Source organism: Hippocampus guttulatus, chromosome 18 (genome assembly GCF_054856545.1).
Source record: "Hippocampus guttulatus isolate MCC_2025c chromosome 18, RoL_Hgut_1.0, whole genome shotgun sequence".
In the NCBI taxonomy this organism is placed as follows: Eukaryota; Metazoa; Chordata; class Actinopteri; order Syngnathiformes; family Syngnathidae; genus Hippocampus; species Hippocampus guttulatus.
Window position 1 is genome coordinate 7,424,406 of NC_141278.1, and position 123,153 is coordinate 7,547,558.

Here is a 123,153-nt window from a genome sequence, read left to right on the forward strand (position 1 = left end):
ATTACCTTAATGGCTCATAGTAAGGCCCTCTGTTCACAAACAGATTCTGCTAATAAACCCGCAGGAGGAATAATTCAATCATCCTTATACATACCAATGTTTTCCTTCCTATTAGGGAGATTTGACTGTGCTTCACACTGATCTACGGAGAAATTTCAAATAATTTTTTGGGGCATTGACAGCTGCTATATTTCACATCGAGTCAAATGAAAAATCCATAAATACATCACTTGCAATCGTCCGCGCGCTTGTCATCAGCACAATTACATTCTGCTTCGTCAAGAGCGGAAGACAAAGACTCGAATGAAATGCAGCGCACTGCGACTTCATATTCTTCTCATTTCTTGCCTTGTCAGGTTTATAAATTAAGAGTGATGCTTCTATTTATTTGGAAATGTGCCGTTTGAAAAATGGTTCGCTTAGCTCAATACTAAACACGGGCGGTACGGCTCCTCCCAAATCTCCCATGGAACTAAATATTGTATTTTGGGGCCGTTTGGAAATCCATAAATAGGACGCAGGTAGAAAGACATGAAAAGACGCAATACTTCATAAGAAACCTCATTCAGATTTGATTGAAACCCCCCCACGATAGGTTCAAGCAAAGGACAATGCGCATCCAAACAGATGTAAACATCTCATTTACATTTTAAAAGTGCTAGGCTGGGCTTTATCGCGCACATTTTTAAATGTCACCGCCGCAGATGCAACGGAAGTCGATCGACGGTACCTCTGTCATCAACGAGGTGCTCTCGGTGGCAGACAATAGAGGTTATCAGAGGCCAATCCTGGTTTAATGATGCAACAAAGTGTGACAAAGTGGCATCAAAGTGAACTTGTGATTGAATTATCCCACCAAATGATGCAGAGGCAACACAGATCGTGTGAAAATAATATACTTGGATTCTGAAATAGGGGTCGCACATAGCAAAACTGAGTATTTATGGAAATTATCGATGACTGTAATCCCCATTTTCGCATGTGGATTTGTGCAGGTAAAACCAAGATGATCTCGGCAAATAATTCCAATCTACCAGTTTGTGGTATCGATCGTTGTCTGCTTGCTGCGCACATTCGGTGCTAGCATGCTGGTATCGTTTTATCTGTTAAAGACGTTGCAGGCTATGCGGAACTGCTCAGTGCTCTCACATAAATAGAGACAATGGAGAGAAAAAAAATTACGTCTAATGGACACCGAACACGATAACAGGAGTGTGTCTTTTTTTATCCGGCAGTAGAATAAGATCCAGAAGTCGTCAGAGTTCAAAAGGCTCAAGCTCGGCTGCAGTTTCTGGACGTTCTTGATATGACCACTTTGTCATCTGTGACCTTTCTAACAAAGAGGGACTGCGGATTAAGTGGGACTTCCTCACCTGTCTACTTCTATGTTACGCACATCCGTAAGGAATGTGCTGTATTGATTGTTGTTCGCCAGCAAACTGAGTCGCCAACATTCTCTTTCAAGCTGATCGATCATGACAGGAGCTAATTTACAGGGGCCAGCATATCACGAGGGGGGGGGGGGGGGGGGGAAACAAATCCTGCTGATCAATATAAACAGTTTCAGAAAGAACCCTACCAGTTTCTGGATTTACTTTGTTCGCAGGCAAAAGTATGATTTAAAATATCAATGCTATCAGTGGATTCTCAGATAGATTGAACAACACAATCAAATCGAATCAGAAATCGAGTTACAAAGGGCAACCCCTCCCCCCCAAAAAAACACATCACACTAATGTAAAAAAAAAAAAAAATCACAATATATGCATAGATTACATATGAATTGCACTTCTGGAGCCAACTTGCTTTCAGACATTTTAATGTAGCTCAAATATGAGACCCATAGCAGCCATCGGATCTGCACGAAATATCCTCCACAAATGGCTTTGAGTGAGTCACAATAACAGAGGTGAAGCCCATCAAGTGCGTGCCAGACTATTTAACGTAACTATTTGTGAGCTTGATAACGCTGTGTACATTCAGGTCGCGGGTATGGGCTAGCGTACATAAAAGGCTGAATGTCTTCAAGTTTTCGTCGTGCATGAGCTTACCCCATCACAACTTGCTCGTCCGGTGAAGCCATCAGGCCGACACTAATCCTCCTTTGATGAGGCTTGCTTCACAGGAAAAGCACTGACATTTGGCGCTAAGGCCTTCTCCCTTCCCTCCCGATCACGCACACAGGCGCCTCGGCTCCGGTGAGATGCTCTTTCATCCTAGTGTCGGTGAGACGTGGGATTCAGATGACTGGTGGATTAGATGGCAGCTTAAAGGAGACAGAAAGACTGATGTTATCACTCAAGAGACAAGGCCTTCGAAAAACCCAGATCAGATCGCATTTGTTATCGACTCGAAAGGATCGGACATAAAAGACAAAATGGTTTAATTGTTGACACACTTTTATCAGACCGTAATCAACTCCGTCCTCGTTGAATTTCGATGCCGAGAAAATGACGTATTTTTCCCTGCAAATAAATGAAATGATATAAACCAAAAATTGCAAACCAAACTCCTACTAGGCCAAAACAATAATAATAATAAAAAGGAACAAAAAGAGCACACAGCTACCATTGGCTCATAGTCAAGGTTGATACACACAACATGTTGTCCCCCCGGGTAGCAGTCCAGGAGGCCACGTGTATATGTAAAGTCAGCACGCGTGTCTAGAAGTCTCTGTGAAAGAAAGTGGGCAGAGCACACGTTTCGTGCCGTTAGTTCACACAGAGAATATTTGGTGTTCTTCAAAAAAAAAAAACATTAAACTGACTTACATTAAATATTACTGTCGGTGTTCGTGGTTTGTTTTACTGTTCATGTCGTGATTCGGTTTAGGGACCAACAGGTGGCACTGTAGGGCTCCCTTGGCAGCTGCACACCTGTTGGTCATAACTAATTAAGGCTTTAAAAGGACTCCCAGCCCGAACACTCGGTGTCGGGTCATTGTTGCTCTTGCTACTGTCATGTGTGTTGCCGTTTGCTCTTAGTTTCTGTCATGTTTACTTTGTTTTGTTATGTTTTAGCTTTAGCTTTAGCTTTAGTCGTGGTTTTTGTTTGATACTTTGGACTTTGTTTGTTTTGGATGTAGTTTTCTTTGTTTTAAATACAATTTTTCAAATACACCCTGCTCCTCCCTCCTGCCTGCTTTTTGGGGTCCACCACCACCTCGCTACGTGACAGTTCAAACGCATTCCTGTCCAGTAAGACACAATCGCATCCCTTAGTTTAACACATTTCAATGTAGCGAGAACTCAATATTCTTATCTTTGAAACCAATAACCTTTATTATCAAATGAATTGGTTTTAAATTCCTTCTACCTGTACATAAGTCCGAACCTGTTTAAATACTCAACTTTTTAAACAATTAACCATGAATTTGTATTTAAAGCTCCGGTAGTCAATTGTTTTACAAATTTCTTCGGGATAAGTCGTGAAATTGTTCCTGACATTCTGTAGCATTGCTGGGACTCGCTCCGATGAAAACATCACCACCATAGACAAGAACTTGTATTGGTTACCGGTCAACAAGCTAATGGAATTGATCCATTCCCCTCACCTTAAGACCCCTCTCACCCACAACCAAAGGGGTGCCATTTTATCATTCTGGCCTCATCCTCTTGAGAAATTGTTTAAAGGCTGGAAACCGTTTTTCCTCGTTTAATAGTCAATGCACCATATTTAATGACCTTTGCTTTCAGGCCAACATTGATCCACAGCAGTTTTTTTTTTCCCCCCACCGGTGGATCTGGGTCTGTGAGCACAAATTAGCTTCATATCTGATTTTCTTACACTGCTGAAAAAGGCTTGGTTCAGGTCTTAGGATGTGCGATCCAGTGTGTGTGAGAAATCTTTAAAAAAAAAAAGAACACTTTCCTCACGGCGCAAATACTTTTTGGTTTAGCTGAAATATCCACTGAGCATGCCAATAATAAGATAACAATAAAACCAAATGAAACTATTGAACCGAAACCTTGGAAGTGAGAAATAAAATTGAAAATGAAAATTTGCATGACTGGCTTGGGTTCATGAAGCAATTTAACATGTGAATATTCGGATACCGTGACATGCGATTGATTGCATCCGCAGACCTCCCCATCCAACGATACCTGCCACACTGAGGTGTTTCACTGCCTCCCTCTGGCACTGCGGAAGAAACGCACATTCTTGGTTGTGCCTCTCCAAACGTCTTATTTTGTTGATATCATTTGAGGAGTTATGAGAGCAGAATCCATTTTCCAATCAGTCTTTTGCATAAGAAGACAAACACCGCAACTGTGGAATGAAATGGCGTTGTCACAGAAGCGTGTGCATATCGTCTAAGGTCAGCACAAAGCTTGGCGCGCTCATTTACAGTTCTATCCAAAAGTATTGGGACAAACTAAAATGATCCCCACCGCCCTCTTCCCTCATTTACATAACTCTCATTTCCCTTTCCCTCCGCAGATTATATAATGACATTCGACCCACGTGAAGAGTCATTATAGCAATGTTAAGTGTGGGGAGAGAGGTGGTTGTCACGGTTACCTGATCCGCCATGGTGCTGAGCCATCTGCCGTGGAAAAGACAACTCCCTTGCTCACTGCAGTAATTACTGCAAACCCCGAGCAGCCTGCACACATGAGCACAGCAAGGAGGGCGTGAGTGACGGAATACATCAGACAAATAATAGGCTATTAGCTAATACTGCATTCTCTTGAAAGAAATCGTGATCAGTCTTATAACGGGCTGTATTAGTTCACTTTGGGCTAAACGCGATACTTTGAAAAAGGATCCGACTGTTCTAGCTAGATTTCGGAAGGCTTGCTTCATTTCTTTGCTGTGACCCATTATGCTCCAGCTGTCAAACATTCCCTTTTGAGCTCCGAAAAAAAAAAAAAATGAAGCTACTTCCTTGACAGAGATGAAATGATTCAGGAAACAAACAAAGTCTGTAAATAACATACAACAGACAGAAGTTTAAATGAATTTTGTCCAACAGCAGTTAGCAAGCTCTAAAAAATTTTTTAAAAAACGTCCCCACGACGCATTCTTTCTTCAGATGGACTTTGCATCTCATTTACCCGTTTCTGGCACAAGATGATTCTTTGGAAAATGTCATCAGTTGCTTTTACAGCAACAGTTAACTAGCAATATTTAAATGCATCTCGCGCGATCGGAAAATGAATGAATGAATGTTTGTTGATGGCGCATGTTTGTGTGGGGGTGAGACTGTTAGAGTCAACAATTGATGGCAAGAACCTGTTTGGGGAAAAAATAAAAATAAAAAAATAAAAAAACAGGACAGGCTAATTGTTTAAGATCAGCCGAGGAACCCAAACTTTGTCCCGGGACACCTTTGATCAGGCGTAATTTGAAATCCACCTCGCACACTCAAAATTTTGATGCCAGAATGCAAAAATAAAAAATAAATAAATAAAATAAAGCAATTAGGAGCCAAGCGTGGTTTGAATGGCTTGGTGATCCAATTAAAACAAAATCCCCGCAGATAGCAGTCTGTTACTAATGAGGCAAAAATTACCAGCATTAACACGGCCTCGCGCTAACAGAGTATGAAACAAACATTTGCTCCTTTCTGATAGTTCACATTTTTTCCCCTCTCCGGAAAAGTAAACGTGCATTTGGATTTATTATTGCTCGCTAATTTTTCTGTAATGAAAGTGCTAGCCTGCGATGGCGGATAAGCCATTTTAATTCAAGCAGTGAATATAGGCCTGCATATTAATGACCTCATTTGCATAAATTGTGTCACTCAAATCAGGATTCCAATTAAACCCTTGATTAATTGCTCGGCTGACCCGTTAAATAGAATCCTTTAAGTGGTTCAACAGGACACCGGTGCCTGTTGACACACACACACACACACACACACACACACACACACTTAGACTTTACACATCTACTCTGAACTAAATTAATCTTAAGGAATTAGTGAATAAGTGAATATGCCTCCGCAAGTATGACACCCGCAGGATGAAGCCATGCCAGCAGTCGCTATTTGCTTCGAATGTGAAAGACTTCATTGAACAAATAAACACCATCATCCACCGTTCAATAGCCATACTACTTTCACCGCGGTTATTTGCATGTAAAGACAAACATCTATTCGCGCTCACACTTAAAGGACAATTTCGACTTTCAGGGGTGTCAAGGGTGACTTTTTCAGAGGGTGTTTAACTGAAAACAAAGCTCGCGGGAAATCACAACAACTGGTGGATAAACGGGCTAATTGGAGCTTCTGTCATCACAAATAAGAGCATGTCATTGTTCTGCCGGTTGCTGGGCATACAAAGAAAAGCACAGCCTACACAATGTAGGGAAAGCAAGTCACAGAAAGTCACAATTGTGCTTAGGGGCAACAATGAGAGACAAGTTCGAGCAGGATCAGGAGACAGCGAGCGGAGAGAGCGCAAGAGTACCAAAACGCAGTATCTTTGGCAAAAAAATAACTTGGCATGATCCCTGGATCTCACTGTGTTGACGACTGGCAGCAGGTGTGATGCAGGAGACTCCGCCCACTGACGCTCTCCATGACAGAACAAGAAAGGAAAGGAAAAACCCAAACAAAACAAAATCGACAAAAGACGAATAATGTTTTTATGTTTAGCAAATGTCTTGAGTTGCAACATGATTTCTGGAGGATTACAGAATTTAATTACACACACACACACACACACACACACACACTGCTTAAGATTTCCTTTGGACGAAACCTAACACAGATTTGTCCTCAAACTGTTTTTACTGCTAGTGCCCCTTTTTTTCATTCCTAAAATGCAACTCCAAGTACCGTACTTGATATGAATTAAAATCAACCCTGGCCGAGACTTGTGTACAAGGACACGGATACCCCAACGCACACACATAAAGGTTGGAAATAAAACCGTCATGACCTAAGAACCTGAGTTTAATGAGTACTTAGGATACATTTATGCGCTTGCATGTGCAGACTATGAAGGGCAATGCGTGTAAAATTGTGCATTTTTTGCTGTAAAGCTGTTTGTCTTTATTACTATGCATGTTTGTCTTTACCGTTATGCAAGGAGTGTATTTCAGTGGGGCGCCACCATTTGCCCTGCCAATAAACTCGAACAGACAAAGCTGTCGTAAAAAGGAAGTCGTTATCATTCAATCAAATTTTCCAAGTTTACAAGTTTGCATGTGTGGAATGTGAGACACCTTGACCAGTCATATCAAATCAATCACTAAAACAGTCATTTGGAAATGACATACCCAGATTGAATTGATGCCGGAGAAGCTTTTCCATACTTTTATCTCCAGTAGACTTGATTATTTTAATGGTCTTCTGATTGAGCTCTCTCAAAAGAGCATCAAATAGCTGCAGCTCCAGTTCTGCCCAGAACAAAGAGATCAGAAAATATTTTGCTACGCTACGCTAAACAGTCAAGTCAAGTCAAGTCAACAGTATTTATAGAGCACTTTCAAACAGCCATCGCTGCATACAAAGTGCTGTACATGGAGCAATTTAACATGCACAATAAACAGTAAGACAAATCGGTAATAAAGGCGGTAGAAAGCACCAAACAGTAAAACCAAGAACAAATCTAAGTCATGCTGAGTCGAATGCCAAAGAAGATGGGCAGCGAGGAGGCTTGCCGAATGTTCAGTGGGAGGTCATTCCAGAGAGAGGGACCAGCAACAGAAAAGGCTCGATCCCCTCTGAGCCTCAGTTTAGTTCTTGGTACTTCTAATAAGGTCTGGTCCACAGACCTGAGGCGCCGGGCAGGTGTGTAGGGGCGGATGAGCTCAGAGAGGTAAGGTGGCGCGAGATTATTCAGAGATTTGAAAACAAATAAGAGGATCTTGAAAATAACTCTAAAATAAATGGGGAGCCAGTGAAGGGATGCCAGAGTAGGAGTTATGTGCTCCCTCTTACGAGTACCAGTCAAGAGGCGAGCAGCGGCATTCTGGACCAGCTGAAGGCGCTTAATGGAGGACTGGCTGACTCCAAAGTAAAGGGCATTGCAGTAATCGAGCCGGGATGTGACAAAGGCATGAATTACTGTCTCAAAGTGTTCATGTGAGAGGAGAGGTTTTATTTTGGCCAGCTGTCTAAGGTGAAAGAAGCTGGATTTAACAACGGCACCAATTTGCCGATCGAGTTTGAAATCACTGTCCAGTTTAAGGCCCAAGTTTGAGACTGTTGACTTAAGATAAGGAGACAGGGGGCCCAAGTCTACAGGATGGAATGTACAAGGGCCACTGGGACCAAACAGTGTTAATAATGAGCTGCAACCGCATCGACAATCGTTAGGCAAATTGAATCGTAACCCCGGTGAACGGAATCCAATCTTGGGGTGGCAAGAGATTCCCACCCCCGACCCCAAAGGGTGCAACAGCCCTGAAATATTTATTAAATGAACAAAGCAGTGACAGAGTGAAATGTGGAGTCAATCTCATTTAATACCGTTGGCTCAAATAATGAGCAGCCTTGTAATAGGTGAGAAATAACGAAATTACTTGATCTCACTCCGCAGACCTCAGTCCTCTAATTATACCCTTGAGATAAGAGCGGCAGTAATACGCTTCCAATTGTCATCGGGGTTTACATAATTACACTTTACTCACGTTGCACACATACATCCACACGACAACAGTGAGCTAAGTGCCATTTTGTAATTAGTATTGGTGATGAAACCCTCAATTGCAGTTTATTCGCCCGCCATCACAGCGCCACCCGGCTGACCTGTGTGCTTTGCAAGGAGCTGAGATTTAAAACGAGCTTTAAAAAAAAAAAAAAACAGCAATGACTTCACGGGCAATCCATTCGCTGATTTTCCAGTTTATTTCCTTTCACCGTTAAAAGGAAACAATCATTTATTCCACTCATGACTGTTTTCATCGTGAGTGGGTGTGAGTGGGCAGTTGTCGTCAGACAGCAGAAATTAATGGGGCTAGCAAAATATAAACATTAACAATTGAGAGGCGGGGCGGGGGGGTCTTTTGGTTTGGTATTTTTATTTTTTTTTGGACAAGAGAGAGACGATGACAGGACGAGTGAAACCACAAACGTGAAAAATGAAGCTACCGGCAGCCATCTTGTGTTGCCACTTGCTAACCTAACTTGAATACATTCATTTCTCCATGCCGTTGATTCGTTATTTTCTGTCTCGAATGTTTTCAGCGCGGCCATGTGTGGCGCAATGTTGTACCAGCAAGTCTGGGTGAAGCGCTACATACACATTTCCTCTTTGTAAGCTTATGTTATATGATTAATTCTCATTTTATGTTTGAGCATCATATTATTTCATGTTAAGCATCCCTAAATTATATTCTGTTGTTCAATAATTGCTTAGACATGTTTTTATGTTGATAGGTTCTGATTGGCTGTTAAAGTAAGAGAAGGAGGAAGTGATTTTAGTTACGAGAGTTGTGTTCTCGAACGTGCTGCGGTGCAAACGTCTTTTTTTCCCCCGTTTAATAAACTGCATTGAAGGATTCCATCTCTCCTTTTGTCGTTCGTAAAGAAGAGCTATCCACTAGAAACAACGAACCCCTCAATTTACACTCTGTTAGCGTCCAACTTTAAATTGTCTCTCACGAAATAAATCTCTGATCAAAGATTCGTCGGCATCATGTTGTGAGAAACAATGAGCAATGAAATGAATGACTCGAATTAGTGATCTTCAATCAATACGGAAAAGCGTGGGATCTATTTCAAAGTGGCACCAATTAGGGTGGAGGGATCACTCGTTTAATATACTCATCAGTGCTAACATCCTCGACTTCACAGGCTATTTTATTACTGAGTGGTGTTAATGCCACACTGACATTTAGTTTTTAGCACTGTTTTATCTGCAACCAATTTGTGTCTTTGGGAAAGGGGCACTGCTGTTTTCACTGTTGCAGACAAAAAAGTCCAAGCACTTACTAAATGTCCGATATGCTCTTGAGGTTGAGCCAACTGATTGTATTCAACTATTTATGCTCACATTTGTAAGCTTTTGTTAAATTGTTAATTATTGTCATTTTATGTTTGAACATTACAGTATTGTGTTTGGTGTTAAAGTTACCTAAATTATATTCTCTTTATTAATTTCATTAAGATGTTTATGTTGAGAGCTTTCCGATTGGCTGAAGGAAACAGGAAGTGTTTTACTAGCCGGAAGAAGGAGTTGTGTTCTAGAACGTGCTGGGGTGCAGACGTCTTCCCCCCCCCCCACCCCCTTTTCAATAAAACTGCATTCAGAGGATTTTATCTCTCGTTTTGCCGTTCGTAAAGTAGAGCTATCCACTAAAAACAACGAACCCCTCAACTTACACATTTATAAACGAATGAATCAATGCTGCAGCAGTAGCGTTTGTAATATCGTTGTATTTTAGTTTTTAATTCAAACCGGTGTCGTCTTAATGACAGTGCTGGGCTTTTAAAATTCAATCAAAGTAATAATCAATACAAACAAACTTCCCTTCTTCGGCAATCGTGCTATTGGAGTAAATTCTGCCCTACATGTGCTTAGAACTGCAGCCAAATGTGACACATGAGACCCTTCTATTTTCTTCCAAACATTAGCACAGAGTGGTTAACTTTTTTTTTAAACAATGTTTTTACGGCATTGCAGGGTGTCAATCTTACCCGGCAATATAAATTTCACTCGTTATTTCCAACTGAGCAAATTTGTGGTCGCCCATTAAAGTGGTATGCATTTGAATTCACAAAAGACAGCCAACACTCAAAAGATGTTGTTACGATGTGCTTGATTATAATGAATCAAAAACACGGATTGAGCAAATGGAAATATTTGAGGGCCTGTGTCACAATGGAACAGTGGAGCATCTGTCAGAGCAGACCCAGCGGAGCTAAGGTCATCCTCTCATGCGAGCGCTCTGTTCTCAAAGCTGTCGAGAAACATACAGTGTGTCATGGCATTACCTTGGAATGATGACAGCGCTGTGAGAATGAATTTTCCGAGACGAATGGCTTCAGACCGCACTATGCCGCTGTCCGATAAGCATTAATTGATGTTAAATGTTGATTATCCATTGGTTTTTGGAACATGATGACGCTAAAATATTTATGAGAGAACATTTCCAGCGACATCAATTGCTAATTTCACAACACTGAAAAGTCTCAGAGTTGCTCCAACCTATTTATGATGCATGAAAATTTGACATGAGACGCATAAGCACACTGCGTGTGAGGAAAAAAAAGGTTCCTGCCAAGATAAATTGACACCGCAACAAAACCAACTGAAACTCTTTACGTGAAACGCACAGATTGGCAAAATGGAGACTCTGCTCGACGGTTGATCACAGGAGACCGCGATGAGCATTCAATTCAGCACTGCCAGGAGTCAATTCTGTCATCTACATAATGTTTTCATTTTGCTGCGTTTATTCCGCCGCGATCTCATCTGCTGGGTGGCCTGCGGAGTCTCTCGAGATGATTGACAGAAAGAGGTTCCGACTGCTACCCGGCAGGCTTGATTGACATCCTCAAAATGGAGGGGTGCCAACAAGCATTTTACCGACTTTTATTTATTTTTTTCAGATGTGTAGACGGCTCCAAGCTGACAGATTTAATACATTCACAAATCAGCATTTGCTGAAGGGACAAGCCACTGTAGTCTTTGAGCAATTCTCAAAGTGTGTACCATAGCTGCACTTTATATGAATCAGCGATCACATTAGAGTAAAAATAACATTACCCACTGTCAAAGTCACATCCCAAAACAACTACAACTTCCAAATGTACTCATACCGAAACTCACAAGTCTTGATAGTCAAGTTGAACAAAATCTGGATCAGGACACAAAAAGCATATATTTGAATTGAGTTTACGGATTAGCACAGCGATGTCATTAAAATAAAGCGATCTGGAAAATGTATTCTTTCTAAGGACTTTAGCATTGCAACCTTCATTCATAATTTTAGGTCTATATCTCAACTCTATTAGACTCGGTTGATTGTGTTGTAAAAATGGTTTTATCTTGCTTCATGATTGATAGACATACTGTATACACATGTAAATGTATTCCGTAAATTAATAGGGTTTTTTTGAAGCGCTTGTTTGTGCTCTCCCAATGAAACCAAAGGCCTTCTTGAGCAAAACACAATTATGTCAAACTGACAATTTGGCAAATATTTCCAAATGTACCGGCACTTCATACATTCTCATTTTTTAATTGTATCGAGGTTGTCCACAATTTTTTAATTTATTATCATTTTATTTTATTATTATTATTATTATTTATTTATTACATTGTCTAATGTTTACACATTGTCTAAACCAATTCATATAAATGCTAATAATGGAGTCCATAGATTCCTCATGTCTGGTTTTATTTGATTTTCAGGCTTACGGTCCTGAATACTCGAATTAATTTGATGGCGCTTTCTTCTTAATGACCACTAGATGGCAACATACATCCAATAAAAGTCTCAAGTCGACAGCATGGAGCGTCCCAAATGCTGGTTTATGTCTTTTTCTGTGTGTCTCTTTTAAAAGCCATTCTGGTGCACCGTCTTATCCAAACAGAAGGGAGATTACCCAAATGAGTCTGTTCCGTGGCTCTTTCATTGCCAGAGGAGACAGACAAGCAGACAGGTGGATCTGCAAGAAGCGTCTGTGTGGATCAGGGGACGGGTCCACTGGACAGTGCCAGCGCATCATCTCCGTTTTTCCAGACAAGCAATGTGTCCTTTTCGATACATAAGCCAACAGTCAATTATGTCAATCGGAGCAGATGATTTTTTGAATTGTTTGTTTGCGATACCGTCATTGTTTTCCTTTTAGGCCAGTCGGTGGAATGACGTTCCAGGATGTTCAATATAATAAATTCATTCCTTTTTATTTGTTTGTTTGTTTTTTATCGTTGTTACTTTTTATCTCACCTGCACTTTGGTTATAATTTCAGCACAGCCTTTTGACCTAAATTGTCATTTTTGGTGGGTTTGTGTCTTTAATTTTTGTTTTTGGTTGTTGAATCAATGTCGAATAGGCTATTAGCACAAATGCTAATTGCTAAAAGCTCATTCTTGTTGTTCAGTTATGTTACTCAAATGAGGATTTTCGGTACAATAAAACAATTGACAATTTTAAAAAAAACAGTTGCCTGAGATGGGATTTAGAGTTGAAAAAAAAGATGACATAAATGTACATTTATTTTGATAGTTACGTCGACCTTTTTTAACTACTTTTTTCTTTCCTCCTTTTATTAAACTGCATTGAAGGATTCCATCTCTCCATCATTCGCAAAGAAGAGCCATCCACTGAAAAACAACGAAGCCCTCAACTTACTTACATTTGTATTAGTGAGTTAAATTAGTAACATTGATAAATAATCGCTACATGTTTGTGTTTAGGTTTGAGGCTGTATTTAACCACATTCTTGATTCCCCAAAAATTGAACACCATTTGTGCGAGAAACAAAATGTCCTGTTAATCCGTGCCAGAAATGGTTCATGTCTAATTACCTCACTTGAACTCCTGAGCCCTTCTTGGCAGGTCAAATGAAATCCGCATGTTGTGCGCACAGAGGTGCGACCGAGACGATCCACTAGGAGGCACTTTGAGACTTTGCATCAAAAGCACGAGAAACGCGAGTCTAAAGTACATTCCTTTGTTTTTCCATCACAGATATATTTACTGATGACTCAATAATTACCATCATTTCTTAACATGAGCTGCAAGATTGTTTAAACTGTTCCTACTAAAGATAAGAAATGTTCAAACCGTTGCCCGGCACGTTCAATCGTTGACTAAAATCCAGTGTTAAGACGTTCAAGGCTTTTACAAACTGATGCAAGATGTAAGTAGGTCGGTCCTAACGTGTTTCCTTTTTATTTATATATAAATATGTAGGTGTTAAGAGCATGCAGGGAAGGCCACTTGAAAAAGCTCAACATAGAGTCGGCCGTTCTCACAAGAGTCTCTCCTGGCTGCCAGAAGACGAAAGTGAAAATAGAATCTATGTCACATCTGCCTTTTTACATTTTTTTTTTTTTAACACCGTGCAGCACCCATTTGTAGGCATCCCGTAGCATTCATTTGTCAGCCATCTCTGTCAATTCTCCGACCTTTGACCTTTACGTCTTGACTTTCAGGACAAAGCAATTAATCCGAGAATAATTCTTCAGATGATCGGCAATGGTGACAAGAATGACTTTCTTGCTTCTTGAAAGGTGCATGCATTTGTCTCGGCTAAGCAGTGATTCCGACCTGTCGTGTCAATGATGAGTCAAACCCCACGAAGAGTCTGTATCTGGATGATTGACACGTTGCGGAAAGCTCAAAAGACGTGTCAAAAAAAAAAAAAAAAGAAAGAACAAGTGCATTAAAAAAAAAAAGTTTTATCCCCCAAATTACTTATGAATAAAGTAACATAATTCAAATGGTTTTGGATTTTTAATATTGCTCAAAATAGAAAGACAAAAGCATTGCGCTTGCCAGTAGACCACATGTCAAGTGTTTGTCAATTAATGGCGTACAAATGGGTGCATTGGTGTGGGGTGGGGGGACTGAAGCCGCCATATGTGCATGCTGCAAATGGGACAAAGATGGCAATATTTTTAACGTTAGGAGGAAAAAAAAAATCAGCCATGAATTTTAAAATCAGTAAAAATATATATATATTATATATATATATATACATATGACATTCTCGTGAAAGGCTCGCTATTCTTAATTCATTTTAACTGCGAGCGGAAAAACGCTTTCTTGGTGCCGTTCCCTGCGATATCCTCAAGCGCGCAACAACTGCAGCTGAAACCGCCGTGCCCAAATGTTACTTTTTGTGTTGATGTTTCCAAGCTGGGTTGAATAATTAGGAAGTGAGTCTTTCTATCAAGGGCTAAGGAGCTGTCGGGAGACATTCACAGGCAGGTTTCGCCATTGGAGAGTGTGAGGAGTCTCATCGGGGTCTTCCATGTTTTGCTGCGCCTGTTTATAAAGAGAGCGCTTTATTTGGAGTGAATGCATTCTAGCAAGGTCTCCGCTGTTGCGGTACGTTGATTAGAAAGTGTTTTCGCGATGAGCCCAGAGTGACTCCATTCCAGGCCTAACAGGGTTACGAGCAGTCTTAATGAAGCGGAATCGTCACGACATGTGGGGTAGGGGGTTTTGTCAGGGGTCTTAGGGAGTCTTTTGCTGTCTGCTTATTGTGACAAAAGGGAACTCCTCGAGGTTAGCTTTGTTTCCTTTTGTTTACGGATAGCAGGGCTTGAAACAAAGAGGAGATTGTTTTAACGTCGTCAACGATCGCTGTGATGTCAGTAGGGACGAAAATCGAAACAATTCATTTCGCCCCTCTCGGTGTTCCTTCCTCTTCTGCTACAGTTGTCTGCTCACTCGTGTGGTTTTTGTATTCAGCTCGTTTTGGTGTGGGGGGGCGTTTTTTTTTTTTGGCTGTGGTCGGCGTCTGTCTTTGCTGGTGTGAGTGAATTTCTCACAGCTTCTCCTGAACGTGTTTTTCGAAAGTCCTATTCAACATTTGGTGCAACTATAATCGGCGCTAAGCCATCATGCAGACGTGTCTTTGGTTTCACACATTTCTGTCTTCGAGTGTTGTGCCATTTCTTTACACGATTTTTATTTGATTTTTTTTTTTTTTTTTACTGTACTTTTATCTAAGCAGGAATGGAAATCTTCTGGGGGGGGGGGGGGGGGGGTTAAAAAAACGGCACTCCAAATTGCCTCCTTATAGCTCAGCACAAGCCAGTAAGGCTGCCACCCATTTAACTTGAAGTGTCTGAGAGAAATCACATTCTTACAATGAGATGTGTTGTCTAATTCACCCAAAGTGACCAAAAATATTTCTGTGCCTTCTACATTTTTTTTCATTCTCTTGTCATTTAAAAAAAAAAAAAAAGCATTTAAATGTGAGTATATTGAGACACAGAGATCATATTTGCCTATCTGTCCCTGGGCACATTAAATACTTTCCATGATCAAATCAAACATCTCCAATCCTTGTAAGCGGGAAATTACTTTTTGACACAACGGCGCGCTCCTGATTAATATACAGTAGCATTTGACTCCTCGCTCGGTCATTCTCTGATGGGACCAATATCACAAAGAACAACTTGCGAAGCTATAATGAAGCGACCATCCTGTTATTGACAGGGGAGCCGACGTTGCTTTAGTGCAAAAGCTTCCAACGGAGACCCTCCAGTGAACACATTATTACCCTGGCCGCTAAAATGAGCTAATGTTCCGCTGCCAGCGCTTGTCTCGGAAGGGATCGACACTGAATTCCCCTTTCGCAGCTGCAAAAAAAAAAAAAAAAAGGAGGTGCAAATGAAAGCTAAACAAAGTAAAAAAAAAAAAAAAAAAAAGATGCAAGGGCTTGTTACAGTATGATATAATAATGTGGAATTTCCCTTCCTCCCTGGCTGGTTGACAGATTTAGCTTTTGCATAGACTGCTCGTTGTTGTGGGCTTTACGATCAAATCAAATTCAATCATATTTAGTGACGAGGCTTTTGTTTTCTTTTTTAAACATTTAACCTGCGGTTTGCCATCTTAAAAGTAAACTCTTGATCGAAGTAATCAGTTATTTTCAGGATGCGAAGTACAGCCCCACCCCACCCCTACCCCAGGTACTTATTAGCATTGACAGGAGACGTCTAATTTGAAAGGAGCATGGCAAGTGTAAATTTCACACCCAATTCAGCTCAACACATCAATCCAATTAATTTCGAGTATGTTACTTCGCTCGCGCTGCGCCAGCGGAGTAATCAAAAAAAAAAAGTACTTTGATCCCAATACGAATTCTCTTTTCGAGATGAGTACCGTGACCCCTTTTCCAGCTTCCTCCAAAGACCCAAACATGACTACATATGTATTATTGTTCCTGTAGTTTCTCAAACGCTCAATATTCGGGAGACAACGCAAACTACGCTGACATTGAAATGACACCGTAAAACGAGTACGACTCTGAAAATGTCAATCGAAACTGATCATCAGTGTCTTCAAATAGATTTGACGTCGCAATGTGTTGATCTTCAAAAAGTTTTAAAATAATGAAAAAATCTCGGGCAGGCTTGGGATGAGGGGGGAGGTGGGGGGGGGGGGGTGAATAACAGTGGCCAAATATTCCGCTTTAAGAAAGTGCAAGATCTCATGCAGTTACCTCTCTCTCACGCTCCATCCCTCCTCTCTGCTGGCGCTAAATCACACGTTAGTACAGCCAGTGGATGTGTTGACAGTTTTACAAACAGAAATGTAAAACGCCATACTCAAGGGGGTCCGGGAGGGGGGGGGGGGGGGGGGTGCAGGCACGGGGAGCGGGCGGGTGGGGCAGAAAGTAAAGGAAACATGAAATTAAAGACTGGTGATGGACATGGTGGTGAGCACGTGTGTGTGTGTGTGTGTGTGTGTGCGTTATTATATCAAGTGGACCTCCACTTTTGTGCCCAAATGCTTTTCAGATGTACAGCATTTGGCGTGAGGGACAACGATTGGCCCCAACTTGCCGCGACGCTGGCAGCACACCGGGCCTGCGCTTTCCGAAAAGCCATCATTAGAGAGTGACAAAACCGCCAGGGGCTAAACCCCCCCCCAGCACAATGATCAATGCGACAGACAAGATTGCATTTAAAGCAAAGCGGGCTTTGGGGAAGAGAAGGACTGGAATGAGTTGCGAGAGTACAAGGCCCCCTGCTGCTTTAATTACTGATGTGTGCGTCTCCCCATTAACGGCGGTCGGCCGGCCTCTGCAGGCCTACACAAAGCTCCGGAGGAGAAAGAAGCACAGGGGAAAAATGGAGACACACACACACACACACACACACACACACACACATACATCAAAATAAAGTAGGGTGCTCATTAGCGAATGGTAATCGCTGGTCGAGAGGTTGGGCACCCATCTCACACAACGCCACATGTCAATTTGTCCCCTTCCATTCATGAGCCCTCTCCCATTTCCCCCCGCTCTGCATGTTCCCTTGTTGAGGAGAATTGGATGGAGCGGCCATGGGGGGAAACACTCGAAGGGAAATGTAAACAGACTTGCAAGAGGACCACGGGCTTTGACAACAACGGAGGGGAGAGGGAGGCGGGGGGGGTGGGGGGGGACGCTCCTCACTTGCTGGTCTTGTTCTAGTCTGTCCTCCGAAGGCCACTAGATTTCAGATGTGGTCACGTCGACGCGTAAGCACAATCAAGCGAGCTCAAACTAGATGACTTGAGACGCATCGATAATCGGGAATATTTGAATGATGACGGAGATTGTGAGCGACTCCCACCCCCATATCAGGGCGTTTTATTCTAAGCGTGTCCGTCCGTGTATGGTGCACAGACCCCCTCCCTGATCCCATGATGTGACAACACACTGCACAGAACATATAGAGCCAATGCACCCGAGCCAATTCCGTCTCAACTGAAATGGGAGCGGGCTATTGCATGCGCTCCCATTCAAATGTGAAATCATATCCTCCAGTCAAGTGGAATCAGTCGGGCCCCGCCATTTTACTTTGAAATGAGCCCGATTCGTTCTCGTGGATTACGGCAGCGGGCCCCCAATCTTTTTTGCCACAGGGACCGGTTTCATGTCAGACAGTATTTTCGGGCACCGGCCTTTAAGGTGTGACGGATAAATACAACAAAATAATATGATATGACCTGCATGAAAAGTGTGGTATTTGCAAAACGTAATCGTAAAGCCGAAGCATGACACGAGGAACGTCCTATCTGGCCGCAACACTCTCTGGTCGCTACGGTAACGTTTAAACGTCCTTTCAAAATAAGATACGGCGCCAATACAAAGTGCATGAAAAATACGACTCACCATCGCCGAATATTATGCAGAGTGGGCTTGGTGCGTGGGAATCTCCCGTTGAGCTTAATCCATATTTTAAGTAGGACTGCTGATATTGTCGATTAAATGTAGCCATCTTTTTCTTGAATGTCGTAGGCTCCTCTTTTGTCTCCTTGCTGGGCCTTTTTCCCCTTCCCAAAAAGAAACTTTCCAAAGACGTTTGTTTTTTTTGTTTTTTTGTTTTTACTCATTTTGCTAGCTCATTTTAGCGGTAACCTATCACGTGAACGAGAAGTGCGACTTCACCCGTGTCAAGAGTGACATACTGTAGACCAGGGGGTGCCCAAAGTCGTCCTCAAGAGCCGCTGTCCTGCCTGTTTTCTAGCTCTCCCAGGAGCAAAAACACCTGTTTTAAATGATCAAGATCGTTCGCATGCTGCTTCAGAGCTGGCTGATGATCTGATCATCTGAATCAGGTGTGTTGCAGCCCAGAGATCTGGAAAACAGGCAGGACAGTGGCCCTCCAGGGCCGGCGCTGGACATGCCTGCTGTAGACGGATGTAACAGAGGTTCCGGTAATCTTTCAAAATAAAACATCTTTCAGAGTCAAATAAATATAACGGAAGTAATGTAAGTTACTTATTCTTTCTGTGCGGGCCCGGTACCAAATGACCCATGCGCCCGGGAGTGGGGACCACTGGATTACGGTTTAGTCCTTTGATAGGATGACTATGGCGGCAGAAATTCTCCAGAGATCCAAGTCCATTTTTTTTTTCTTAGATCGAGGTTAACTCATTCAGTACCAGCCAATTCTGGACCAAGTCTGAAAAGACGTTTAAAAACGTCTTTGGGAGTGAATGAGTTAAGAAGATACAGACTGCGCCAAGTAATCCAGTTGCATTTTCAGTTGGGAAACAATGATGAAAAAGCCACGTGGGCCCAAGTGTTGCGGGGCTTTGACGTTTGGCCATTTCAAATCTTTTACACCTCCTTTTTTTTTTCGCTCTCTCATGGCAGCATCAACAAGGTTTAATTGGTATGGAAATAGAAGTGGTTGAGTCCTGACAGGATATTCTCAAGCCCCGTTATTCCTGTGTATTACCCCTTCAACCAATTATCGCCAATCTAGAGCTCTGCAACCCCCCACTAACCTCCTCCCCGATCTGACGGTGTTTCACGCAGCGGCAGACAGGAAACTGCGGGTCGATATACAACATGCAATCCAGCGTAGTGCAAATTGAGTTTCTGGCGGGGAATTATTGTTTGAAATGTATATCGTTACAAAATCGAATCATCACACCCTAATAAATGGCTACGAGCAGGGAATGGCATGACGTTGTCTTTGTAAGTCAGTCATAAGCAGCAGTGTTTTGTTTTTCATTTCATAAAAATAATAATTGAAAAAAAAAACTAAGTCAGTCATAAGCAGCAGTGTTTTGTTTTTCATTTCATAAAAATAATAATTGAGAAAAAAAAACTAACCAAAGGGCAAGATCTAAAATCCTCATCTAGCTGCCTTAGCAAAATAAAAATAAATGAATTCATCTCAGCCGTACAATTGAATAGCAAATATGAACCAAAGAAAATCGGCGGTGAGAGACCGCTTCTCAGTTTTGGTGACAGCATTTATCCGTGTGCTTTATTTGCGTAGAGCCAGGAAATATCACCTTGCAAAGAAAATTCACAGCTCCCACTGTGTGCGTTTGCCACATAATGGAACACGACTGGACCTCCAAAGTAGCAGACAACAAGATGACTTACATCTGCACCAACAGATTTTTCATTTAAAAAAAAAAATTATAATGCCAAACATGACAATATGTTGTATTAAACTAGTACACGTATTCGTTTAATATGCAAACATGTTGGTAGACTCGATACCAGACTTAATCCACGGTATCCCCATTTGGCTTGGCCTTCACATGGACCAGCTTGCTGTCTGGGCCATTGTTAACCCAGGAGGCAGGCCCGAGCCCTCCGGGCTTGGTCAGCGTTTAGGCAGGGCGGTATGGAGAAGACTGGGTGAGGCGGGGCGAGGGCTGCAAAGATGGGTGCGGGCCAAGCCTGGGCAAGGCTCAATGCCAGGCTCTCGGTGGGACACCCTTCTTTTTGGGAGCGTGCTCGGGCCCCCACCCAGGGCCCCAGCGGGGTGCTGAGCTACGTGGTCAGTGCAAGACAGGTCCATCTGCCCCGCTACCTCTATGCTGCTCATGCCAGCACCCTCATATCACCTGCTCCATCGGCACCTTATGGAAATGACCGACTGCTGCCTGACCTATCTGACACGCATGGCTCACCTTCAGCAGATGCCAGCTTCTTTTTACAAGCATTGGAACCCGTGATGGCACTGCAGAGAGATACCAGGAGCATATAAGCTTTATTCTTCTTTTTCGGGAAGTCACGTCACATTTTCATTATGTGGACAACTCACGTGTTCATCCTGTGCCAAGTGGCTGGCGACCAAAACAGCAATGGAGGAAGAAGAGAGACTTGCGTCTTTAAGTGGGGTGACTGACGATGACGATAAAATAAAAAGACTGTACGATAATTTTTTAAAAAAAATCATAATCTAGGTGAAAGAATTCTTGTCATTTTAGTGCCACCTGTTTTACGGATGTCACGTTTGTTTTCATGACTCAAGGGAAATGACAATCTGCAGCAAAGTTCGGCCTTCAAAATAAAAGTGTTCCTGTAAAGTAAGAAAGTTTCAGCGAAATATCTTTTAACAAGGGTAATCAAGCACATATTTTGTAGATTTTTATTTATTTTGAGTTTATTGAGGTTGGTCAGGTCACGTTTGATCATACAAAATGTCATTTTTATTCAACAGAACAACAAAAGTACAAATTGAAATAAAATGTCATTTCCAGACCGACAAGTTAGAGGAATTGCACCTTGGCAAGACTTAGACAATAAAGGCTCCCGTTAACACTTGATGGCCATATCTGGCCTTGGCTTGAGTGCAACGAGAAACTGAAATCGGCTGGTCCAGACATTTTACGGTTAACTTTATAAAACAGACTGCCAGACCGAGTGCTCATGTGATCATGAAATGATTGCATGTTAACTAGTTAATGTTGTAACATCAAACCAACACCAACAGCAGCTCGATATTTTCAATGTTATTTACTGTATATCATTAATTGTTCATTTAAAAAAAAATTTTTTTTGAAAAATAATAATAACCCACACATCAACACACAGAGTAGTGGAGAATTTTTTTTTGTCAGCATACACATGTCAGTGAGATTATATATTTGTAATTGGTAATTTACTGTAAATTGGCATCAATGATAACTATAAAAAATAGAAATAAATAAATTAAAATAATATTCTGATGTGCACCACTAATTTTATATCTTATAATGTATAGGTTTCTTTTCCAAATTTAACAAAAAGGTGAATCTTTTTTTTCCCAATGTAATTTTATCTGCAATATAAACTGCGGCTTCTAGCGCGATACGATTCCAAGACTACTGCAAGAACAAAACGAATTTAAAACGCAAACCAAATACTGAGTGCCTCGCGGAGGGGGGGGGAACAAAAATAATAATAAAGCGGAGCATGCGGCACAGCGTTTTGTGACTGCCATCATTCTCAGTGCGGTGAATAGGGAGCAGTCGCGCCCTCTGAGTAGCCACAGCTGTCTCCGGCTGATAGGATGGAGGAGGGGGGGATGAAAAGGTGTAAGAAAGTTCAGGAGGGCGGTAGATTTTCCACAGGATTGAACAGACTGCTGAGCTAGTCATCTCATACTAACCAACGAGCCCGCCAAGCAGTGGGCTGTTGCGTTAACACCCCGCTCCGAGGCTCCTAGCGAGCTAATTAATGCAGCCAAATGAGATCAGCAGCGGAGGCCCAGGCCAGGGCCATATTGCTAAACAGCTTCCTTCAGTGTGGGCCCGTGCGGTGTAATTACCAGCAGGCCGCTCCACAATGCCGCCTTTATTTCCCACTGAAAGTGATTTCATGTCCCTCGTTTCCCCCAACTGGCCGCGGGCTTTTTCAGACGACGTGAGAGAACCCTGTCATGGGTTAGCGTGTGCTCTTGCTTTAAATGTAATAGCTTATCAAGGAGGGGTGAATCCAAAGCGCCAACCCGCCGACAATGAGTACTGGTGATGGATAAAAATGTGGGAAAATAGTCGGGAGGCCTGGCTCAAACCACGTATGGGATCATTCTTCTGGTATGCAAAGCGATTGCTTAATTTGGACTATTAATTTTGGACCCAGCTAAACAATCGATTGAGTTGAATGTAGTCAGCCAGCAGCTTTTGATGTGCAATGTGGCAGAAGCGTCTATCTTTGGCTGTCACTATAGTGGCACCCTGACACTGTCAAAGGTGCCACGTTTAGCCTGAGGCAGTACCACACAATCAGTGCATGGATCACAGAGGCCAGCACACCAGCAGGGTCCACTAATTCTTTACTCACCCTTACCACCTCCATTCTCCGTCTCTAACTTGTCAGAACAGGCAGCGCCAGCATCTCGTTGACCCCATGCTGCCGCCACCACGCCCCCTCTCTTTTCTTTTCAAATCTTCACTGCTTCTGCTCCCTGCTGTTCCTCCTCGGACCACCAGATGCTCCAGAACTCTGGTTCTCTTCCACCTGTCACCTTGTTTGTCCAATGCCCACACAGAACCCCCTCGGTCCCAGTCCCACTTCCAGGTCCACATACCCCACGTCAGGGTTTTTTTTGGGGGGTTTTTTAGGTTGATTTTTATGTTAATTTTGGCTTTGTTGGGAGGTTTATTACCTGGAAGTGTAAAAATTGGAATTGTCTCCAAATATTGTAAATGTATTAAAGGCTCAGAGCATTGATATATTGCAGTATTGTAAGTTGTCGATACACCGTCCTGTACCCTATATACCCCCAAACTGATCCAGCCTGATTATCCTCCCCAACAGTAAAAAAAACTAAACTAAACTAAACAAAAAACATCGCAATGAACAGTGTGGACTGTGTACCTCATTATTAACGTTTGTTTTAAATTGAGGAGGGTGGAAAAAATGACCTTAAATGGCATAAATATGGATTACTTAACCAACTTTCTTTGTCCTCAACTTCCTTTCACAAACTTATTTCAATCTAAAGAATAACTCTGGGAAGAAAAAGGCACAGACTGAGCAGGATAAAGTGGAAAAAAATGCATTATATGATGCCAACAAATAAAGGTGTGATAAATAGAAGAGATGAAAGAAGAATATTGGAAAAACCTATTGAGACATAGATCGACGCCACCGTTCACAGGTCCAGACGGATTGGAGGTGAGAATACAGGGTCAGGCTTCGACACGACTCCCTGACTCCTGATTTGGAGATTCTCATTTTCAGCTCCTGAACCGAGGGCAAGATATTGTACCTGTGAGAAGCCTTCAGCCAGAAGAAGGGGACGCGTGGAAGAATCTGTTTCTGACGAGGACGGAGACTGCGCAGCTTCACTTACCCCAGTTCAAAAAGTTGACTGATCATGCAAGCGTGCACGGTTGAATCTTCTGCATTGCTTTTTTTTTTTTTTTTAAACCCACCCATCCATTTTCCGATCCGCTTTATCCTCAAAAGGGTCACGAGGGGTTTTGGAGCCTAATCCAGCCATCTTCGGTCAGTAGGCGGAGGGACACCCTGAACCGGTTACCAGCCAATCGCAGGGCACACAGAGACAAACAACCATCCGCGCTCACGCTCACACCTAGGGACAATTTAGAGCGTTCAATCAGCCTGCCATGCATGTTTTTGGAATGTGGGAGGAAACCGGAGTACCCGGAGAAAACCCACGCAGGCCCGGGGAGAACATGCAAACACCACATAGGAAGGCCGAAGCCAGGATCGAACCTACGAACTCTGAACTGTGAGCTAACCACTGGCTCACCGGGCCACCAATTAAAAAAATATGTATCTTATATTAATTTTGGACAGCAACTCACATACACACCCACACGCTTTCAAATTAACACTTTCAGGGACAATGGTTACTACAGTGGATAGTTTATTTTTTGGATGGAGGAAAAGTGGTTGAGATGGCACGACTGTCTGTTTTATGTATTGTGTCATATTATTTTGTCATTTTATGTTCAGTGGTCTTTTGATGGTGGTGCGGGCACCCACAGCGGCTCCTCTTGTTGTCTGTTTAAGAGGGAGGAAATTTCATCTGTGCTGTGCACATTTGACAATAAAGTTGTACTTGACTTGACTTATCATGTCATCGGGTTACAGGGTGCGTTTTATTTTTTTTTAATGATGGAAAATGCAACACAGTCATGTTGTCGTCACCACAGAAAATGTTGTTTTCTTCCCAGTCTGACATGACACACATTTGATCCGCCTTTCTTGATGAGTGGGGGTGAGGGTGTCATGTCACACCACACATTTGCTGTCTCTTTGCCCTGTCACATGCACCAGCGCTCAGAGAGTTGAGCCTCTGGTTTAGCCATGCTTGGTGACTTCATTGATGAGGTTAACTTTCAAAATATGGACATATATTACACATCGGTTTACAGAGTTGCCGCTGACCATACGGTAGCGGCAAGCCGAAATGTTGGCTGGAGGAGTGAGTGTCCCATCTATGAAACATTAAACCCCTTTTTAATGGGTTAATGCCTTGGAATTGTTTTCTGTACACATGACTGATACTTTTCAATAATCAGATGCCTCTACTGTGGAAGCTCTCAGTGAATCTTGGATTGTGCCATAAGATGTGATGACAAAAATGTCAGGAAAAGTCCACTACAACATCTGAACTTTATTGAGCGACAGTTTTCTGATGACTCCCATTGAATGTGACCGGTTCACTCTGGGCAGAGCAACATCCCCAGTTAAAAGTAGCCAAATTGTCACCGTTGTTTATTTTTGTTTCCTTTTGTACAGTTTATAGGGCAGATTAATGGTGGGAAAAGTTTTGAAATAATTTTAATGTTCTCAGTTTGTACAGTATATCCCAAACACCTGGCATTTTAACAGGGGTGTGTAGACTTTTATATCCACCGTCGGAGAAAAGATAATGTTTTTCATGTGCTATTTTCCTATTAATGGAATTGAATTTCAATTGAAAGGAGAAATTAACCGCTTTTGTGCATTAATTTTTGGTCTTGCAATTGAATTCTGCTCAGTTGAGTGACTTGTTTTGAACGGTGAACTTCTATTTCAGTATTCGCATTCACTTTGAATTAGTTGCTTATTATATTGAATGTCGATCCTCTGCACGCGTCCCTGTTTGGTTCCTGTCATTAAACATCGAAGGTCTTCTTGTCTGGAAAGCGTCAGGGGATTTGGCTCATCTCCCGCTTCGAGCAGACCTCACTCTCTGCGAGCCATTGCTTTTGCAGAGACGCAAAGGTTCACTGAAGCAAGCAGATGACATCTTCCCACAGAGGGCCTCACATCTTCATATTTCCCCACACTCCCCAGCCTCACACTAGCTGACCTCTCCAGCCCAAGTTCTGCTCCTTGTACACGCCACTCCCTCTACCTTCTCATGTCCTCAGAGGAAAAGAGCTGCACTGAGCAGGAGCCTGAAACCATGCTTGTATTGTCAGAGGACTTTCCAGCACTTACCTCCACTTGAACATTTAGTGCTGTCTTGTCAGCCATGGACAGAGAATAGCACTATAGGGTCACAGATGAATTGCTTTTTAGGGACAAGGTTTAAACTCACTGCTTTGTCAAGATTAGCGGGGCTGAGATTTTTCTGTTTTGACCATGCCCTCACGAAATCTCCCCATCAAGAAAACATTGGAATGACTGTCTAGGAATATGAATGAGCACATTTATTCTATAAATCACACATCCAATATTTGTGTGGAATAATTCTAAATTGAAATAAATGTGTTTTCTGCGCTAGGAACATGTGATAGTTGTGTAGTAATCATTTATCACTTGTGTGTGAGGTAAGCCGGTATTGGGTATAAAAGGTCACCCACAACATGTCATAACGTTGCAACTCTCTTTTGACCAATAATTGGTGTGCCTGGCACACATTGTGAAAAAAACAGACCCATAGTACTTCTGTATTGAGGGTCACAAAACTAGCAAGTATGGAGTACTTATGTATGACTCCTGAGGAACACCGCTGTTTGCCATACAATCGCAGTACTATCGCAGAAACCTCACAAGGGAAAACGCTGGAGCGTCTTCATTCAATCTCCATCGTTATGGCTATTTAACCCTTTCATGCACCCTGCAACCTGATAACATGATAAGCTGTCCACTGTAGTAACCGTTGTCCCCAAAAGGGTTAAATGACAATAGTAACATTTATGATTAAGCCCTGATACGTATGAGAATTTGGATGCTTCGTGAGGAGTCTAAAACAGCTGGTGCATTCCCTGTATGTGTGCACATGTGGGTGCCTGTGATTTTTAATAATAAGGTGTTGACTCCGTCCTCTAAGGCTCACCTTTGGGGATTCCCACTGGTGTGTTTTAGGACGTGTGTGCACTGCATGCACATTTTTCCGTCTGTTTGTGTGTCACTTTGGGAAAGGCAGAGCTGTGCATCGCAGTGCAACACCTGCCAGAGGCTATGGCTGTTTATGACAGAGGCTGTGTGAGCTGGAGAGGACACAGTGGAGAATTGCCAGCAGTACACACACACACACACACACACACACACACACACGATGTGATTCATGCATGTGCACCCAAGCTATATGTATGAAATAAAATAACACCAGCGTCTTTCCCCGCTTCGTCTTGCCGGCTGTATGGGTCCCCAGCAGCTTGTATATTACAGCAGTAGGCAGGGGAGCCTGGCAGAGTCGCTGGCCTACAAAGTTCAATATAAACGAACAGTGGGATCTCTCAGGGACCTGGCACCAAAATGCTTTGTGAAGTTAAAGCCTCACCAACCCTTCCCCGCTGATCATACCAATGAGAACAACACGCTCGTTTGAGTGTGCAAGGCGACACACACTCAGGAGCTATAAAAGTACACCAGCGGAGGTCACACCTTTGTTGTTGTGAGCTACATGGTAATCAACCAATAAGTGAAGAATTATTTATTTTGTATACACTACAGGAGAGACCGATATCATTCACACTGTTTTACAGATTGTCCAGATTTAGTGCAGTGGTGCCTTGAGATACAAATTTAATTTATTCTGTGACCACACTTGTGAGTAGAGCACTCCATATCTCAAATCAGCTCTCCCCGTTGAAATGAATGGAAATGCCATTAATCCAGGCGGGAGATGCAATAATGAACCAACAGATGGGTTGAGGTGAAGGCAGCCGGTGGGTGGTTAGCTCGAGTTGACGTCAGGAATTAAGCACTGGGTGCCTCAGAGTGTGCAAGTAACTGTGTACTCACTGGTCAGGGCTGCTTTGTAGCAGCAAGAGCGTTTTGTGTGTGTGTGTGTGTGTGTGGGTGTGGGTGTGTCACACCCACAGCAACATGCCATTTCGATTCTGTTATGGGTATACGCTTTGCATTTGTACATTTCGGCTTCTCCGGTAGCTTTTCAATGGCTTTTGCCATGCAAATTGATTTGAACTGGCCTTGTTAACTACCTGCCTAATAAGACTTGTTTACATGGTCATCTGTCGCTTGACTGCAGAAGGTGGCGGGCTTTATGTCTTTGCCCCAGGTGTCACAGGGGTCCTTTAAAACCTCGTTAGTGTCTCAGTGTGTGTGTGTGTGTGTGTGTGTGTGAGAGAGAGAGAGAGAGAGAGAGAGATCATGAGACAATATGGGCCACATCACATCATACAAAGGCCTCATTATTCTCCAACACTTGTTAGCCCTCTTTTATGAATAGGACTCAATGGATCTGACCCGTGGAGGTAAAACCAACATTTACTCTGGCATATGGATAGATTCAGTTAATCAATGAAGAGCGAAAGCCCCTCTTATCTTAAATTGTTTGAAAAATAGAAAAACATTCAAATGAAAAAAAAAGATCAATAAAATATCCTTTTGTGTCAAAAAATGAAGGAGATGAATCACTTTAGAAGGACATGACAGTGCCTTGAGAGCACTCATCTGGAGGGTGTAATGCACACGACACCTGGAGGGAGAAATCAAACGCTTGTTAGGGATGGCCCTTCACGGTCTCTCACCTCCGAATCCTCCATAGCGCCGGACTCCCCAACCCCACCCGGATGCTGGCGAATCCCTCACCCTCACCCTGTTCCTCCATCCCCCACCCCCAAAGGTCAGCCAACCCTGGCCTGTCGCCCCACTCCACCCAAAAAAAAAAAAAAAAACGGAGGGAGAAGTGAGGTGTTTTTTTTGGCTTCTTTTCCTCTCCGAGGGGGTATCTGTCTCCTTTGTTGTCTCGCCTGAGCCAAACTGTCACCCTCGAGCTCGCTTTACATATTTTGGTCCAAAGCTGAAGTGAGCTCTGAGTAATTGTGTGAACAAGAGCCAAATATTCCTGTTAGCAAAGCGCTAACCGCGGGGGGTGTATTTTATACAATACATCTGAACAATTTAATGATATCAGATGCACGACCTGTATTTATTGGCTTTTATTTTTTTTTTAATTCCAAAACTTACTTTTGATTGAGACTGTCAGGAAGTCAAGAATAAGTGATACAAAAAAAAAAATCTACAACCACAATACTAAGCATATTGTTGCATGAATGCAGCGGGCATTGCCAATTGATAGAGAGCAGAAATGAATTTGTACAATTGGATTTGAGCTCTTTTAAATGTGTACCTAATAAGATATCCAGTGAGTTGAAAACAACCACGTCTGTGAGCCTTTGTAGCCACGGTAATACCTTGTCACCACAAGTGTTTGGCTTCACCTCTTCTCAACCATGTCGACAGGCCACATCTCATCTTTTGGGAAGCCTGCTGCAGCCCTATGGCCTCCTCCTGCTGAGGTCGCTCCTTCTGGCCTGTCTCAAGCAGCTACCGTCTCAGCCTCATCTTGGCCTGGAGCCGACACGCTAACCCTCCCCGATTCCGGTGGCGTAAAAATGGCATGACACAGAGTCGACGCCGCTTGCTTGTGAGATGTAAACAAAGTTAAGCATGGGAATAACAAAAAAAAAATCCCTTGTGCCCGACCTTCAAGCCTGCAGCATCACTCACAAGCGCTTACAATATCCACCCCTGACAGAACACGATGCCACAATCTTTCACACCTTACATTTACTCGTCTTTTGCCGTTTTCGTATGACGCTTGCGTTTGCACCAAGCGCCAATTATCATGACAGTGTGACCCCCAACCTTTTCCAAAACTATCCCCTGCACTTCCTCCGTTCCTTGTCCCCCCTCCTCCCCACTTTTCTCCCACCCACACCCTTGACGACAATATCCCGGTAATGGTGGCCTCTGTTTTCTTGGCCTGGGCGCCTGGATTTGTCAGGATGCATTTCCTGCCTGCACACTGAAGGGATGCCGCTGCGTGGCAATCTGGGCTCACTTCTCAGGCAGCTAAACCCTTTGACACGATGCTTTTTTTTTTTTAATTAAAATTACATTATGATTAATCAGGCAGAAGCAGATCCCCTTCCCACATATTTCACCCCACCCCGCACCCCTTTTGCCTCCGTTTGCCGGCAGGTTTGATTACAACCTGTGATGGACTTACTGTACCCAGCTGCCAGGCTGCTAAAGACGTGCTGGCAGACGCAGCAACGCGACCGGCTTATCCAGCCCCGGGGTTGAACGCAGTCAAGCGCAGATGACAAAAATTGACCCCCCCCCCCCCCACCAAAAAAAAAAAAAAAAAAAAAAAAACAGAAGGTTCGAAAAATATGACAAGGAGCGAGAGCCCGAAAATTTCAGCAATGCGGTCAAATTGGGAGAAAGTGGAGAAGAAAACAGTCACTTAAATCCATTCAGACACTCCAGGGAGTGCGACACTCAGCAGGCAGCTCCTGGATGGTATTATTGATCTGCAGCACTCCCCCCGCCCCCAACCCCAGCTCCCACAACAGAAGAGTGGAATCGCATCTCCCTACAGCTGTACAAAGTGCCAGCATACAGTACAAGATGTTGACGTCCTGTGTTTCGAATGCTCCTCTGCTTCTTTTCTGCGCCAGGTGAAGTGGTCGAGCATATGCTCGCGTGTTTGCTTACTCAAGCTGAAATACCGATGTCAGAAATATGTTCCGACATCGAAACAAAAGGAAGAGCCAATAAAGAGCATGTCAATAGGAAACCACAGTAGGCGTCGTCATTTGTTGTGACTTTTCATCTTGTACCAACAGGGATGGCCGCGGCGAGTTACTCATGTGATTTATTTGGCTCAGCTTTTTACGCCGGATGCCCTTGCTGATGCAACCCTTCCATTTATTTTTTTTTTTTTTAATCTGGCTTGGGACCAGCAGTGGCTGGGTATCGGGGCGCAGGCCGAGAATTGAAACCGCGCAGTCTGCAGCCACAGCATGAAGGCCAGACAATACTCGACCGGTGCAGTCGCAGTAAGAAAAATCATCGAAGGAGAGGTCAGTCAAACAGATGTGAAGCAGTTCTGCACGAGGCTTAGTCAAAAACAAAAGGTATTTACGTCTCATCAGGCAACAGAACAAGACAAACGACAATGAACCAGATCATGATCGAATGAAACCAGGAAACGAAACGCAAGCCAGACAATCGGAACACCTGGACAAGACACACGTGGCTGAGGGAACTGAGTGGAAGACATGATGGAACGAGTTGACAAGCACAGGTGAAAACTATCAAACAGGACCAGACATGAACCACCCCCCAAAAAAACAAACAAACAAAACCAAATCCAAACTAAAACACGGTCGTGACACTTATTTCGTTTTTATAGTGAACCCTTTGCACCTGAATAACAAGATAGACACCGGCGAAGCAATTAGGAACAAAATGTCATTTCGCCACTACAGTGAAACGAAACCTTCATGGGGGAAAATACCCCCTAGTGTGAAAAAATCTTGATGCATTAACACCATTCCCACTCTCCTACCACCCATACAACGAAAAAAAACCCCTGCTGCGTGATATGAAATCTTGTTCTCTGCTCTTGCCTCGCGATGAGATTCACTACAATGAAGTCTAATACAACAGCAACCGCTACTGCTTTGTTCGGAAACGGCAACAGCAACCACTACATTGATAGTCCAGGAAGTATTTGTTATTGTTAGTTTCAGACGCAGCAAGAACATTGCATTGCTAAAATGACAACAAAACGGACCTTTGGATGTCAAGCAGCTACGACAAGAAGAGCTCTGACGCTGGAAGAGAGGGTAAAAGTGATCAAAATGAAAGACGGAGGAAACTAAATAAAAGACATTATCCAAGAAATTAGTGTAAGTGAAAGTGAATGCTGATCGTAAATTTCACAAATTCTTTCCCTTTTTTTCTTTCTACACTGACTATATAAAGTGTCAAATACGTGTATGTTCATACTTATGCACTATTGGAATAAAAATAAAGAGTACACATACAGTACGTTTGTGTGTGTGTGTGTGTGTGTTTGTTTACATCTGAGATCAAATTTGCTACAGTGAAAACCCCCTGTTGTGAAAAAGTTCTTGCTGCAAACATGATTTCGTTGTAGAGGAGTTTCACTCTACATCATCATGATTGAATTTATGTGACTGTGAGCGTTTATGTGCGTCAGCAAAATTGTTTTCAAATCTATTCTGCAAGCGGCGGAAAGCCAGCATGCTATTCCGTTCATTTTCCTGACCTATAATAACATTGGCAGAGGTCCTAACTGCCCCTTCTGTACACAAAAAGGGCTTTTCCATCCCTGTGCATGTCTCCCTGCATAGCTTTCACCCACTCAGCCCCCCGAGTTGAGACATGCCCGTATTGAGCATCCCGTGGCCGCATTGACGAGCTGTATTAAAAGCCAGTAGGTGGTTTCTCTCTCTCTGTCACTGGGCAGAAGCCTCTCCTCACAGTACATTAATTACAAGCTCAGCGCCGCTCCACACCTTACCTCGTCACGCACCGGGGATACTTAAACCAACACGGATTGCACCGCTGATGTAAAACAAAGAGATGCTGAAGTTGTTTTGTCTGTTCTCAAGCGCACGACGCAGAGACGTCGGCGGACGTGAACTGCGTAATGTTGCCGTGTTTAGTGAAAACAGGTGGGTTGATGCGTACGCGGGCGTGTTTGCGCGGTTCGTCAAAAGAAAGTGGCACACTTTGCCTCCTCTCCCTCTGACCTGACCCCACCGTGAACCCTCTTGCCCTTGCAATCCATACGTATCATTTACTCAAGGCCCTCCCTGCCGTCTCGACTAATTCATGGAGGCGTGAAACACTTCGTAATGCTCAATCACAGTGGGGCACGACGCGTTAGGAGCCATCCGGAGTGACAGCGCAAGGGCCGGCTGAGGGGAGAAATGCCACATCGCCCTTAGGGAGAGGAAGGGGAAGGAGGTGGGGAGAAGGATGCAGTGCTACAGGGGTTTACGGACAAGACAGGAGGGGGAAGGTAGCGCTGTCTTAAAGGTGACTATGTAATGTACTTTTTTTCATCACAGTTTAGGAGCTATTCGCCAGATTATCTATTGAACAATATAGAGCAGCGGTCCCCAAACCCCAGGCAGTGGACCGGCACCCGTCTGTGGGACATTTGGTACCGAGCCGTACAGAAATAATGAATAATTTACATGACTTCCGTTTCATTTATTTTGCAAGCTGAAAGATGTTTTATTTTGAAAAATTACCGGATTCTCTGTGACTTAAGCTTTTGTTAAATTGTATAATTATTATCATTTTATGTTTGAGCATTATATTATTTTATGTGAAGGTTTCTTAAATTACATTCCGTTTAATAATTGCTTAAACATGTTTATGTTGATAGCGTCTGATTGGCTAAAGGAAAGCAGGAAGTGTTTTAGTAGCCGGAACAAGGTGTGTTCTCGTTCGGACTGCGGGCAGACAATGAAAAATAAAGCTGTGTTCAAACGAAGTCCATCTTTCCTTTTGCCCATTCTTAACGTAGAGCCATCCATTCCAAAACTACGAACCCCTCAACTTACACATCCGTCGTCTACAGCGCTTCTCGGTCACGTGATAGGTTACCGCTAAAATGAGCTAGAGAAATTAGTAAAAAAATAACAAACGTCTTTGGAAAGTTTCTTTGTTAAGGGTTGAAAAAGCCCAGCCAGCAGACAGAAGAGGAGATTCGACTTTCAAGAAAAAGAAGGCTACATTTCATAGACTGTATCAGGAGTCCTATTTAAAATACGGATAACATTTTCTCCTCAACCAAGAAGTTGGACAATGAGAGCCAGAAGCTGCAATTAATGCAGTTAGTTACTCTTAATGAGCATTCATTTTATGCCACAAACTGTTTTGGGTGAAATAAAGTAACTTTAAATTACCGACGATCGGGGTAGATGGTGTCTTGCCTGATTTGCAAATAAAAGAGGAAAAATGCTGAAGTAACTCAGGAAGGAGAAGGACAGAATAGGAGGGAAGGGAGGGGAAAGCGATGGTGAGGAAAAGAAGCAACAGACGGAAGTCACACTTGAGAATTTGGAGGTGTGAAGGAAAATTGACTCGATCCGTGTTGAACGGCAGATTTTTGGACTGCTGTTTTAAAACGCGTCAATGTGGTGTTTAGCTCTCTCCTTTCGAACGCAGCAGTTGTTTTTCTTTTACATGTTACTCACAAATTCATGAGCAAAGAGCATGTTAAAAGGGGAATCATGATTGATTTCATGTTTTAACCCTTTGAGGAACAGCGGTTACTACAGTGGACAGCTTCTCATGCATGAAAGGGTTCAATACTACCTTCAAAAAGCAATGTCTTATTCTTCAAGTGGAACATTTTCAAATGACGGCAGAAGCATCTGATGGTTTTTGTCAGCATAATATGGGAGGGGAGATCTGCATCCACACTGACATTGTCTCTCTTGTCCTTGCCCCTGCCCGTGGACCCATGCCCAGGACCAGACATCTCCCAAGCCAAGTTGCCCAATGATCCATTTAATCATATGCAGCGCCATAAGGAAGCTTATGCTGGTCGATGGCGTACGCTGTAAGTCAAGGCCAGCAAATCAGTCGCGAGGGCATGCCTAAAGGGACCAGCATGGCACCAAAGGCCTTGGCATGAATTTGACAACAAGTATACCGCTCAAAAGAAGCACTGGTATCCCCCCGCGCCCACCTCTCACATTTTCCAATGTCCAGGTCCTGCTGTGGGGTGGTTGACCCCACTGAATGTGGACACAGAGTCCCTGCTGACCAATACTAATGCACTCAACCCTATCTCGAAAAAAAAAAAATCAATATGATCGAGAACGAGGAATCTTTTTGACCTTGGGGCTCAACTTTACATTTTCAATGTAAAAAATAAAATAAAATTAAGGGCAATCCCAAAGGCCGCCTGTTGCCCATCCCTGGTCCGATAGTTCAAACGTCCTTTGTGGCTATATAATGAACAAGTAGTCATGTTGGTTTAATAACTTGAATTTAAATAGCACCAATAATAACATGAGAAGCTGTCCACTGTAGTAACCGCTGCCCCTCAAAAGGTTAAAAACACGTGCTTGCAAAACATTTTTCCGACACCAGTTTCTATAGCATCGACAGTCAAACTCCTCTACAACGAAACCTACATGGGCAAAAATATCCCCTCGTGTGAAAAAATTTCATGCATGAAAGCCATTCCCACTTTTCTGCTCCCCCTACGATGAAAAGTCACCCTGTTCTGTTATACAAAATCCTTTTCTCTGCTCTTTCCTCATAACTAGATTCACTACAACGAAAACAAGCCTTCCGCAAAAGTCTCATCCAACCTCAGCATGCCACAGCGACCTCGACTGCTTCATTCGGAAACGGCAACAGCAACCACCACACTGGATTACACATGCGCAGTAGTACAGGAAGTATTTGTTTGTATTTGCTGCAGTGAAAAGTCCCCTGTTGTGAATTTTTTTTTTTGCTGCTAACATGATTTAATTGTAGAGGAGTTTCACTGTAAAACAAAATTGCGGCAATCCGAGAACCCTGACAGCACGTTCTAAGACGAGTGAGGATGATGTACTCATAGGAAGGCATGGGCGATGTGACCAAAGAAATGTGCGTTGCTAATAGGTGGGTGTCAAGCAAAGCGTGAGTGGCTTTAGTTTCATTGAGCGCCGTCCGCAAAAAACAGCAGCGTGGATCGACATCGTGGTGAGGCTGGCCTCTGGCCGCCCGTGACCTTTGATAATTCTCTATGTCTTCACACCTCTCTAAGACAAGCTCTCACACTCTACCCCCCCACCCCCAACCCCACCCTGCCTTTGCATTTTACCGTCTCCTCAATTAAAAGCTAAATGGATATTTTAACACTCTGCCATTCTAATGACAGTGTCCTAATCTGCCACTGTTGGATGTCTGGAAGGATGATGGGGGTTAGGACACAGGATCTCACAGGTTAGGACTGACAATCTCATTTCTTTTTTTTCTTTTTTTTTCACACACAGAAGACCTGAAGGGGTGGTCCTGGTTGGGGCATCTAGCCGGAGAGCCTAATGTCACCTCAGTGACATGGAAGCCACCCCGGCTGTCACTTTGTATCTCTGACACCAAGAGAGGTAGACCATGAGCAGCCTGACTGGAAAGTGACGACTCAAAATGCTTGAAACACATTTGGCTCAAAGACAAATTAGGATCTAGCAAGGCAAATTTGCCCCACTCCACCCCCCGCGCCCTGCCCGACCCCCAGAAACTTTTAGGCTTCAGCAACATGCAAAGAGCTGGTATCAAGGAACCGAACCACCAAATGCTCACTCGAGGTATACCTTTGGCGCAGCCCCCTTTCCTCTGACATTTTCTTTCCTTGCGCATATGTGTGTGGGTTGGATTTGAATTTGTATGCGATGCATGGAACAATCATTGGAGGGAAAAAAAAGTGTCAAAATAAATTTCCACGTCGTGTGAATTAATATATAACCATTTGCATTATTATTATATCACTTCTGAATACAGTCCAGGGATGATTGGAAACTGGAAACTCATTTTGTCCTCCACATTCATCGCATTGATAAAGCCTGAGGATGAGTTATAATATCATTTAACCATGTTGTTTTTGTTTGTTTTTTCTTTACCTTTGAAAAGAGTGTTGCTGTGGCTGGTATGTGAACATGACAACTGTTTTTGAGGAGAAGAAACATTTTGTAATTTTTCAAAAATGTATCAATTCAGAGAGCTGAAAGGACACTACAGGAGAGGACACTACAAATTGCACAGTATGTGCTACAATTAAATCATTCATTGTAACTTACGGTTTGCCACTAACCATCAGGTTCTGGATTGAACCGAATAATATTTTTAGATTCCAGAAATGCCGGCTCAGACAAAATAAGAGAATACAAATATTTATTTACACTAAAGCGCACTGACAAAATATAATCAAAAATCGCTGGTCACAAAAAAAAAAAAACAATGCATAAACAAAAGCGCTTGCAAAAGGCAAGGTACTAGGGAACACCGAGAAGAAAACAAAAGAAAAATGTCAAGAGGCCAATTACGCAAAGCCGAAGATGAAGAGCAATACAAAAAACTAAAAATACTGACAAACTAGAATCTAGGAATAACAAGAGCGACCATGGAAAGTATCAAGAGGTCTTGAAACACTTGAAGCACAACCGTGAGCAAAGTCATTAATCTGACGGAGAGTAGCAGAAGCCAGAGTCCTTAAATACAGGACTAATGTTGACCAAGAACAGGTGGGCCAGTTGGAGGGAAACGCCCTTCACTTTGAGCTGGGGCTGAAAACAAAACAACATAGACAGACGTGACAAAATCTCATCCTTGCGTCCATCCGTCCTTGCGTTGCCACTTTTCAAATCTTGAAATAAGCGACACTCCTCAGGATTTGGCACAGAGCAGAAGAGAACGCAGCAGACGTAAGCTATGCTGGCGGGTCCGCCAAGACCAACATTCAACCAACTATCCTGTCTTTAATATTTCCTGTCTTTTATTTTGTTCATTATTGTTAACTTCTAGTGTTCAAGTTTGTGTGGGACAGACACATTGGACAATTCAGAAAACACAGACCGAACCGCGTCCCGTATTGGTTCAATACGGGAAGCAACATTAAATTCCCAACTAACCCTTTCCTGCACCCTGTAACCTGATAACATGATAAGCTGTCCACTTTAGTAACCGCTGTCCCTCAAAGGGTTAAAAACCGATTCCGTTTTTTACATCCATCTGCAGTTGTTGCAATCATCCATTCATTGCATCGGTCTCTTTCCTTACCCTCCCACCGTAGTAGCCAAGCTGAACTTGTGCCCTGTTGCCTGCTTGCTGACCTCCTTGGTAGAGTGCTGCGATCCCTCCATGATTGCCCGCCCGCCCGCCCGCGCACCCCCCCTCACCTCCTCCTCCTTGTTCTTGCTCTTTCAGCGCAGCCGACCGCCAGTCCCGCCTGGCCGCCCCTTGTCGTCTCGCAGAAGTGCGAAAATAAGATGGCATTGGATCTATTAACACATTGGGCTGAGTGTTAGTGGGGGGGGGTGGGGGGGGGCACTTTCCCAAGGTTCACCAACTATCATTCTGGCCTTATATTCTGGCCGGGGGGCAAGGTGGAAGGCTGTGGAGGATGGGTGATGGTTTTGTCGAATGTGGGTAATTAGAGAGCGCTGATAACGGGGCATGCTTCCACTTGCCCCCCACCCCTCTTTCACTTCAGCAGCGACGATGTCAACCAATGGATTTGATCAAGGCACTGATCAATATCAAACTGACAAGGACAGTTTGATCAATGAGATGCTAATGTTAGCGTGTCGGCGTATCCGCACGCGTGCAAAATCCACTCCATCCCGTGGCATATTTTCTATTCATGAAGGTAAAACATAAACTGCCGCGTAAACTGCCATTTCTCAGACAACCTTGTTCCAATGTTATGATGACTTTACACGAGCTCGCAAATCCGCAGGATTTCATTGCTGAACTTGTTGGCACGCGGCGATGTAATGTGTGTCTATCTCCGAATGTCTCTACCTCGGTGTGATTGCACGCCCACAGATCCACCAGCGCTATCACAACAGCCTCACACACACACAAAAAAAAAAAGAAAAAAATCAACCTCACAACTTTTTGTCACACTTCAATCACATAATATGTTGGGAATTAATAGACTGTGTTTGCTGCTATTTACCGCGCTTTCCCTTCATTTCAGGAGCCCGTTTCAAGAGCGTAATTAAAAGACAATGAATTTGTATCGCGCAAATCAGTCTCTAAAACAAAAACAAAAAATCGGTGTCTGTTCATTTGCTCTACTGGCGAAGGAGCAAATTCCAGCATGTGGCCCTCCCTCACAGGGGGATGGCTACCAAGAAGAATAGACGAGATATTTACAGGTGTGAAAAGATGCATTTTTCTTATACAGTGTGAAATTCTTCTGTTAAGTGTACTCTTTCCAATACGCCTGTTCACAATGGGATGAGAGAGAGAGAGAGAGAGAACGACAAAGAGAGAATCCAAGCAGCGACTTGTGTTTCTTGGCTCCGCATTTTCCGAGGAGCTCAGGCGTAGCTGAGCACAAGTCTTAAGAAAAAAAAAAAGTGATAAAATATACAGTGAGAAAATCTTTCAAGTGTCAAAGAATTAAAGCGGAGCGCAGTCGTTACAGCAGGACGGGGGAATGTCGGTAGGGGGTTGGTCGTTGGGAGGCGGCGGTAGCGCGCCGCTCAAGACGAATACAATCTGTTTGCCTTGACTTTTTCCGAGACAACTGGTCCTCGGAGGCTTGAGAGTTGTCCCGCTTCGGTGACATCATAAATGGCGAAATGTAGTCCAAAGGGATCTTGCGAGTGTTTTTACACATTTTGCAGAATTATTGAAAATGTATTGTTCGAGGGGGAAAATATTCAGCATGGGAAAATAAGGTGACCCATTATGAGTGTGTGTGTGTGTGGTTTTTTTTTGAAAGACAGGAGGACTGCCATTGAGTTGTTGCAATGCACTGATAGACAGAGTGAAGGGTTGTGAATTGGTGACTATGAAGATACAATCAAAATACCGCACTTTGACAGTCTTGAGATTTCATTTTTCCTTGCACAGACTCCAGATGCCTTGCGCCTGATGGAGCAAACCAGCCCCGGAACATAACCGAGGCTCCACCATGTTTAACAGTAGGGACAGTGTTCTTTTTTTTTTTTTTTTGCCACTGTGAATACGGAACAGTTACGACTTACCAAAACCTCCAATTTTGTCGCCCTCGTCCAAAGTGGCTTGTCAATAAGTAACAGAAAATTCCAATCTCTTTACTTTTAGGATTGTCTTTCAACGGTGGTTTTGTCCTCGGTAATCTCCCTTGTAGTCCACATTGGCTCAAACAATGACGCGTGGTGCAATCCGATACGGATGTACGTTGACTTTTGAGATTATTCTGTGCTCCGTTTGCATAACTTCTCTTTTTACATGATAACTGTCTATGACAAAACCTACCTATGAAGTAAAATGTTTTATTACGGCAAAAATAGTCCAGTAGGAAAGTTAATTGCTACTCCACACATATTGTCCAACAATCTCCAATGATCGTTTTCTGGGGGCTTTTAAAAGTGATGGAATTTGTTTGGAGCCAAAGCAAAAAAAAATAAAAATAAAAAATCTCATAAAATATTGGAGATGGGTCGGGGACAATGTGTTGAGTGGTGTCGTGACCACACACCCTCACCCGTCGAGTGTGGCTTGGAGCCCAGACAAATCTACGCTGGGTCTTTCCTACCTTGCCATGGAGAGAGACAGGAGTCAGGAATCGAAATGTGCCGGTGCCAAATTTCCTCACTGTGAAAAACAAACACATTTTACCCACTGGTAAAGTCCTAACACGGTGAACAATGAGTGAAAAGAAACAGACGGGCAAAGTATTCTTAATACCCTTAAATGTACCAGTATTTCTTGACTGTTTTCATTTCCCTTTCTGGTCAGTAACTACACTTAGCCCGAGCACCATTCGGGCCTTACTGAATAAATCTCGGATTCTTTTCTTTATTCGCTGCCTGTTGTAATCGCACTTTACACAGCCAACAGCCTCTTTAGCGACACTCCGGCACTAGTTAAAGCGGTGACACGCCGACTGGCCAGAAGACGCGAGGGGGGCCGAGACGCCCCTTAATTAATGGGAGGCAATCTCACAGTTTACACCGAGCCTTTCATGGCTTTTAGTGAAAGGATTATCGTCGCGCATTAAGATGTATTTAACCTCCAGCACTAGCTCTGTTTCAATAAGTATTAAACAGACCATTAACTGAAGTGAGGAGGTCTCAATTAAAGCGAACAAAGGTCCAACGTTCCGAATGCGGAATGAGATGCAGTGCCGCCTTCGCTTTTAGCATCTGCCCAAACAGCTCGTGGTGAGCTAGGGGAGAACATTTGTTGACTTGACACCATTTACAGTCAGAAGATTCAAATGTTGGTCACATTTTTCAAAGCAGCCATTTTGACGAATTAGTGGGAAAATATAAAAGATAAAATAACACTTATCAGTCTTGCAACGGGGGAAATTTGCCGTAACTGTAAACAGTAAGAACGATAGCGTTAGCACTGTTAGCTTATTTAGCTTTCGACCCAGGCCTTGCTGATGTTGTTTCGCTCTGTTCTGTTCTCTCTAAACAGAGTGGACGGTTAAAGCTTCTTGCTTGCTTGTCTTTAATCGGCATAACTCTGGAAGCACATGTGCTGAACTCAGTCTCGTAACATCGGGCGAACACACGTCACTTCCGGTTCCCCCTAGCAACAACTCTATCTAACAATACTATTGTTACAAATGTTTGCATGATGCGCAAAAAATATATATATATCATTTTTCTTTGAAGTGCCATTGAAGCGTACTAGTAAATATGACAGTACACCAAAATATCTTCCATTACAAAGATAATGATCAATTTTGATTCATTCGTTTGAGAGCTATCGATATATGTTTCTCCTTCCTTTTAACGTATCCATTTTTGGATAATAATTTACAGTACTTCCTGTTTGGAGCGCACGTGTTGAGTTGTTTAGTGAGAAATATCCAAGTAGTCTACCCACATTTCCGACGGGAGCCAAAAATCTCTAGAAAAATCTATTTTCTAAGTTGTTGGGTTTGACAAAAACAACCATGCGCCACAACATAGACGCCTTGCCAGGGCCCCTGCTGAACAATGGCGGTATTGTTCACTCGGAGAAGAAAGCTGGCATGGGCCACCGCATTGATCAATTTTCCCTCTTTCTCCTTCTTTTCGCCCACTGCTTGTTTGTCATGCCATGGCGAAGACCCACGTTTGATCCCAGCAGGTTGTCATGCGCACACGGTATCGACTAAAATTAGTTTGAGTCAAGCGGCGGGCCTTTTTTGCCGCAAAAATGTATTGTGCTTACCAAAAGACAAACATAAATTAGGAAATAGAAGCCGCTGAGTTCAATTATTCAATGAACGGCTGTGACATTTTTGTCAAGCATTTTTATTTCCTTTCCTTTCTTCCTGCCATGAGTTTAACCAGGGAATGTCGCGTCTCACTTGTTAAAAACATTCCCCATCACATGTCAGCCGACGTCCCTCCTCCCCGCTGCAGGATGCGGCAGGACCCATTTTTCTCTCTTGTCTTTCTTCGAGATGATTAGCCTCAAACGACATTTGCAAAAGTAATTGTCATGGCATGTAGGTCGCATGCAGACTGAGAAATGGACGTATGGAGGGATCTCGACGGGGTGCTTTGAAATAGCGCCATGAAAAACGGTGGTCGAAACCTTCAATGCGTATTACTGGACTGTATCTTAACACCCCCTAGCATATATAGGATAGCCTACGGGCGCCTGGGATGGCACTCTCTGCGCTCTCAATATGGAAAATGACAGATAGGAAGGGAGGGTGAATCACAGTGGTTATGGCTACAGTATTTAAAATGTCTAATTAATTATCGTTACGTTGCACGTGAAGCTGCCGAGCAGGATTGAAACTGCCAGCCAGACACATTCTTGCATTTCTCACTGCACTCACCAGTTAGTTTTTAATGGGATTGTTTTTCTGCTTTTATGGCTTTAATTGTCACTGGGGGGGTCGCTTTTTATTTGCTCTGTTTTGATCTAAATGCCGTTAACTGTTCTGTTTGTAAATGCTTTGAGATGTCTGTTTGTGTGAAGCACATTGAGTTGTACCAAATGTGCTAGATAGATTAAGCTGCCTTGCCTTGATCGACAGCAAATTTTAGTTAGCGATAGCGTTATGTGTCCCTCAACATAGTTTTAAAAATGTGATTCATAACTATGACGTTTCTGGGGAAAAAAAAAATTCTACCTGTTGCTGAACCGATCACCTAATTCATAAATATTACAAAATCTATTACATGTTATTTATTGCTCTTATGTTTATGTTTTATTGCTATTATTATGAAAAGTCAATGCGTCAGACCTGTTTTGGATCCCTCTGCTACTCCAACACACCTGATTCAATTGTTCATGATTGTTTCAGGCCTCGACAGTGCTTGCTGATGAGCTGATGATTTGAATCAGATGTGTTGAAGTAGAGAGAGATCTAAAACATGGCTATCGAGGAACCGGAGTTCCCTCCCCTGTGCTCGAGAAAAGAAAATGGAATCAGTGAGGAAAATAAATCATCTGGCAACGTTTATTTGCATCTCTGATTCAAAAATAAAAATTGGGAGCGCTTTGACTAGGAGTCGCTAATATGAGTTAATGGGTGGTGCTAACTATAAAAATATGGAAACATTAACGAACGCCGGAGACATCTTTTGATGAATGTTGATAAAATAGTGGCATAATGTTAATATGTATCAACACGATGTATTTTTTTTTAATATAACTGCTTATGTGAAACTTCATTTGGGGTCAATTGAGCGAGTTTTCAAGTGGGAAGAAATCAAAGTAGCTCTGCGTGGTGACAGAACACGTGTCTGTGAACTTTAACGACGCTCTCCCGAGCTCATGTGTCACTGCGCCAAAGTGTAACAAAGTTGAAGTGGCCCAAGCCAAAGAACGGAGGCCTCAGCTGTGACTGAGCGGAGCCAAGGCCTGGTGAAGGCCTTTGCTGAGGTGACAAGAGCAGGGGAGCACAGAGCCAGTGCATGTTAGTTAGCTCGAGCGTTCCGTAAAAGTGCAGACAGCTTGGGAGGTGCTAATGAATGCCGGGCATTGCTAACCGTACTGTACGCCGGCTCTGGGCGCAGGCTGGCAGCCTCCTGTCCCTCCTGCCCGTGCGAAATGTGAAAGATCAAGCGGTTGGAGAGAGCAGACGCGAGTAAACACACTCGAGTGCACATACCCTTTTTTCGAACGCATGTGCGCTCTTGACTCGCCAGCACATGCGCGTGCGCGCGCCGACGTACACACAAATACAGGCGCGCGCCCGCACACACTGACACGCTCGCACGGAGCCAGCCACACAAGCCCACTCTCAGGCCTGGCTCACTGTGGTATCGCATCATGAGGCCTTCAGCCAGGCCAAGCCATGAGGCCTCAGCTGAGATGATTCAAGGCACCCTGCTGGGTTGTCACTCACCAAGCCAGGTTGAGTTGCACTCAGCCAGGAGGGCAACCGGTACTGCTCCATGCGCGCGCTGAATGTAGAAAGACTTGTTTTGGAGTCCAACTCGGAGTCGTTCAAAGAAAACAACATCACCTTGTAGGGACAATCACGTTCAAATCTTGTTCAACCATTAGCAAATCTCTTTGTGACTAATCAGAAGAATGGGGCTGATAATGATGAAAGGATTGTGAATAGATTATATGATGATTCTTTTTTAATTTAAAAAAAAAAGTTTAAATGTGCTACATGTGGTGTGAATAGCGATAAAACACTCGCCGGCCACAACACTGAGTGCCGGATCAATCAAGTTAAATTTAAAAAAAAAACAAAAAAAACAACCATTTTATTATTAAAAGATGACTGCTAAAATCCATGGTCATTCGATTTGCATAAATATTGGATCCCGTTACATTCAAAAAATCTTTTCAAAATTTCATAAGTGTAGAAAATTTGTATTTGATTCCAGAATAAAATCAAAATAGGAATAAGGCAGAATCCGTAAAAAAAAAAAAAATCCCTGTGACCTCGATCACATGACAACAAATCATCAAACTTATAAATGCCTAAGCTAAAGCCTCTGTGTCTTATTCTACGTAATGGTTTTGTGAATAATAACGAGCCGTATAAGATGAATCACGTCAACTGTTTAAACTCATAAATATTCATGGGTTTTTTTCCTCTCCGCGTTTTGCATATAGCTCGTTTAAAAGAAATGGGTTGGTGTGAATTTCAGGTTCACAGTTATGATCCATATCTGACCATCTGTATGTCCTTTTTTAAAAAAAAAAATATTAACAAATGGAATCTCAACTTGAATTCAGTGCGAAAAGGGAAATAATGCACATAATTAAATTTCAAAATGAAGCGCTGAATATGTATAAATGACTCGAATGCATCCCGTTACCACATGAGGAAGATTTTGGTCCTCGATGCCTTTGACTGGCTGCCTCAACTTTTCTCCTCACAATCGCGGGCAAGTAAAGTTGAGTCTCATTAAAAAGCTCTTTGCGAGTTGTCTGGAGATGTATCTATTCATTAGCTTCAAAAGGGTGTCATGTGTATGAATTATGCTAACAGGATCTCATTAGCAGATGCAAATGAGGTTAGTCAAAAAATTGTAGCGGAAAAAAAAAACCTGAAGAAAAGCTCCATGGGATAGTTGGAGCTCGACAGCTCACCAACCCGCCCCCACGCTGGGCACCAAATGTGATGGTTCGCCCCTGCTGCTGCGCTATACAAGAGGCAGGACCGAACCATAAACACAGGCGCGGGGAGGACAGCTGTTCACAAACGTAGGTAGGATCCTGCTTTTATTTCATTGTTCAAGGGATTGTCCAGCGTGCCACTCAGTATCAACCTGATGGCTTACACGTGCGAGGCCGTAACACACGCACACACTCACACAAGCAGGAAACCGTCCAACTACTCGTGCTTCCTCTCAAGTCGCGCAAACCAGATGATGGAAGTTCACAATGTGGCGTGAAGACGATTCACTAATAGCAGCCGCCTACGAGCTCCTGCCACTGTGACATCAGTGGCCCCGGGACTGGAAGCCAAACTGGCAGGCCAGCGAGGCCGAAACGTGACATGCGTGCTGCAGACACGAGGAAACGTTCAGTCAATCCCGCGGTTCATCATTGGCACAGAAGCAAACAGTGATTTCATCAAGTTTAGGAAAGTTAACCGAAAGTAAGATAAGATAAGATAAGAAAACCTTTATTAGTCTCGCAATGGAGAAATTCCCGATTCACAGCAGCAAAGTTATGAAAGGAAAAAGTAGAACAACAAAATATAGGAACTGCTGGAAAGGCAGCCACTCACGCGGCGCCATTTTGAAGTCACCTGCACCTGTTTTGAAAGCAAAAAAAAAAAGAATAATAACTGGAACGACATTTTACGTTGACAAAACAAACCGAAAGAAACTGTGATTGCAGCTTTCGTTTTAGTCTTTGTTCATAAATGAACTTTCAGGGTTTATTTTAAATGTATTTTATTTTGTAATCACCGTTCGGCGGTAAAGGAGAATTGTATTTTGTTTTGTTACAAAATATTTTTAGTGTCTTTTTAAAAAATCTTGCTCTCAACATCTATACGCCATGTAAATATAAAAAAAACTAAAACTAATACTAAAACAAAATGTCATCTAAACCAGACCATAAAAAAAAAGTCTAGTTAAAACTAACTGAATTTAAAAAACAAAAGACAAAATTTTATCATTACCAATCTCAGAGCTCAGCGGCTGCCACACCTGATCCTCATTTTGTATGTTACTGTGTTTCTTTATCGCATAAAATTTATTTGTGACTTTTACATCAGTGTCGCGCAAAGCTCGTGGGGCCTCACGATGTTGGCCCCTAATATGTTGAGCCGAGACATGCCAGGCAGCACCGAGCTGTACTTGATGTAGATGCAGCATAACTAAGAGCAACAAGGGGCAGAGAAGGTCACCTACTAAACTATAGTAATGCTTGTTCCAATAGAGAGGTGAGAGTAATGTAAGATTTTGCATTGTACATTCATAAAACTGCTAGGTTGAAAGTATTGGCTGGATTATTTTCACCCATCGCAGTATGTTTAGGATTTGGCCAAGCATCCATTTTCCATCAGTAAGCCTTGACCGAAAATATTTTGGGCAATAATAACCCAATTATAATGGAAGTCCTCCAATATTGTCAGAACGTTTTTTGTTCAATTTTATATAAGCAGTGGCTAGCTTATTTTTCCACGTATAAGTACAACCAAATAATGGACTTCACTCTTATGAGACCAAAATTGAAATCATTTTCTTGAAGTAAATGGACTGCAATTCCAGCTCCGGCCTCCCTGTGTGGAGTTTGCATGTTCTCCCCGGGCCTGCGTGGGTTTTCTCCGGGTGCTCCGGTTTCCTCCCACATTCCAAAAACATGCATGGCAGGCTGATTGGACGCTCTAAATTGTCCCTAGTGTGGGCATGGATGGTTGTTCGTCTCTGTGTGCCCTGCGATTGGCTGGCAACTGATTCAGGGTGTCCCCCGCCTACTGCCCGGAGACGGCTGGGATAGGCTCCAGCACCCCCCGCGACCCTAGTGAGGATCAAGCGGTTCGGAAAATGGATGGATGGATGGATAAATGGACTGCACATACAAACCATTACTCTTATTCACACTCGCAGACGGTACAATACCTTGTGGAGAAGTGAAAGAGAAAAATGATGTCGTCGATAGACCTCACCCACTCACATCTTCTATGACTCACGACCAACGGCCAAAAAAACAAAAACTCGTACAAACGAAAGGAAGCTTCATTTTGCCACCCACAACACCATCTACTCACGGTTCAACTCAAAATGTCAAAAGTTCACTCAAGGGCATTTTCTCCAAAGGTATTCTTAATTAAACGACGATATTGACTGACTTTGAAGCCATGTGACACCATTTGCAGTTCGCGCCGTCGTACTTTTTTTTTCGAGTTAATAAAGTGATTCACTCGTTATAATCGCAATTCTACCAAACATGAAAACAAACCTGTTCTCTCTTCCTGTTGACTCCAGCAGATACCCTGTTTTCACACTTCCCACGAGAGTTTAACGTGTTGCATTGTCCCCCGCTCAGCTCTACACACACACGCACACACACACACACACGAGAGAAATAAGAGACCCCATTTCAGACTGACACGCAGGGATATATATATTACACGACATAAGACCATATGGGACCGGGTCGCCCCTTTCGACCCACGTCTGCACCAAAGTTGTGTTTAGTGTCAAAACCGAAATCAGAGAGGGTGGTCACTATTGGGAAACCCCCAGATAAGTTTCTGTTTAAAATTATGGTTTATTCACCCGTCTGGATGTCCAGCGAGTCTCTTGAATTTAACCCGTGTGAGCATTGCGATGAATTATTTGGGCAAACCCTACTGGAGATTTACAGCACAAAACAAATAATGCCAATTTAACTCATTCACTCTCAAAGACGTATTAGATGCCTGAAAGTACAGTCAATATAAAATGAGGAGCTGGGAATAAATGCGTGGCGTCTGAAAAGACATCTAAATGCGTCTTTGGGAGTGAATGAGTTAATGGCCATCACTTATATGCGCATTTTCGCTATTTGTCAATAGCAGGGGTTACTCTGCATGGTTTTAAGTTGTAATATCACTATTCACCACTCATTGTGCCTAGATATTAAACTTGTAAGTGTAGATTTGGATGAAATTAAAATCCACAAAAGTTGCACTTAACGTTGGTTTTCTGTTCAGCAGTTTTGTGCCATCCTTGAATGATAATGAATTTTTATGCATTAAAAAAAATCGCATTGTGTGATATGTTTTATTTTATTAATTAATTCATTCATTCATTCATTCATCCATCCATTTTCCAATCCACTTAATCCTCACAAGGGTCGTGGGCGGTGCTGGAGCCTATCCCAGCTGTCTTCGGGCAGTAGGCGGGGGACACCCTGAACCGGTTGCCAGCCAATCGCAGGGCACACAGAGACGAACAACCATCCGCGCTCACACTCCCACCGAGTGACAATTTAGTATGTTCAATCAGCCTGACATGCATGTTTTTGGAATGTGGGAGGAAACCAGAGTACCCGGAGAAAACCCACGCAGGCCCGGGGAGAATGTGAAAACTCCACACAGGGAGGCCGTAGGGAAAAAAAAGAAAATCGAGCCGCTTTGTGTCCAGATCTTCTGGAGGCCCACTATACGCCATATATTTGTTCAAAGTTGGCTCCAGAGCTTCCTGCGTGGTTCCGGGTGATGCCGTCTCTGCTATTGTATCAAGGTCTTCACCCATCAGATGAACTTCAAAACCAGCGCTCCTCCACCAAACAGAAATTTTCTGCACAAACCTCCGACCCGCCAGTACAGGAGGACACCCAAATGCTCCACAGACGATCAGAAGCCATCAGCACAGGCCGGCTCGATCGACAACTTGGATACGCATGATCGCTGCTGTTCAGAATTACTTCTCCTCAACACCCAGCCCTCCACCTCCACGCATACACTTGTCACATATGACACATCGACCCACAAGAGACGAGACCAGGTTCTCATACCTCTTCTATAAAACCTGCCCATACCACCGCCCCTTCCTTTCCGCGATTCGAACATGAGTGGACCTTCAACGCGACAATGGTAAAATATCCGCTTCGCACTCAGCTCACAGCAAACAGGGGGGCCTTCTGTTCGTTCCTGCACATGAAGAAGACAAGACCGTGGACCATGTCCATACTATGTGGGAGTCCCTGCTGTTTCAGTGGCTGCCAGGCAAGCAGCCTCTCCTCTTCTCAAAAATGCTTGGCTCCGTAACCACGAGAGCCCATCTGATGTGGTTCCTCCCCCCGCCCCCCCATCTGACAAGCGGCTCGCTTCCCCGGGCCCAGACGGCTGGAGGGACAGAGCAGGAGAAAGAGGCCGCAGATTGTTGTAGACCATTTGCATGTAAATACACAAACCGGGCCTGGGTCTCAGTTCAATATTGAAGGCGTCCGTCGCTCTGAGGTCCCTGTGTGTATGCATATACGTGTTTGTGTGTGTGTGTGTGTGTGTGTGTGTTGTCATGTATGTGCATGGCATGATCCAGTACATCTAAATTAAACAGCTGCCAAATTGCGGCAAATGTTTTAATACAAAAGCATTCTGTGCTCTCTAATTATATCTAATGGCTGTTGGATGCATTTCTCCAGAGCAGAAATTGGCTTATCTTCAGTGAATAATTGGCATTTCTTTAAGTCGTTGAGTATCATATTACACCAAAGAACAAAAATAAAGGATAATTGACCAAAACAGGGGAAGTCTGGGTTTTTTTTCAACAAAATTTGTGCTTTAAAAGACACCTAATTTATCCACGCGGTTGAACCTACGACCATTAATTATGTCTCCCTAAACTCCCTCTCAGCATTTGCCTTTGCTTGTTCGGCAGCAAGTCAGTTAGGGCTTTCCTCTTTATCGCCGTAGAAGCTTTCATACTGAGAGCGAGATGTGTTAAAATTCGACATTCTCACTTCTGACTCACTGATTTAACCACATTGAAGGAGGAGCGCCATCAGAATACTCCTGTGGTGTAAATCTGTTTGTGTTGACTGCACCCCCCACACCCCCCCCCCCAAAAAAGAGAAAAAAAAGGCCTTTTGAAATGCAGTTTTTGAGTTTGGGTGAGCAATGTGATAAAAGCCCAGCTTGTTTGGCAATAATTGTGCTGTGGGGGAAAACGCAGGGAACCAGGGGTGCTCCTGCCCTTTCGTCAGTTGCTACATGTGTGGGACCTTCTCCCCCCCCCCCCCACCCCTCCCAACTCCATTTCAGCCCAACTCTGCACCACCGAGCGTTTTCTTCAAGGCTTAACAGTGAGTCGATGCAACTGCGTCACCCCGCCACTCCCTCCCCCCACTTACACCTCACATGCCCCAGAACACATACATCCAGTCTACACTGTCAAACTTTTAGCACCTGCTAGCTTGCTCTGGTCCCTTATGTCAGTTCTGCTGCTTTTTCAAAGAGGCTGGATGAAGAGAAATGGGTCAAGAAAGGTTGACGCCGAAATGGGGGTGAGGGTGAGAGTCGGGCCAATGAGCTAGCGTGTACTCGTGGCTTTGGCAGTTTAAACACACAATGACTTACTGTGCTACTGAAGGTGATGCAGTCGGGTCACAATCAGCTCAGCGGGCAAACTGACGACGGTTCTGTTATGTTCAATTTCATGTCGCCGGAATAATCCGGGTAGGATTGGATCCCACCGAATGCAGACATGGATAAGATTGTGAACAAAAATGTTTATTTACAAAAACGCAGGACCGAGAAAGTACAAAGAAAGACAGACTGGTAACAAATAACCAGGAAAAAGCAAAAATTCTGACAACAGGCAAGGAACAAGAAAAGTGTCAATTGCTCGGCGCTCAAAGCAAATCCAACACAAATAACAAGAACAATTTACAATGAAAAAATACAAGGCGAGAAGCTAAGAGTCAATCACGTGTTGAACAATCAGGCACTCTGGGAGACAAGAGTCATGAGCAGGGTTGAATAATCTGACAGCCGATTGTGGGCATGGCAGTTTTTCAAGGCAGCTGGTAATGACACATGATTCCAGACAGGTGCGTCCGCTCTGGAAAAACAAAGCAAACAGGACGGGATCATGACAGTTAATTTGCTTGGTTAGTCCTCTTTTGCTTGAAATCGAGTCTTCACACATATAACATCCATGAGACTCCGAGACTGAGGCAGAGCGCTACTATCATGTCACACTGTCACATAGCGCCATTCGGTTATGATGAAACGGTGCTACGTTATGACGGGAAGCATCATGTTAGTATGGGAACGGATCGAATACTCCATACGTATTCTCTTCATGCTGCTTCTCCTCATGACACTTTCTAATGCCGTAATCCAAAAATCATGTTAGCATGCCTTGGGGATTCAAATACAGCGAGTGCAGCTTCAATCCAATTTCCACGAATGCCGCCCCCCCCCCTTTTTTTTTTTTTTGGTTTAGTGGATTATCACTGCCCCCTGAAACTTGTGCATGCAGCAACACGCCGACGGAGAAACTTTCGGTATATATCGATGTGACGCGAGTATCCAATCTGCTGGTTTGATGAAACCTGCCGTATTTCAATGTATTTTCCAGGGATTCAAACATGTCACATATGTATAGAAAGAGTATTCCCCGCGGGTCTCACTCACGGACTGGTTGCAGATGGGAAAGATTACTCGGCTCTGTTGGAATGTAATCTGAAATAGCCAACAAAAGACATCAAACGCGAATATATTGTACATAGCTTTATTCTCTTTTGGGGAGAGATTCAATAATATACATTTAGGCCAGTCAAGGGTAAATGTCCCGTGTGGTTTACGTGACAAAGAAAATTGCATATTGCCTCGGAACCTCAGGAACATCGTATTTTGTGCAGTATTGCAATACAATATAATATTATATATATATATATATATATATATATATATATATATACAGTATATATTCCGATGGAGTGGTTCACACTATCCACAGTTCTTTTTATATCTCTGTTTTGTGTCTCGTATTGGTCGGTTCAAAAGTGAACGTTGCTGCTGAAAGTGAAAGTGGAATTTGGAAAAAAAAAAAAGCACATCATACAGCAAGAGAGGTTCAAGTGGTCGTCAGGTTACGCTAAGTACTGCGACATCAACCCAGATTTAGACGTAAAAAAAAAAAGGAAAACGGCACTCCACAATAGTGAAGTCACGATAACGGAAAATATTTGTATTGAATACACTGATAGGCTTTGCGGGTGGCTTTGAGGTTTTCTGAAATGTCATATCGGGCGACTCTTTCGTGAAAATACACCGAGGGGGAACATCTTCGATAAACATGCGAGATGAATTCCTTCCAATAAAAGTGTTCTCGGGGGGGTGATGATTTGCGAAGGGATCAGGCATGGCACACATTGCTCTTGATTTTTTTTTCCCAAGCAAACCCTCCCTCCAGGGGTCTCGGTGGCGCGGATCTCTAATGAGACTTGCGTTATTAATCCTTGCAATGGGGTACATGAATTCTGTCCCGAGCAAAGGCTTCAGCAGCCACCTTGGCTCATAAACCCTGGAATGTATTCCTTTCATGTGCTCTGTTGATGATCTACTCTGACAACAATATGGTAGGACTTCCCTTCCCCTGTCGCGCGGGCCCTGGCCCAGGGCCAGAGAGGGTCATCTCAGATCCACTTGGGCTTTTATAGGTGGTCAAGAAACATGCTGACAGGTCACAAGTGGGTGCTCCTTTATGAGGAGGAACTAAACATCTACCTCATTTGGAATTAGTTTATTTATAGGCGGCCTGTAAATCACGTTTATTTTGTTTTTTTCCCTTTCAAAGCGGTAGCACGGGTCGGTCTTTAAAGGGTCATTTTGGAAAATACTGACAGGATGGTTGTTAAAAAAAACAAAAAACAACAAAAACACAATGTTGTCACTTGGTGAATATCTTTTTAAGCACCGTGATCCGACATTAAGTTGCCCATCGGTACAGTAGCAGACTTTATTGGACACATCGCAAAGGCAGGTCATGAAAGCCAGATGTTAATGTCACATCACTCAACGGCCAGCCATTTTCAGACCCTTCTTTCCCCAACCACATGGGGAAAAAAATTTATTTATAAAAATACACAAATATGTACCTGGGAATGCATACCTGCATTCTTAAAAAAAAAAAAAAAACGTCTTTGAGTGAAGTATGTCGAACATAACAGCGTGTTGACTTTAGCGCGCCCACACAAAGACCCACGCACGCTCACACGAAATCCATTTTTCATTTCAGCATTCACATTGTCAGGTTTGATGATCCACTTGGATCAAATTAAAATTTTGAACACCATTATTTAGTTCCTCTCAAGACGTCATTTCTGATATTCTGTTTTTTTTGGATTTTAGCCGACAACTGAAACAATGGGGCGTGCTCTTTTTTTTTTTTTTTTTTTAATGCGTTTACAGGGGATCAGATCGGGACTTTGTCACGATTCTGTTTGTTTGTGTTTCAGGTCCTGCTGGAGTGGAGGTCACCAATCTCCCTCGTTGACAAGTGGCCTATTTAAACTCTGCCATTTAGACAACTGGCTGTCGGATTATTTAGCGTTGCTCACGCCTCTTCTCTCCAAGTGCCTCAGAGCATCATGCCACGTGTTTGTCTTTTTTTTTTTTCGTGCAAGTCGTGTTTGTTATTCTCAGTTGGTCCTTCTTGTGTATTCGATTTCCTTGTCCTTTGAGCGACAAGCAATTTACATTGATCTTTGCAAGCGCTTTTGTTTTTTCTCATTTTAGCCTGATTCTTTTGTTCCCAGCCTTTTTTTTTTTCATTGTACTTTTGTCGGTCTTGCGTTCTGTTAATAAACATTTGTTATCAGCTATTATCTTTGCCTACGTTTGTGGAATCCAATTCTGTTCCATAGTATTCCGGAAGACATGACGGGATAAGCAAGACACTGTTAAAAGACAGTCAAAACATTTACGTTGGTTCCACGGGTGCTTTTTTTTTGTTTTGTTTTTTTGTTTGGTGTTCGCTTGCAGTTTGGGGAAGGGTTCCTGCTTTTGACTGACAGACGCTATGCGTGCTGTGCAATTAGCTCCAGTTCCCTGATGGCCCACCAGCCAGCTTCACCATCCCATTCATGGCAAGAGCCAATCAGCCTCCAGCCGAGATCCTTCCTGTTTTTCACAGATCCGTATCCCCGTTTCCCTCAGATTCATCTCGTCGTCAGCTACTTCGCTTTCATCCCAACGTTCACGTGAACATTGCCACAAGTTCACGTTGGTTGAGAATGATGCGGTGATGCAAGTGTGAAAGCAGTATGGGGGAAAACGTGCTCCCTTGCTGTCAAGTATGTGAACTGGTAGAGCCGAAATAAGCACTAGAGGTCACTGTCTCCGATCCATACCGATAACAAAGGTATGCAATTATTTGCGATATCCAACAACATCCCTTGTGTGTGTATGTGTGCGCGCTGGTGTGTGTGTGTATGTGTGTGCGCGCGGTGGAGCGAGCCCGCCCGAGAAAAGATTGCTTGTTTCACACAATATTATCATAAATATTAAATTACACAATTACGTCGTCAGTATTCTATTTATGTAACTTTGTGTATGATTTCCCTGTATTTTTCTTTCTTCATTTTATCACCTGTTAGTTCCGGTACATTGGTCACAATATTTTCGATTTATTTGCTTAATTTAAAACGCAATTGAGCTCAAGTTTATAGCATCCTTTGGCAGTCATTGGGGTTATATTATTTGTATGTACATATATTTTTATTTTTTTCATATTTTTTTTTTAACCGGGAGTCTTCACGTTTATTTTACTCGTAACGGAGTAACAGAGAGAGATGATGATCGAGAGAGATAGAGAGAGAGAGGATTCGTTTATGCCAGGCGAAATGCCTTATTTTCAATAGAAATAATGTAAATAAAAATATTAATTCGAGAGTGACAGGCCAGAAAAATCGGTATTATAGCTTACCATAATTACTATGTCGTCTGCTCTGTTTTATTGATGAAGGTCATTCAAAAATACTTCCTAAAATCACAATGCGTGCTTAATATTTTGTTTTGTATTTCCAATACATAATCGGGCCGGATTTTTACACAGATTTATTTTTTTCACCAAATCTGAAGTTCTAATTTCAATTTGAATTTCCGACTCAACGCTGGTGAACCCGGATGGAAAATAAAGGCAAGGAGGCCATTTAGAGGGAACCGGGTGCACGTGTGTTAATTTTTATTTTTTGCACCCCCCTCAACGCATCAAAGTGGTGCGATTGGATTTTTCTTCCGAGTTAAACGTCAACGGCTATTTCGTTGATTTGACGGCCGAAAAGTCGACAAAGCAGTAAATGACATTCCTTGGACGATGTAACATGAAATCAAGTCTTCGAGTCTATTGGCGTTCCATTTCCAAGGTGAGTTCGACATGGGAACACGAAATCTGAACAATGCGGAGTTGTTTATTTAATATATATATATATATATATTTTATTTATTTTTTTGCCAGATATTTTGGGGAAAAAAACCCCACACCGACACTCATGACAAGTGTGCTCAGCTTTAAAAAAAAATGCGAGAGAGAGAGAGAGAGAGAGAGAGCATTTCTAATTAAATTAGAGCACAGGCTCAGCCATTGGCTATGCGAAGAGGCCTCGCACCCCCGCACGCTACCTTAAAAGCTCCTCCCCTCACACTTCCAAACACTTATCTGTGGGGAGGGCTACATCTTATAAGAGCCCCTGAAAGCCACGTCCATGCCATCATCCGATCTGCAAAGCCGGCGGAAAGAAGCAGAGAGTTTCTGATTCCCCAACCCCGCCCCCTTCCATCGATTCTGGAGGGAGGGTGCGAATCTCCAGAACCGAACACGGCGCCTCTTTTTTTTTTTTTTTTTTTTTTTTTTTTAGCTCCGACTGACCCCAGTGGACTCTTAAATCGTCTTCAGAAACATGCAGTTAGAGAACATCCTCCCCAGTGCTCTCCCCAAGACCTTTTACAACCTCTCCTCGACGGATAGTGCAAATAACAGCCCGAGGCCGCCTTCGCAACTAGATTATCAAGAAGTGGACCGGGCGGAACCGGAGTCCAACAGTGCTCCCAAGAAATACCTGGCGAGCGTGCAGGGGAACGGGATGATGGGTGACCCAGAAGGGGACACGTTCTCTAAAACCGGCCCGGATGGGAGGAAAGGCTCCTCCCCGGTGCTCGGTGAGGACGAGCTGACCGGCGGCCGGCGGTACAACTTAGACGAACTTGGTTCTGATCGCTATTTCATCTCGTCTTCTCAGGCGAGTTCCGACATGGCAAGTCCGTGTTCCCTCTTCCCATATGCAGGACAAACAGGGTCCGTGTACACGGGCACCACCGGGTCCAGGTACCCGGCATCGCTCCACTACGGATCAGTTCTCCCGCCCGCCGGCTTTTCCTCCCCGTCCGTATGTACCGGCCGGAGTCAGTTCGGCAGCGGGGGCTATCAATTCAGTCAGGGTCCCGGCTGCTTGTACCCGTCTTACCCCGGTACGGGAATCAGCTCCATGTCTCTGCCCGGCTCCGGCGCAGGCCCGAGGGCGCAGGTGTACCTTTGCAACCGGCCTCTGTGGCTCAAGTTCCATCGGCACCAGACGGAAATGATCATCACCAAGCAGGGCAGGTAAGCACAACGTCAATTGCTTTTTGTAAATAATATACTCCACGAAAACAAATTTACGCACGTTCCGAATTACCCCGGAGCACTTTTATTATTTTTTGTTGTGTGTGTGCTACGTGTATTCGTTCCCGACGCAGTAAATCTATCGCAAACAAATTCTGCATGATTTTAAAAATAACGTAACTTAAAAAAATATATACAACAATAACAAATGTATTGGCCCCCTTTTTCCCCAGACGGATGTTCCCGTTCCTGAGTTTCAACATCACCGGATTGAACCTCACGGCCCACTACAACGTCTTCGTCGAAGTTGTTCTGGCCGACCCGAACCACTGGCGCTTTCAAGGGGGGAAATGGGTCACTTGTGGCAAAGCGGACAATAATATGCAAGGTTTGTTCCGAAATTATAACGTGGACTTTTCCCATTTCGTTCTAATTGTTTGAATGATGAAACGAGGAAAAATAAAGATAAGACCGGAAATGCGGTTTCGATTATGTTAGCATCAAGACGAACACGAACAAAACGCATTTTCTCTAATGTAGCATTTTAAATGATTAGCTTACGAATATGCGAAACAAAACGGTCAAACGGTCATTTTAACGAAACGCTGTTGGTATTTAGAGACTTCATTATTGACGTTTTAATACATTTTATGAGCAAGAATGATTTTTCTAAAAATGCTACTGGTTGTTTTCTTTTTAACTTCAGAAAGACTATTTTCCTGAATCAAAGATTCATAAATCAGAAAAGTTGTTTCAGTGAAAAATTGTTGCTATGATATAAAGTTCAAATGTCACTATACCGTTTTAAATAATTTGGACAGCAGAGGAAGATGTTGCACATCATCAATAGTTTCACCTAAGCATTTAAATTGTGTTTTATTTTTTGTAAGTACTGCACAGGTCATAAATGTTCTCAATTTGACAGGTAACAAAATGTATGTTCATCCTGAATCTCCAAACACTGGCGCTCACTGGATGAGGCAAGAAATCTCCTTTGGCAAGTTGAAGCTGACAAACAACAAAGGGGCCAACAATAATAACACACAGGTAGCTTGTCTCCTTTTTTTTTTTTCGCTTGACATTTTCTGAATTGAGCTGTATAGTTGGCATTCTCTATTTTTCACGATTTGGAAATATAGAGTCGGCTTTAAACAGGCTTGAATTTTCTTGTCTTTGATATTTTTATCAGGCCAAGCACCAATTTTCTATCTAGTTCGGTTAACTTCTTAGTGTTGCATCAAAGCTGTCTTTGCATTTATTTCCTTTTGCAGATGATAGTCTTGCAATCCCTTCACAAATACCAACCTCGGCTGCACATTGTTGAGGTGACAGAAGACGGAGTGGAAGACATGAGCAACGAGGCCCGAACTCAAACCTTCACCTTCCCAGAGAACCAGTTTATAGCCGTCACCGCCTACCAGAACACGGATGTAAGAATTGAAATTATGCTTGCAAAAAGAATAGATACTTTTCATTTTTTTGTGGTTTCATATGCATTTGATTTATTTCATGTTTCACCCCCCCCCCCCCACCCCCTCTAGATCACACAGCTGAAAATTGACCACAATCCATTTGCAAAAGGCTTTCGGGACAATTATGACTCGTAGGTTTTCTTACACGATATCGTGGCAACGTTCCTTTGAATGCAGCCCTCCCAATCTAATTGTCAACCTTTTCTTCATTTGACCAGGATGTACACAGCCCCAGAGAGTGACAGGTTGACTCCATCTCCGACAGACTCCCCCCGATCAACCCAAATCGTGCCGGGGGCTCGCTATGCCATGCAACCTTTCTTTCAGGACCAGTTTGTCAATAACTTGCCTCAGAACCGCTTCTACAGCAGCGAACGGGCCGTGCCCCAAACCAACAGCCTCCTGTCGCCGCAGAGCGAGGACGCCGCGGCCGCCGCCTCCGCCCAACGCTGGTTTGTCCCCCCGGTCCAGCAGCCGGGCTCCAACAAGCTGGACTTGTCCTACGACAATGACTATTCCACCAGTAGTCTGCTGTCCTATGGCATCAAACCTCTTTCCCTACAGACGTCCCACGCCCTTAGCTACTACCCAGATTCAGCCTTTGCCTCCATGGCGGCGGGCTGGGGCACCAGAAGCTCCTACCAACGCAAGATGACCACGGGCCTGCCCTGGTCCCCTCGCCCAAGTCCGCCAGCTTTTGCAGAGGACCAGCTGGGGGCCAATAAAGACAAGCTGCCGGAAGAAACGGCGCCGTCGGCGACCGGCTGGATGGAGACTTCTCACTCGCTGAAATCGGTGGATTCTAGTGACGCCGGCGTGTACTCCATGGTGTGCAAGAGGCGCAGGATGTCCCCCGGGGCCTCCAGCACGGAGAACTCTCCCTCCATCAAGTGCGAAGACTTGACCGCTGAGGATTACAATAAGGACAATCCGAAAGGCACGGGTTATTATACATTCTTCACAAGCCCCTAAGACTGTCTCATGTATTCAAACTAAATATAACCGAGTGCTCTCCATTCCTTGTTAATGTCTTTTTTTTTTCTCTTTTTCTCTAAAGGTGCCAAAGCTTAGCGTTGCTTCCCCCCAAGCAAGCTGCACAAGGTTATTTTTCCCCAGGCCAACCCCTCTCATACCTGAGCAGAAACATGCATAGTGATGATTGGGTTTGAACAAATATATCCCTTTTTGAATCCATTTACACTCCTTTTTTTTGTTTAAAAAAAAAAGGGATTTGTTCCTCCCCCTCCCGTGTGTATTTAAGTCGTTTCCATTGTACAGTATTTGTGCACTTTAGAATGTGTGTGTGTTGTACAAATTGTCTTCATGGAGGTGTTATTAAATGGATAAATAAAGCTGGGGTTTTTTTCCAAAAGCATCATCCAAATGTCTTTCCGTGTGTGATTTTTATTCCTGTCACACGGTGAAACTAACAAGCTTACAAAAAAAAAAGAGCAGTTACAAAAAAAGAATTGAGCTTTACATACGAATTTATGATTGCCCATTTGAAGCTTGCATACAAGAGATAGAGGCTTCATGATAATTCATCTTGCAACATATGAGTCATATCAGTGGAGGGGGGGGGGGGGGCCCTTTCGTGAAATCATTGGTCCTCATTACAGATGATTTGTGAAAAAGTCAAATGGATCCTGTAAATAAGCTGCGAAGGCTTCTTGCTGTCAGTTTTCTGTGTTGTCATGACATTCGGGGATGAAAATCAAGGATAAATAAAAACGAAATGAAATACGAGTCGCAACCAGCTACTGTAGTTATTTTGTGTCACTGTGGAAAAACCGCCGACTCTCTGGCCACACTGTCACAGGAGAAATTGTCCAACTAATTATTCCATATGCAACTGAATACACAAAACACCACGCCATGACTTCTTCGAATCGATCAAAGAGAGCAGAGATATGCATTTAATTGATCGGAGAAGTCACAATATTTGGCCAGCATGTCTTATTTGTCTTACTTTCCAATCACCGCCCCCCCCCCCCCCCCCCGCCAAACGTCACCTAATTTGAATTGATTTGCATGGCGGATTTTTAATTAATTCTGTTGTCAGACTCCTCGACAAAAGGATGAGTCTAACTCCAATTAACACCTCCTAACAAGGTAGATTACCATGGCCTTTCAGGAAAGCTGTTGAAAAAAAAAAGTCTCTTGGCAGATTGCAGCCTGAAAAATAAAAACGTTTGCACTTGTGTCAGCAATTTGTTTGACAGAGCTGCATTTTTTTTTCCGCGCAAATAAATCCATCCATTTTATACACCGTGGACTTGTCACCAGCCAATTACAGGGCACATAGATACCAGAAGATGCTAAATTTGCACTCCGTTTAGTTTCATCAGCTTCTGAATCCTGATGTGTGGGCACTATATGTTGTTTGCGTCCGCCTGTTCATTAAAAAAAAGCACTGAATTGTATGTTCTCTACGATTTCCTATGGCGTCGTTAGGCCTTTCCTAGGGGATGCTTAAGCATGGTCTTGGGTGCAAACTGATACAACGCGGTCTCCCATTGCCCATGCCACATGTCCGTCTGACGACATCATCCGCAAGGGAACATCTTGCAGTTTCCCTGCCAGTGACATGGCACGGCCCTCATTTAGTCAATTTCTGAATCCGCAATGTCAAAAACAGCCTACCGGTACTCGAACTCCCACCAACCTGATTTTAATGCAGATGAGGGATACCGGGAAAGGGTTAATTCCATCCCACAATGGCACACAACGGCACAAACGCCCAGTTATGCCCAATTCTACCTGTGCAAAGTCCAGCATGCTCACAATTGGACTGTTAATTAAGTTTTTTCACAGTATCCATCCATCCATTTTCCGAACCGCTTAATCCTCACTAGGGTCGCGGGGGGTGCTGGAGCCTATCCCAGCCGTCTTCGGGCAGTGGGCGGGGGACACCCTGAACTGGTTGCCAGCCAATCGCAGGGCACACAGACATGAACAACCATGCGCGCTCACACTCACACCTAGGGACAATTTAGTGTGCTCAATCAGCCTGCCATGCATGTTTTTGGAACGTGGGAGGAAAGCGGAGCACCCGGAGAAAACCCACGCAGGCCCGGGGAGAACATGCAAACTCCACACAGGGAGGCCGCAGCCCGAATCATACCCTGCGCTTCTGCACTGTGAAGTCGACGTGCTAACCACTGGACTAACGGGCCGCCCGGTTTTTCACAATACTCAAATTTAATTTAAATTTGAGATGTTATTGGGGTGTGGCGTTGAATTATTCAAGTCCTTGACACACCTTGCAATGAATCAGAAGCGCCACCACTCTGAAAGCAAAGGACAATGCTGGGGGGAAACTACAGTTTGCATTGAAAATGCTCGGCTTTCCTACTACCTTTTTCGCCGCGGCTAATTAACGGTCACGCTCATATTTCAAGATCCTTTTGGAAAGACATTCCAAAATGGTGATCATTTGAAGCAGACACTCCCCCCAAGCGCCGCGGTCAATAGATGTTCATCTCTCAACCATTCATGCAAGTAGGTGAGTGATCAATAGTATGCAATCAATAGACACCTTGCGCAGCATGCGCCCGCAAATTCTGATCATGTCGAGTAATAGGGGATAGACGCGTGAAGATAACACCCGAAAAACTGACCATCTTGCTCCCGCGGCTCGATACCATTCTGTGTTATGTCGATAACTGGCGATCTGTCAGGACAAGTGAAAAGCAAGCAATTGGACACAGAATTATGCTTTTTTTTTTTTTTATTATCCGTGTGTGTGAACAGTTGTGTATCAATGCCCTTGTATCAGTTCTCTTTATTAGTGACCACTTTGAAAACTTGAAAGTCCTCCTTTGTAAGAATTTTGGAGAGAGTGTGGCCAAAAAGGGCTTTTGACATCTCAACACAGTTAACGTCCTTTGGCTTTTTTTTTTTTCTTCACCTTCAGTCCCACGCTATTACTGCTCTCACGGTCTAAATTCAGCCACGGGCGCACTTGTGTTTGGGTCGACATTTTTCGACATCTCCTTTAGCAGCAACCAAGAGAAAAAGAATGGAACGGAAGCAATTCATTGTGATTATCTTCACATTATCGTCCTCGTTGAATGACTTGCAAGGCAGGAGCGAGGAGACTAAAACTCTTTTTACAGAAGCTACTTAAACTAAATCCATTGAACTGAAGGACGCACTGTACGACTTGCAAGGTACATTTTACAGGTGCAACTCAATAAATGCGTAAAACTCATTTTCAACCAATTGAGATCATCATCAGATTGCGCTGGTGTACCTAATGGTGTGGCCGGTGAGTGCGTTGATTCATCCAGTATATGCATGTGAGGGACATTGATTAGCCGGGCTCATAGTTTAGATTCCTTGAGGTGTTTTTTGGGTTTTTTTGTTTTTTTGCAGGCTACATGACACGTTGGTCCGAGTCTCACTTATTTCCGCCGAAATCGCTTCATCATTGGTTGGATGTTAGACAAGAGTGCCGACCGCGCGGGTATTAATGCTCACAGGTCTGTTGGAGTGAGACCGTGGTGTGAGATGAGTCTCAAGTTAGTGGGGCCAAAAATGTTTGGTGGAAGGCGTTGAGTGTTGGCAGAGAGCACAAAGGTGACGGGGAAGCGGAGTTGCAAGGGGAGTCCTTGTGTCAGATCTCTGTGTAACTGCTCCGGGCGGGTCTTGAGTCACTGTTGCATGCTTAATGTTAGGGGGAGTACCCCGCGGCTGTGCTGCACTTAACGGCACATTGATTTCAAACCTCCGCGTCCCCTCTGGAGGCCCGTGGGACACATTTGAACAGGGGGCGGGGGGATCACCCCACTCCGCACCGATTGACCCCCCCATTTACTGTCTGCACAACTCCTCCCGCTATCTACTCAACTCGATGTCGGTTTGGATACACCATGCTGGTCATTGCACGCTTTTGCCCCACTCCTCTTTGAGTGTCTCCAAGGAGTCAAACTGGATTTAAGGGGCAACTAGGCTTTCCACAAGATCCCACATGAGTGATGTTTGGAGTAGGACATAAAGAGGCAGTCATGTGGAAAAGTTATGAATCAAAATCAATGCGATGGCACTTTGGGAAGCGCCGACAGATTTAGGGATTTCTCTTCCCCTTTCTCTCTCTCTCTTGGTACATATCAGAAGGCATCGCCACTTGGGAACAAAGCAACATGCAGCGAACCCTTTTGGAACAGAAGGGCTGTGAGGTTTATGGCGGCAAACGCGGTACGGTCAATACTCATTTGGTGACTTGAGTAAAAGATTTTGACTTCTCTTTTCCAAACCAAACATTATCGCGTGACAGCAAATATCGCTGATGTAAGTATCAAGTGTTTATGCACTGGGGTGATAAACTTGGTAGGTGGTGGTAATAATCGCAAAAAAAAAACTGAATCCAGAGGCTCCATAAGACATCAACAACTGTGTGCATTTTTATACACGTTCTCTTCCGTCACGAGAGAGAAGTTGGCGCTCATCCTCTCGCCGGCAAGTGTGCGCTGGAGCCAGCTTGCTTCAACTTGCGGAAGCAGAGCCTTAAAGTGCATGGAAAAGTTTTTGCCTTTTCCCCTTAGTATGGCATTCGGAAAGAAAACTTTTATTTCTCCAATCATTGCAACACCTCACAGTGAATGTTTGTTTGACTCCCATACTCACTTCACAGGTGGATGCCAACACTGCTTCTTGCACTTTTGTAACTTCTGACTCATCTCCCATGTGCATTATTTAGATGCATGTGGCTTGGCTGGTACATAGCACACTTCTTCCTTGTGTGCTAATAGGCTCTCAGTATCTTTATGATTCAGGCTACAATTAAGAGGTGAGAGTTTGAGCTCCCACTTTTTCAGTTCTATTTCAGGGCTACTGAGTGATTATGCCGGAGGTTGATGGGCGGGTGAGGAAAGAGACCTATTTTTACTTGTTATTCTGCCAACATATTTTAGTTTAGAATAGTTCATGTTACCCGAAAGAAATGCAACAATACACATGGGGAATTGTGTTCCGTAAAACCAATTCATATTTATATATAACCTAGGTATAAAGATTTAATTGGACAATCAAAATTGGGTTTTATATTAGCAGTAAACGCCAGCAAGGTGTGGAAAACATCCATGGGAGATTTTGTTGCAGTAATTACTTAGCAAGGAATTACCAGAACCAAAGGGGCAGCGTATTCTGAATAATGGATTACAGTAAAAACAAGTACCTTCAATAGCAGGAAGGGCATTGTTGATAGGACACTGCCCTCTGCGGGTGATCTTTTGTCAAAACATTTGTAAAAACTCAACGAAAATTAGGATTTATAGCGGTTCTGATATATATATCTGAAACCGTGCCTCTGTCACCTCTATTCTGAATTGGTTGGACCGCTATTCTGGAAAGGTACGGAGACTAGTGTACTGAATATACGCACACGATTCTTGGACAACATCTTCTGTAACTTTACTGTAAATACAGCCTTTTATATTATAATCATTTTGGCTTGTTTTAATGTTCTTGTTTTCTCCTGTGAGTTGTTTCTGTATCTAGTTGACAATTTGTTCAAAAAAGATTTGTTAAAAAGGAAACAATTATAGGATGTGTATGAGTGTACAACACAAAAAGCCCGCTTTGCCTTTCTGCAGCGAACAAAAATCCATCCTTGTAACAACGGAATGCGGTTTGATTGGCTCAAAGTCTACATGTTAATATTCTATTGGCAACCAACTGCTGTCAATCATTTTATAGGCGTGGCCTTCGACGTCATCGACAAACGCTCAACTGCCAGCCCTTCCCTCCGTTCACTCAAGTGTCACGCTCGCGGGTTTCCTCTACGCGACACAACCGGCAAAAAAAAAAAACAAAACTCACCGGTGGCCCAAAGTCCAGCGGGGAGTGCGATGGATGAATCGTCGGAACAAACGCGCCCCTTCTTGAGAACAGTATGTACCCGCTTTTCCCAAAAAAACAGTTTCTTTACCGTCACGTTTGTGTGTTTCTTTGTCTTACTTGTACGGTTGTGTTTGCTGGGCAGCTGGCTAAGCACAAGGGATGCTTCAGGCGACCAAATTCGACCGGTCTAACTCCGGCAGCTGCTATTGTTAGCCGGCTTTCTTACTCTGACACGTGGCACGGTGTTAAAGAAGTGGCTTGACTTCGTTAGCGAAAGGGGACTTTTGAGATTAACGCCTTCCGTGGAAATGTGTTTTGTTTCTGTGTGAGTTTGGGGTGGTACAGTAGTAATTTGCTAGCTACTGGGCTAGCCGGGTACGTGGTCGTCGTCCAATTTTGTTTGAAGTATTCAAGCGGTCTAATCCTGACAGAATAGGGTTTTTTTTTTAAATAAACATACAGTACATTGAACAAACATCGTATCCCATCTTCTCGCACGAAACGTTCTCAGCCTTCCAGTTAACAGTAAAGTCGCATTTGACAAATTTCTGCTTGTTTTAAAAAAAAAATGCCATTTGACACAGATCATATGCCAGCTATGGGTCAGATTTGTTTTCAGGAAATGTTGAATTGTAGTTTCATTAGAGAAGAGAAAACGGAACAGAAACACCGTCATAAATAAAGTATACTTCGGTTGAGCCTAGCAACAGAATCCCGGTGACCTGTCAAAACCTCAGCACAGAAACGTGGAGCTGTTAATTTGGAGTAAAAAAATAACATTAAAAAACGGCAAACACGTTCAAACGTGCCCGCGACTGCGTTCGAACGTACTTGCCGGCTGAGCGCACAAACGTATAATTTTCCCATAATGCCACGGGGAACTGACTTGCGCATGCGCGAGTCTAAAAAACTTTTTTAAGACAATTTGGACTACATTCGACCGATACTTTCAAAAATTAAAATCAACATTGTTGATTTGTAATTTTCTGGCTTTATTATGGCAGCAGTGTGTGATTTACCGTCAGCATTTCTTTCCCCAAGTCAATACCCCATGGCATTATAGGAAAAGGCTACGTTTGTCGCATTTAGTATGCAAGCACGTTCGAATGCATTTGCGAGTACGTTTGAACGTATTTGAATAAATTGAACGTATTTGCCAGCCAAAATAATTTTACCCCACACTGGAAGCGCTTTTCCATACCCCAGACGTGTGCAAACAAATCCAAAAAAGAAACGGGTTCCAGTGCCAAGTTTAAAATACCAAAATGACTGATGTAGGGTTGCCTACTATGCTTATGTGTATGTCCCGGTACTTATTTGTAGATGTATACTGTAAGAATGTGCTTCCTGGTGAGGAAACATGACCTCCTCTCTGCTTAATGAAAAGAGCTCCCTTGCTCACTGCCTACGTCTTTTTCCCCAGCCACTGAAGTCAGTGGGTTTAGTGTTACAGAGGCAATAGTTAAGCTGCTGGGATGCCGCACAAATTCTCTGTGTTCATTAAGGCCAGAGAAAATTCACGTCTTGAATGAACCATTGTCTTGCCGCGAAACTATTCTGCACTTCGACGTCACTGGTACCTCACAGTTGGGCTAATATGTATAATAACAGCTAGCCAGCCTCTATGCTGAGTTTCTCTGACCATCGCATGCGTAGTGGGGCTGGGCAAAGATCCAGGGCCACTCTCAAATGAAAGCCGGAGTCCATTCACAGTTTAGGATACATGTTCAAATTACCCTTCGGAGAACCTTAAAAGGATGAACTTGACTTGTGCCAAAACCGAGATCTCTGTGTAACAATGACGTGATCAACTTGTATGTCTTGGGATCTGCGGAACCCCTGCACATTTTTACTACCTGTCTTCAACCCACCCGAAATAGCTCCGCGACCCATTTTCGGGTCCTGACCCACCAGTGTAGAATCATTGGTCTAAAATGTTGTTGTGCAGAGGCACCATCATGCAGGAGGTTTTTACACGTTGGCCGACATGCCAGTTATTGTAAAAATTAAAACGCGACCCATCCTCTTGGAGCTGGTGTAGTGATGCTCCTTTTACCGAACAATCAAGTTTGTTTGTTTTATTATTATTATTTTTTCCATGGATAGCTGACAGACTGCATTATTTCACACTTTCATCCTTGACTGTTGCAGGTTTTGCAGTTCCATATTTGGTTTCATCTTTTCACCATTGCTTTGTGGCGAGTTACGGAATTAAATACAACATCGAGACCGATTGTGTTCACATGGTGTTGTCGGTAAGGCATCCAAAACGAATCCTGTTTTATCATTGCTTGTTGCGTCTACCTTTTGTCACCCCCGCCCTCACCTCTGCCTCCCCCCAAAAGAATACTTGCGAGAGAGCCATTCTTTCAATTTAAGTGAAATGTTTCAATGTCAGAGTTGTTTTTACGAATCTTAATGACTACATTCCAAGCTTCAATCCAAAGCCACCGGCTGAAGAATGTCGAGCTGTGTGCCTGTTTCCATTTATCTGCGTGTGGGGGGGGGGGGGGGGGGGGGGGGATTGGTTTTCATTTGTGACCTGAATACCTCAGCGGGTAAACATTTGTATGTCCCCCCCACCCACCCCCCTGAACGTGTGCGTATGTCCTCCATGTGTTGCTGCGTGCGTGCGTTTTTTTAGCTCTTGGCCGGGACGAATAAAATATTTAATGGAGCCACGGTGGGATTGGCTGCCGAGCAAAGAGCGGGCTGACAACCGGGTAGAGCAGAGCACTGTGTTTAGATACAGCTTGTGTCTCTCCCCCCCCCCCCCCCCCCCCTCTCTCTTCCTCATTGTATAAAGACACCAGCAGGGAAATCAGGAAGAGACGAGTGTGATTGTGTCTGTACCGAGTGTGTTTCCTACAAGGTAACTGTCAAAAGAGGGGCTCGGGCTAAGCTGCCTGCTGTTTTTGCTAGGGTCTCAATGGACAAACAGCGCGAAGAAAAGCATATGCTCACGGTAGGTCCTCCTGTGTCCCATCTGCAGTAAGGCTGCATGCATCGTTTGAGGGTTTAGGGGGGGTTTTTTGTTTTGTTTTTTTTGCTCGTCTGGAAAAGAGCGCGATAAAGCAGGGCATGCGCGCCGTGCACCGTGGTCGAAGATGACATTTGAGATTTTCTAAAGTCAAATTCAAGGTGAAAGCGCAAGGGTGTGTATGTGTGTGTGATTAAAGGCTGTGGTTTTATTCGTTCATTCAGTCATTTGACATGGCTCCCGAAATGAATTGCATTCTAATCTTGATTGATCTCGAGGAGCGACGACGAGGAGGAACCAGCCGAGACTGTTATGGCTGCTTGAGGGTTGCGGGACCAGGAGAAAAGAGAGAAGACCGTTAGGGAGAGGTGGTTTAAAATGAGTCTGCCAAGGTCGTGCAACATGCAGGTGGTGCGTGCTGTTCGAACAGATGCTGTTTACCGACAAGAGTAAACTGTTCAGTGCAGTGATGAGAGTCCCTTGTAATTATGAGGATCAATATATTTGTTGCGATGCAGTCACACAACGGAACGGATTCGTGGGGGAGAGATATTACAATCATATCAGACACGTGGTCTCTTTCTCTCTCCCAACATGCTGCCCTGTCATTTTGAGAGTTTACTTCACAATTAGTAAAACGTTGACATGAAGAGAGAGCTACTACGTATCTTGAATCTCACAACTCCGTTTGCAATACAACATGGAAACATTTTAATTCGCGTATTTGCTATAAGGCGCACCGAAAAGCATTCAATGTTCTCAAAAGCCGACAGTGCGCCTATTATGCCATGCGTCTCACGTGTGGATCAATATTCTGATTTCTTGGACGTCGTATTTTAAATGTTCTGCAAAGCACTTTGTTGCAGCTAGACAAAGCTGTATTGGAATATATTTCTAGTGGATGCATCAAGCAACCGCAGCCACTATTGTAGCTTCTATTCAATGTGCCTTATAATGCAGTGCGCCCCATATATACGAAAACAGTTTTCAAATAAGTCATTCATTGAAAGGTGAGCCTTATACTACGAAGCGCCTTAGAGTGCGGAAAATACGGTAATGTTTGTAATATTTAACTGTCATCGTCATGTTATTTTAGCCGCGTTTCCGTGGGTGAATTTCAGTTATTTGGTGCAACCTAGTGTACAGGAAGTGTTTCCGTATGTAATCAATGGAAGCGACTCTGTTCACATTCAGCTCAGCCCCACGAGAAAACACACGATACCGTCGTGCGTCGAAATAATTTCGCCAAACTTTAACAGAAATCCACAAGACTGCATACTTTCCAGATTCCCAACAAAAATATGATCCTCGCATGTTCTTAACAGTGTACTTGGTACACTGTGTTCCCGACATACTCCAAGGCGTAATTAACGGAAAGCGGTACATGAACAGGTGTTATTTAAATAAAAACACATTTGTGCAAATGGAATTTTAAGGCGCTTATGAAGACTAAGATTATTACTTTTTTTCTGAACCAGCTTTATATTTTTGTATGTCAACACTGGATCAGGTGATTTCTAGCTAATACGTGCACCGATTGGTCGGTTTAGGTCAGTCTTCTCTTACCAAGAAAGATTCTAGTTTGCGTTCGTTTGGTTGCATCTATATAACGTAAGCAGAGCGAACTTGCTTTTTAGTCCAAAATAACTTGAACTCCAAGTGCTGTGATGTTCAAGTTATTTTGTGATTAGTTCCCAAAAGATCCAGTCCCGTTTTAGTCGCCCTTCCAAATGGACTCACCTGTCTGAGGAAGGTCAAAAAGGCCACCATTTCGTAGGGTGTCCCTGGACTTTGTCACGCAAATCCACTCCGGAGGAATGCAAACATGAGACGCGCGCTTTCGAGTGCACACAGAAACGGAGTCACAGATGGCCTGACTCTGACAATGCAACGATTATAGTAATACATGTGGGAATCGTCATTTAAGTCAGGCTCATGAGCAGGAATGTAACATGGAAAGCAAGCAAGTGGCATATCGCACATGCTTTCCAGTACAATAAAAATGTCCACGCGCTCTGTGGTGGGTGACTCACACATCGAGGCCAAGACATGAAGGGAGTGATATCACCATCGTCTCATTTTCCGTTCATCACTTTTTTTTCTTTTTTTTTTTGCTTTCCTTGTCACTTGGCACAAGCACTTTGCTGTGATCGACTGCCCGAATTGGAAAAAAAGGATAGGATTGCGTCGCACCATTGTTTCTCAATGACACCCGGATCATGGCGCGTTGAATACCTTTTTGGTTGAAATTTTGGATCAAAATGTCTCTTGTCAGGAAGTGTCCACGTGAACGACCATGCTCCCTTTTGGTGTGTCCGGTCCATTCTTATCTCAAACCAGCCCATGCCAACATGAGGTCACTGTCACCCTGTGGTATTTATAAACCATGTGTGACTCTTGTCTCAAACAGGTTTATCCTCTGGGGATATCATGCTTTTGCCTGCTCATATATTTGACATAATTATCAATTTGATTTTCGGAGGCTTAACTCTATTGTTTTGTTTTAGTTGGAGGTTGTGACATTTTGGGCCGTATAATGGTGGCGGTATTGGTGTTACGTTATCTCAGCGGTGCGCCCACTTTTTGGCCACACACGCTGCGGTAACTAAATACAGTTTCTCCTGCAGCTGTCTGAATGTTCCAACGCTCGAGGGGGTGGGTGGTCAGGGGAGCACTCATGGCACCTTTTTGTCATTGGACCAACCAACCACGTATTGGGCTGAAGAGGTACCTTGCGTTGTGTGCATGTGCACATTTAATGAAAATCAAGTTGATATCATCAAGTCATTTGGCGCTTGTATTTATTTTTAACTCATTCAGTACCAGCCAATTCGAGACCAAGTCTGAAAAGACGTTTAAAAACGTCTTTGGGAGTGAATGCGTTAAAATCAAAGTCGAAACAACTTCAAAAATGTACTTTTTGGGGGACCGCACCCGAAGAGAGACAGCTATTTTTCCAAGATAAAAAAACGGTCGATCCTTCAGTGGGGTAAGTGGGCCAGCATCATTAGAAGCTCCTGAGGTCTTCAGGTGACCCACAATCTCATGTAAAGAGGATAGAGTCAAAGGATCAAGCCGGTTAAAAGCAGAGCTGGTGACGGGGATTGAAGGGTCGTACGAAGAAGGTGCGATGAGAGTCACTGTAGAAGACGTTCCGATTGAGAAAAGTGAAGGAACGTGTCCCACGTCATAGTGCTGTGTCGGGTTTGGCGGGTCTCGTAAATTTTATTTATTTTTGTGCCGCTGATGAAGTGTTGAGCAATCCATCAAAAAAATCAAAACTATCAATAAAAATGAGTTAAGCGCTGTTAAAAAACAGTTGCGCTTCATAAATCTTGCCACGACCAACCGAAACGATCGAACGGAATGAAACCGTCTTAAAGTATGGTTTTTAGTCATTCTTTTTAAAAACGTACCCGTCTGTACCCTTTTGTGTGTTTTTTTCCCCCCCAGGGTCTAGATGAGGAGGCAATCGTTGACCACGGAAAGAGCAGCTTCACTATTCAGACAAACTACGAAAAGGACGACTTAGAAAGTAAGTCATCAATATACTCGGCCACCTGACCGTATTTAATTTTTCTTCATAAAGTTTCCTGGAGGTGATCCGGTGGTTAGCGCGTCGACCTCACAGTGCAGAGGTCGTGGGTTTGATCCCAGCTTCGGCCTTCCCGTGTGTCAAATGCATCATCTCCCTGTTTTTCTGTCGCGTCACCAATGAGAATTTTCTTGTTCCCGCAGTTTATTCCAATTTTTTTTTCTCCAGGCCACCGAGCCGTGTACGTGGGCGTTCACGTTCCCTTTGGAAGAGAAAACAAGCGGAGACATCGTCACCGAGGACACAGGCACCACAGAAAGAGAAGGGATAAAGATTCGGATGACGGAAAGGAGGAGGACAGGGAATCGTCCCCCTACGGTTAGAACACACCGCCTCGACGTACTCGATTGCCGCTCACCTCCACGCTGCGCTTTGGAACGAAAAGTCTCAAGTTGACCGTTGCTCTTATCACATGACCAGAAGTACATTTGATTCACGTTTACAAATGTGGCTGAACGAGTTTCTCTGAACACATTGGATCCTTAATTCACACGTCATCAGCCACATAAAATCGGTGGAGGTCAGTATTTATAGTTTGTGAGAAAACAGACACACTGATGTAGAGTAATGCTAAACCTAGCGTAATTTCTGGCAGATATTATTGGTCAAATCCCAAAATACCCGTTTGAATTACAGCAGGAATTCCGCATGAATTGAGCAGACCATTCCGGTTAGCTTGTATCATCTAAAATTAATGTACCTTTTCGCAGTATGTGTGTAAATTAGTATTATTGCTGCATGTCTAATTATTATAAATAGAATATAAATATGTGCATTCCCTTTGCCCACTCTCTCAACAGACACTCCATCCCAGCGGGTCCAATTCATTCTGGGCACAGAGGACGATGACTTGGAGCATGTTCCCCATGACCTCTTCACCGAGTTGGATGAGCTCTCCTTCCGAGATGGCAGCGCCACTGAATGGAGGGAAACTGCCAGGTCAGACAAAAGCTCCGAAGGAAAAAAACAAAAACAGTGCTGTGTGAAATTATGGTGTCCTCGTTTCCCAAATTGCATTTTAAAAGGTGACAAGCGGGCTCTGTTTATGAGTTGCGGGGCTGCAGACACACACACACACACACAGCAGAGCATATGGTGTTTTGTTTTGTTTTTCTTCAGATTAGACTATGTCACAAAAGTACACATCACAAATATCCATCCCAAAATGTGTTGCGCAAATTTCCTACCATAGATGTATTTGTTCACCCAGCGTTGCGATCTGTACCGGTAATTCAACCTGTGAATGTGTTCATGCTTTTTTGGGATCGGTCTACAGGTGGCTGAAGTTTGAAGAGGATGTGGAAGATGGCGGGGAAAGGTGGAGCAAGCCTTACGTGGCTACGTTGTCACTGCACAGCTTATTTGAACTGCGGAGCTGCATCCTCAATGGCACTGTCATGCTGGATATGAGGGCCAACAGTATAGAGGAAATTGCAGGTAGACTCACTTGTTTAAATTTTAGTGCATTTATAACTGCCAAGTCGTGACCCATTTTCTAGAAATTAACTCATTCACTCCCAAAGACGTTTTTAAACGTCTTTTACAACTTGGTCCAGAGTTGGCTGGTACTGAATGAGTTAAAAACAATAAAGTATTTTGCGGGGTTGGGGATGTAAAAAATTGTCTGTGAAAATACATGCGTAGCATGTTACATTTTTCAACGCAGTTTCAAATGAGCGTGACATCACACCAAAAACAAATTGCTAGCCATTACGTCCGTTATTGTTTTGTATTGCCATTTGTATGTTTCATGTCCGTGTTTGTGATCAGTTCGAATGGCTTTGTTACAGCTGCACAGGTTGTCAAGGCTCTATATAAATAAAGGTGTATTGTATTGTATTGCCTTTAGTGTATCCCCATCTAGTGGATGCATACCACAACTGCGGCCACTATTGTAGCTTCTATTCTATACGCTTTATAATGTAGTGGGCCCTACATTTGGAAAACAGTTTTAAAATGTCATGCGCCGTTTCTCTCTTCAGACATGGTGATCGACAGCATGGTGGCGTCGGGCCAGCTCAAGGAGGACCTGCGGGCGAAGGTGCGTGAGGCCATGCTGAAGAAGCACCACCATCAGAACGAGCGAAAGCTCAGTAACCGCATCCCTTTGGTGCGCTCCATTGCTGACATAGGCAAGAAACATTCTGACCCTCTCTTGCTTGAAAGAAACGGTGAGATTCTCCGGCGCACTCGCTTTTCTTTTTGCAGCACATGTTCCATGATTGAGAAAGTATTTCTAAAAAAAAAACAACAAGAACAACAAAAAAACTATGCAATGTTTATATCTTTCAACGCGTGCATAGAAGGTGGATGGTAAAAGTGAGTACCATCTAGGGATCAAACAATAGAAAAGCAGCAACTTCTCAATAGAAAAAGAGAAATGTGGGTGCTGATGATTGTGTCCGTTTGGCTGGCTTTGGTTTGAAATAATGATCTTGACAAGTTTTTGGACAAGCGCATGGCTGGAGCGGTGTACATTTTAGTCATCATTTTAAGATTGTGATCCAATGATGTCTTTCGTTCACCGTCGGTGATGGTTAATTAGCTCTAACTGGCAATGCTAATTTCTGCGAGCCCGATCACTGGTAGCTCTGTATCGGTGTCCTGGACTGGTTTGCTGTGGAAGTTTGCCACTGATATCTTTTTTTTTTTTTTTTCTGGCATGCAATTTGAAGCTTTGCCTAACTCGTCATGTGCTTGTTTGAGCTTGAATGAGACCGTTTTTGTTTTTTTTGGGTTTTCTTTGGGCCTTGTGGATACCCCCACCCCCTACCCTCCCTCCCTCACTGAATCCTTCTCAGTGTGTTCTGCACTGAACCATTATGTTCGCTCAGTTGATGCATGTGTGAATCTCTCGAATAACATTTCCCCGCTGCTCCCCCTCACTGGCTGGCTCCTTCAGATACCACCCCTTTGATAGAGTTGGACTTCACCTGTTTTTCCCCGCTCTGCTCCATCCCTTCTTCCTCTTTCTCCTTTCCCCGCCTTCTTTCTCCTTCTCACCGTTGTCTCCTCTACTAGGAGAGGGCCTTTCCTCTTCACGTCTCTCCCTCCACAAGCCAGGAGCGGCCTCTTCTGCCTCCAACCTGCCGCAGAGACAAGAATCCCGCATTTCCATCCTACTCAACCACCTCCTCCCATCCTCTTCCTCCAACACGGGGCGCCCCGCAGGTCCTTCTCCCCTCGCCACCCCTCAGAGCCCCCCGCGCAACCACGGCGCCGGCTTTGGCCCTTATAGCATCCCAGAAGTGGTGGTGTCTCCGCCCAAGGATGACGAGCCGCCTAAGTCGCCAGAGGACGAGGCGGCCGTGCCCCAGTTCAGCCGGCAATCTTCCTGTGCATCCCAGGGATCCGAGCAGCTGCCCTTAGAAGGCAAATATCTGTGTAGCCTGCCAGTGTGAGTCACAGCTTGATCAGAAAACACTAGCACGAGCATGACGGCTCCGCTTCCTGTTAACTTTGCGGCCATCTCATCAACTACCCATTGACAAAGCTCACTTCCTGAGGCACCCTTGCTGCTTTCCAGTCATTTCCAGTGCTGTGCTGCACTCTATTCGCCAGCTGGTTTCTACCACCTCAACATCTCTGACACCCCGCCCTGCACATTTTCAAAGCATTCCTTCATGTCTTGCTTGATCGAGGTTCGTTAAGACCCTTTTGGTCGAGGCGTCATGGTCACCCGCGGAAAAAGCTCTGCGGTGTGATTACTTGTTGTCCTTCTCTGCCTCGTATGCGATGTGATATTTTGTCTTGTTGGTAATTTAAGGTTGCTCTATTGCAACGCTCCATTTGGGGAAACATGTCGGTCTGGTTGTACGGAAGCATCTGTAGTAGCATTCTCAACATAGACTTAATATGATGCGTGCGAGCAGCATAGTTTGGCATACGCTTCAGAGGAGACCGGCTTTGGCGGGTCTATACGAGCAATGATGACTGCGCCAAGAGAGACGTTAAATTCTTTCCTCGTTAGTTTATCATTCGACGTGTGTAGGTCTGTGTTTGTCTCATTCTGGGACCGGCTCCAGATCCAAGTGTGGAACGCCGTGTCCAAGCTCTCACTTGTTGAACCTGAGAGGTTGTGTGAAAGGGTCATCTTATTATAGCTGCTAAGCCTCTGTAATTGCATCCTCCTCAAGAAGGATGTATACTTTTTTTTTTGTTTTTGTTTTTTGGGGCCAATGGGCAAGTGACTTGACTTCAGTGTGGGGTTTGCGTTACTTAAATGGGATTATCAAGATGTAATCATTAATCGAATTAGTGTAACTTGGTGAAAGTTTAAGGCTTGAAATAGCTGATCGCATTGCTGTTTATTTAGCGGAGTGCTGGACAAGAGAAGACCTTGAATGTGTCCTTTACAGTAATTTAAAAATGGCTTGTGTGAAACTCGGCCACATGGGTTTTAAGTAAGTGTAGCCATTATATCCACACACTAAAGATTGTATTTTATTTTATTTTTTTTTTTGCATATAGTCATTATTGGAGTTGAGATAATGGAATTTTGCATCCGATTGATTTTCTAAGACAGTACCATGATTGAGGATGTCGCATATACAATTCATGTCCTGGCAAAACTCATTAGGGTGACATTGACAACATACAGTCCCAGTTCTTCCGGTGCAGTCTCACCAATTTCAGTTATGTATTGTAATGTTGGCCCATAGATCTGCAGAGTCATCGAAAAGATTGGCGTGGGTGAACATTCCGCCGTTTAGCCGTCCTGAATGAAGAACTTTTAGCGGACGCAACCTAGGCTAATCCCTCTCTTATTCCTAGAGGCTTTGTCGGGTATGTGAGCAATCAGGCTCCTGTTGGGCAGTTACATCTGCCCAGCGTCTACAAACACACTGGCCAAATTGTTGGTAGCCTTCCGTGATGAAAGAACTCGGGACAGGAATAATAAACGGATAAATACAGGAAAAACAACCAATGAGAATCGGGCATGATCCAACAGAATTCAGGGGGTGAGAAGGGTACCAACAGGTTTGTCCATGTCTAATTTTACTTCGGGGCCACAAATTGCATGCTTGAATAAATGACACATTTACACATAATAAATTGGAATTAGCCGTGGCTGACTTTGCTGTTTGTTTTTATGACCGACGTGTGCTGATGCAGTTGCTGCAAATAGATATTGGCGGGGGGGGGATGGGCACCTGCGAAGGTATACACAGAATAGTACAACGTATTCTGTGTGGACATTTGACCACCATGCTGTGTGGACATTACATTTCACGATTCATAACTAGCCGCATGTTAACCGAAGTGCTAGCGTTTCCTGTGTCAGTCTCGAATGAACCTTTTTAAACGTTTATGCAGGTGATGGATGTATGATTTGCCGTTGCATTAGCATCCTCATGGCTCGCCGGTGTGTTTTAACCCTTTCAGGTACAGCGGCGACGACAGTGGACAGTTCATCATGTTGTCCAGTTAAAGGGTGCATGAAAGGGTTCACTTCTGGTTGAAGTGAAGGCCATCCAATCAGGAAAACAGAAGAAAATGTTCTGTAGTATATTTGAGGTCGAGCTGTTGTTATTTACTAGCTCACGTGGCGGCGGGGGGCGGGGTCGTCATATAAAAATGATCCCTGTACAACAATCCTACGTCCTCGCTCATTGTCTGTTCCCTGTCCCCCCCGCCCCTCCCCTCCAACCTGTTTTCTACCAGGACCACTCGTTCATCTGAACTCCGTCCCGAACTACCTGGACAGTGAAAAGGCAGTGGAGAGGCGGCCTTCCAAAGTAGGGGTCAGTAGAGAAAGCAGCAGTGTCGACTTCAGCAAGGTAACCTAACCATAGTGCTGAGCACAGACAGTCTCTCACGGCCGTATGGGCCATGAAGTGATGTCTGAACTTCCACAGGAATTGTGTTGACGATTCCCACCCCACCCAAAAAAAAAAAAAAAGGGAACGTCACAATTTTCCTTTTCGGCTCATTCAAAATATTTTGCTTTGCATGGTCGCACCATTTCACCGTTTCTGTTCCTCCTCCACAAAGCCGGCAAGCTTGCATGCAAGCTGCCATTAGTGGATTATAAATGCACCCATTACATCTTCCAAAAATAAGGTGCGCTCTTTATGAGTCACGATGTACAAAGAGGGACGGAGGCGCCGACTGCCATTGCTCACAAGAGATAGTTCGGTGCCACGGCAGGAAACGCTTCACAGCTTTTGGGACAGTCTTTGCTCAGTACTCTGTCGGTGTCGATCTACAACTGCGTCGGGAAAAAAAGTTGGGTTTGAGAACACCGAACTAAGCCGTGACTATTTACTATGCTGGAACGGCACATTTAATAAAAAGACGTCATATCAGCTTTATTGACAAAATGCTGCAGTTCCTCAAACGGTGGCCTCGCTTAGAATGCATATTGGACTGTAATATGGATGACATTTCATTATTTAGAATGCATTTGTACGCATAATCACCTCCACCAGGATGAAAAATCGTACTCTCATTAGATACAGACAGCAAATAAACCCACGGCCGTTATGAGGAAATGCAGCAATCAGAAAAGAGCCAATCAAATGCAAATTTTTACCTTCAGCTCAGATTTTTTTTTTCTTCACAATGAAAATGTAGACACTTGATATGTTGTCCCAACTTTTCTTCTCATTTGAAGGTTGTAGATGCTAACACTCCTTCCCCTCATGAGCTATCAAAACCATACTAGCAACCTCCCGCTCTGCCTAACGGGGCCCCCTCACCTCCCATCCTTCGCATTTTGCCGTCCTTCAAATTGACACGGCGCCTCATCCGTAATCGTATTCGTTGGTATCCTTGATTTTAGGTGGATATGAATTTCATGAAGAAGATTCCCCCGGGCGCCGAAGCTTCCAATGTGTTGGTGGGAGAAGTGGATTTCTTGGAGAAACCCATCATCGCCTTTGTTCGACTGTCCCCTGCGGTTCTGATCACTGGCCTCACTGAGGTTCCCGTTCCCACAAGGTGCTATGTTTCTTTCAACATAAAGACGACTAGTGCGTTAGACAGGTTGTGGTGTAGGCAGCTACGTTCACGTTCGTAAATGATTGTATGCACACAGTGTTCCGTATCTCGACCATTTTTGAAATTATGAATTTGTATTGTTCATGTGTGTCTTGTCCAAAGGTTCCTGTTCCTGCTTTTGGGTCCTCACGGGAAGGGTCCTCAGTACCATGAGATTGGCAGATCGATGGCCACTCTGATGACAGACGAGGTGCCACACATCATTTACACTTATCCATCCATCCATCCATTTTCCGAACCGCTTGATCCTCACTAGGGTCGCGGGGGGTGCTGGAGCCTATCCCAGCCGTCTCCGGGCAGTAGGCGGGGGACACCCTGAATCAGTTGCCAGCCAATCGCAGGGCACACAGAGACGAACAACCATCCACGCCCACACTCACACCTAGGGACAATTTAGAGCGTCCAATCAGCCTGCCATGCATGTTTTTGGAATGTGGGAGGAAACCGGAGCACCCGGAGAAAACCCACGCAGGCCCGGGGAGAACATGCAAACTCCACACAGGGAGGCCGGAGCTGGAATCGAACGAACCCGGTACCTCTGCACTGTGAAGCCGACGTGCTAACCACTGGACTACCGGGCCGCCCATTTACACTTAAAAGCCCTTAATTGTTTTTGTTTGGGTTTTTTTTTCATTTTGTATTCTCTGAGATTATACGTGAAAGCAATATTTAAGTTTCTTCAAATACGTCAAGTATATGCATCGATGCACTTTATTGAACTTTGCCGCCTTCGTGTAAATTCACTTGTGACTGGTGAGCCAATTTTTCAAACTCAACAAAACGGTTCTCATTTCCATGATGCAGATATTCCATGACGTGGCATACAAGGCCAAAGATCGAATTGATCTCCTATCTGGGATCGATGAGTTCCTTGATCAGGTGATGGTCCTCCCTCCTGGAGAGTGGGACCCCACGATCCGGATCGAGCCCCCTAAAAACGTCCCGTCCCAGGTTGGTCAAGTAAAACTTTGCTTTTTGAAAATTACATTCTGCAACTACGTAGTGTCGATTTGAATTTTTTATCTCAGTTCTTTTTTTTTTTTTTTTTCTTGTACTCTCAAAAGACTCTTTTCAATTCCATTGTACAATTCGAAAACGTTTTTTTTCCCCTCTTTTTTTATAAACAAAAAAGCTGTCATTGAATAAGGGTGTGTAGACTTTTTATATTCACTGCTATGGTTGTGAATGTCCTCTAACTTGCAGCTAAAGAGGAAGAGGCCATCGCATCCTAATGGCACGGCATCCCCAGCGGGAGAACTGGAAAAGGGAGACGACCACCACGTGGGACCAGAGCTGCAGAGGACCGGAAGGCAAGTCGGAAACATTTTTGTGGCACGATAGCAAATCGTGAAGATAATTTCAACACCTAGGTGGGGGTTTTTTCTTTCATGCTCATTGGCTTCTGCTACAGTTTCTAAGTATGTAATTTATAACTGTGCTTAAAAGACAATGATCTGTGATAAATCTTAGTGAACCAATCGGAAAAGGCAAAAATAACAAATCCTGATCCAAATCATCTGCGTTATAAAACAACATGCCGTTGTCCCATAAAAGCGTTTTGGAGCTGTAAATTTAGTGAAGAAATAGCATTTGTAGTAATGGAGAGTGTAAAACATTTCAAAAGTCAGCAGTGCAGAAACCTGTGTTGCTGCCGTTTGTGTCTGACAGTGACCGATTTTCCCGGGTTGTCGCCAGGCGTACAGTGGAGCTTGATATAAACCACACACACACACTGCACGCTAATTTATTTCCACGTTCCCCCTCCTTTTTCACCGTTTCTATAAAAGGCACACAGCCAGCAGGTGCCTGAGTGCGCGTCAACGCAAGGCGGCTTAATGTAACGAAAGCTCGCAGAAAGTGGATCAATGTAAAACATACATTGCTTTCAAAAAGGCTGGCAACAGCCCAAAAAAATAAAAGAATGCTTCACAGGAGAACTCGATAAATGGGTAAGGGCAGATGCAGCAGAAAGGAGATAATAGCCAGGGACAGACTTGAAATGCAAATCAGGTCATTAACATTCACATTTGATTCATCGTACCTGTCTTGTTTTGTAGGATATGCGGCGGTCTGATCCTGGACATCAAGCGGAAGGCCCCCTTTTACTGGAGCGACATCAGAGACTCCTTTAGCTTGCAGTGTCTAGCCTCCATTCTCTTCCTTTATTGTGCCTGCATGTCTCCCGTCATTACGTTCGGAGGTCTGCTTGGGGAGGCCACCAAAGGCAACATCGTGAGTTTAAGAGATTGTTCCTCGAAATGCCCAAAGTTATGCTTTTACCTGACTTTTTAACTCCTGAGTCTTAAATTTTGTCCACCGAACTGGCATCTTGTTTCCAGATTACATTCATTTAATAATTATGATCCCCGTGGATGTTGCAGCAGGCAGTCGCTTGGCTGTAATTGAGCCCCTATTATTCGGTTCAGTCGCTCGGTGTGTCATAAACTGTGCTGCATAGAGATATGACAAGCGACAAGTCGGCAGGATGTAAACATGTGGACAGCTTATCTGGACACTCTCACACACTCTCAATTTAATCAAAACTCTGTTCTGGCAGGGTTCTTTTTTTTTTCTTTCTCTCTCCTCGCAACCCCCGGTCTCTCTTTACCTCACTCACGCCTTCTCGTTTCTCCCTCCAGAGTGCCATAGAGTCTCTTTTTGGGGCGTCATTGACTGGAGTAGCGTATTCCCTCTTTGCCGGTCAACCTCTAACTATCCTTGGCAGCACAGGACCTGTTTTAGTGTTTGAGAAGATCCTCTTTAAGTTCTGCGCGTAAGTTGAAGCCGTTTACCAGTGATATTTTACATATATTGGCGGGGGCGATATCCGTAAGCAGCCATTTTAGTCTTTTTCCTCTTTCACCTCAGCGACTATGGACTGTCCTACCTGTCGTTGCGAACAAGCATTGGTCTGTGGACAGCCTTCCTGTGTCTGGTCCTGGTTGCTACGGACGCGAGCTCCCTGGTCTGCTATATCACCCGATTCACCGAGGAAGCTTTTGCCGCACTCATCTGCATCATCTTTATCTACGAGGCGCTTGAGAAGCTCTTCCACCTCGGAGAGCATTTCCCTGTCAACAGCCACAACGTCCTGGATAACCTCACATCATATTCGTGAGTATTTGCATTTGGGTTTAGTTATTGTTGTTGTTGGTTTTTTTTTTTTAATTTCAATAATGAACAGACCGTGTTGATTGTCTAATTTTAGTTAGAGTCCCTTGAAGGGCCGTTATGACTGAAGCCATATAAAGAAGTCAAGAAAAATGTTTTATTCACCGATTGTGTTGGTGACTGTAATGGGGGTGGGGGGGTGGTAACAAGAAAATTCACAATCACTCCTATTTATTACAAATGAGAATTTGAAATTTTGGTCGAGATTTTAGCAAGCATCATGAATGTTGACATCGTTTAGTTTCTTTTGCGGGCCATTGAAAATGATGCGGTGGGCCAGATCTGGCCCCCGGGCCTTGAGTTTGATACCCATGCACTCGATGTTGTAACATAAATGCATACATCACAAACGTATAACACAAACCTACCAAATACTTTGCGTCTTCGCGTCAGTGTACTGGATGTCTTTGTCACGGCACAAATGCACATTTGCTCGTCGACTGTCAATTTCTCCTCAGCAGCTGAAAAGTAAACACCCCGGCACGGCGACAAAGTGGAAAGAATGTCGCATATCAACAAAAAAGAATTCTTGGCAATGAACAGTTGAAAATTGTATGACAATAAATATTTGTGGAGAAGGTTACTTGAGGGCGGCCCGGTAGTCCAGTGGTTAGCACATCGACTTCACAGTGCAGAGATACCGGGTTCAATTCCAGCTCCGGCCTCCCTGTGTGGAGTTTGCATGTTCTCCCCGGGCCTGCGTGGGTTTTCTCCGGGTGCTCCGGTTTCCTCCCACTTTCCAAAAACATGCATGGCGGGCTTATTGAACACACTAAATTGTCCCTAGGTGTGAGTGTGAACGCGCATGGTTGTTCGTCACTGTGTGCCCTGCGATTGGCTGGCAACCAGTTCAGGGTGTCCCCCGGCTACTGCCCGACGACGGCTGGGATAAGCTCCGGCACTCCCCGCGACCCTAGTGAGGATTCAGCGGTTCGGAAAATGGATGGATGGATGGATGGTTACTTGAGCTGTCAATATTGTCCGTACCACGGGCAGTAAATGAAAGAAATCATATGAAGGCATTCCACCACATCTCCAAGGGGGCACACTTCTGTGCCATGTGGTGGAATGACTGAGGCTGGACGAACACACAAACTAACTAGTCTTTTTTTTTTGCGCTTGCTAGAATTACATTTTCAACGGTAGCGGGAACCCTTTTAACCCTTTCAGGGACAGCGGTCACTACAGTGGACTGTTTGTCATGTCATCAGGTTACAGGTTGTCCTTTTTGGTGCATGAAAGGGTTACCAAAAAAAAGCTTCTGACTACTACTGTACATTCAGTTTTTAGTATTTATTGGATTCGCCGACGCTTTCCCTCAACCCGCCCGAAAAAGATTTGGATTAAGAACACAAAAATCAACACGTCAGAGAATTATGAATCCTGCATTTAAATCAGCAAAAGCATTTTTTTTTTAATCGGATTTGCTAGATTCGGTTGGATGCTCATATCAAAGTTTTCTCACAGAGACGAAAATAAAATAAGCCCGCAATTTATTGGCTAGTTCAAAATGTACAAACAAAGATTATTATTTGTCATCCTGAATTTCTGTTGCCTCCAGGTGTCAGTGCTCTGAGCCAGCGAATGCCTCCGCTCAGCTCCTGCTGAAATGGAACCAGACGGGATACAGTGCAGACTCCATACCCTGGAGTAGCTTCAATGTTTCGGTGAGCCGGCCGCACAGTGACCTCCAGTGTCGAAGGCATTTAACTTCGGTCACATTTGAATGACCGTCGAATTTGCTCCAATGACTTTACAGACTTAAATTACTGTCCTATGGTTTCTGTAGATGTGTAAAATGCTCAACGGGGAGTTTGTTGGCACAGCCTGCGGTAACCATGGACCCTACATCCCAGATGTTCTCTTCTGGTCCATCATTCTCTTCTTCACCACCTTTTTCTTGTCCTCTTTCCTCAAGCAGTTCAAAACAGAGCGGTACTTCCCCACCAAGGTTGTTTTTTTGTTGTTTTTTTGCATTTTAGATTTTAGAGCAATATTGATCTTAAAATTGTGCTTGTAAAAATTGTCTGAATGTAATTGCCAGTTGTCACATGGAGAATTTTGTGGCCCCAAAGCACAAATGTTTCAGCTACCAGTTAATCTTAACTTATTGTTCTGTGTTGGCTAAAGTTAGCTTGGTCTGAATTATTTTTTTTGTTTTGTTTTGTTTTGTTTTGTTAGGTGCGATCCACAATCAGTGACTTTGCTGTGTTCATAACTATCATGATTATGGTCTTGGTGGACTATTTAATGGGGATCCCTTCCCCGAAACTAAACGTCCCTGATCGGTTTGAGGTAGGCAGATTTTTTTTTTTTTAATGTACAGTATATATCATTGATGCAAATGATCTTCCGAGTAGAAGTTTAACACTTTTCCAGGCTGTCCAAATTAAATCTGGCACACTTTTGCCATCTTTCCCCGCACAGCCTACTTCAAAGAACAGAGGCTGGCTGATGGACCCATTAGGCGAAAACCCCTGGTGGACGCTGTTGGTGGCAGCGCTTCCTGCCCTGTTGTGCACAATTCTCATCTTTATGGATCAACAGATCACAGCTGTCATCATCAACCGCAAGGAGCACAAACTCAAGGTCGGTGCCAGAGTTTTCATCGTTGGAAACTTTGCAGGGGAGGAAGTGGCGATGCACTGAACATATTAAAAGCTAAGGTGCCAGTTATGTAATGGGAACTTTAAAGGTAACTGGGGGAAAAAAATAGATCATTTTTGCATAATACATGAAATGGATTATTGCAAAAGGTCTTAAAATTTAAATGTCTTCAAACAATTCCCATGCGTCTTTAAAAAAAAAAAAGCACACTGTAATTCTTGGGCTAAAATAACCTAAGCATCAAGGAATCCAGCACATATAACACACTTGTCACACACTTGGATGAAATCACTCATATCTGGGGTGCGATTTTGTACGGCTTCCGTGAGCAAAACGACCAGGGGGAGACTTCTCAACACCTCTCACAACTATTGATTAAGTAAAAAAGCAAAGGGCACTACATCTGTTTTTGTCTAATGTTATTTGAAACCTCTGGGGAGGCTGCATCTCACAGCGCCGCTCATGTCCAGACTGCAAATAAATCGTTTGCGTAGGTGAAAATGCACAACCAACCATGACCATATAAAATCTATCATATTGATATCTATTTTTTAGGGTTTAAACTTGAAAATACTCCTCCCTCAAACTGTAATCACATTGAGTCTTATTTGAGCACACTTTTCTACTTGATCAACCTACAGAAAGGCTGTGGCTATCACCTGGACTTGCTGGTGGTGTCATTCATGCTTGGCGTGTGCTCCGTAATGGGCCTGCCCTGGTTCGTGGCGGCCACCGTCCTCTCCATTTCGCACGTGAACAGCCTCAAGGTGGAATCTGGCTGCTCCGCTCCCGGAGAGCAGCCCAAGTTCCTCGGGATCCGGGAGCAGCGCGTCACCGGGTTCATGATCTTTGTCCTCATGGGCTGTTCGGTTTTCATGACATCTGCGCTCAAGGTGAGAAGCAAAGAGAATTAATCTTTTTCCCTTTCTGCAATGTTTTCGATTACTTCTACTCTTTGCAGTTCATTCCAATGCCAGTGCTGTACGGAGTCTTCCTCTACATGGGGGTCTCCTCTCTGAAAGGCATCCAAGTGAGTTTCTGAAAAGGTTGCCCAATGAGAACATATTTCCAAACGCTTTCCTGATTCGTTCCTTTTATTCCCGCCGCAGTTCTTTGACCGAATCAAGCTGTTTGGCATGCCTGCCAAACATCAGCCTGATCTTATTTACTTGCGCTACGTACCGCTCTGGAAAGTCCATATCTTCACCCTGGTACAGCTCACCTGTCTGGTACTGCTCTGGGTCATCAAGGCCTCTGCTGCAGCCGTGGTTTTCCCCATGATGGTAGAAAAGTCACACTTGACCCTTGACACACTGTGAAAGGTTCACATTTTTAAAGAGGATTACTGCATTGTTTTGTTTTGTTTTTTTTCCCACAGGTTCTTGCACTGGTCTTTATCCGGAAGCTTCTTGACTTCTTCTTCAGTAAGAGAGAGCTGAGCTGGCTCGATGACTTGATGCCAGAGAGCAAGAAGAAAAAAGAGGATGACAAAAAAAAGAAAGCGCGGGCAAAGCTGGTACTTCCGTTGTGTTCACATTTTTTCTCATGTTGTCGACTAGTGGGGGAAAAAAAAGCTCTGTAATTTAGGAACAAGGATAAACTGAATCTTAATTTCAGGATTTTGGGCCATGGAATTATAATTATAATTTGATTCTATTTCAATGAAAAATTGTTGACAAATTCATCAAGAAGAAATTGAAGTCCTATTCGACTGTATATTTGTTATGCACACCACACAGAGAACCAAATCAGACAGATGCAAGCGTGTAAGGCATTTTGTTATGGGTTTTTTTCTAATATTATTTTGCCATGGCAGCCCAACTCAGGAATTTGGAGGATTTCGGACCCGTAGTCCGGCTCCAAAACTGAAATCCTGATCCATTCTGCACAATTTTTACCTTCAGATTCCCGGAGCAGTTTTGCTGTGCAACAGCGTAGTTTGATCCAGTATTCTCACTCATCCGGTAATACTTTTTTTTGTCTCAGGAAGCAGAGTCTCGATTGCAGGACGAAGAAGAACTGGGACTGCCGGTCAGCTACGAAGGCTCCAACCTGCTCAACATCCCAGAAAAGACCCTCTCAGGGAGGTTCGTCGCACCCATTTTTAAAAAAAAAACACAATGAAATCATGTTCTTTTTTTTTTTTTTTTTTTTTGTATGGCACCTCCTTTGCTATCATTTCTAAAAAGAAATTTGAAGCATACGTCGAAGTTTCAGTGACAGTGAGGGGATGTACTTCAGGGGCTGACATGAGCCAAAAATCGGTCAGAACGTTCTTACTGTATGTCCATCTCGAACAGATCATACAGAATAGGAGTAGTCGCAGACGACAGCCTCCGGCAGGAAGAAGAGGTAGCAAGACGGTGTGTCTGGAAAACTTTTGATGCACTTGACTGCGTCCTAATCTTTCACACTGATTCTCTAGAGCCAGTGAGTGCATGGCCCAATCTCTCACAAATACGCAGACTTGATATCAAACCGACTTTTTTTTTTTTTAATGTTCAAATAACTTAACCGTGTCTGCATATTCAACTAACCTTACTACAATGTTCATCAATGGAAACTTAACATGGCTGATTGCTGTAGTGTGTCATTGCGTCACCGATGTACTGTACGTGCATGTTTGTCCTGCAATCCTGTTGATTTTTTTTTTTTTTTTAACGTCTGCCTGCTTGTCTTCTCTTTGTTGGTGTTTGTGTATTTGCATTTCGGCACGTAGTTCTGAGCTTGATGCCATGGTTGTAAATACCGCTGATGAAATGGCCCAAAATGCGGCGTGGAGAGCAGTGAACTTGAGCAGCGACTCGCAAGGCCAACATAGTGGAAGGTAGCTATGCAAAAAAACCCCAAGTTCTAAAATGACTCAAAAAGGTTCGACCAAACCAGACGGAAAATGACTACAACAGGTATATTTTTTTCTCTCTGCTTAGCAGGGGACCTTCTTTGCCTCTTCCACGCTGTGTCTAAATCCATTAGAGCTCAGTGCTGCCCTGCATGTTGCAATAAGAGTTGTTGATTATTGCAAAAGTTGTTTTCTCAACTCAACTCAACTGTATTTAAAGAGCTTTCCTTGCACGTTTTTTTTTAATTCATTATTGTGTTCAGGGTGGTCCTTATCGTGTAATACGTTTTGCATTAAAGTCACCGGAACAGCTGTTACTTCCAGTGAGGGACATGACTTGACATGACATGACTTTTGAGCCTTTATTTTTATTTTTTGTCTCCCTAAGTCAAAAGTGGAGCATCCACTGTTTTTCCTGTATTCTCCCGTGCACGATCTCATCTTGTATCTGTGCCACTGTGCCTCCATTCTTAACAGCCGGGAGAAGGCGGCCTGCGTTAGAGTGGACATAAGCCCGGAAGCACCAGGAGAAAGTTCCACCGCGGAGACCTTCTTGTGATACACAATTCCTCCCACGCGACACAACAGAGCTGAGGGGGCACCGACATAACTGTACGCGCAGCTTAGCCTGCTCAGCTAGCTTCAGCACAGCAGGTGAGCATCATTCGGGCTGTGCGGGTGACCACTTTGCCATGTCAAAGTGCTATGAATGCGGTGTAGACGACAGTATTCTGCCCCAATGTCCTGACTTCATTTTTTTTTAAAAATCATTTGCACCTCTGATGCCAAAGGAATGGGCCTCACTGGTGGGCATCTTCGACTGAGTGTCAATGTTTTAATTTCGGTTTTATTATCATCGCCATTTTAGTCCGTCACCGTACTGCATTTACCGGGGGTGTTCAAACTTTTTCGTTTGAGGGCCGCGTACATAAAAACGGAGGGATGAAAGCGACCGCTTGAAAATTGGACATGTTGAAACTACTGCTGTCAAGAGATGAAATTGAGATAAATTAATTATGATCTGTAATTAATTGATCAAATTAATCTATTTAAATCTCATCTAAAAATTGCTGAAAAAAACCCTATTTTCGTTTTAAATTCATTACATTATTGAGCATTGAGGCAGATCAAAAGATTCACATCACAAAAAAGTGGTACTACAAAGTATTTTATTGTTTTTAAACTGACTTGAACAGATGCAGTCCTAGCCATTTACTTTCTCCTGTATTTGAGACTGATCCCAAATCCTACCTGCAACGTTAGTTTCGACCACAAGGGGGAATATCACTGTTTTGTTTTTGTAAAACTCCAAATAATTACAAAATAAAAATAAAAGAGAACACCAGGTCCATAAAAAGTACTTAGGTTAACATATCATAAACAGTAAAAACACATTTCTGAGCAATACAAGTACTGAACACGGAACTTGCTTCAGATAATAAACAATCAATAAAACAGACCCATAAAGCACAGTGCTGTAATTTAGCACTTCAGAAATAACACTGTTCATCATTTGTTACACATAAAGCACATTTGACAATAAATTTGTATCCAATCCAATCAAATGACAAAATAAAGTGCTGAAATAAACATCAACCACTTGTAATAGGCTACAGAGGATACAGCAGCTATGCTGACTTCATGCCTCGTACGCGTTCTCCTCGAGTTTAGTTTGGCGAAGAGCTTTGCTCTGCCTCCCTCTATTGCTAACGCTTTCGGTGGTAACGTTAGACGTGGAATCTCGAGAGTAGTTATGCCGCAAATGACCCTTGGGCCGTCGTTTGAACACCCCTGGCGTATACAGTATGTACCGCTCACAAGTACTGAGCAGCCCGGCACAGTGAAGGTCATGTTCAAGACGACACCAGCGCCATTCAATGAAGGCCATTCAGGAAAAATCTATGCCAGTGGTTAATGTCTCATAACTGATGTGTCAAAAACCATAACAGAGCAAAGAATTACATAAAACTCAACACATACTGTTACATCATCGCTGGTCAAACAATCACCTTGTAGGGATTTTCTCTTGTAAGAGAACAGTGCTGCTTAAATTTCATTCATTATCATCAGAAACATATTATATATATTATTATTATATTTTATATATATATGTATGTGTGTGTGTGTGTATATATATATATATATATATATATATATATATATACATGTGTGTGTGTGTGTGTGTGTATATATATGTTGAATATGAACGCGGTTATATCTACTGTAATGTTATGTAAAAATAATACTTCAGAGGCCATATGAAGTCTGTACTGTACAATAAGCACTTTGCTAGCGTACTTTCTTACCCACACTGAATTCTAATGTCAGATCATTATTATTATTATTATTGTTACTATGATTATTGCTTTTCTTATTTTTATTATTATTATTAAGTATTAAATGTTGCTTCTTCTCCCTGCAATTTGTTTTTAGAATTTTCAGTTACATTTCTCCGGAATTTCAGAATTTCTGACTATGGTCACAGAACTCTCTCTTTTTCTTGCTCTCTCTCTCTCTCACACCTGCTCTCTCTTTTGCTCTCTCGCTCTCTCTCACTCCCCCAACCACATTTTTAATTGGTGATTTTATTTATGAATGTTTACTCAAACTGAGAACACCACAGCTCGGCAGTCATTGACATCCCATGCCCCTAGCTGATTCTCATGTTTTTACTTAACTGTGCTGCTATCATGGTAGAAATGATGACGATAATAACAATAATAAAGGATTTTCCCAAGTACAGTGGAACCTTATAAGAAGCGTATTATCGAAAAATTTATTTTGGATTGCTTGTCATGGCCAGTGAGCCCCCATGCAATCGGTAAAAATTTGCAATCAGGAGACCATTATTGTTATTATTTTAGGGGGGGATAGTTTTACCCCCACATTCTTTTTAACACAAAGTTATTAAAATATTTCACGGTGCCTGTTCTCACTCTCGCTGTCAACAGATGGGACATCATTTTGAGGTCATGAAAAAAAATTGTCTTTCTAAATCATGAACAGACATTCGTAGCACATGTGCCAGTCGCTTCCACTGACACCGTCACAGAACACCAGACTGGTGAATGCAGTAGACGGGAAATATCCAGCCAATAATCCCTTCTCATATGTTCATTGCCACCTCACTCAACAAACCAGTCACTGCTACTTTGAGCTTGACAAGAAAAGGGCGGCGTGAGGTATGCTGTAAATCTTAATCCTTCTCACACAAGCATTAAAAGAATTTAACCTCACTTGTGGTGTAACCCAATACAATGCGAGGGGTTATGAATGTGTACGGCAGCCAGCCAATGTATGGGTTAGATTAACATCCTGCATGTTTTCTTTGGGCATTCTTTCTCGTAACTGACATTGTTGAATCTGGTACTTCTTTTTCGAGGTCCCCACTCCCCTCTAAAAAAAGGTTTAATTGCATGTAGATACCACAACATGATGGCATAACAATAAATGAATGGACTTGATAATTGTTCCTTGGCACCAAAAACGCCACAAGATGGCAGCAAAGCACAACTTTTATATTGGACAGGACTTCTTTTCCGCTAGAAAATAACAGTACAGCCCCCCCCCTAAAAAAAACAGCGATTTTCGAAAATATGATTGTATTTGCTATTTTGTACAACTTAGTTGTTCCACTGTACTTTGTGGCATGTCCCGCTTTTTTTCACGATGCTGACTACATACATAAAACACCACCAGCCAAATGTTGTTGTAGTGGGTAAAAAGAATCTAGGTGACCCCTCCCCACCCCCCAAGTTAGTTGCACCTATTTTTATGCTGTCTGTATTACTTTATCGTGTGCGTATGTGTGGTGGACAAAAAAAAAGTATTTTAGTGACATTTTATGCAAAGCAAATATTTGTACTGTAAATGTGACATTTATACTGTTCTACAAAGCCGTTCTAATTTTCGCTAAGCGCAGTCTCGTTTTTAGCAATAAATGTCCCATGTCTATTGGATTCATGACACTAGCTAATAATCCAGGTAAGGAATACAGTAATTGTCGCTCTCTTTGTTGTGTAGCTGTGGTGACGATGTGCCTTGTCAGAGCTCTTTTATGTGCAAGTGTTGTACTTGGAAATTCTAATTTAAGTGTTTCGATACATGTACACGTATCCACGCGGTGGCATACAGTAAATAAATGCCAAAGACGAAGCGGAATCAGTTTCGAGTGGACCAGTGCGCTATTTATTAACTGGGGTGTCCTTCGGCCGTGTCTGTATTTAAATTGGAGCCGCGAGTCACAGACGGCGGTTTGCCGACATACTTTATCTTCCATTGACGAATCGAATACATGTTTACGCGTGCGCTCTATTGTCATATCTTGACTGTTTGCTCGCAACATGGATGGCTAACTTCATTCGGTTGGATCTTGCCATACGAATCGTGTTTCAAACTGGAAGCGAATGCTGACCAATCGAGTTGTTTGATACAAAAAAACCCCATGTTGAATCTAAAAAAAAAAACTGCGTTCAGAAACTAAGTCGAGATGTGTTCAAGTGAAGCAAACTGTCTAGTTAGCAAGAAGGAATGACTGACTGTATGTCAAGGTGAAAAGCAATAAATATAATATAAACTGATGTTTCTCTATTCTTTTGAGTTTTGGTTAATCTGGTTCCTTCTTTTCATAAAAATTGGGGGGGAAAAGTCTAGCAACTTAATTCGTACTGGTTACCCTGATTCGGGCTGAACAATTTTGAAAAGCAATCTAACTGCAATTTTTCTTTCTTCCCCTCTGTGGTGATTTAATCTGCGATTGTTTTCAAGATCGTTCTCCCATGTATTTTTTTAACACGTAAGGAGTGAATTAATCTGTTTTGTAATTGACACGAGATTTAAAATACATCAATGTTTTGGTTTTACAGTGGCTAATTGCAACATTTGGGATTTAAAAATTGCAGTGTCTCTATAAATTCAATCTTAAACCCTTCCATCTTATTTGAGAAAAAGTTGAGCAAAAAAGTGCTCCGAAATATTCAACAGTTGGATACATGTCTGGCTGTCCTTACATAAATCCACGCGGTCACAAGAATGGATCGTCCAACTCCATGTTCACGTTAGTTTTCCGGCAATCAAAGTTACACTGTAATCTAGGGAGCATTACGTGCAAATGTCAACTCAAACAATGAGTCAAACCTTAAATGTCATCAACCACTCAGATTTTTGTGTAAATAAGTTTTTTTTTTTTTACTTCCAAAGTTTCATCAGGAAAGAGCCCATCATGATTAAGTCATTATTTGTCTCGCTCAGGGTGATAAATCTGGACCAATTAAAAACAACAACAACAGCAAATAATACAGCACATCCATCAACCACTCAATATGTTATCTTACCTAGGATTCCATTTTAAATACGTAACAGCAGCAGTCATTCTAATCCATGAACTCTGCACTGTAGTGACAGGCAATTCTACAACAGCCCTTTAATATTTAATCAGTTCTTCCACACGGCCTGACAGAACAACGTAACGCTTCCACCATCAGTCTGTCGAAATATTTTTTTAAAGTCATCTCACAATGCGAGGATTGCACCTTGTCTACTTATATTCGGGTTACGCAATGCGTCTCATGCTTTTCAATATATTATTAGAGACGACGTGTTAGTCAGACTAAGCTAACATGGCACCACCATCAAACTTTAAGAGCCATTCAATGTCCATTCGTCACTTAATTACGCCGAACAAACGCAAGCAGAGCAGATCGCTGCTTTCTATTTAAGTCGGTGGTGGTGGGAAAAAAAAAAACTAGACTCCGATCGAGACGTTCGATTCAGTTGGCAGCGTTCTGCGGTCCCTCTGGAATGAGAGACATGAAAAAGGTGATGACGAATGACCACATGGAGGACAGGATGCCCGTTTGCGGGATGACACGGTTCGGGTCCTCTGCTCCTTCCTCTCCGCTTTCGTCGTCATCGGAGCTGTCATCTGCCACATGTTCCTGCAAAAGGACGATTGCAGCTGAGTAGGATTGATGCAAAATATACCGTCTCAATTATTTCATTCTGCCACCGAAGAGTTTATCCATTATGCATATTTTTTTCCCCCCCGTGATGAGCATGCCTTTTTATTGATTTCACTCCTTCGCGTTCAAGCCATGATGGCGGAATATAGTCGTATCACAAAGATAACATCCTCTTAGGACCAGCGTCTTGAAATGATTTGGTCCAAAATAGGCTTAAGAGAACTAAAGCAGATCTGTAAGTCCCGACACTACGCCAAGAAGAGAGGCCGCAGGGTCAAGGCAAAAAGTGGGTCAAATGCACAACCACTCATAATTCTGCCTACCGAAATACTAAAATTCACTTTTCATGAGTATTAATTTCAGTGTTTATTTCTGAGGCGCTTCCGCCTCACAGTTAAGAGGTTGTGGATTTGAATCTGGGCCTAGCGAGCATAAGCGGTCGAAAAAAACGCATCGATGGTTCTTTTATTATTGATGGCGGAATGTTGTCAAATTGGACCGAATTTTTGATTTGGAATATTTTCAGAAATGGCTCTCAAACAATACCGATGGAAGCGGACACACATCCACACGCAAATACCATTCCATGAAGGTCATTGTTGTGTAGCTCTGCCTCCATCTCTTCCTGGTTTTCTCCAGGAAGCTGGAGTTCGTTCTCTAGGTTGAAGGGAAACCAGCCGGCCTGGTGACTGGAAAAGAAAATTGACATTACACATGTAAACAAAATTTTTAAAAAAAAATCTTGTAATAGCTAGCCATCACAAACTGCTTTGCCTCCCCTGCCCCCCCAAAAAATAGTCCCTAGATAAGTTGAGTGATGTCCATGTTGACATACTGTTTCATGAACCATCAAATGAAGTGCTAAAACCAGATTTGTTTGCATTACTGATTTATAAGACTAAAACATTTATGTATAATAAATTTGATGTTGTAATAGAGGTTAATTTATTACTTGTGCTAAAAAAAACACACACACACATGGGAAGGGAACCTTGAAAAAAAATAAATTTCACTCACAGGTAAAGCACCAGCATGGCCGTCATCACCATGAGAAAGCGACTGAAGGACGAGTAGAAGTACACGATACTGAGTAAGACGGCGGCCCGGGAAAACGTGTAAACCCAGTCCAGCCAATCCCGGTTGAGATCCTCTTCGTTCAGTATCTCTCCTCCTTGGGCGTTCATCTCCACTTCGGGGTTGCCGCGGCGATCCGCTCGCGGACGCTGGCTAAGGGGGTCCGCCTGGGGGAGGCCGTGAGTCCTGGGCAGGTCGTGGCTTGGGTTTTGGGAGGAGGCTGCGAGTAAATGACTGTTGATGGGGAGTGAAGAGAGAAGTCTAGATTTCAAATGATGATACTACCGCCCGGGAAAGGTCGAGTCGTCAAGTGAAGAAGGCTTACTAGTGCATGTAGTACTGCCGAGCATACAGCTGCTGCCACCACATGAGCGTCAGAGGGTTGTAATAGGGGGTCGCGTTTGTGGGAGGGGTCGACATTGCAGAGAAATGACTCCAACTAGAAAAAGACACCGTCATATTACCAACTTTGTGAACGCTGTTCGAAGTTCTCATTGCTGACGATGATCTTTTTTACACCAGTAACTAACCCGGACTGAATCTGTATGGCATAGTAGTTTATCTTTTGATAATGATGGGCTTATAAACTGTACTGACCCCCCCCCCCCCCCCCCCCCCCACTACACATGTAAGAACGAGTAGTTATGTTTTAAATATGATTCGACATTGCAAATAATTGTTGTTTTTAAATCCATATATACACATTTTAGATCACAAATTACCTGTTTGTGAATTGTTGATGCAACTGGTCGTAAGAGAAGCCTACACGGCCGTCATTGCTCTCCGATTGGCTGTGTTGACTAGGGAAGGAAGCAGGTTGAGTGACCTGTCAACAAGAGCATCCAATTATGGTTCAACGGGGCTTTTGAGTCGACATCCTCCATCGTCTTCTGGGACCACTTGCAGCATGAAGGCGGATGATGAAACAAAGTGTCGCTACTGATGAAATTGTGGGAAAGAGGAGAGAGGAGCAATCTCAAATCGGTGAGCTTACCGCGGGTTCGGCCGTGCTCTCCCGAGGCTTGCGGGTGACGCTTGGGGAGCTGGGAGGAGTTGGCGAGGGGCAGACCAGATGGAGCATATGGTACTCATCTTGCTGTAAAATGCCGTTACAAATAGTTAGTGCGTCGAAAAAACACAAATGTGTCATTCTACTTCTGAAAGAGAGCAATTCAAAGACAACACAAAAGGTGCCGCCGTAAAAGATTGCGGCAGGATATAAGAAGAGCAGGAAAGTGAATACTTACCTTTCTGAGTACATCTTTTAAAGTTAAGTGATCCAAAAGCAGCTTGCCGGAATACACCAGTCTCTGGTCTTTGGAGCTCTTTTAAAAAAAAAAAGGTGAGGTCAGAGAAGTGAACTGTTTGTAAACTTAACAAGAAAAATCCTAACACATAGCAATTGACTGAAACAACACAATGTTTCGAAATACTAGTAAGCACAAAGTTGAGGTGAGCATGTTAACTTGGCCCTGGACAAGCGTCTCAGTTTCTCATGTGGCCCCTTTGCAAAATTCTTTGATGCCCACCACTTCCACCGGGGTAGATAATGTTGCTATGTAAAACTTAATGGAAAGGGAATGTTCTCAAAGTTCAACCATACCACTAACAATGTAATCACTTTACTCGTCTCGAGGTTTCAAACTGTACCAAAATAGAACAGACGCGCTGCCTGAACTCATGACCTGGCTTCCACATGTCCATCAATGCTCACTTGTATTGTTTTTTGGGGGGTTTTTCCCCAAAAACTATTTTCAGTGGCAATGATCTTCCACGTCCCTACTTCAGGTGTGTAACAGCTTGTGACGAGGATTGATGTGTTGTGGAATACTCACCGGTTTGCTCGGATACACATCTGACAAATGGGCTTTGAGTTTCTCCACAGTCCAGTTCTGGCAGCAATTAATAGTCTGGTCGTCATATTTCTGGTTCGGCGCTCTGATGACAAGTGTAACCGGACCGTCCATTACACCTTGAGCCATCATTCTTAAGCATTCAGGAAACACCAAACGTTACGTGGCGTTCATCTCTGGCTATGCGGGGAAGAAAAGAGAAAAAAAAGACATTATAATGAGGAGCTCATTTACGCACCACGAATGACAGCATGCTGTAACAGTCCGACATTTCATAACATTATAAAATTGTCATTGACTGTGTACTAAAATGTACTTCAGTACAGGCCGAAACGGGTTAATGCATCGTAATAATTAAACAATCGGCTCGGTTCGGGACTTCAATGTAGGCTGTTGACGCAACTAGCTCAGCTGACATTAGCCCCAGGTGGATTTTCAGCGGCTTGGTGGGTTCGATTGTGTTAAGCACATCAAAACATTCCTTGACGCATCTCAAAAGGAACATAGAATGATCATTTAAAGTGTGGGTTGATATCAAAAAAGGATACACTGGGTTTACCTTGACTGTTTACTCCTACCCCGCCGAGCCCAGCTGTCTTGTGTCTTCTTCCTCGTCTGCTACAATAACGTTTTGCAACGAACTCAAAGGTTAACTGGCGCCCCCTAGTGTTCAGAACACGAAATTCCACTTATTTTTCTCTTTATTTTGACTTTCTATATTCGAAACCAACTTTCTACTCCTTTATTAAATGGGAATGGGCCTGGGGAATACATAAAGTGAGGCATCTAAGTTGATTGAGGTATTTTTTAACTAATAAGATATAGAAGTAAAAAAAAGTATGTATAAAATACAAATTATGTTTTTCACCATTTTAATGATAATAGCTCACTGTTATTGGAAACTTAAAACTAAACTACTAAATAAACAATCAAAAATGATTTTAATAAATTGGCCTTCGAAAAAAGTATTTTTTTGTTTCATGAATCTGTATATGAGTCTCACTTGTGTGCTGATGCATAAACAAGTAGGCAATTAACCACCTTTGAAAAGCACATTTATTTATTTTTTAAAAATAAGCATATTAGTAAGACTTAGTTGGGTACATACATATACGACCCATTTTCACACAGCAAGATCTTTTCTGGAGATAGTAAATATTGAACTAATTGTGTATTATACGTAAACTTGTACGACAAGCCATTTTGAATAGTTGACACTAACCGAGTGAGGCCAAGCACACAAATATGATCAAATGCAAGAGTGATGCATCCATAAACATTCCACAAAAGTAAGTGTGCATTGACTCATTTCAGTGCACCCCTGAGCAATGCTACACAAGCTAACTAGAGTGACTTCTTCCACCCAAGACACGAGGAATTAACTATTGACATTTGGTGAAGAAAAAAGAAATCACACCAATAAATGAATGAATACATAAACAAACATAAATACAGTTTGTGTCTTTCGAAATTGCAACCATCCATCGCTGGATGAGTGGACATAAAGTCAGTAAGGGGAGAAGCACTTGCCATTTGAGAGCTTCGTAGTAACAACTTCTATGACCTGAATTTTGATATCTTCATCAGTTTTCATTTCTATTCCATCCCCCCCCCCCCCTGTCATGTCTCATCACATTCAGATCACTTGCTGCTTTCAGCAAAGTGTCAGTCTAATGCTTTACTCCACAGGTGTCAAAGTCAAGGCCCGGGGGCCAGATCTGGCCCGCCACGTCATTTTATGTGGCCCGCAAAAGCAAATCAAGCATGCCAAGTTCCATGATGCTTGCTAAAGCCTGAACCAAAATTTCAAATCGTCACATTTAATCCACAATAACAGCCATTATTCTTGAGTTCTGATTTTAAAACTAATTATTCATCAATTTGTTGTGTGCTGTGTATGTAATATGTGGAGGTGATTAAACATTTATATGGTTTCCCAAAATTCATCACAGCCTTCCAAGGCAAACCGTAACTACAATGTGGCCCGCGACAAAAATGAGTTTGACACCCCTGCTTTACTGATTTCAAACCTACAGTGTCCTTCAAGTTATCATTTCAATGCTCTTTGTCATGTTCTTAGATAAATATTGTGAACAGCTCTAGATGACGTACACGACACCGTATCATGCGGTGTATATATAGATATATATATATTTTTTAATATACAGTATATAGTATTGATGATTTCAATATTTGCAACAAAATGCAGCGCCCATCACAGCCAACATAATGCAAAATTTGTTAATACTGTTAGTGAGCCACAAACGTAGCAACAAAAAAAATGATGATGGTGGTGGTGGTGGTCAATGCTGCTGATCAAGAGACCAGCTGCTCTTCCTCAGCCACTGCGGGAGCTGACCTGAAATGGGTAGTGATGACAGAAAGAGGGAGGCGGGGTTAACGGGCTATTTTGGAAAATAGCGTGAGTTTTCAAAATCCTATTCAGCCAATCAGAAGCCAGAAGAAAGTACAGAAAAGGCACAGTGATGGGAATTGGGATTGCATGTGTGGATTCAAGTTTCAAATGAATTGCACAATTGAATACAGTATAAACTTAACCAAGACATATTCATGTATCATGTTACAAAATTGGTCAAATTGATTTGTTGTAAATTGAAAAAAGATAGCAAAATACATTCCAAAAATAAATAATTGGTTAATGAATTATGACGTTGACTATAAATAATATGGGGCCGTAACATTTAAATAAATAACCGGCACATTTGGTTAAAGAATACAAAATAATTGTGATCTGATTTAGAGGTCCAACAATTGATCAAGTGTTGATTACTTGATCAGCAAACTGTTGAATAAATTCATTGAAAACTATTTCGATCCTCGATAAATCATTTTGGGACTTTCACTTAAAATTCTCCAAAAGTAAATATTTTCCGATAGCCGTAGTCCCTCCAAGAAAGCGGCCTGATTATCTTTTTTGTGTACCGGTAATCAAAATAAAATATGTGCAAATACTGAATCTGTTTGAAACTTTCCCCAAGATTAATATTTCTGATGATACGAACCAAACTAGAAACTGAGTAATTATCTATTTGTGCATTTTTCTCTCAATTTGGAACAGCATCCTGTTTTCCAAATCATAAAAGCAATGGAGGTTTTCTGTGTGTGTGAGTGTGTGTGTGTGCGTGTGTGTGTGTGTGTGTGTGTGTGTGTGTGTGTGTGTGTGCGAGCGTGTGTGTGTGTGCGTGTGTGTGTGTGCGTGTGTGTGTGTGTGTGTGTGTGTGCGCGTGTGTGTGCGTGTGTGTGTGTGTGTGTGTGTGTGTGTGTGTGTGTGTGTGTGTGTGTGTGTGTGTGTGTGTGTGTTTGACCTGGGCGATGTTGACGCCGGTGAGCTTCTCCAGCGTGTCGGGGAGGCGGGTCATAATGTCCAGAACCTCGCCGGACAGTTTGGCGGCTCCAACCTCACCTCCGCTGGACACCATGGTCACTTTGTTGGTTTCACACAGAGGCTTGCTGATCTCTTCCACCATCTAATGGAAGCAGGTGCAAAACCGAGTACCGGTACCTCAGTCTACCATTTTCTGTAGGGGTTTTGCCCTCTCGAGCTAAAGTCCACCCCGGACTTGTGCGTGTCTCACCAGGGGCAGTTTCTCCAGCAACATGTCCACCATGGCGCCGCTGCCGTACAGCTGGAAGGCAGCGGCCTTCTTGGCCATCTGCTCCGCCTCGGCGCGACCCTTGGCCTCCACGGCGTATGCCTCTGCCTCGCCCTTCATCTGCCCCCGGAAAAAAAAAAAGTAGGTGTGTGCGCGCTGTGAGAAATTGTATCACTGAAGAAAAAGATCACATTAAAAACATTTGCATATTTCTTTTCGTCACCCTGATGGACTCAGCCTCCGCTTCCGCCTCCATGATCAGCTTGAGACTGCAAGGACACAAAAAGAGGCAACAAAAAGTCAGTAAAATCAACAATTTAACACGGAAATGTATGACCGTAAAGGATGACAAAAAACGCAAATTAACTGAAGCGTCAGCTGCCATTTAGAATGCAAACTAAAAGTAATTTTGGTGAAAATTTCCTATGCTTGCATCTTTTCTCAATTAATTCAATGCATAAGCTTCCGTCCATACAAATATGCCATATATTTGAGTTAAACTCATTTAAAATGAATACAAACTAAGACAAAGCATTTTCAAAACAACGCTTTTTTTTTTTTTCGCTGTGAAATTGTGCGCAAAACGGGCGCGACTGACCGCTGGGCCTCGGCCAGCTTCTCCATGCGGTACTTCTCGGCCTCGGCGGGTTTCTTGACCTTGGCCTCCAGCTCCTTCTCCTTGCGCGCAATCTCCTGCTCTTGCAGCGTGATCTGCTGGCTGCGCTCCACCACCTGCACCTGCATGCGCTCCTCCTCGATGCGCTGCTTGGTCTTGGCCACCTGCAGCTGGTAGGCCATCTCCGACTCGGCCTTCTTGGTGTTCACCTGCACGTCATACGCCGCCTTCTTCAGCTCGTAGTCGCGCTGCGCCTTGGCCATGTCGATCTCGTTCTTGTACTGCGCCGAGACCTTCTCCTGCATGGCGTGTGCCTCCTTTTTGTTTTTTTAGTTTTTTTAAAGAAAGCAAAGACAAGTCAGCATAAGTTTACGAGAACATCTGAACTTTATTTGCGGCACTTGAATTGTTGACCGGTGTGTGCTAACTCACGTTTAACACAGGAGTCTGAATGTGACTGGTTTATTCTGAAGGCAGCCACGTTACCAGTTTGTAAGTAAATAACGAATTCAATATCTGAAGCGAAAAGTAAACAAACGGCTGAGGAAAATCCAACTAGAACAGCTGAACTTTATTTGGGGGTAATTGAGTTGAATCAACTCAAGCTCTGCATTCTCATTTGCAGTGCAATTTGTGCGACCAAGTGAACCTGCTCACCCTCATGACAGCGTCCCTCTTGTTGAGCGCCTCACCGATGCGAGCGTCTTTTTGCACTTGCGCCGTGCGACCCTTCCCCAGGGAGTGCAGGTAATCCTGAACAATCACAACAAAATAAATTTCACAAAAACACACAATGGATTGTAATTTGGGGGAAAAAAACTTTAAAAACGTCAGGGGATTGGCAAATAGTGGTTTATTTTATGTTTAATATGTGGGGCGTCATTTATGGGGTTGGCGGGGGCGGGGTCAAAGTGTCACTGCATTGACGCAGCCATCGACCTGGTCGTCATGCACGTCTTTGAGCGTGTAGCTGACCACGCTGATGCCCATGTTGAGCAGGTCAGACGACGCCACTTTGAAAACCTGCTCGGAGAACTTCTTGCGGTCCTTGTAGATCTCCTGTGGGGAAAAAAAAAATGAGAGCATAATAAATCGCAATCATGAGTCTGGCCCTCGTTTCAAGTCACCTCGACAGTCAGGTGCGCGATGATGGCCCTCTGGTGTCCCTCCAGCGTCTCCAAGGCGATGTGCGCTATCTCCGCCTCCGACTTGCCCATGAACATCTGGCAGGCGGCGGCCAGCATCTGCTTGTTTTGACCCTGAATCTTCATCTATGGAGAAATCGAGATTTTTTAAAAAAAAAACGTATTGTGAAGGCAAAATCTGCCGAGTCTCTTCAGGGTTGAGTCGAGCTTCCACCTGACCTGTGCGATGCCCGTGACGGAAATGGGCACGCCGTGGCGGGTGTACACTTTGTCGCTCTTGACGTTCAGGGTCAGGGTGTTCAGCGAGATCCTGAGATTGTTAGTCCATGATATAAAAATATGTAAATGTATATTGTGATATTAGTTTGAGAAACGCTCAATACACTGTTACACTGCACAATATTTTAGTGTTAACCTTCCAAAGATTGGGGGGCGATGAGTGGCAGTTTTTGGCGTGGGCATTATAGGAGGACACACAGGGCAACACTAATGGGTGTGTTTTTCTGTTTCCTCAACGTTAATGAAGCTCTTCTGTTGCTATTTTTGGAGATGTTTAAAAAGCTGTGTAATTTTTGCTACCTCTGCAACTTCTGAATGCAGGGGATAACGAAGACCCGGCCACCGGCGATCATCAGCGGCGGGGAGCGACAGAAGCCTGGGGAAAAAAAAAAAGACATTGTCTAAGAAGATACAAAAAAAATTCTAAAGAACACAGCCATTGAAAGTTTGCAGGGGTTCCAGTTTGAGAGCCGCTGCCGTCGTGCATGCTGAGAGGGAGTTACCTGACACCACCATTGCTTCGTTGGGCCCACAGGTGTAGAACATGGCGGTTGGTGCTCCTGTAGCCTGAAAAGCAAACTCATGTACAAAGAGGCCCGCAGGATGGCTTTCTTCTTAGTGTACTCATTACGAGAAAGGATAGGAGGGTGGTGCGTTGATAACAATCGTGTACTTAAAACGTACACCCTGTTTGAGTACTTAAGAAAAGTGAATTGTGAGCTGCTAAATGTAGTTGGTATGTTTCAATATTTACACGTAAAACCAAAATATAGACACAATTGTGGATATGATTGATAAAAATTCAACCTCTAATTTATAGTGTTTATATGACTCAATGAGGATAAACTCGTCTAAATAGACGCATTTCCAGTGTTTGTTTTACTGCGTGATCTATGTAATGATGACGTGTTGGCGCAATGACATCATCAACGTCATCGAGCGACTTTTAGCAACAAATAGACCAGCCTTTAGCAAGATCCCCGGAAAAAAATACTTGGGAACACTAAGGGGGAGTTCGCAGATTACATTTTATGTCGAAATAAGCACATAACGAATTGTGAGAGGTTTACCAAACAAAGAGAAGAGATGATTGAAACCTGCCTTCGAAGGATGTGCCAAACGGGGTTTGCGTTTGTGTGGATGAGACAAGGACAGCGTAGACGCGTTGCAGGTGGTCGAGTCGCAAAATAATAATGATGAACAGTAACAAAGATGCGCTCGGTTGGAGCAGACGTTAGAGAAAGGATGACGTAAATTCCCGGTGGCCGTCGATCGAATGACGCGGTCGACGGCAGCTTGACTCTTCTAACGAGGATGTCCGACGAGAAAAGTGTGTTATGTCGCCCTCCAAAGGCCAAATGAGGAATCACAGCAACCGTACACCGTGTGGCTCAAGCACTTGCTGGTGCTTTTTTTTTTTTTGACAGTTTTTCATGTGTTTAACCTGTATTATAGGTAATATACTCTTAAAATCAGAAAATTATGCTTATTTTACATTTATATGTAGCCTATTCCCATGTTTTTAATTTGCAAAATGTTACGTTTTAAATCATCGCACCTTTAAACTACCATTTCTGGGCATTTCAAGCTTTCAAATACATATGTAGACGTAATTATAGATTTCAGGAAATCTTGTCAAGTGACATTATCTCCACATCCCGGCAATTTCACTTGTTTTGAGAACCGTTGCCCCTCATATTTAAAGGTTTCGTCATTTAATCACATTTTTCAGCAGTACTGTATTAATTCTGATCGTACAGCAGAGAAGCCCTTGCGTTCCCTGACCACCATCACCACAGTTATTTCGTGAACACGGAAAGCGTCTTTATCCAAATAGAGCGCCAGCTGGCGGCTTCGGGCGCTATTTACCGAAAGCAGCCGAAGATTCCCGAGCGTCGCCGAGTCCCTGAGGGCGCACAAAGGCAGCATCGTCGTGGTCGTCGTTACGGGGAAAGTCTCGCTCTTGCTCTCTCCATTTCTCTCATTCTCTCGTTTTCTCCAGATGATCGCCGTGTTGTGGTGCTTCCAGCTTGGACGAGCTTGTTGAAAGAGGGAAAACGTGATTTCCGCACACAAAAAAAAGGAACACTCTGCGTCCTCGTTTCTCCAACACGACGGAAGGTAACAACCAACTATTACACTGCAGCATCTTGCACTGAAACGAATGCACGATTAGTATTTCGGACTCTTGGTATGGGGCGGATTGATGTCATTACAAGCATCTTCATACCACCACGAAGCATCTACACACACAATGGACTTTTTACAAAAAGTCACACATGCATTAATTGCCTCTATTTACAGTATTGGTTATAGGATATATTTGTATGTACATGTGCCACATTCTTTCTGCTTTTGAAGACTGAAAGACAAAGTGTTCTTTACCATGCCCTAATATAGCCTATAGATAAAGACATACACATCATTATTTATTTGCTTCCTACAAACACAGGATGCCTCCACCCCCGACTCCCCTCCTCCGTCCAGAAACTCAAAATGCACAAATTTGACCATAACTGCACTCCCATCTTCCTCCATCTTTCTTCCATCTGGGACCCCCTCCCCTGAATGGGGCGGGACAGGCAGCAGGCATGCTGGTCCCGACACACCCTTGGCTGCAACACTGGCTGCATGGAGGAAGATAAAGAGGAAAAGGATGAGGAGGAGGCGAGGCCTCGTGGAACAAGAGAGGACCGAGCGAGCCGTTTGTTTAAATGGGATTGAAGCATGCTAAAATGGCGTCTGATTTTCAGGGGTTATGAGAAAATGTAACGTGAACAACTGTCATGGAATTATAATCGTACCTTGACTTGTTTGCTTTGAGCTGCGAGCCAAAATTTTAGGTGAGAGAGAGCATCGACACTCAATTGAAGCGGACAAAACAATAAGGCAATTTAGGTACTAAAATAGCCTCAGATGTGAGGGAGAGAGGGCCACAGTCACCGATGCACTTTCAGCCATTGGGACAACCCGCCAAACCAACATGCAAAATGAAAACTCTTCAAGGAGCTGCCCTCGACCACAACTCACAGCCAAATACTCACATGCAGACAAACCAGACTCACTAGGCCATGCCTCTTAAATATATCCGTTTTTCAAATAACGAATATTCACACACACAAACAGAGAATCCAACTGAGTGTAAGTGGAGAGTGATGGAAGCCCTACACCTCTTCCTCCTCGCCTTGCTGAGTGACTGACTCGGCGGGATGGAAGCTGCCGACGTCAACAAAGTGGTGCTAATTGCGGCTAATTGGCTGGGGAGCAATGACCACCCGTCAAGAGGGATGCGTTTCGCCAACATGCATTTGGTACCCGGGCCTTCAGTAGCAACTTCATCAACCTCTTCTTGGGGGGGATGCTGATTTTGACTCTTACACTTGAATTCAGTGAAAATCAGTTCATGCTCATGCTCTACTTTGCCTATCCTTGACCTCAGTCTAAAACTTCCATATGTGTCAAGAACATTGATATTTTTTTTAAATTTACATATATTCTAATATACGGTCACATCAGTTCATTATAAATGAGTTGCAATGGCCAAAATATTATGCGTGGCATATATCACATGATTATGAATTTGTCTCACAGGCTTAATGAATTATGTATAAAATATGTCCTCTCAATTGCACAATATTGATTTTGGCTGATATGTGACACCATAAGCCAATCGTTAATCAATCCTATTCTGACACAGATAGTTATTTTTCTATATATGTATATTGTGTCTGTGGTGTATTATCGAATAAACTTTTCTGTTTCTATTTCCCCCCCAGCCTGCATGTTGAAGATGAGAGGCATGGCGTGTGTGTTGCTTAGCAACCTGCTCTGCACGGGTAAGGTTCTCGGCTCGCTGGGAAGACGCTCGTTTTACAAATCCACCGTGTTCCACTTAACTGCTCCCCTCTCACCATATTTTGTGCAAACTCAGCATATCACCCCCCCCCCCCCCACCCTCTCCTCCCTCGTGCTCTATTGTGAGCTGTCGCGACATTTCAAAGGCTCCAGCACCAGGAATGCTTTCAACTTATTTAAGGATCAAATACAAATAAAGGACGCCACGATTTGTTAAATTTAACTCGAACTTTTATTGTCTTTTTCAGCTGCATCAGCATCCTTTAAAGGTAAGCTTGACCTCCACCAAAGTTTGGCAACAGCACAACTGGGATATTGTTCACTGAGATAATGTTGATAAATGTGAGCATGTGGGATGGTCAACATACTCAGCTCAGTTCAATTTTATTTTTATAGCATTTGAAAAACAAGCAACAGCAAACACTATGAAAACAGCAGGGCCCCCAAAACTGCACTCTGTGGAACACCAAATGACAATGGGGCAGACTTACGAACTAAACTATATTTTCCAGTCAAGGAAGAGCACAGGACGGCCTTCTTCGGCGAAGACATCCACATCGACATCCCGGCTGGTAACATCGGCGAGGTGGTCTTCCGTCCCAAGACCAACAAGAGCGTCGAGGTGCCGCTCCTTCGTGCGGGAAAAGTGTTGCACCGACGAGCTCGTCTCAATCCCTATGGCCACCTAGTGCTGGACGACGTGCAGGAGGAAGACGAGGGCGTCTACGTGGTCAGCAGGAATGAAGGCGTGCTTCGGCGCCTCACTCTCGACGTCCGAGGCAAACAACAAGGGGGAAAAAAATGGAGAAAAGAGTTCACATCAGCCTCGTATATTTGGGGTTTTTTTTGTTTGTTTGTTGGTTTTTGTCTTTAGATTGTGCCGTGGAGGAAGTGGTCAAATACGGAGACACTTACTACATCCACTTGAACCAGGTGCAAGGTCCAATCAGCTTGGAGTTCAGGTACGCCTACCTTGATGTTGCTCACAACCCCTCCCCCCTCCAAAAAACCCTTGCCTAACCCTAAACCATAAATTCTAAACCCTAACCCAAATCCTAACCCCAACCTTTAAAATCTGCGACACTGGAAGTCTCCCCTCCTGATCCACTCTCTGATCCCCACCGCCGCTCAGGCCCGGTCCTGTCCGCTACTTTAATCATTCGGACTTCCTGCACGCAACCGAGCCACCGGCCGCACTACTCTTCCGCCACACGCTGGTGCTGGCCGACGCCTACGCCGGACGCCTGAGTGTGACCGACAAGAGTGTGGCGCTGCACTCGGTCAAGATGGCTGACGAGGGCAGTTTCACCGTGCGCGACCACGAGGGGAAAGTGCGAAGGAGGAACTGCCTTCATGTGCGAGGTGAGGCGGAAACCCATGCCTGTTATACACTACAAGTTGCCTTTAACGTTTCCCTTGTGGCCGCAGAGCACCAGGACTTCCTGCACCCTTCCAACGGAGCCGACATGACTGTAAAACTCTACCTGGACCACGGCGAAGTAAATGTGGTCTACAGGCCCAAATCCGGCCACCAGGACCGTCCGATCCTGGAGCGAGGCGTTCTGGTGACACCGCCGGAATCCCAGCTGGCAGGCCGCGTCAGCGTGGACGGCTCGGAACTGCTGCTGAGGAAGGTGCGAGGGTCTGACGAGGGTGTCTTCAAAATCACGGACCTGGCAGGGTTCCCCGTGGCTCACGTTTACGTGGACGTGGTTGGTAAGAAATAGGGTTACGATAGTTTGGGGTTTTGCTATGTATTTTTTATTTCATATTTTTTATTTTTAATTCCGTTAGATTGAATTAGTTTTAAGAGTGGGTTTGTTTGATTTTTTTTTTTTCAAAAGGGGCAGAGGAAGTATCGTGTACTTCTCCCCAAAGACATATTTCCTCACAGACATATTTTTTTTATCCTCTGTGGAAAATATTACTGCGGCTTACTCAGTTGTTGCGACCGTCTTCTTTGTGTATATAGTACCTTTGCCTGCATTATACCGCCCCCTGGTGGAGCTGCATAATTAATGACATCGTTTTGAATTATTTAAAACCTATTTATTATGTTATTGATGTATGTTTTTGATATAGCACATTACTTTAGAATTGTTTTATTTCAAATAAAAAATGTTCCAGAACATTTTTGCATATGAACTGACAACTGTGATTAAGCTCCGCCTTTTGCGATGTCGCCGGGCAGCCTCCAAGCTGCCGCCGCTGACGTTGGCCGTGCTGTCGCTGCTGAGCCTGCTGGCCTTCATGCTGCTGGTGTGCCTGCTGTCGTGCCTCTACAAGGTGCACAAGAGGAACAAGAAGAACAAGAAGCTGACGCTGCTCGCCCAGCAAGCCGGCAAGGGCGAGGAGGGCGAGGCCTTTCGACAGGTAACGCCTCGCCGTACCGTCTCGTGCCTGGTGGCCGCCGGTGCTAGACACGAATTTGGAAAGAAAAAAAACCCAAAAACAGACCATATTTGAGTTTTGAAACGCACAGGTCAGTTGTACTTGAGCTTATTTTTAGAGCTCTTGAAACAAAAGAAAATGCAGCCGCAACAAAGTGTGGCACGTAAATAGAATCAAATATAAAATACGACTATTATGTGACTATTATTGTCATTACTGATAATAATACCAAAAAAAATCAACTGACTTATCAATAAAATTACAAAAGTATCATCTTATTTTCAAAACAGTGAAGACTTGTCATTGAGGGAAACCAAAAAACGTGTTCAATGTTATTTCTACGTATTTATTTTTACATATAATATCCTGTATATAAGTCACTGATGGTGTCGTGGCACACTCACCGGAGTTTTGTGCGGGCGGCGTGGGATCGATTCGCTCTCAGTGACGGCGTGGGTGTGAATGGTCATTTGTCTCTATATGTGCCCGCTGCGACTGGCTGGCGACCAGTTCAGGGTGTAGTCTGCCTGAATGTAATGAACTGACCAATTACTTTATGCAATTAGAACATGTGAAATGTAAATATAACAATGTTTAGTTCACAATAGTATAATCATAATACGAATGATGCATACGATTCATTCTTTTTTTCTTTAATGCGTGATTATTAATTGACAATAACTTCATTTATGTCATGCATTAAAAAAAATTCTGACATTGTTTGCTGTTCATATTTTCAAGAAACCAAATTATTGAAGGAGTTCCACGAATGAGAAAGAAAATAAAACCGTAAATTCGTTTTCATCAAGCCATTTCAGCATCGGGAAAAAAAATGGCTGCTGAACCCTTTCAGGGACGGCGGTTACTACAGTGGAAAGCTTATCATCTTATCAGGTTATAGGGTGCATGAAAGGGTTAATGCAACAAATGTCGCAGGAGTCCTGATAGTACAAAGGCTTCATTAAAGAACGGATGGCAGCGCCGCTGCGTACTTTGCCTGCCCCGGTTGACCGATTTGGTTGTGGTGCTTAATAACGTTGTCGCCTGTGCCTCTGACTTTAAGGAGCGTCAAGTGGGAGCGTCTTCCCGGTGAGACAACCGTGTTGTGGCTTCCTTGTTTCTGCTCTTCATCTTCCAGCTAAATGTCCCGTAGATTAACTTTTCTGGCAAATGAAGCTCCGCCCCCGGATCAACCGCCCGCCCGGTTGACTTGTCTCAAATCCAAACGCAGTGTGAACGCATGAAATTGTAACGCTGTAATGGATGTTGACCAGCCGGGCAGGAACCGAGTTGATCCACGGACTCATTTGGCAAAAAGTCCATCAAGTGAACATGAGCGGATCCGACACTAAATGTCGCTGGGATCCCGACAAGCTGCTCGGTTGCGCAGTCGTGCGTCTTGTGGGAGAACCGGGTCGGAAAAAACAAAACAAACCAAACTACTGTAACCATTTCAATGTACTTGCTGACTGCAATTTTTCCTCCTCACCCCAAATGCTGCACACATTCAAACATTCTCACTTCCACATGAAATAATCTTCATCGTAAATCAATTACAAAGCAATCACATCTCCTTTTCAAAATCTTGCCAAATGAAATTTAGACACTCAACCATGTTGAAATGGTTCTGTCCTGTTTAGCCACTTGCTAGTATTGAAAAGTTCCACAATATTCACCCATCCCTCCTTCCTTCCTTCCTTTTTGCCACCCTTCATTTTTCCCCATCCTTCCTTCCATCCCTCTCTTCCTTCCTTGCTTCACTCCCTTCCCTCCTCAATTCCTTCCTTGCTTTTTTCAGCCCCTTTGTTTCCCTCGTCTTCTCTTTTCCCTTCGTTCGCTGTCGCAGTTGAAGCTTGGTCAGGGTGTGCGTGTGTGTGTGTGTGTTTGTCCTGTCATGTCACTTCCTGTGGATTGCGTTTTTGTCCTTTTTGGGTCCATGGCCGTGTGTGTTTAGCTAGCAAGTGAAACTGTGATTTTGTTGGTCCTCTGTTGTGTTGGGTGTTGTGTTCACATAGATATGAATCAAAAAGCTGTTGTGCGCTCTCATCTCTGTGCGGATCGTATCCCAAACGTTCAAACGAGGCTTCACTGTATGTGAGTGTGTCCTTCTGTGTTTGTGGAGCCCAGTCACTCACACTCTGCGCGTGTGTGTGTGTGTGTGTGTGTGTGTGTGTGTGTGTGTGTGTGTGTGTGTGTGTGTGTGTGTGTGTGTGTGTGAGGCGAAGGTTAAGCTCATGATGGCGTTATTGGACAGGACGTCGGTCGTCTTTCGGGTCGTGACCCAAAAGACTGCGTCTCCATCCTTCGCCATCCGCTTCTACTCTTTGTCCCCTCCTGCTTCGCTCAACCTTGAGATGTCCCGCCAACCCAAAAGTGTCTTCTTTGGAGGTCTTTATTGTGTGTTTTGAAATGTGTGTGTGTGTATGTGTGTGTGTGTACAGGTAGTCCATGAGGCCTACAGCAGGTTCACAGAAGAGTCACTCACGCAGTCGACGTGCAACAAACCAGCGGAGGACTGCGCCGTCACCATCAAGGTCAGTGCGACCGTCATAGGGGTGTCAAGCCTGTTTTTGGGGGGTGCGCTACAGCATCCCGAAAGTAGATCCAAGCACTCCCTCTCAAAAAAAAAAATTAAAAAAAATTTGAGGTTTTAAAATTGTAATTACCGTGTAGCATTTTTTGTTCACAAGCCAGAGAAGTGTTCAAACCATACAGTACTTGGTGGAAACGTTTTTGCCAACAAAAATACAGTAGCCACTTTTGCCTCAAAAATGAATTCATTCACTCGATCACTTCCACTGCTTCTCGACTGAGCCACGAGCCGAGAGTATTATAGTTTCAAAAATAAATGTTAATTTAGGGCAACATTGATCAGCCCTGCAATGAAGAGACAATTTCAACACCATATCTTGTGTTGGTGCTTGTGTGCGAGGAGAGGAATGAATCAATAAATAATGTTGGTGGGTTGTGTTCATAAATGAATGATGCCCCCCCACCCCCCAGCTGACCTGAATTTGGACAACTTCCTGTTCTGTAAACCCTTCCCTCTTGTGCCTCCTCCACTCGACTTCATCTTGAAAAAAAATACACTGTGTTTGTATGATGTTAGCAGCTAAGCTAATGTAGCAGCTAAGCTAATGTCTGGTTACACATGGACAAACAAACCTTTTCAATCAATCCTATTCCTGTCCTTTGCGCAGGGTGTGGAGGTTTCCAAAGCGGGCGGCTACAAGGCGCTCACGTCAGACACCAACTTCCTGGAGATGAGCGACTCCGGAGTCGACTCAGGCCTGCCCGCAGACAGCGATACAGACGCCACCGTGACCTTTGCCTCCCACAAGCCTCTCCTCGACGCTCATTTCCTGAGCCCGGTGTCTGAGAGAGATCTCCCGGACGGCGTGGTGGCCGCGACGGTGCCCGACGGAGACGTCCGAACCCCCGCCGATCCGCCCACTGGCGATGAAACGGCGGACGAGGGCGGAGAAGCTGAGCAAAAGGAGGACGCGTCGCAAAGCACCTGAAAGGTCGCAATGTCGTTAGCATTAGCATCCATCCAGTGGCGAGCTATTTTGAGGGAAGCACAATCACCGATCCGGACATCGGTGTCGACTACAACAAAGGGTTTTCAAACTTTTGGGGTCCAAAGACCCTCTCATAATCCTAAAATCAATTCAACCTTAAATTTAAACCTCGAGAAATATTTTTTCTGGAACATATCAACCGAAATATCGAACATCATAGAAAGAGGAGCTAGTTTGTAAAAGCACAGTCAACTTAGCGATTTGCAGCGACTTTTCCGAACTCTCCAGCGACTGTGAACCATGCTAGTTAGCCGCCTCTGTCACGACGTCATTTATTTCACCAATCGTGGATGCGCTAACTCTCGCACTTGGTTGCAAAGATTATCATCTTAAAGAGTGATTTCAAAACGGTGTTATAACAAAACGGAATTTGTTTATGAGTGGCACATGTAAATTTGATATCCTACTGGAAGTTTTGCCTTCTACAGGAGACCATCTTCATGAGCACATTTTGCAAATCCTTCCTCTGCCGAGCCATGGTCACTGAAATTTTTCCAAAGGGGTGAAAAATGATTTTGCCGACCACTGGGGGTCCAGGCACCCCACTTGACGACATGACCTCGAGTACAATACCGACCTGAGCGCAACATCAGAAGAAGAACAAAACAACTGTGTGCATGCCTTCAACACAAGCACTCGTCGTTGACTATAGAGTAGTTGTCCAATCACTGCATGTGAGCCGCAAACTAAACCGCTTCCGTTGAGGTCTTCGCCTCTGGGGATTTGGTGGAAACAACTCCAAACAGATTGAGCAGCCAATCATGTTGACCAAAATTGTGGCTAATTGAACTCAGGCTTGCACAGAAGCTTCTGGAATCACCGGACGTCAGGGACTCACTCGAGTTACATAACGTGAGTTGAGACAGTTTTAGGGTGAGCCCACATTGAAAACATATTGGATGTATGACCGATTGAGTGATCATGACTTCCTAGCCGTAGACGAAATGATCCAATTATCTCGTCGCTAAAATCAATTGGAGCGGTATCAGGGAATCACATTTTAAATATTGGAACAAGTGTGTGTGTGTGTGTGTGTGTGTGTGTGTGTGTATGTGTGTTAGCGAGTGGGTGTTTCGATCAAATTAGATGTCAGGCCCCGACAAGGATAAGCACAAAATTTTGAAGAAAATACCGGTAATAATCCCCCCGCAAACTAGTAGCAGCTAATGTAAATACGTCTGTGAACGTACTGTTTACTAATGTTAAAGGATTGATTTTTCTATGGCATGTTTCTTCTATATACATATACCCACAATGATATATAGATAAGCGGAAATGCTTGACCTTGACTAATATAAGCAATATATCTGATAATAGCACTGATTGATTTGAAATGAAATGCATGCTTTTCCTCAATTTGGGCATTTAGTGGAATTGTTATTTCGACACAATCTTTGACTTATGCACTTATAAGCATATGTAAATACATAGTTACTATTTCGAAACCTCAAAAGTTGCCCTCGTCCTATTTGTAAAATCTGAGTGTTCGTTCCCTTTCTGATGCTAATTATTTAGCAAAGGCTGTTTTGCTACTCTGAAAGTCTTGGTTGTGGATTAGCAAAAATGAGTAACATTGGTAATATTTAATTTTGTTGTTTAAAATCAAAGAACTTTTGACTTTTAAACATTAAACACAATTGGGCTCGACATTAGCCGTCAAAGCCGCTGCCATATTGGTCAGGGCAGGTCTTAACTACCGTATGTGCATGGAAGCGATGCCTTGTGAAATTTTCCGATCATTTTTTAAACATATTTTTTACTCGCACACATAAACACGTTTCTTTTTTAACATAACATCAGCGCATGCACTTGTTGAAGTCGTAAAACGAGTACAGGCTTCATGAAATATTGTCATTGATGTAAATCTATTCTTGATTCAAGATGAAGGCCTGAAATTAGATTTTGCGTCACTCAAGAAGAGATGATTTCACACTATATTAATTGTGTCGAAGTATTCCCACGTAGTGATTTGTACAGTTACGAAGCAAACATGGATGTGCACAATGTTCACGAGGTGTCACCAATTCACACCTGTTTGGTTTTTTGAGACTGTCAACTGCTTTGTGTGCATGCGATGCCAAGTCTTATTGATGAATGTTTCATACTGCTTCATATTTCTTTTTAGCTCAACCACTTTGTTGTACAGCCACAAACAAATGCTCCATTGTCACTTGGAAGAACCATTTCACAGTTCTACACTCTGTATGACCTTTTGCATCCTGCCGAGAGTTTTGTAGTGCTTCTGTTTTTCTGTCATGAATGAATAATTCAGAATAAATGAAATTTCAATACGATGTTTCCCAGTTGGCATCTTTTTGAAGTTGAATCACCTTGTGTCGGATTATTCTATTAAAATGGAAATTATTTCTACCTCCCACACATACACAATCGCTTTAGGATGTCTCTTTTTAGTTCTTTTTATGATGTACTGCCAAATTGTACGAAAAGTCGAGAATGTACTTGGCGAGTTCACGAAATGGTACTCTGCGTTCTGTATATTGACAAACAGCCTCAGAGCTATAGATATTAAATACAGTTTGGGTCCTTAAATCCGTTCCGTGATACATATCTTCAGATGTGCTGCATTGGTTTGCCATCCTTTAACCTCGGAGGAATTTACTTTTTATCTTTTCTAATTTCTCTATTTTCAATGGATGTGCTTTGTTGTCATTGTTCTTGTTTCTTCATCAAGTACTTCTGTCCAAGTCTAAATAATCCTAATCAATAATTTCATGTGTACTAGCAATATCCGAAGGGTACTTTTACTTTCACATTTCTCGTGTCCTTTGTTCAGTTTTCGCAGGCAGGCGTTTGACCTCATTTAAAAGACGCGGGGCCCCTTTAAGAAGGGACACGTCCTCGCTGAAAAACCTGGCTGCCGGCCAATCAGGCAGGAGCCGGACGTGACGTTCGAAGAGCGCTCGGAAATCGCTGAAACGACGCGCCAAATTTCAAAGCACTTCCTCCCCGGAGGAAAGAAAGCGGAGCGAGCAGAAGGCAGCCCGGAGGACGACGGCGGCCGAAGCCGAGCATTCCCCTGTGGTTCGACGCCTGCTCGACGGTTAATGGGGAGAAGAGAAGTCTGTTAACTTCGGTCGGATGTCGTAGTCGTAAGTGTCGCGTTTTGGCTATTTTTGTCGGGAAGGAAGCGACGTCAGCTAGCTTTGGCAACGCCACCGACTTTTCGATCTCTCTGTGCACGTCCGAACCGTACAAATTCAGTCAAAGTTAAAAAATAACAATCAGACCTAATCCGCAATGTGTGTGATTTACAGTTATGTCGTAAATCACGTTTGACCTAATTATGGGGGTTCCGGTGATGTTTTTTTGGATCCAGAAAAAAAAGTGACACTTGAACTGGTTGGCAAAAGTGGCCTGCGTGCTTGACACATCCCCTGAGAAAATTAAACAGCTACAGTAGTGATATTGACACACACATACACGACTGTTGTTAATAAATGAAGCCAACATTTTTTAAACTACAGTGAAACTCCTCTACAACGAAATCATGTTTGCAGTGAGACATTTTTCACAACGGGGGACTTTTCACTACAGTATAGCAAATTTGATCTCAGACGTAAACGCGCACAGCATTCACTTTTACTTACATCAATTTCTTTCATAAAGTATTTTCTTATGCTTCCTCCATCTTTCATTTTTTATTATTTTTATCCTGTCTTCAAGCGTTAAAGCTTTTCTTTTCTTAACTCCCTGGTCCGTTTTGTAGCCATTTTAGCAATTCAATGTTCGTGCTGCGTCTGAAACTAACAATAACAAATAGTTCCCGTACTACTGCGCATGTGTAAACCAATGTGGTGATTGCTGTTGTCTTTCCGAGCTAAGCGGTAGCAGTAGTTGTGGTACGCTGAGTTTGGATTACTTTTGCGGTAGTTTTTTTTTTTACGTTGTGGTGAACCTGATTGCGAGGCAAGGGTGTAGAAAATGATTTCGTATTACGCAACAGGGGGGCTTGTCGTTGTAGGGGGAAGCAGAAAAGAGGGAATGGCTTTAATGCATGAAGAATTTTTTCACACTAGGCCGAGGGGTACTTTCGCACATGTAGGTTTCGTTGTCGAGGAGTTTCACTGTAATCTAAAAACTACTTTTACATTGCATGGCTTCAAACAGGACTTTCTCAGGAGGGAAGGTTGCAATGGTGACACAGAAACGGCAAGACTCGCAGAAAGACGGACGCACTTGAAAATGTACGTCCTGCATGAATTATTTATTCCCAGAATATTATTTAAAAAACATGTATCACTTCAGGCCCCAATTGTAGCATGCAAACATCAATGCTATGATAATTGCTTATTGTTACTGTTTGCTTGTGTTGTAACTTGTATTAAATTGTACAACATAGCTGTAGATAATGGCGGCCTTCTATGCTGGCCTCACGGTTTTTCTTTTTCTTTCAGATTCTGAAAGAAAAAGAAAATCATTTAGCTTAAAGGAACTTTTGTTTATTTTGCTTTTTTCCGACAGCCCATTCTCCCTCCCTCCAAACCCTCCAGCACAGCCCCTCCCACCCCCTCGCCAAGCGAGTATAGCTCATTTGCATAACTCATCAGCTCAGACAGCCTCATTTACACATGTCAGTCCGCCCAGCTTCACGTCAGATGCCATTCAACCTACCGCAGATGACTTCAACGAAATCATTTCCCACCAGCAGAGCGACTCTCCGAATGCAACGCGGCCGGCTGTAGCGGCAGGAGGGCGGGGCGCGGCCGTCTGGCTTTTCCAGGACAAAAACGTCTGTCATGCTGTCGGGGGCGCAGCCGTGTTTCCAGCTACTCCGCATTGGCTCCTCGGCGGGGGGCTCGACGCGGGACCTGTACACCTTCAGGCCGGCACCAGGCCACTCTGTATTCCGTCTGGGTCGGACGGAAGAACTGTGCGACGTCACGCTGGACTCGCCGGTCGTGTCGTGCATCCACGCCGAGCTGCACGCCGAGCGCGAGCCCACCAGCAATGGCGGGGAGGAGGAGGGCTGGAGGGTCCACATCAAGGACCGGAGCGCTCTTGGTGAGATGGGAACATAAGCACACATGCTGGTGAACAAATATACAAAGTTTAAAAAAAACACACACTTTCATTCAACCATAATTGTATGAACACTACAAACTACATAAACTTGTAAGCGATAAACTCAAAAACATGTCAACCTGACCCCAAAAATTTGTAAACCCAAAAAATGGAAAATATAACCACAGAAATTAGTCAGCACACACAAACTTGTAGACAGAGCAACACATACTGCTGGTGTTAACATAAACATTTTTTTTTTTTAATCCATCGCCGCCACCACACGTGAATAAAAACATGTCGACACAACCATTCAAAACTGTAAAGAAAAAACATCGACGCAAGCGATTGCTAACACAAATGTGGCTCGCCAGGCACTTGGGTGAACGAGGTCCGCCTGCAGGCCGGCATCCAATGGGAGCTGTCGGACGGCGACTCGCTGACCTTCGGAAACCAGGCGGCTCCCGGCAGTGCCGAGTTCTACTTCCTCTTCCAGAAGGTCAAAGTTAGTCCGCTGGACTTTGACGCCATCACCATTTCCAAGGTAAGGCGCGTGAAGCACCATCTCCAAATTTTCTCTTGTGCTCAAGATCTGCATTTTTGTCTTCTTTACCTTCAGGCCGGGACGTTTTCTTCGGACCTGCAGAACCGGATCCGAACCAAGTCCGAGTGCAAGGCGGCGCCGGGTATGGATCTGTCCAAGCTGTCCATCAACCGCGCCACCGTCATCCTCAACTCCATCGGCAGCCTGAGCAAGATGGGGGGCAGCGCCTGGACCTTCAGGAGGAGCCGCAGCCACGAGGGCGCTGCCTCAGACCCGCCATCCTCTTCCCCGCCGCCCCCTCTGGCCTCCGGATACTCGCCGCCACTGCCGCCTTCTACGCCGCCGTCCGTCTCGCCCGCCGCCTCCTCGCTGGCTCCCAAGTCCCTGGGCCTGAAGTGCCTGGCCCCGAAGTCCTTGGCGCCCAAGCCCTTGGCGCCGGCCTCCAGGAGTCGCAGGAAGTCGGCTCACACGGTGCTGCTGGAAGACAACAACTCGGACGAGCCCCGGAGTAGGATGGGTGAGTCTTGCCGATACAGCTTGCCGCCAGCACACGAAGATCATTTAAATTTGATGAACTCACGCTTGTTACCTTTTCATGATGTTGAACAGAGTTTTCTGGTCTGGTTGAGTCCCGGCAGGTCTGGAGGAGGAAGCGCAGCGATCGCAAGGCAGGAAGAAGCGTCGTCTCAACAAGTCCGACTCGGATGATCTCTGTTCGGCGCCGCCTCCTCCGCCATCTTCCCACCCGCGTCCCTACGAAGCCAAACCTTTCCCGGTGGGCATCAGAACCATCGGCAGCTTCCACGGCGCCATGACCAACACCCGCCTGGACCACCGTTGCCAGCACCACGTGCTCCCTGCGCCACAGAGACAAGACCGCCAGGAGGCAACAGCGCCGCCGCCGCATCAATTTCAGAACACGGCCGCCTCCCACCAGCAAAGACCCATGCTGTCGGCGCCGAGGGGACGTCGGAGGGCTCACAGCACGCCGGTTTTCTCACCCCTGGTGGTGGGAGGAGAGAGCTACAACCCGGCGTCCCCCTCGGTGAGGGTTTGCATGGCACCACGGGGCCGCGCGGCGTTCAACAGGTTCCACCAGCAGCCTAGGTAAGACTACTTAAGCTGCGTTTTCATTTTCAACAAACAGGAAGTCCTGCTGTGAATCGTGAAACTTGAGTAATTGACACATTCTGTCGAATACAAAAAAAAAAGGGCTTTGGAGCCATCTACAGGCAGTTTTGAACTTTTACGAAGGAGGGGTCAATTAGGGACCAAACGACATGCATTTTAAGTCCTATTCTGATATCTAGCAAAAATAATATTCAGATAACTGATTGATTGATTAATGTGTCTTTTTTTTGTTGTTGCTGAGGATAAAGAATATATGAGCGCATGTGGTGTTGTATCCTTTGTCTGAATGTGTCCAACTTTGTTCTTTTCAAGTTTATAACTACCGCAACACAGATGCTAATTTCTTTAGCCTGTTTATGGCATTTTGCATTGTGTGTTCGGTTTAACCCTGGAGAACCGAAGAACCCTTTTCTTCTTTGGAAAAGGATGAATTATACATTAAATGACTGCTATATGTTCACTGAACACCAAAACATATGTTTTTTCACATATTCAATGCCTTAATCCTAATTTAGGATAAGGGCCAAATTTGACCCTTTGGGATTTAAGGGTAGCATTTGAATAGCAGAAGTTATTTTTGTTATTTTGACTTCAAAATGGCGCCGCGAGAGTGGCTGCCTTTCCAGCAGCTCCTATATTTTGTTGTTCTACTTCTTCCTTTCATAACTTTGCTGCTGTGAATTGGGAATTTCTCCACTGCGAGACTAATAAAGGTTTTCTCATCTTATAGGGGCCAAATTTGACCCCATGGGTTATTCAGGGTTAAGCTATCACACATTAAAAAAAACAAAGTTAAGACCGATTGATGAAATATCCACTTTTTTATTTATTTTTATTTTTTTTATTAAACGTACTGGGAGTAATTTTCACACCAGTGTTCCCTCCTCTCATTTTTCACTTGCTCACAGCAGGCGTCGCGGCCGTCCCCGGAAACACTCGCTTCCTCCTCGGCCCTCTCTACCCTCGCCGTCCTCCTCGTCGTCCTCCTCCACTTCCTCGTCCTCGTCCTCCTCAGGCCCATCGTCGTCGTCCTCGTCGGACGAAGACGAGGAAGGGGAGCCGACAAAGGCCGTGTTGTCGGCTGGCGGGTCGGTGGAGCCGTGCGCGGCCCCACGCTGCCTGTTGCCCCAGCACGACCCGGTGCAGTGGATCCAGTGCGACGTGTGCGATACTTGGTACCACATCGACTGTCTCCACGTGGACCGCAAGAAGCTGCTGAGGGACCCAAATGCTGACTTCCACTGCGGCTGCTGCTGAGGGCCACCGCCAACACTCGTTCATTTTCAACTTCCTCATGCCTCCTTGGAAGAATCCAACGACTCAGGTGGGATTTTCCTGTCAGTCATGTTGAAATTCTCGAGTCCGATAGATGCTCTCTTTTTTTTTTTCCCGCCTCAGCCTTAAATCAAACTTTCGGAAATGTCTACCCAGTGACACAGAAAAACAGACATTATCCTTTATTTTCCTGAGGATCGAGGTGCCATGGATGATAATCTGTTGCCCCACTGCCATTCTATACAGGTAGCTCTTTTTTTTTTTGACAGTAGCTCACAGGCCCACGTCATGGTGCTCCTCACAGGCCACCTTATTAGGTACACAATTTTTTTAGATCCAAGTACAGAAAAAAAAAACATTTACAAAAGGAACAACTGGTTTTGATTGACATCCATAATTTTTGATCACAATTTTTTTGGGGGGTGGGTCAGCCGAATCGAATTGTTAATTGGATCATTTTCAGGTGGTCCGCAACATGACTTCAGTTGCACACTACCTTGAAAGAATACATCAACAATATTAGGCCCCAACACCAGTCTGACTTACGAATTAATTTAAATTTTGGGGGACACCAAGATGTTCCCCTGCTGTACTTGGACTAGGCATACATGTAAATCAAAAGTGAATGTCTTTGTAAAGGCAGTATTTTCTTTTTTATCCTAATGTTATTATGTGTTGTACCTAATGGTGTCCAGTGATTCTTCCGTCTGTTGGACCTCAACACGGGTTTCAGTTTTCAAATGGTTGGGGGGGAAGTTAAAAAATATACATATATTGTTCTGCACGGTCATTTTGGTGCCCCCCCTGTGGCTACATGGTGAAACTTCAGTCAATGCTAATCGTCTGAATGCTAATGAGGTGGTGGGCAAGCAATAATCTGTAAAAGAAAAAAAATTGTTGATTGTTGGGACAGAGTGAAGTGATTTTTCTCTGTTGACCAATCAGATTGCTTGTACTTCATATTCCACTCTGTCACTAGGGGGTGGCAGAGAATTGGTAGATTTAAAAAGAATATTCGCCGAGCAGGCAATGTTTGAAGAAACAAATCAAGTGTTCAGCCCCCGAGTGCATCGGTGTACCTGCAAACAATTGAACGTTTCAAGTGCGAGTTGTGTGTGAGTTCTGCGTTGTGTGTTGATCCAGTAAACACAACAATGTTCATCATCTCTTTTGGCTAATTTAGTGTAAACAAATCGAGTGCACGCACCTTCACAGACTCGCTTCTCACTGACCTAACCAGTACCTCCAAAAACCCACAAATGATTGCATCTGACGTTTTCATGTGACACCAACGTTAAGCAGTGATATTATGACAAAAGTTTTCATTTCGTATACATCCACCGGTAATCATGATCCCACGCAGAGCGTTACAGTTGCTGAACAATAAAATCGATCCCGGCGTCCAAGTCGTACCTCCGCCGGAAAAGCAAGCTGGTTTTCAACAGCCTGTTCAAATGTCTCTGGTAATTTTTCCTTCCAATGCCAAGCATTTCATGATGTCCTTGTAACTCATCCCGAGCCTAAAATAAATTTCGATCACCCCGTCCCAGTGTGTCATATAGCCTCGGCCTTTCAATTTTGAAAGAAGGTGGGTGCGATTATCATATTCAAATGACCCGCAAGAACCCACGGCTACTTGGTGTGTACTTTCTATTTTGTGTAGCGGTCCATTCAAAAGAAGTAATTCTAATATGCCCACACAAAGTGGGCATATTAGTTCCATCGTGTGCACAAAGTAGTTTTTTTTTTTCCTCCCCAAATGTCATGTCTGAGACTCCGTACAATCACAAGGGAACTGTGTGCGCAAAATAAAATGCAAGGGTTTTTTTCCTGTTTTGTTTTGTTGTTGTTTTTAGCTCAGTTGAATTTTAAACCACCCTTCGTAGTGTTGATTCGTGAGAAAGGTGTTCATGTTCCTAGTGCCTTTTCAATGTCAACCACAAGGGGGCAGTGTTGCCTTGGTGCCAGATGTGCTCTCATTACTTGGTGTGTGCGCGTGTGCGTGCGCGTGCGACTGATCTCAATAACATCTCCCTTCTCCATCCCACTGCTGGGTCCTCCTTTTATCTTCCCACCATGATGTCTTTAAAAAGCCTCCACTGGGCCCTGAAAGGATCATTGTGCTCTTTTGAAGCCTGTCTCACTGGAAGGCAAAACGAGCGCCCCGATAAGGCTGCCACGATGAGGGTTGACCATCGCGGGATAAAGCCGCTGAGTACCATCCCCATCAATCCACGTATCCCTTTACAAGACATAGTGATCACATGACGTGCGGTATTGATTTAGCCCTAAGGCTTGGTGTTATGGCAGATTTATAACGCACACAAAAAAAAAAAATCTCGATTTTTCTTTCTAGTTAGTTTTGTTTATTGCACTCAAGTGAAGGTGCATTTATGGAAGTGTCTGACAACAGCTTTGGCCTACTCCAACTTGTTCCCCGTCGGAAAATGAGATTTTACACTTTTACCTCCACTGTCCCCATGTCGACCATTAGCGTGCCCTGCTACACACACACACATACGTTAAGAACGCCATTAATAATTTCTCTGTACAAGCGACCTCAAAGTGAGCTGCCACACGAAAGGAGGAGCCCCACCCCCGGCGACGACGCGGCCCCCCAAAAGCTGAGAATTAATTGGCCTTTCATCCGGTGCCTCGCACCGGTCTCAAAAGACGCTAAAAGATGAAAAACGCACGGCGTGAAAAGTTCAACACAACAAGCGCGCAGAAGCCAACAAAAGTACATTTAGCGACATCTTAACGTGTGCACACGTTTGGGAACGTCTGCAAAGTAGCAAGTCATTCTCCCTGGGATACTGTTAGAGATGACTTTTATATATACCGGCACTGAATTGAAGTTCATTATTCATGAGGTTAAATATTTCAACAGGACATTAAGGCTTTGCATTCCAACAAGAACAATTGTTGTGTCGAGGTTCTGGGGTTACTATTGTACGTACCGAGTCATAAAAGTCACTACTGTACTCGTGTTTCTACACATAGTTCATCTCCACTTGAAAGATGAAAGTTTGTTGGTGAACTTTTAATGACGGGCAAAATGTCCCGGCCGCTTTGAACGTGAGCCGCATGGTCGCGCTCCTCGAGTGAGTTCAGCCTTGAAAAGAAGACAATGTTTGCCTTAGACGCGACGTGACAGAGTTGGCGAGGGGACGCCCTTGTGATGCTCTGCATGTGGAGACCACCCAGGAATAAGAAAAAAAAAACCCCTGCTGGACTGCGCAGGATAGTCGCACTTCTTTGCTGCTTTACATTATGTTTTTTTGCATTGACTTGATCACATGATGAAACATGTGCATGTAAGGTGCAGGTACCATTGTTGTCCACTTGGGGTCACCATTCCCACGGTCCACTTTGAAATGCAGTAGCTGTGACCTTTGAGTGTGTGTGTGTGTGAGTGTCTGTCTTAAGAAGGCGGGGCCTAAACTGGTGAGTGACATGGGTGTCAGCAAGTGATAGCTTAAAGTTGCATGTTGTGAGCTCAGGTTAGCAGCTAGCAGTTAACCGGCTATCCTGTTT

At 43.7% G+C, this 123,153-nt stretch overlaps 6 protein-coding genes across 22 annotated transcripts; 4 read left to right on the top strand and 2 right to left on the bottom strand.

Moving 5' to 3' along the window:
* The first annotated feature begins 56,015 nt into the window (after positions 1-56,015).
* On the top strand, positions 56,016-59,964 carry eomesa (eomesodermin homolog a). Of its 2 annotated transcripts, XM_086137419.1 has the most exons (7): positions 56,016-56,764; positions 56,998-57,152; positions 57,690-57,811; positions 58,036-58,194; positions 58,306-58,367; positions 58,455-59,173; positions 59,294-59,964. In XM_086137419.1, the coding sequence occupies exons 1-7, from the start codon at positions 56,064-56,066 to the stop codon at positions 59,305-59,307; spliced, it is 1,932 nt and encodes a 643-aa protein (XP_085993545.1). In that variant the 5' UTR covers positions 56,016-56,063; the 3' UTR covers positions 59,308-59,964. The 2 variants fall into 2 exon arrangements, with proteins under 2 accessions (XP_085993545.1, XP_085993544.1); XM_086137418.1 differs by having other exon boundaries at positions 58,455-59,964.
* Positions 59,965-64,991: 5,027 nt separating this feature from the next.
* Positions 64,992-91,856, top strand: LOC147190949 (sodium bicarbonate cotransporter 3-like). 9 transcript variants are annotated; one of them, XM_086137416.1, is made up of 26 exons: positions 64,992-65,129; positions 71,513-71,594; positions 71,823-71,972; positions 72,455-72,593; positions 72,931-73,091; positions 73,637-73,825; positions 74,676-75,026; positions 77,319-77,434; positions 78,439-78,596; positions 78,759-78,846; positions 79,461-79,607; positions 79,860-79,966; positions 80,714-80,888; positions 81,296-81,429; positions 81,525-81,770; positions 83,389-83,494; positions 83,617-83,778; positions 84,009-84,122; positions 84,255-84,416; positions 85,076-85,327; positions 85,396-85,464; positions 85,544-85,717; positions 85,813-85,950; positions 86,421-86,521; positions 87,154-87,261; positions 87,754-91,856. In XM_086137416.1, the coding sequence occupies exons 1-26, from the start codon at positions 65,088-65,090 to the stop codon at positions 87,833-87,835; spliced, it is 3,753 nt and encodes a 1,250-aa protein (XP_085993542.1). In that variant the 5' UTR covers positions 64,992-65,087; the 3' UTR covers positions 87,836-91,856. The 9 variants fall into 9 exon arrangements, with proteins under 9 accessions (XP_085993542.1, XP_085993543.1, XP_085993536.1 ...); XM_086137417.1 differs by lacking the exon at positions 87,154-87,261 and having other exon boundaries at positions 77,319-77,398; XM_086137410.1 differs by lacking the exon at positions 74,676-75,026.
* Positions 91,857-92,670: 814 nt separating this feature from the next.
* On the bottom strand, positions 92,671-96,798 carry LOC147190950 (homocysteine-responsive endoplasmic reticulum-resident ubiquitin-like domain member 2 protein). Of its 2 annotated transcripts, none has more exons than XM_086137421.1 (9): positions 96,723-96,798; positions 96,146-96,339; positions 95,558-95,635; positions 95,305-95,406; positions 95,033-95,136; positions 94,636-94,749; positions 94,254-94,544; positions 93,817-93,925; positions 92,671-93,212 (listed from the first exon to the last, which is right to left on the bottom strand). In XM_086137421.1, the coding sequence occupies exons 2-9, from the start codon at positions 96,293-96,295 to the stop codon at positions 93,045-93,047; spliced, it is 1,116 nt and encodes a 371-aa protein (XP_085993547.1). In that variant the 5' UTR covers positions 96,296-96,339; positions 96,723-96,798; the 3' UTR covers positions 92,671-93,044. The 2 variants fall into 2 exon arrangements, with proteins under 2 accessions (XP_085993547.1, XP_085993546.1); XM_086137420.1 differs by having other exon boundaries at positions 96,146-96,343; positions 96,723-96,788.
* A 403-nt stretch (positions 96,799-97,201) lies between these two features.
* Positions 97,202-103,825, bottom strand: flot1a (flotillin 1a). 3 transcript variants are annotated; one of them, XM_086136519.1, is made up of 12 exons: positions 103,687-103,825; positions 102,321-102,384; positions 102,118-102,193; positions 101,758-101,848; positions 101,521-101,664; positions 101,333-101,452; positions 101,051-101,146; positions 100,376-100,710; positions 100,001-100,046; positions 99,760-99,897; positions 99,490-99,651; positions 97,202-98,522 (listed from the first exon to the last, which is right to left on the bottom strand). In XM_086136519.1, exons 1-12 carry the CDS (start codon positions 103,744-103,746, stop codon positions 98,502-98,504), a joined length of 1,353 nt encoding a protein of 450 aa, XP_085992645.1. In that variant the 5' UTR covers positions 103,747-103,825; the 3' UTR covers positions 97,202-98,501. The 3 variants fall into 3 exon arrangements, with proteins under 3 accessions (XP_085992645.1, XP_085992646.1, XP_085992647.1); XM_086136520.1 differs by lacking the exon at positions 103,687-103,825 and adding an exon at positions 102,919-103,145; XM_086136521.1 differs by lacking the exon at positions 103,687-103,825 and adding an exon at positions 102,888-103,145.
* LOC147190952 (uncharacterized) lies at positions 103,576-113,938 on the top strand. 3 transcript variants are annotated; one of them, XM_086136515.1, is made up of 10 exons: positions 103,576-103,938; positions 104,400-105,653; positions 105,921-105,941; positions 106,185-106,451; positions 106,547-106,634; positions 106,805-107,034; positions 107,101-107,388; positions 107,864-108,045; positions 110,505-110,597; positions 111,264-113,938. In XM_086136515.1, the coding sequence occupies exons 2-10, from the start codon at positions 105,533-105,535 to the stop codon at positions 111,582-111,584; spliced, it is 1,611 nt and encodes a 536-aa protein (XP_085992641.1). In that variant the 5' UTR covers positions 103,576-103,938; positions 104,400-105,532; the 3' UTR covers positions 111,585-113,938. The 3 variants fall into 3 exon arrangements, with proteins under 3 accessions (XP_085992641.1, XP_085992642.1, XP_085992643.1); XM_086136516.1 differs by having other exon boundaries at positions 103,577-103,938; positions 105,594-105,653; XM_086136517.1 differs by having other exon boundaries at positions 103,583-103,938; positions 106,185-106,294; positions 106,362-106,634.
* Positions 113,939-114,618: 680 nt separating this feature from the next.
* Positions 114,619-120,782, top strand: tcf19l (transcription factor 19 (SC1), like). Of its 3 annotated transcripts, none has more exons than XM_086136000.1 (7): positions 114,619-114,754; positions 115,773-115,849; positions 116,127-116,666; positions 117,041-117,210; positions 117,286-117,727; positions 117,849-118,317; positions 119,250-120,782. In XM_086136000.1, exons 3-7 carry the CDS (start codon positions 116,402-116,404, stop codon positions 119,596-119,598), a joined length of 1,695 nt encoding a protein of 564 aa, XP_085992126.1. In that variant the 5' UTR covers positions 114,619-114,754; positions 115,773-115,849; positions 116,127-116,401; the 3' UTR covers positions 119,599-120,782. The 3 variants fall into 3 exon arrangements, with proteins under 3 accessions (XP_085992126.1, XP_085992128.1, XP_085992127.1); XM_086136002.1 differs by having other exon boundaries at positions 119,253-120,782; XM_086136001.1 differs by lacking the exon at positions 115,773-115,849 and having other exon boundaries at positions 114,627-114,754; positions 116,314-116,666.
* The last annotated feature ends 2,371 nt before the right edge of the window (positions 120,783-123,153 follow it).

Bases quoted from the DNA above. Each gene is read 5' to 3' on its own strand.
- eomesa (XM_086137418.1), top strand. From the start codon at position 56,064: ATGCAGTTAGAGAACATCCTCCCCAGTGCTCTCCCCAAGACCTTTTAC. The intron at 56,765-56,997 runs GTAAGCACAACG...CTTTTTCCCCAG, and splicing joins ATCATCACCAAGCAGGGCAG to ACGGATGTTCCCGTTCCTGA. The intron at 57,812-58,035 runs GTAGCTTGTCTC...TTCCTTTTGCAG, and splicing joins CCAACAATAATAACACACAG to ATGATAGTCTTGCAATCCCT.
- LOC147190949 (XM_086137416.1), top strand. From the start codon at position 65,088: ATGGATGAATCGTCGGAACAAACGCGCCCCTTCTTGAGAACA. The intron at 73,826-74,675 runs GTGAGATTCTCC...CTCCTCTACTAG, and splicing joins TCTCTTGCTTGAAAGAAACG to GAGAGGGCCTTTCCTCTTCA. The intron at 81,771-83,388 runs GTGAGTATTTGC...TGTTGCCTCCAG, and splicing joins GATAACCTCACATCATATTC to GTGTCAGTGCTCTGAGCCAG.
- LOC147190950 (XM_086137421.1), bottom strand. From the start codon at position 96,295: ATGATGGCTCAAGGTGTAATGGACGGTCCGGTTACACTTGTCATCAGA. The intron at 95,407-95,557 runs GTAAGTATTCAC...GGCATTTTACAG, and splicing joins TAAAAGATGTACTCAGAAAG to CAAGATGAGTACCATATGCT. The intron at 95,137-95,304 runs GTAAGCTCACCG...TCTTGTTGACAG, and splicing joins AGAGCACGGCCGAACCCGCG to GTCACTCAACCTGCTTCCTT.
- flot1a (XM_086136519.1), bottom strand. From the start codon at position 103,746: ATGCTGCCTTTGTGCGCCCTCAGGGACTCGGCGACGCTCGGGAATCTT. The intron at 101,665-101,757 runs GTCAGGTGGAAG...ATTTCTCCATAG, and splicing joins CCGTCACGGGCATCGCACAG to ATGAAGATTCAGGGTCAAAA. The intron at 99,898-100,000 runs GTGACGAAAAGA...TTCCGGGGGCAG, and splicing joins CGGAGGCTGAGTCCATCAGG to ATGAAGGGCGAGGCAGAGGC.
- LOC147190952 (XM_086136515.1), top strand. From the start codon at position 105,533: ATGTATATTGTGTCTGTGGTGTATTATCGAATAAACTTTTCTGTTTCT. The intron at 105,654-105,920 runs GTAAGGTTCTCG...TGTCTTTTTCAG, and splicing joins TAGCAACCTGCTCTGCACGG to CTGCATCAGCATCCTTTAAA. The intron at 108,046-110,504 runs GTAACGCCTCGC...GTGTGTGTACAG, and splicing joins AGGGCGAGGCCTTTCGACAG to GTAGTCCATGAGGCCTACAG.
- tcf19l (XM_086136000.1), top strand. From the start codon at position 116,402: ATGCTGTCGGGGGCGCAGCCGTGTTTCCAGCTACTCCGCATTGGCTCC. The intron at 116,667-117,040 runs GTGAGATGGGAA...GTGGCTCGCCAG, and splicing joins CAAGGACCGGAGCGCTCTTG to GCACTTGGGTGAACGAGGTC. The intron at 117,728-117,848 runs GTGAGTCTTGCC...GAGTCCCGGCAG, and splicing joins CGAGCCCCGGAGTAGGATGG to GTCTGGAGGAGGAAGCGCAG.